The following is a 144,179-nucleotide window of genomic DNA, read 5'->3' on the forward strand; positions in this document are numbered from 1 at the left end:
TTGTCACCTTGGGGGTCTGGTTCCGTTGGAACCAGACCAGCACGACTCTGGAGGGATCGAGATGAAATGGGACACCATCAGTGACCTGGGAGAAGTGGCAAACCCCCCAGGAAGCTGGCATAGAGCCCTTGACTGGCAGCACTGGAAAACAGCATCAAGGATGTCCTCCAAGCAACAGCAGCCATAAGCGGTCTGTTTGACATGTTTGAAGATCGGAACAGGTCATTTGGGAAGGAAACTACAAGACCATGCCAGAGGGTGAGAAGAAGGTACTAAATAGAAGCTGGTGAGTGTTTTTTCATCAATAGAATCTAAATGGATTGTTTAAAAAGAAACTAAAGAGGAACAAAAGAACTGGAAATTTTAAAAAGCGGCTATCTAGCCTACAGAGGATCATAGAGAAATTGGGGGGGGAGAAGTATAAAACTGAACTGACGCCTAAGTTCTGAGAATTTGGAACTTTGCTAATGTTGAAATGGTCATTTAATAGTTTGGCAAAGAAGGCTTTTGTTCTTTTCAATAACAATATTTTTCTTGATAAAACTGAGTGAAAATACATATCAATATTACCACACAGGTACCATCTACAGATTGGAGGAATAACTGCAATAGTGGCAAACTTTCATGGATGTTTTTACAGCTATTGACCTTCAGCAGGGAAACTTTTCTGATATTGACTATGCATGGAGCAATTTGTTATATCCTACTGAAAGTCAACTTTGATCCATTTGAACTAGACTGAACTTTTAAGATACTTCATTGTGGAAAAGATTAAGAGATTGGGACTATAAAGGATTAAACTGAGATACTAAAAATGCTGTGAAAGCAGGCATCTGTTAACAGCTGGACTTTATAACACTAAGTAATGTTGATATTTATGACATGGAGATAAATTTTTATGAAGAATTGGCGGTGCTTTTAAAAGATCTTCATGGGGTAATTAAAAGACATAAAAGATGCCTTATAGGATTTAAAAAGAGACCCCTTTGAACTGAGAATTGGAAAGAGAAAAAGAACTAAAGGATAACAATGACTTTAAGGAGCTTAATTATCATCTCCAATGATGAAAACAAAGAACAATAAGATAAGAAAGAAAAGATATACTCAGAAAAGAATGAATGCTTTATTGATAAAAGGGAAAAAGAATTAAAGGACAAAAATGACTTTAAGTAGCTTAATTATCATCTCCAATGATGAAAACAGAGAACAAGAAGATAAGGAAGAAAAGATGAACTCACAAAAGAATGAATGTTTAATCAGTGAAGGGCCACTGGCTTTACCTCCTACCAGTGCACTCTCCAAGGCCATCAACATAGATTGTGGGAAACTTCACACTAGATTTCTAGCATCTTGCTGTGTGTGCCTCTCCATTCTTCCTCCATACACTGGCTCCTTGGTAAGGTTTCCGCAGTCTGTGTTGATTTGGGAAGCCATGTCATCTGCTAGTGTTAGTCCACTGTGCTTCGTTAAGTCCAGGGTCTATGCAGCCGTCTACTGGGAGATTTTGGAGCACTTCATGCTTCCTTCTGCAGACGAGATTTATGGGGATGCTGATTTCAATTTTCTAGCAAGACTTGGCACCTGCCCACATTGCCAAAAGCACCAAAATCTGGTTTAATGACTGTGGGATTACTGTGCTTGATTTGCCAGCAAATTCACCTGACCTGAACCCCATAGAGAATCTATGGGGCATTGCCAAGAGAAAGATGAGAGACATGAGGCAGAACAATGCAGAAGAGCTGAAGGCCATTGTTGAAACATCCTGGTCTTCCATAACACCTCAGATGTGCCATAGTTGATAATTTCCATACCATGCTGCATTGAAGCAGTAATTGCTGCAAAATGGTCTCAAACCAAATTCTGAGTATATGTGCATGATTATATTTTTCAGAGGTCTGATATTGTTCTATGTATAAGACTGTTTTATTGATTGCATGTAATATTTTAATTTTCTGAGATGTTAGATTTCATGAGCTCTACCCCATAATCGTCAAAATTATGACAAATCACAGCTTGAACTATCTTACCTCGCATGTAATGAGTCTTTCTCATATATTATGTTTCACCTGTTAAGTTGTATTACTGAAATAAATGAACTTTTGCATGATATTCTAAATTTTTGAGTTTCCCCTGTAGTGTCTACTTTCAGCAGAGAGCAAGTAGAAAGCTCTGAGGGTTTTTTTAGAAGTATGTTTCTCTTTTAGGGAAAATACAATATTCTGTCTTTTTAATATTTCCTAAAATTGCATTCTTCTAAGAAGGGTAGGTGCTAGCTTTCTTCATTTCTGTCTACTTTGTTTTATGGCAGTAGAAGTTGAATATATCAGGAAAAAAATTACAATTGAATGCTGTGAGAATGGTGTACTTAAGGAGTGTGTGTGTTAAAATATATAGTTATGAATGCTGAATGAATGTAAATTATATATAACAGTGAGTCACCAATATCAACTTTTTAATCAGCAAAATAACTATTACAAGTTGTTTTATATCAAGCAGCAAATTTGATCTTCTAGATCAGCTGGACTGAAGCATTTTTGCCTTTTTTAACCAGTTCCTTACATTATATAGATTTAATAAATAAGATGGATAGATATATGATATGCTGTAAAGAGGTTGTCTATTTTTCATATATTGTTTATATAATATTAACATTGCACTATTCTGAAGGGCATTTTTCCTTCTTACATTTGGTTTCTAAAAATGCTTCCAAAAGCCAAATTTTGGATAAAATTAGATTGCAAATTCATTAATGAAAACAGGAATAGATGATTTGAATTACCTTTGTATTTTGGAAAAAAACCTGCTGATAACTGTCTCAGAAGCATGCCAAGGCAAGAATCTTTTACAATCTTTTATTGATAACATCAAATGATCCAGTGCCATTTCTCAAGGGCTATATAAATCAATGCATCTGTCACACTACATCTGTTAACTACCGTAGCTAATTATCACAGGAAGTACTGGTCACATCTTACTGCTGATTGCTTTATGGTTACCATCTGATGTAATTACTGTATTTTTCCCTTCTCACCATTTCTCATTCATCCCCACCATAACAGCCAGGGTAAAAACTGGGGTGGTGGCGTGGTTAGAGTGTAGCACTGCAGGTTACTTCAGCTAACTTCTAGCTATAGTTCTGCAGTTCAAATCCCACCACCAGCTCAAGGTTAATGCAGCTTTTCATCCTTCCAAGAAGGGTAAAATGAGGACCCAGATTGTTGGGGCAATATGCTGATTCTGTAAACCACTTAGAGAGGGCTGTTAAAGCACTATACAACTACTGTATATAAGTCTAAATGCAACGCTATAACAATGATTGTCACTTTGCTTTAATTAAAAATATTTATTTAAAGCCTAGCCACAATTACAAGATCTTATGAGAAAAGGGATACAGAGATACTACAGAGATATTCAAATGTACAGAATTCCTGAACACATTGCTTTACATTTCTTGTTTTCCATTTAGATTGATTTCCTCCATTTTACTTGATAAGGGCTGGAAGTGTACTAGAAAAAGTTACTGTTTCTGGTTTGAAAAAGTAAATATTTATTTTTAATGCATTATTTCATTTGATTTAAATCAGCCCTAATCAATACTTTGTTACAGATTCCCTGACTATGACATGATCCATGCAAACAAGTTAACTTCACTACTAATGTGGGCAGCCTCCTGCCCATACCCCCTTATCTTCCTTGGTGACCTCAACCTAACCCATATTAACTGGACCCTAAATGAATGCACTACAGAACCCATCCATACTACCCTATACAACGCTGTTACCAACAGCATTGGTAGTTGTCAAAATAGGGAGCGCCATATCTAATCCTGTTCCAGTTAAGAGTGGTATACCCCAAGGCAGCGTACTTGGACCAACACTCTTCATACTCTATATAAATGACCTTTGCAATCACATTACAAGCAACTGTGTTCTCTTCGCCGACGATGTCAAACTTTTCAACACCACTGATAACACAGCTACTCTTCAAAAAGACCTTGACTCCAAATCTCAACCAAAAAATGTTCTGTCCTACACATTGGCAAAAAGAATCTGAACATCAAATACAAGCTGAATAAACAAGACCTTGCAGACAACCCTCACTACGTAAAAGACCTTGGAATTCTCATATCAAATGACCTAAGTACCAAAGCCCACCGCGACAACATCGCCAAAAAGACTTCAAGAGTTGTTAACCTAATCCTACGTAGTTTCTGCTCCGGTAATCTCACACTACTAACCAGGACATACAAAACTTTCACCAGACCAATCCTTAAATACAGCTCGTCTGGAACCCACACCGCATTTCTGACATAAACACTCTTACAAAATGTCCAGAGATAATTTACTTAGTAAAGTTTACTAGAAGAGCCCTCCATCATCTACTTGCAACAGAATACCCTATGCAACTAGACTTACAATCCTAGGTTTAGAAAGCTTAGAACTATGTTACCTTAAACACAACCTAAGCATAGCCCATAAAATCATCTGCTACAATGTCCTTCCTGTCAACTTCAGCTTCAGCTTCAGCCACAACAACACTCGAGCACACAACAGATACAAACTTAAAGTAAACCGCTCTAAACTCAACTGCAGGAAATACGACTTTAGTAACCAAGTATTTGATGATGGAACTCACTGCCAGACTCTGTAGTATCAACATCTAACCTCCAAAACCTTACCCTTAGACTATCCACTATTGACCTCTCATCAGTAAGGGGCATGCATAAGTGCACCAGAGTCCCATGTCCTAATGTTTCTCTTTTACTAGTATCATGTATATAAATATTATTATATCTTTGTCTACCACCAATATATACTTGACAAAATAAATATATTTGTACAATGCACAACCCTTCTTTGAACTATTTGTTTTAAAAAAACAAATAGCATATATTTTCAGCAACTTTTGCTAGCATTTCTAAGATACTCTTGGGATTCTTTGGCTTACTAAACTAGGGTATCAAAATCAGGACAACCCGTAGATGGCATTACCCTTACGGCCGTTTTCAAGTTGAATTCTGCAACTGATGCTTGCTTTTGATTTACCCAAATGAGCGCACAAGACTGCGTCCCATCAGATGTACGATGGAAAAACTATTGGGCGATAGTTCATAGAATTCTTTATTGGCCAAGTGTGGTTGGACACACAAGAAATTTATCTTAGTGCATATACTCTCAGTGTACATAAAAGAAAATATAAATTTGTCAAGAATCATGTGGTACAATACTTAATGACTGTCATAGGGGTCAATACATTACAGTCATACAGTCCTAAGTGGGAGGAAAAGGATGATAGGAATGATGAGAAAAAACTAGTAGAAATAGAAGTGCAGACTTAGTAAAAAGTTTGACAGTGTTGAGGGAATTATTTGTTTTGTAGAGTGATTGCGCTTGGGGAAGAACTGTTCTTGTGTCTAGTTGTCTTGGTGTGCAGTACTCTGTAGCGACGTTTTGAGGGTAGGAGTTGAAACAGTTTATGTCCAGGATGTGAGGTGTCAGTAAATACACTGCTCAAAAAAAATAAAGGGGACACTTAAACAACACAATATAACTCCAAGTAAATCAAACTTCTGTGAAATCAAACTGTCCACTTAGGAAGCAACAATCGATTTCACATGCTGTTGTGCACATTCAACTTTGTACAGAACAAAGTATTCAATGAGAATATTTCATTCATTCAGATCTAAGATGTGTTTGAGTTGCCCTTTATTTTTTTGAGCAGTATATTATCACCGCCCTCTTTTTGACTCCTGCAGTATACAGGTCCTCAATGGAAGGCAGATTGGTAGCAATTGTTTTTTCTGCAGTTCATTATCAAGCGATAAGTTATTTAACGAATGAAGGCGCCGCCTTGGGTGAGTGACTGACAGGAGAGAAAGCAGCACAGCTACAAAGGGGATAGATAGGAAAGACTCCACAGCCGTTGCATCCTACAGGAGGGTAACTGGAAGAAAGTCAAAATCCTCCCCAGCTGCCAAAGCAGCAACTGACAGAAGGAAAGCGAAGGGAAAACATACGGTTCCCCCTTTCCAGGCCCCGCCCCGGAAGTACATCGGATTGGGGAAAGAGGAAGCTTTAGGTTGGCTGCGGCTTTTGTAGTGGAGTTAAAATGGCGTCGGTGCAGGACCAGAGCGGGATTCTCCTTAGTGCGGTGAGAAAGGGAATATAATTGAGGGGGGGGGGGGGGGGTTGGCCAGGTGAAAGAAGGGGAAGCAAAGGAGGGAGGGTAGGATTTCTTTTTGACCCCGCCTGCCTTCATAAGCAAAATACTAGCAAAGGCAGTTATGAGTTGCAGCCTTTTATTTTTTTTTCCCCCTTTCTCGAATTGGGGGTGGGGTGGCGGGAAGGTTTCCTCTCAGTCTCGAATCTCGCTTTCATTTCTGGTTTGATATCGTTTCGCGTTACGGATACGGCTAACGGTGCAAAGTGAAAGGGGCGGCCGGATTAATATTGGGTTTCCCGCTGACGGGTTTTTGGCAGTGAAGTGTATGTTAATCCCGGAGAGCCGCACCGTTGAGAATGTTTTGAGTCTTAAAAAAACCCAAACCTGTGGAGATTTTCAAATCATCAAGGGCAAGGCTGTCCCCAGAGGTGCTTTTTTTCCAAAAAAAAAAAAAAAAAGGCTAGTGGAATGTCTTTAATTAAAAAAAAAACATTTCGTTTTTTCATCTGAATTAAAGAAGCTTCTTGGATGAGAAACGAAATATTGTCACACGCAGAGAGAGACAGACAAAGAACCCCAAGAAAATCCGGTTGCCTTTTATGATTCCCTTTTGGTAGTTTTCATTCTTAAAATTGTTATTGCCGGTAATTTAAAGAATTTACATCGCTTTAAGAATTGTCTTTAAAGAGCAGATGAAGATCGTCTTGAATTTATTTTTTGTAGATCGAAAAGAGCATCAAGGGCATGAAACTGAAATAAACATTTTCTTGTTCAGAGCTTTAAACCTACAGGAGGTTTATTGGGAGACGGAGGTCGTATGGTTAGATTAGGATTTTACCTGCAATTCCAATTAGGACTCACTCTTTCTCGTGGGAAATGTGATGGTATGAAGGCGGAAAACGAGAATGCAGAGGAAACAAATCTATTTGGATATCGGAGATATCTTTCCGGTTCTCTAGAAAGTGAGGCGGAGTCTACAGTCACATCATCGCGTTGTTTTGTTTGATAAATAATACCAGGATTGCGATCGTTGGTATAAACACGTGCAGCTGCTTTATGTTTGGAATCTGATGGTGGCTAGTTGCGGTTTCTAGGCAATAATGTCTCTCCTTGCCAAGTTGTCTAAAGATCTTCTTTTTCATTTTCATTTTTCTAAGATTTTTGCCTCAGAAATGTTTATTTAATGCCATGTGACTAAGAAGGACTCTGAATCAAAATCATACAGAAACAGTCAGTTTCTTTTTTGATAAAGCAGTAAAAGTGATAAAACGATAACCAAATAGTTAACAGTGTAAGAATGTAAAACCCACAATAATGACATTAAAAACAATGGCACTATTAATTGCTTGGGAAAATAAGCATGGAATATATATAGTGCCATTGTTTTTTTTGTGTGTGTGTGTGTGTGTGTGCGTGTATATATATATATATATATATGAGACGGTCTTGGTATATTCGGGTTTCTTCCCATGTAGGATTTGGAAATTTCTGGCGACGTTTCGACGAGGTCTCACTCGTCATCTTCAGGCTGGTGTTTCTGTCCTTGTTCTCAGGCGAACACTGCGAGACCTGAGCTGCATTCCTTCTATAAATACTGGTGGCTGGGTGTGGTTTGATGGCTCAGCATTTGCCTGCTGTGTAGAAACTTCCTGGTGAGTCAGTGGGGTAACAATTGGGGTCATTGATGTAGCTGAGGTATGCTGATTAGTTAATGGTTGTAGATTAGCCAGAAATTTCCAAATCCTACACGGGAAGAAACCCGAATACAGTGATCCCCCGGGTATTGCGATCCCGATCATTGCGAAACGGCTATATGGCGATTTTTCAACCCGGAAGTCAAAACACCACCTGCGCATGCGCGCCCTTTTTTTCTATGGCCACACATGCGTAGATGGCGCCGGGCAGATCAGCTGCTGGGCAGCTTCCCTGGGTCTTCCCCCTCTTGCTGGCGGGAGGGCGAGCGGCGGGCATCAGCGAGGAGTTTCCCCACCGCCCACGCAAACTCCTCGCTGCTGCTGCGCCCGCCGCTTGTCTTGTCCGCCGCCTGCCTGCCCGGGCGCCTGCCGCGCGCCCCGCCCACGCCGTTCGCTCGCGCCGCTTCCCAGCTGAGTCCTGAAGCGAATTGGCTTCAGGACTCAGCTGGGAAGCGGCGCGAGCGAACGGCGTGGGCGGGCGAAGGGCGGGCGAGCGGCAGCGAGGAGTTTGTGTGGGCGGTGGGGAAACCCCAATCTTCGGCTCCTCGCTGCTGCGGCGGAAGTAAAAACACCATCTGCGCATGCGCAGATGGTGTTTTTACTTCCGCTGCGCTACTTCGCGAAAAACCGATCATTGCGAGGGGTCCTGGAACGGAACCCTCGCAATGATCGGGGGACCACCGTATACCAAGACCGTCATACCTGTACCCGTGAAAATCTACGAAAACAAATATATATATATATATATATATATATATATATATATATATATATATATATATATGTCACATGTTCTTTTTGCTGAATTTGAAAATTAAGGGAGACTAGGATAGATCTATCTATCTATCTATCTATATACAGTGTTCCTTCGCGAATAGCCTGTACCACGGTTTTTCAAAAAATATTAATTAAAAAATACTTCGTGGTTTTTTTCCTATACCACGGTTTTTCCCACGCAATGACGTCGTATGTCATCGCCAAACTAATAATTTTTGCAAATAAATAACAAAAATAATAATTATTGTTAATAAATAATTATGTTTAGAAATATCAGGATCACTAAGTGTCTTATTCAATGGTGAGTACCAGTAATAATGGTGAGTAAATGGTTGTTAAGGGAATGGGAAATGGTAATTTAGGGGTTTAAAGTGTTAAGGGAAGGCTTGTGATACTGTCCATAGCATCTCTAGTTCGCGGAAATTCGACTTTCGCGGGCAGTCTCGGAACACATCCCCGCAGAAATCGAGGGAACACTGTGTGTGTGTGTGTGTGTGTATATATATATATACATACATATACATACACATACATACACACACACGTCACATGTTTTTGCTGAATTTGAAAATTAAGGGAGACTAGGATAGATCTATTTTGGCCTTATACTGGCCTCATCAGCTAGCCATACCCTTACTGGGTCTTGAACTTGCAACCTTTGCCTTGTAAGGCGGAGAATTAACCTCTAGGCTACAGTATCCAATCCCTTCAGCTCTGTTCCAGGGAAGGGTTACATGGTTTTTGTGTCGAATATATAAATACAGTGAACCCTCGATCATCGCGAGGGTTCCGTTCCAGGACCCCACGCGATGATCGATTTTTAGCGAAGTAGCGGTGCGGAAGTAAAAACACCATCTGCGCTTGCGCAGATGGTGTTTTTGCCTCCACTGCCGCCCGCCCTTCGCCCGCCCACCCCGTTGCTCGCGCCTGGGGTGCGCGCGCGTTTGGGGACTCCCTAGATCCGCTCCCCAGCTGGGGAGCGGATCTAGGGAGTCCCCAAACGCGCGCGCTTTCCCCAGCAACGCGCGCGCGGTGGGGACTCCCTAGATCCGCTCCCCAGCTGGGGAGCGGATCTAGGGAGTCCCCACCGCGCGCGCGTTGCTGGGGAAAGCGCGCGCGTTTGGGGACTCCCTAGATCCGCTCCCCAGCTGGAGAGCGGATTTAGGGAGTCCCCACCGCGCGCGTTGCTGGGGAAAGCGCGCGCGTTTGGGGACTCCCTAGATCCGCTCCCCAGCTGGGGAGCGGATTTAGGGAGTCCCCACCGCGCGCGCGTTGCTGGGGAAAGCGCGCGCGTTGCTGGGGAAAGCGCGCGCGTTTGGGGACTCCCTAGATCCGCTCCCCAGCTGGGGAGCGGATTTAGGGAGTCCCCACCGCGCGCGCGTTGCTGGGGAAAGCGCGCGCGTTGCTGGGGAAAGCGCGCGCGTTTGGGGACTCCCTAGATCCGCTCCCCAGCTGGGGAGCGGATTTAGGGAGTCCCCACCGCGCGCGCGTTGCTGGGGAAAGCGCGCGCGTTTGGGGACTCCCTAGATCCGCTCCCCAGCTGGGGAGCGGATTTAGGGAGTCCCCACCGCGCGCGCGTTGCTGGGGAAAGCGCGCGCGTTGCTGGGGAAAGCGCGCGCGTTTGGGGACTCCCTAGATCCGCTCCCCAGCTGGGGAGCGGATTTAGGGAGTCCCCACCGCGCGCGCGTTGCTGGGGAAAGCGCGCGCGTTGCTGGGGAAAGCGCGCGCGTTTGGGGACTCCCTAGATCCGCTCCCCAGCTGGGGAGCGGATTTAGGGAGTCCCCACCGCGCGCGCGTTGCTGGGGAAAGCGCGCGCGTTTGGGGACTCCCTATATCCGCTCCCCAGCTGGGGAGCGGATCTAGGGAGTCCCCAAACGCGCGCGCTTTCCCCAGCTGGGGAGCGGAGCTGGGATGTCCCCAAGCGCGTGCCGCCCGCCCGCCCACGCCGTTGCTCGCGCCGCCGCTGGGGTCTTACGGGGGCAAGAGGGGGAAGACCCAGGGAAGCCTCTGCCCGGCGGGGAAACTCCACCATCTATGCATGCATGGAAGGGCACGCATGCGCAGATGGTGGAGTTTACTTCCTGGTTGAAAACTCGCGAAATAGCCCTTTCGCGATACTTGAACACGCGAAACTCGAGGGTTCACTGTATATAAAATATTGCTTGAATACTGAGCTGGCCATAGTATTTTGTGGTGGTAGTTGCAAGGCACAGGAAGTCCTCAAAACAGTTTATTTAGTGACTGGAGTTACAGGGACATTGGAAAAAGTGATTTATGACAGTTTTTCACACTTACAACCATTCCAATATCCATGGTCATGTGATCAAAATTCAGATACATTGCAACTGATTCATACTTATGAGGATTGCAGTGTCCCATGGCCATATGATCATCTTCAGACAAGCAAAGACAATGGGAAAGCCAGATTCACTTAACAACCATGTAATTAACTTAACAACTGTAGTGACTCACTTAACAACTGTGGTAAAATGGTTGTAAAACGGAGCCAAACCTATACAACAAATGTCTCAGCAACAGAAATTTTGAACTCTGTTTTGGTTGTAAGTTGAGGACTACTTGTATTTGATACCTGGATATCTTATTTACATCTTCTCTGACTTACTAACAAGCATTATTATTAGTCGCTCAGAGTCCGTTTTGGAGTGAGCGGGATATAAATTTAAATAAATAAATAAATAAATGGAATCCTTGGTGTAATATCTACACACCCATTTGGTAATCACCACAGGGTACTGAAGATTGCCAGTGTGATATACCATAAGAGCAGTAAATGGTAAAGAACATGAATTTAGATGAAACAAAGAAAAATAAATTGGCTTTCTGTCAGTGAAAACTAAGGAGGGGAAGCCTGTAGTAAATGTAAATGAGCATCTGTTTGATCTTGTTGAGAGAAATTGATGCAGGAAAGAATTGATGCATATTTAATATGAATTAAATGATTAAATTGTATGATACAAAATACAGTGGAACCTCGACATACGAGCAGCTCTACTTACGAGCTACTCGAGATAAGAGCTGGGAGAGGAGAGACATTTCTGTTAGTCTCCCGAGCTCAAATTCGCGATACGAGCCGAGAAGAGCCGGGCTGGCTTACTTTCCTTCCTTCGCACGCTGATGCAGAGCCACTCGAACAAAGCGTCGCGCCCCTCTGACGCTTTCGGCGGCTTCCGAAGCGACGCTGGGCTCTTTTGCCGCCAAAAGCGTCAGGGGGGCGTGACGCTTTGTTCGAGTGGCTCACTCCGGAAAGGAAGGAAAGTAAACCAGCCCGGCTCTTCTCGGCTCGTATCCCGGCAGTTGGTGAGTGGAGAGGCGGTCGCCTCCCCTGCTGCCCCACTCTGGGGGTCCTTGGCTTCTGCTGGGGGTGGGGGGGTCCGCGCACATCGAAGAGGCACCTCTCGCCTTCTGCCGCTGGCCGCCCGCCGTGCCGCTTTCCTTCTTCCCGTCGCGCCTTCCAAAGCAGCGCTGGGCGAAAGAGAGCGGGCGGCCAGCGGCAGAAGGCGAGAGATGCCTCTTCGTGCGCTCGATCTCGGGGGTTGGGGGCGAGCTTGCCACCAGGCTCGGCTGGGGGGGGGCTTGGCTTCTACGTGGGGGGGGGCGGCGGCCGGGTCCGGCTCCCGCGCGCCAGACCTCTTGTCTGCCCAGCCCGAGGCACGAAACCGCTGTTTATGCGTGGCGGCTCGCCTGGAACGCCAGCAATGCCGCCGGGCCGATTGCCGAGCGGGGGGCGTGGCGCGGGAGGAGGCAGCGCCTCCCCCCGGACCCCTCAGGCCGCTCCGCCCGGGATGGGGCTCGACCCGGGTGGAGCGGCCTGAAGGGTCCTGTGCGGCGCTGCCTCCTCCCGCCCCCGCCAGCCACGGTTCCGAGTTGGGGGGTGGGGGGTGGGTGCTGGCAAGCCCCCCAGGTCGGCTGCAGTCTTTTAAAACAGCCCCGCCGCTTCTCCGCTGACTCCTGAAGCCAAAAGCCAAAGGCGAACTTCCGCGCTTCAGGAGTCAGCTGAGAAGCGGCGGGGCTGTTTTAAAAGACTGCAGCCGACCTGGGGGACTTGCCAGCACCCACCCCCCACCCCCCAACTCGGAACCGCGGCTGGCGGCGGCGGAGGAAGGCGAATGCGGCTTGGAAGCTGGGAGGGGGGCGGAAGAGCTAAGTGGCCAAAGACGTTCCGCCCCCCTCCCAGCTTCCAAGCCACATTCGCCTTCCTCCGCCGCGGCAGAAGGCGAGAGATGCCTCTTCGTGCGCTCGATCTCGGGGGTTGGGGGCGAGCTTGCCACCAGGCTCGGCTGGGGGGGGCGGCGGCCGGGTCCGGCTCCTGCCGCTGACGCGCCCCTCTGACGCGCCAGACCTCTTGTCTGCCCGGCCCGAGGCACGAAATCGCTGCTTATGCCAGGCGGCATTGCTTGTGTTCCAGGCGAGCCGCCCGGCATAAACAGCGGTTTCGTGAATCGGGCCGGGCAGACATGAGGTCTGGCGCTCCCACGGGGAAAAGACGGCGGCTTAAGCCGTTCCCTGTGCTTTGGAAGCCGCCAAACGCCGTCAGAGGGGCGCGTCAGCGGCGGGAGCTGGACCCGGCCGCCCCCCCCACGTAGAAGCCAAGCCCCCCCCCAGCTGAGCCTGGTGGCAAGCTCGCCCCCAACGCCCGAGATCGAGCGCACGAAGAGGCATCTCTCGCCTTCTGCCGCGGCGGAGGAAGGCGAATGCGGCTTGGAAGCTGGGAGGGGGCGGAACGTCTTTGGCCACTTAGCTCTTCCGCCCCCCTCCCAGCTTCCAAGCCGCATTCGCCTTCCTCCGCCGCGGCAGAAGGCAAGAGATGCCTCTTCGTGCGCTCGATCTCGGGGGTTGGGGGCGAGCTTGCCACCAGGCTCGGCTGGGGGGGGCTTGGCTTCTACGTGGGGGGGGGGGGCGGCCGGGTCTGGCTCCCGCCGCTGACGCGCCCCTCTGACGCGCCAGACCTCTTGTCTGCCCGGCCCGAGGCACGAAATCGCTGCTTATGCCAGGCGGCATTGCTTGTGTTCCAGGCGAGCCGTCTGGCATAAGCAGCGATTTCGTGCCTCGGGCCGGGCAGACAAGAGGTCTGGCGCTCCCACGGGGAAAAGACGGCAGCTTAAGCCGTTCCCTGTGCTCCGGAACCCGCTGACGCGCCCCTCTGACGGCATTGAAAAGGCGCGATGCCGGAGAAGCGAGCGATCCGGGAGTCCAGGACAGTTTTGCGCGAAAACGGCAGCAGGGAAAAATCAGCCGGGGTAACGGCCACGGCTCAAAAAAGGTTGGGAAACACTGAGATAGAGAGAAAGTGAGAAAGAGAGAGTGAGAGAAAGAGGGGGAGAGAAAGAGAAAGAGAGGGATAGAAAGAGAGAGAGAGTGAGAGATGCTCAGTGAGCCTTTCTTTGAAGTTGCCTTTCTTTCTTTCTTGCTCTTTTTCTTTCTCTCTTTTACCTTCCCTTCCTCTTATTTCTTCTTTTCTTTCTCATTCCCACCTTCTTCCCTCCCTCCCTCCCTTCACTCATTCCTCTCATACTCTCCCCTTTCATAAGTTTCCTTGCTTCCTTCCTCTGTTCCTGTCCCTTCCCCCTTTCTTTCTTTCTTTCTTTCTTTCTTTCTTGCTTGCTTGCTTGCTTGCTTGCTTGCTTGCTTGCTCTTTTTCTTTCTCTCTTTTACCTTCCCTTCCTCTATTTCTTCTTTTCTTTCTCATTCCCACCTTCTTCCCTCCTTCCCTTCACTCATTCCTCTTTTACTCTCCCCTTTCATAAGTTTCCTTGCTTCCTTCCTCTGCTCCTGTCCCTTCCCCCTTTCTTTCTTTCTTTCTTTCTTGCTCTTTTTCTTTCTCTCTTTTACCTTTCCTTCCTCTTATTTCTTCTTTTCTTTCTCATTCCCACCTTCTTCCCTCCCTCCCTCCCTTCACTCATTCCTCTCTTACTCTCCCCTTTCATAAGTTTCCTTGCTTCCTTTCTCTGTTCCTGTCCCTTCCCCCTTTCTTTCTTTCTTTCTTTCTTTCTTTCTTTCTTTCTTTCTTGCTTGCTTGCTTGCTTGCTTGCTTGCTTGCTTGCTTGCTTGCTTGCTTGCTTGCTTGCTTGCTTGCTTGCTTGCTCTTTTTCTTTCTCTCTTTTACCTTCCCTTCCTCTATTTCTTCTTTTCTTTCTCATTCCCACCTTCTTCCCTCCCTCCCTTCACTCATTCCTCTTTTACTCTCCCCTTTCATAAGTTTCCTTGCTTCCTTCCTCTGTTCCTGTCCCTTCCCCTTCTTTCTTGCTTGCTTTCTTGCTCTTTTTCTTTCTCTCTTTTACCTTTCCTTCCTCTTATTTCTTCTTTTCTTTCTCATTCCCACCTTCTTCCCTCCCTCCCTTCACTCATTCCTCTTTTACTCTCCCCTTTCATAAGTTTCCTTGCTTCCTTCCTCTGTTCCTGTCCCTTCCCCCTTTCTTTCTTTCTTGCTTGCTTGCTTGCTTGCTTGCTTTCTTGCTCTTTTTCTTTCTCTCTTTTACCTTCCCTTCCTCTATTTATTCTTTTCTTTCTCATTCCCACCTTCTTCCCTCCCTCCCTTCACTCATTCCTCTTTTACTCTCCCCTTTCATAAGTTTCCTTGCTTCCTTCCTCTGTTCCTGTCCCTTCCCCCTTTCTTTCTTTCTTTCTTTCTTTCTTTCTTTCTTTCTTGCTCTTTTTCTTTCTCTCTTTTACCTTCCCTTCCTCTTATTTCTTCTTTTCTTTCTCATTCCCACCTTCTTCCCTCCCTCCCTCCCTTCACTCATTCCTCTCTTACTCTCCCCTTTCATAAGTTTCCTTGCTTCCTTCCTCTGTTCCTGTCCCTTCCCCCTTTCTTTCTTTCTTTCTCTCTTTTACCTTCCCTTCCTCTATTTCTTCTTTTCTTTCTCCTTCCCACCTTCTTCCCTCCCTCCCTCCCTTCACTCATTCCTCTCTTACTCTCCCCTTTCATAAGTTTCCTTGCTTCCTTCCTCTGTTCCTGTCCCTTCCCTCTTTCCTTCCTTCCTTCCCACCCTCCATCCATTCATTCACCCATTCCTCTCTTGATCGCTTAAAGCTGGTCCCTGGTGCAAAAAGGGTTGGGGACCTCTGTCCTACAGGATTGGGTGGCAGAGAAGTTGAACATATGTAAATTTAAAAGTTTAAGAAAGTTTACAAGTTAAGTGAAAGAAACTTCATTATTCATTTATATGTACATGTACATTTCTTCATTAAAAACATGTCTTTCTGCATAATTTAGACTAACTTTGTGAGTTTTTTGAGGGCTGTAACCAATTAAAATTATTTACATTAATTCCTATGGGGAAAAGTCGTTCGAGATAAGAGCTGCTCGACTTAAGAGCCCAGGTCCGGAACGAATTAAACTCGTATCTCGAGGTACCACTGTATGAATATGTGCTCTTGGCTACTTTCCTTCCTGACCAGAGGCAAGCTCATCTGACCAATAACCACAGTGAAAACCCCCTCCCTGTTGCAGATAGGGAGAGAAGCTATCAAAGCTTGGTTCTCTCCAAAGTTTATTATCTTAAATCAACATCTTTATACATTCCTTGCACCATCCATCCCTCCTCTTTCCCAATGGCTGAATTTCTATGATATCACATTTTCTGCATCCATCCACTACATATTTCCTGCTATTTTCTCCAGACATATTAAATCATATATCACATATGCATTTAAATGAGCAGACAATATATGCAAGTTGCGTCAACTACTATTTAATGGTTTATTGAGCATACTCTGTTAGCTTATTTTTGAGTTCTGGGATGTTTTATGGCTGCTTAGAACAACAGATTTTTTTTCCTGTTCAGTTTTAGTTCTGTCTTCCCTGTTATCCAATTCTTTTAGTTTTGCCTTTCTTGTCCTTTCCTCTTTGAATATTAAGTTTTGAAGGCCATTCACATAATCTTATCATGAATTAATGTAATTTGATTATATTATTTGTATAAAAATATTTTTACAATTGCTGATGTTCATTTCAACAAAGGTGATACTGAATTTGCAGAATTTTTATTTTTTAGATTTGTATGCTGCCCCTCTCCGTAGACTCACAATAGTTGAAATAATTTTATCTAGGTGTTCTGTCCCAGTGTCAAGCTCCCAAAAATCAGATGCACACTACTGGATTAATTAATAAAGGATTTTACTATGTACAAAAGTCTTATTTAAGAGTCTTTTCACAAAGGAGTTAAATCTTAGCAAAAACTTCACCGCACTGAATTATCAAAGTCTTAGCTGGCCAGAATCCTGGGATATATACAGCAACTAATTAGTGGCTTGCAGCAGGTTTTCTTATCTTCAACTTACAGAATTTGGCTGGAAGCCTGGAAGCTCATTAAGGATGCCAAGAATGTAGTCCTTTTAAAAACACAACGGAAAATAGATCTCTAGATGAATGGTATTGTTCTCTGCACCAGAGTGATGTGACTCCATCTTAAATACTCTAAGAGTGTGGCTCAGTAGTCAGCAGTGCTACTCACGAGTAAATGTCTTGAGTAACCAGTCATGCCTCCTAGAGGCCCTGCAAATCCAAGCATCCAGAAGAGGCTCCTCCTCTTCTCCTGAGTTACTTACCTCAGAAGGTGCAGAAGGCCCTGGTTGTTCTTCAGCCTCTGACATTATGTCTTCTTCGCTGTTAGTCTCAGGTGCCAGGAGCACAGGACACCTCTACCGTGCCTCCATTGTCTCTGCATCCTCTGCGCAGAATGCGAGCGGCCCACACCACTAGGTGAACAAATTATCCCATTAGGTGAAAAGAATAAATGAATGAATACAAAATAAGTCAAAAGGCTATTGGGACATTTGACACCCAATAGTGACTGCAAGTGATGACAGTTTTGAGAAATATTTCCTAGGAAAATATTCTGTTCAGACTTAAGTCTATTTGTGAATAATAAATAAAAACAGAATAAATATAAATAATAATAAATAAAAACAATAAATCTAAAAACAAGATTTTGTTTATGATAATGATTAAATTAGCAATGTAGGTCATTGTCAATTATTGTCAATGATATGGAACGCCTATCCATATAATTGACAATATGCTCTATTCTATTTAAGTGTAAAGATTACTCACTCTGCTCTTTGTTCTATTTAGAATACAAGTTCTAAATAGAACAAATACAGGTTACTTACTCAGTTCTTCTATTGATCTATTTAAGAGCAAAGATTAAACTAACAATCCACACCATATTTTTGACATGATCTGTCTGTATGATTCAAAGGTTTCTTTAGATATTAAACTGTTACTAGTTAATAATTGGTAATGATCAGTGAAGGGCTACCAAAATTTTTACTACCACACTGTGGGCGTGGCTTATGCAGGACACCCTGCATTTTCTTTCAACATCTTTCAGTGCAAATTGGGTGCTCTGGGGTGGAACTCCATTTTTGCTACCCCACTGCGTTCCCCCTTGCATGGGCAGTAGCCCACCCCTGATAATGATTGATAAGTCAATCATTGTAATTGATTGCACAAGAAGTTTTCTATAAGAATAAACATGGCTGTCTGGGTAAGGAGGCTTCTCAGCTCGGAAACGCTTTGCTCAAAAATCATGTCTGTGTCAATGATTACTACAGATAGTTAGAAGCTCTGAATATGTCATAGACTAGTGTGTGAGAATAAACCATATGATTTCTAAATGGGTCAACACTGAACTAGGAGTAAACAGACATGTGTGGTGGTGTCCCCTTGATTGTTTAAATAATTTATAGATTCATGCCTTAGAGAATGCTTATAATAGTAAAAGTGAAAGCACATAAATTGTGTTACTGAAAAGTGCATAGAAAAAACTAGTAGTGCAAAGCCGGAAGATATGGAGAGAATTTATTTGCAAAGATTGTTATATTGATTGCCATTGTGCATCTATGTTTAGTTCTTTCCCTTTTTCTTGTGTGGTAGCCTTGATTTTTAAGCATATTATTTCTTATTCCTTTTATTTACTTTCAATTGCTGTTTCAAAAGAGATTGGCCTGATTAATGACCTTGTATGCATGGAAAGTAAAATTATTTAGAGATAACATTCTATAGATGGCATTCTGAAATGACATCTGAAAGTATGAAATCTAAAGAAGGAATGTCAGCTTTAATTTTCAAATTGACCTTAATCATTGCCCTGGAAGGGAATATTTGTCACCAACCTATATTATACAGTAGGTAATATAGCCTCCTTTGTATTCAGGATTATACTTTGTAGAAATTTCACAAGTATAGTATTCTGTTAAAGGTTGGGCTGTTTCTCCTGCCTCTTATGTTTTACTGACACTCTGAAGTTTGGATCAAGAAAGAATCTTGCCTCAAAGGAATAGTGTTACGTTGTTTTTCACAATATTGGCACACCTGGAATGTGCATTAAAGCTATGTACTTCGTGGAGCTAGGTTATTAATTTTAATCTCAGGGAAATATCTGAATTGTATCTAAAGCTATTAAAGACTAGTTCATAGTCACAATTGAATCTGTATTATTATCATCTTATTTACTTCTACAGAAAAGTAGATTACATAATCTCCATCTATCCATCCTCCTTGAAACGGGTCAGTATATTGTGCCACTCAATTTTTTTTATTCTGGTGTTGTGAGTGCTCCTTGTCCACCTCAGGTCATGTCAGATTCTGAGCAGGATGTGCCAGGTCCCTGAGCCAGGGGGGTTGCCAGCTGAAGCCGAGAGTGAGAGTGAGGGAGAAAATGACCTGAGTGAGCCTGAGGAACCACTAGAGGGGGCTGATGTGACAATGGGGGAGTGGTCCCAGTCGGAGGATGAGGAAAACATTTGAGTAGAACCTCAGTGGATAGACCCTCACTTTAGAAGATTGCCCAGAAGGTGACAGGAGTTGCATAGTAAAAGGTATTAGAGTATTTGACTGAGCCTCTTTGTAGTGTGATGTCACTTCCAGGAATATAAAGGCAAAGGATCTTGGAAAATTGGGCATGGGGATTCAACATCATTCAAGGGAAGAGATGTGAGACTGGGGGTGTTGAACAAGGCTTTAAAACCATGATTTCTGCCACAATGAAACTCATTTCTCTGCTGGATGCTTGTTGCCAAGACTATGGTGAGCAGAATTATATGCTCACATGATAAATGGACTGGCGCCTTTCCCAGACATTGTTGACATTTACTTCTAAAGAGAATACTCCCTTCTTCTTGGCCTTTTAAAAACCTGCTTTCATTATGTGTGCTTATATCAATAAAGAGTTGGATTTATTGATAAAATAAAGGATTTTTGAGTCGGGGGTTTTGATCCGAGGACAGTGCATAGAAAACCTTGTACCTTTTTTTGGGTTGGAATTGGATATTGAGCAATAATCTTTGAAACTTTAAACTTACTCATTATGCCATATGTTATGCTTATTGCACATAGATAGTACAGTGTCTATAACAACTTCCATCCAGGTTGTTAGTCGTTTATTACATAAAATTATATAATAAATATTAAATGCACATACTAAGTTCTCAGAACATTACTAACTTTCACAGAATATTGGAACTTTCATAAGACACCTCAAGGTGATAACGCTAAGATCATCTGAGATTTCAGCCATTTTTATATTTATACCATTGGACACCCTTCATTTCAAAACAATGCTCAACATTTAATTTTTGAATTGCAGTATTTCCTTTTGATGTTGCCATCACATTTCATGAGCATCTACTCAGTTATTCGTTTATTTGTTTATCAAACACGTGCAAGATAATAAGTATAGGTATGAACATAAACATGAATAAAGGAAATAAATACAGATAAATGGGGATGGTAAGACAGGGACGGTAGGCAAGCTGGTGCATTTATGCATTCCCCCTTTACAGACCTCTTAAGAATTGGGTGAGATGCACAGTAGACTGAGATTGAAGCTTCGTGAGGGTTTGTGGCTGTAACAACGGAGTCAGGTAGAGCATTCCAGGCGTTGACCACTTTGTTGCTGAAGTTGTATTTCTGCAATTGAGTTTGAAGCGGTTTACCTTGAGTTTGTATCAGTTGTTTGCCCGTGTATTATTGTGGTTGAAGCTGAAGAAGTTGTTGACAGGTAAGATGTTGTAGCAGATAATTTTATGTACTCTGCTTAGATGGACTTGTGGTCTGCAAGCAGCCTGTGCAGCCAGAGCCTTTGGAACCTCTCTTGACAGTGCTGAGAAAGGAGGGACTACTCCTTTCCTGAATGCAAGAGCACAACAGGGCTGCCAAGAGGCAGGTTTCCTCTGGAATAAGACTGGAGGCTAATTGGCCATGCCCCTAGTCTATTTAAATACAATAGAGGCAGCTAGAAAGCTGCAGTAATCAATTAGTTCATAGGGTCATTCTTTGTCAAGTGGACCAGTTGAAATTGAAGTCTTATTTGAAAAGAAACCATCACAATCACGGCATATATGATAGAAAAAAACATGCTCTTTCTAATGAAATAAAAATGAAGACGATTAAAGGTGAGAAAACAGAAAGCCATAGGAAAAAAAGGTTCTTTTTCTAATGAAGGTGATTGAAGGTGATGAAACAGAGTTCTCTGTTTTCTCACCTTCAATCATCTTCATTTTTATTTCATTAGAAAGAGCACATTTTTTCTATCATATATGTTGTTTTTGTGATGGTTTCTTTTCAAATAAGGCTGCAAAATCAGTCAAGTGGACACCTGGTCCACTTGACAAAGAATGACACCATAGTATCTCTCATGCTTTGTGAATTTCTGTTTCTTTGTTTTGGATTTTTGTTCAACCAAGACTTCTGGGCAGTTTTCCAAATCTTCGGACATTACATAAGCTAACCAGGATTCATTGCTTTGTTTTGAGTTAAGACTGTTTGGACATTACATGAGATAACCAGGACTCATTGCTTTGTTTTGAGTTAAGACTGAACGTATGCTGGTTGCTAATGCAGATGAATTAGCAACTGCCTTTCTGAATGAAAGGATTGTTTCTTTTTATTTGTGTATTTTGCTGCTGCTAAGCCAGTTATTAGCAGTGGTTCCTTAATTAAACTAACTTAGTTCAAACGGGTGGGTTTTGATACGTTTGTAACTGGGGACAGAACAGGACTGCAGTTCCAGGTTGTCCACGCTCAAAATTTCAAGCCTGGTGGCATAGGGAATTCTATTGTGAGGACTGGAGTACCTTTCTTTTGAAATACCTCTGCACCCGCTCAATCGTGTTAATGCCCAATATACAGTATGAGTTTTAAGCTATATTCAAGAATTGGTCTGGCAAAGGTTTTGTATGCCAATGTTACGGAAGAAAAAGCTGTGCAAAATTAGATTAACCACTGTTAACGATATTTGGCCATGCTGTTACAATGAGCTCTGGGGCTTAGATCATTTGAGATGAATACTCCTAGGTCCTTGATAGAAGGTGGGTTGTCTATGATTGTTTCTGTCCAATTTGTATTTGGTGTTCTGATTTTTATTGCCAATGTATAGGACAGAGCATTTATTGAAATTTGGAGTTGCCAATTACGTGACCATTCTGACACATACTCTGAGTTGCTTTGTAGGGCAGCAGCATTGTCAGTGGTGTTAAATAATTTTATGCCATTGACAAAGAGGACGCAGCTGCTTTTAATATGATCACATAGGTTGTTGATGTAAATCAGAAAGAATGTGGGTCCTAAAATGCTGCTTTAGGGCAGTGATTTTCAACCTTTTTTGAGCCGCGGCACATTTTTTACATTTACAAAATCCTGGGGCACACCACCAACCAAAATGACACAAATCAAATAAATAAATAAATAAATACATACACACACAGACATACATACATACATACATACATACCCCCCTCGTATATACAATCCCATGTAACATCCCCTTATAAATACAGTCAATCATCAATCATCCCTACTCAAATTTATATCTCATTTCTGGGTACTTCTCCTGTCTTTCCCCCTTTTCTCTCTCATGTTTGTCATTTCTCTCTCTTCCTCCCTTTTTCCCTCATTCCTTTTCCCTCTCACTTCTCCTCTTTTTCCATCCCTGTCTCTCTCCCCCCCCTTATGTGTGTGTGTGTATACACACTAGAACCATTTCCAAAACCAGTTGAGGGCTGGGTTTTTTTCTCTTTTATTCTTTTCAAAAACAGGTGTGGGCTGGGGGGCGTTTCTTATTATTTGGGTGCTTTTTACCATATGCTTCAAGAATCACCCCTCTCTCTCTCTTTTGTTTCTCTCTCCTCTCATTCTCTGCCTCAATCATTTCTCCTTTTTTCTCCCCTTTTTGTTCTCATTTCTCTCTCTCCTTTCCTCTCCCTATCTGTCTCTCTTGCTTTCTCTCTCTCTTGCTATCTCTTTTTCTCTCTTATTTTCTTTCTCTCTCTCTTGTTCTTTCTCTCTCTCTCTTTCTCTCCCTCCCTCTTTCTCTCTCTTTTTCTCACTTTCTCTCTCTTGTTTTCTCTCTCTCTCTCTTGCTTTCTCTCTCTCTCTTGTTTTCTTTCTCACACTCTTTCTCTCTCTTGTTCTCTCTCTTGCTATCTCTTTCTCTCCCCCCTTTCTCTCTCTCTCTTTCTCACTTTCTCTCTATCTTGCTGTCTGTTGCTCTCACTCACTCTCGTTCTCTCTCCGTTCTTCTCAGCGGAGGCTGGCGAAAGTGATATTCAATGTCGGGGGCGCGTGGGCGGTTGCGCGCGCTCCCTACCCCCCTGCTAGCCGCTCGGAATATTCAAAATAAGAAAAGCCTTCACCGGCGAACGTTTTTCTTATTTTGAATATTCCGAGCGGCTAGCAGGTGGGTAGGGAGCGCGCGCAACCGCCCGCGCGCCCCCGACATTGAATATCACCTTCACTGGCCTCCGCTCAGAGAATGCCTGCTCCGCCTCTCCTGCAATCCCCTTGCTGAGAGCCCAGGACGAAAGTGCTCTCGGCAAAGGTGAGCCGGGCAGGGTGTGCGTTCCGGGTGCGGGAGGAGCCGCGCCGAAAGGCAGGAGACAGCGGAGGAGGAGAGGGGGCGGGCGGGGGGCAGCGCCGAAAGGCCGAGGGGGCTGGAGGCACCGTGGGGAGGCGGGGCGGCCGCGGCTCCCTTCCCTTCTGCTGCCGGCGCCTCCCCGCCCCCCCGCGGGCTGGCAGGGGGATGAGGAGCGCGCGGCCGTGAAAAAGGGTGCACGCGGGGGTATTTTGGGGTGCGCGCGTGCACACACGCGCAGCTTTCGGGGAAGCGACGAGAAGCCATGGGCGCGAGGGGGCCGACTTTCAAAGCAACCTTTGCCGGCCTCCCGCGGGAGGGTGCCAATAGCGGTGGCGGGGGGCAATAGCGGGGGGGGGCCGAGCCGCCTCGCGGCACACCTGACCATATGAAAACACTGCTTTAGGGGACAGTTTATACAGTTACATCCAAAAGCAATCATATATGGACTCTTAGCAACTTTTTTACTTCTTTAATTTTTTTAATCTCCATAAAATTCTTTACATTATTTTAATTATTGGCTGTGACCACATATTGTAAAACTCTATATTGTCCCAGGAAAAGCAGTTCCCTTGAAACCTATATCCAAGATCAAGAAAAATATTCTAGAAGGTAGTTGAAAAAAAAAGTAAAAATATTGTCTTTGTCCTTTCTTCACAAAATGTTTTTGGTCATCTCATACAAATGTAAGCCAGCTAGCAATTACAGCTGATTAATAAGCCATTATTTTAAAACCCTGAATATGCTTTTACTAATTAAAGTATTTCAACTTCCTGTATAAGTATAAACTATGGTGTTTCTCAATAAGATTGAAACTTATTTTCTTAGACTTGAAAATAAGCATTTGGGTTTATTTTTGAGGCAGTCTTACTTTTTTTGAGGTGCAGCAGGCCAGACTCTGTGATCTGGACATGCTGTGGACACACCATCACCTCCATTCCAAATTGTCAGCGTTCAGAATGGAGGCTTTATGGCGAACAGAAGGAAAATGGAGAGAGGGAATTTTCCTGCCTGCCATCATTCCCTCAGTCTGTGCTGAGCTTGAGGAATAGATGACAGACAAGGAACTGCCCCTTTCCCATTTTTCTCCCATTGGCCAGAAAGCCTCCCGTTTGCCTCCCAAAAAGAGGGGAACAGCAAAGCAGCTGACCGTGGAGCTACCAGCTTTGAGGAAGCGGACCAACAAGCAGAAGCGCTGTGCCCAGAAAGAGAAGGGAAAGGGTGGTATTTGCGCTGGGCCAACGGGCTGCAGCTGGATAGTTGCACACACACCTATGCCACCAGTCGTGCTGGCCAAGCCCATCTACCAGCTTATTTTTGGGGTAGGAGTAATATTAGCTCACACCCCAAAATTTAGGTTGGTCTTATTAAGGTTGGTCATGTTTTCGGAGAAACACAGTAGTTATTTGTAGGTAAACCTTTGCAGCCTTTGAGAGCAGGTAAAGTTTATATTGCAGAAAGAGTTTTAAATAAAATGTTTTGTGTTAATCATTAAATCTTTTTTCATTTCAGTTGTGTCCCAAGTTTTTGCATACAAACTCAACCAGTCATACTTGGCCTTTCAGTGCTGTAGCTGAACTTATAGGTATGTGAACAATATTCTGTCTACTCAATTGAAGCTTTTCTATTATTTACAATGTATTTCAGTATGTAGTTCAATAATATCTGTTTCCAGACATCTTTGGAAGTTATGAACGAGCTATTCTAACTTTAGATCTCAAGATTTAGCTATTCTTTATATTGTAGATTTTCTGTTAATTTCTACAGACTAAAGCTATACAGTAGAATTTTTAATGAACATAATTTCAACAGGTGATTTTATTTTTTAAAGTAGGATGATATTGTTCTTTCTGGGCCGGTCTGATCCAAGATAAAGACCCATACACACATACCTCTTTTCAAACAGTGATTATTGCAAAGAATATCATAGTTAGACACAAATCCAGGGAAGTAATGAGTTAACACAAAAGAATGTCCTGCTAGAAGGCTTCCAGTAATAAGCGCAGCTAACAGAGATCCAGGCAGCAGAGCACAGGGTCATTAATCATGGTTCTTGGAATGTTTGCTGACATCTTTGTTAGAGTAGGTTTTGCAGAAGATGTATAGCCCAACCAGCCAGCCACAGACCAAGATGAAAGTCCTGAATTAATACAATGTAGCAGGAGTTCTTGAGAAAATATTTTACTTCTTCATAGCAAAAACTGTTCTTTCTATTTACACTATAACTATCTTAATAGTACAATATAGACAACAAGCAACCCACAATTCACAACAATCCATCTATAACAAACCACCCACACCAAGCCACTAACCACTAGCCACAGTTATGCAAAGGTGCATTACATTTTGTACATTTATCCACCAATCAGGTTTTAGCACCTTTTGAAGATTCAATCATTACATTAATCCTTCCTGCATTGGGATATTACATCAGGTCAGTACTGATCCTGACAATCTTGGCAAAACTTATAGTTCAGTAGAGCTCTGACAGTTGGGAACAGACAAGGAGAAGAGATCTGTGAAAGTATAAAGCTCGCTTCCCTCTGAAATCACCAATGTCTATTGTTGAAACCTTGTTTACCACATCCCGTTTTCCATCAGCCTTTCCTTTATATACTGGAGTGGCCATGTGTCCCATAGATCTATTCAATGCCTAGAACCCCTTCCAGAGAAATAATCATGCCTAGATCTCATCCTCCTGACTATTGCATGTAACAGGGGATCCTGATCCACAAATTCCTCATCATCCTCTGACTCAGACACTACCCTAATAGAGGGTTCTGCAGTCTCCCAGGCTCCAACTCCCCTTCACTCTCAGACTCAGGTGACAAGAACATTGGCCTGCTATGCCAATACTCATCCATCTCCTGGGCCTCGAAATCCATGACCAGCTGAGCCGGATGTGAACCACTCACGAGATATATCACATTTATTTATTTTACGAATTTACATAACTACCCATCTAACCAAAAGAATTTTGAGTAACAAACTCAGATAAAATAATATAAAAGTTGAAAGGTAAAATGTCTTACAATCTAATTTGATTTGTAGTGACTTGATAGATACAGTCATGCCTGACACTTGTGGAAACAATATATAAGTGGTTTGTCGTTGCCTTCTCGCATTTTATCGTGATTTCTAGTTCCCTCTCCACCTAATTCAGGAGTGTGCACCCTTAAACACTCAAAGAACCATTTGGACCCATTTCCCACAAAAAAGAAAACACTGGGAGCCACAAAATCTAGCTGGGCATGGCCAACTTGACATCACTTACTCCCACCCTGCCCCATGACTCCCCCAGCCACACCCATCCAGGGAGTCATTAGGGCAGAGGACTGCTTATTAAATTATTTTCCCCCCCTTCCCTCTCTCCCTCTTTCTTTCCTTTTCACTATTTGAGCCCCTCTGGAGAAATTAAGATTTCAAGTACAAACTTTAGTGTTTAGCTCTCAAATAGTTCAAAGGCTTTTACCTGTTATATCAAAGGAAAGAAAAGTATGCTAGAGCAAATGGGGATGGGGAAGAAAAACCAGAACATTGAATGCTTAATGGATACAGAGATGAGATTGGTTCCTGAGATACCTTGCTGAATTAATAAAACAGCAGAGAAATACATTTATCTGGAATTTAAATTATAGAGCACATAATAAGAAATTGTGCGGGAGAATGCACACCTCTGTTATGACCTGTCACCAGAGGTGGGCTGCTAAGGTGGAACGGTGACATGTGCTAACCCCCATGGCTCTGAGTGTTAGTGGAGTCCAGCGCAATTCTGCTACTGCATCTGCGCAGGTGGTAGAATCGAGCATGGAGCTGCAGGTGCACCCATGTTTCGGCACGTTTTTTGCTTCCCCGTACATGCAGAAGCAAAAAGCTATGCCAAAACATGGGCGCACCTGTGTCTCCGCTCCCGATTCTACTACTTGCACAGGTGCAGTAGCAAGGACTCTGTTAGCACTCAGAGCCTGATGATGGAGCCGCAGCAGAGGGATGAAAGAGATGTATGCGGCTCTGGAGCCACAGGTTGCCAACACCCAACCTAGAAGAACTTAGAAAGCTAAGAATTAAATTTTTTTTTATTTGTAGTTGGGAGGAGGTTGTTTACACAAATTCTTATATTTATATTTCTACTGTTATAACAAATTGATGCATATATAACTGGAGAAGAAAAGCAGTTATGTAAATCATGATAATCCTGATAATACTTATGCATTTTTCTTTTAGACAATGCATATGACCCTGATGTAAACGCTAAACAGATGTGGGTTGACAAAACAATTATAAATGAGAATGTATGTTTAACATTCATGGATAATGGGAATGGTATGAATGCAGATAAATTGCATAAGATGTTGAGGTAAGCAAGGTTTACTTCCTATCCATTCTGAACACAACTTAAAATTTTAAAATATGATTGTATACAGTTAATCCTTGACTTAGAACCACAATTGAATCCAAAATTTCTGTTGCTAAGCAAAACAATTGTTAAGTGAGTTTTGCCCCATTGTACAAACATTTTTGCCACAGTTGTTAAGTGAATCACTACATTGGTTTAGTTATCTCAGTTATTAAGTGAATCTGGCTTCCCCATTGGCTTTGCTTATCAAAAGGTCTCAAAGGTGATCACATGTACCAGGGTACTGCAAAAGAGTTGTGTTGGCTTAGCAACTTAAAGATGCTGGATTTACTGGCTACAGAAATACTTACCTTTAAAATTTTAGCTTTATCCTGCTATATTTTGAATCTTTGGTATAAATACAATATAGACCTAATTTGTCATTTTCAGATTATATAATTTAGAATTTACTATAGCAATATTGTTATACATCAATTATACCAACAGATGCTTCTAAAAATGTAGTTATTAACCAAGATTAAAATGGCATTGTATTTCAGGCTAAAAGAAACATATTCACTTGCATATTCAGTTCTTATATGAGCAATTTAACATTGACGTTATTTTCATCTTTCAAAACCCATTTCAGTTTTGGCTTCAGTGACAAAGTTACGCTGAATGGCCATGTTCCTGTTGGATTGTATGGAAATGGATTTAAATCAGGATCTATGCGGCTGGGAAAAGATGCAATTGTTTTCACCAAGAATGGAGATTTCATGAGTGTGGGTCTATTATCACAGACATTCTTAGATATTACAAAGGCAGAACACGTAATTGTTCCCATAATATCTTTCAACAAAAACAATATCCTTTTTTTCCCCTAAAGGAAATCGATGATTAAAATTTATAAATAGCCAAGCAAATATATAGTGGTACCTCTACCTACGAATCCCTCTACTTACAAACTTTTCTAGATAAGAAGGTTTCAAAGTTTTTTTGCCTCTTCTCAAGAACCATTTTCCACTTACAAACCCGAGCCTCTGAAACTGTAACAGGAAAAGACAAGGAGAAGCCTCTGTGGGGCCTCTCTAGGAATCTTCTGGGAGGAAACAGGGCCGGAAAAAGCACGGAGAAGCCTCTATGGAGCTTCTTTAGGAATCTCCTGGGAGGAAACAGGGCCTTCACCTACCCTGTGGTTTCTCCAATCACACACATTATTTGCTTTTACATTGATTCCTATGGGAAAAATTGCTTCTTCTTACAAACTTTTCTACTTAAGAATCTGGTCATGGAATGAATTAAGTTCTTAAGTAGAGGTACCATTGTACTTTTTTTTACAAGTTCTTTAACTAAAATACTGCATTGTTTTATTTAAAATGTATATAGATAATCATTCAAAAATTGGGTTTGCTCAAGAAATTTCACATCTGTTTTTCATTGAAGTTTGCAAATGATTGCATTAATACATGCAATTTGGGCATTAATACATCCAAATCAAAAGACAAAAGATTTTGTCTTTCAGTTTGGATGTATTAATGCCCAAATCACTATAAAGTCAATGCAAAATTTCAATGTAAGTATTACTCCTAAACTGGCTTTTTAATATACTGAATACTAACCATGATAGCATCAATAAAAGATTGGTGACATAATGTAGGTAGGTAAGAAAGTATAGATGAAATGTTCAGTTTATTCTATAACAAATCATAAATTTATCTGATTTTGATGTGGAGAGACACCTTCACCTGGAGGTTACTTATGTGAATAGAAAAAAGAGGACAGATGTTTGTATATTTATCTCTACATCTGATTATTTTCCACAATTCTTGGAGGAAAAGAAAAATGTATGGTCATGACTGTATCTGTACCTATTGTGAGAACAAATTCTAATTAAAATACTGAGTATTAGGTCTAGGAAGGAGTAAACAGTTAAGTTTCATATTTAACATATCTTTATGTTGTCATGGATTGGTGCCCCACAGAATTGTTGGGAAAATAGATGATGTCCTTATTTTACTTCAAAGGATAGAAAAACTGGACAGTTATAATTTAAATGATAATTTTATGTGTATCCTAATGCTATATTTCATAAAAATGTCATTTTTAAATACTATATATCCTCAAACTATAGCTATCTCTCAAACATAGCTCCAAGTGATTCTTAACATCCTTTGGAGACTTAAAAATAACAAATGTTAAGTATGTTTCGTCATGCATATTTAGTCATACAAATATAACAACTAAATTGTCCATAATATTTTGGCATGAAGATATCTGTGCATCATGAAAAACAAAATAAGCCAAAATTTTTGAGAGGCAACAAAAATTTTCTTTTGCCGATTCTTCTTTTGTCTTTTCTTTATTACTTTTTTGGGGGAGGTAGTGGGACACCTTACCCTGTCTGAAGTCTTGTGACAATGGAAAACTCCTTTTCCCATATTAATGAGCAATCTGTTAGCCAAAGATGCTTGTTCCCTTTCCAAAATACAGATTAAACTAAGGAAGGGGAAAGGAAAATTCCAAATCGGGAAGTTGTAGTCTGTCTATTTGTCTAACATAGGTAATAAAAACAAGAGTTGCAAGACCCAGAGGCAGTACTTCATATTTTGATTTTTGTCATGTAGCTTCTGGTGCAGTTAATTTCTCTAACAATAGTATTTACAGTATTTTTCAGAGTGGAAAACAAGGAAAAAAGTATTCTGAATAAAATGGTGTAATAATATATTAGTTAATAAAATACCAGTATAGCAGAATACTTTTTACAATCATGTACACTTTTTACAAACTTCAAACTTGATAGCTTTAAGACTTGTGAACTTGAAACCCCAAAATTCCTCCTCCAGTCAGGCTAGCTCAGGACTCAGAGTTTATTTATTATTTATTTATTTACAAAATTGATATGTACTACTTCCTTAACATATTTTACGGAAAGGGATGAATCCAGATGAATCAAAGGCCAGTTTGAGGGCTATTCTGGACCATTCCTTGTTTTCTACTGAAGAGGAACTGCTTGCAGAACTTGATGCAATTATAGGGAAAAAAGGGACGCGAATTATTATTTGGAATCTTCGGAAGTAAGTATAAATTTTAATGTTGATAATGCAATGTTATATACAGTAATTTGTTAATGTTATATAAAATAAGTGTGAGTTTATATTTACATGATAAATTAATGTGGGAATGAATTGTACTCAGACTTATCTCAAAGGTTCTTTAAGTAAAGAACTCAGTGATTTGAGTTTTAAATATTCAGAATTTAAAACTTCTATAATGATTCAAAGTTAGATTTTAAAAAGCCATGAGTTGAGTTTTTATTCCAGCCTCAAAACAAACACAAGATTTGGTCTGAGCTTCAAATAAAATGGCCTGCTTTAGGAAATATTTTTTTTCACGTTTTGAGAAGTCTCAAGTCCCATGATTGACTTATTCTTTTGCAAATGGTAATTCACTTAGTTTTTGTTTTTGCCTCCAACATAAAGCAGGGACTGATTATGCTTGACATCAGTTATAGTTAAAATTATGGAGACTCTACTCAAAAAGAGGATAAATCAGCACCTAAAAAACAATAACTTATTGGACCCAAATCAGCATGGCTTTACTGAAGGCAAATCATGTCAGACTATTCTCCGTACTGAAGGAGCGGGTCCAGCAGTCACATGGGGTTGCTCATGTCCAATCCGGTGGAACTGAGCCTAGTATTAAAAAAGCTTGCCGGATCCGCCCCTTCCCCAGAATTCGCTCAGTTCGCATATCCTGCGGTTGTATTGTGATAGCTCGTTCAACATTCTAACACCTTCCCTTCGATCCTTTTCTTCAAAAGTAGTAAGATTTGTTTTATCATTATTATTTACTTGCACTAATAGCGCCAGCCGTTTGCGGCTCGGTTTTTTTCCTTTGGAGAAGTTGCGGTTTCGTTTTCCCCCGGCGGTTTTGCCGGTTACGATTCCTGCGGCCGCTTGTGGATTCTTCTAATCCTTTGGCCTGGAGGTCCTGGTGCAAGTATTAATCTATTGAATTATTGATTATTTATTGTATACAATATATTTAAGGGCTTAAGAAATACCTCCTGCGGAGTGAGACGCCTTCTAGTCTCCTGGACTTAGTCGATCGCTTCCCCTTTAAGAATTTTACGGAGCGATTTTTTCGGCGCGAAGGCCTTCGCGCCCTTTTTAAATCTAGGCCTCTCGTGTTGGCCTCCTGCCAGCCGCGTAGGCCTCAGTCCACCGCGTGGATCCCGGAGCGGGCCTTGGGGGTCCCAGGCTAAATTCTCCACCGGCTAAGCCTCCAACCAGAGTGCCTTGGTTTACTTAATTATAAAGTTTAGGGAGGCTGGCCCCGCTGGATTTGGGGGCACGAACTCTGGGTTTGCCCAGATTGTCCTCAAGTTTCAGCAGCTTCGAGGCCTCGAAGCAGGATCCATTCCTCTTGGGAAGTCCTTGAAATTCTTCTCCTTATTATTCAGTTATTGGCTCAGCCTTGTCTTCTGTTAATTGTCAGACTATGGCTACCTTTCCCAAGAGAGGCACAACTAAAGGTCCCAGAGAGGCCAGGCCTACAGGCGATGAGATTACTAGTATCCCCCAGGCCTCTTCCTCCTCTTCTCCAGGGGCCCGCCCCTCGACCAAGGTCACCAGGGCCGAGAAGAGAAGGGACCTAGCCCTACAAAAAATCCATGACAAATCAGCAAAACGTTTGAAAGTGCAGGCCCAAGTAATCAGTAGTCAAGACCCCCCAGAGGCTTCTAGTCTTCCTCCTTCTGGGGTCCCTGTGTTATCTCTGGATGAGCCAAACCTAGACAGACCCCAACCTAACCTATGGGGCATAGGTCCAGAGGAACCAGATATTATTGAAGATTCCCCCCAGCCAGGATCCTCCCAGGCCTTTAGGGATTCTTCTGCCATTTCTGCTGATATTTCCAGCTTACCTCCTGAGTTCCAATCTATTTTTGCTGTGTTGTCCAAAGCCATTGATGCCAAACTCTCCACCATCAATGAGCTTCCCTTACCTCTTCCTCCTTCTCGTTCCTCCCGCCCCTTGGGTTCTCCCCCAGCGGTCAGAGCTCCTATTCAGGATGATTCAGATTCCTCCCAGGATGAATATGAGGATATAGAGGATGATGAGGATCCTTTTCAAGGCTTATCAGATGATGAGGAATCCCAAATAAAGGTTCCCCCTCCAATTACTATTTTTCCTTCTCAATTATTCAAATCTCTCCTCCTCAAAGCTAGAATTTCTACGGGATTAGCGGCCCAGGAGAAACAAGCCTCCACTTCCACTGATCCCCCGGAGGAGAATTTACCTTACTTCACAGAGGAACAGGAGGATAACGAGGTAATTCCTATGCCTAAGTTGTTTAAAGATGCTTTACTCAAACAGTGGGAATTTCCAGCCTCTGGCCTTAATCCCTCCACCAAGGACAGAAAGTTGTACAAACTTTCCTCTTCCTATGAAGAGCTTCTATCCTTTCCCAAACCGGATGAACCTGTCAAGATTCTTCACTCGGCAGCGGCTGTGCCAGGCGAGGCGGAGGAAGTCCTCCGCCCAGAGGACAAGCGCATTGAGCAAATGCTCAAAAGAGGATTCACCGCTGATTCCTGGGCCACTAAAAGCTCTGCAGCGGCTTCCTTTTTCTCCAGAGCCATGCTGCTGTGGCTTCGCCAACTTCAACAGCATATTCCTCCCGATGACTTGAGAGGTCAACAAGACTTCAACAAGGTCTTTGCAGCTGCCCAGTACGTGGCTGATGCCACCTTGCAATCTACTAGATTTTCTGCTAAGTCTATTGCAGCTTCTACAACGGCAAGAAGACTCCTATGGATTCGCCCTTGGCAAGCGGGAGTTCGCCAAAAGTGGCAGTTATCCCAGGGTCCCTTAAAGCGCGACCTTCTCTTCGGTGATCTTCTGGATCCACTCCTCACGGAAACCACGGACAAGAAGAAAGTTTTGGGTCCAACCACAAAAAAGGCTACCAAAACGCAGTCCTTTCGTCGCCCAGGGCGCCAGCAAGATCAAGCGGCTTCCTACCAGAGATCTCCAGGTCAGTATTCCCCCCGCTTTCGTTCCCAAGGTAGGAACTCCAGGGGTAGAGGGTTTCGCTTCCAAAGGGGAGCTTCCTCTAGCAGGGCTTCAAAAAAACCTAGATGGTAATCTTACCTCTATTCCCATAGGGGGTCGCCTAGCTCATTTCGCCTCTAATTGGCGTCTCACCTCCAAGGACCCTTGGGTCATTGACACTGTTCAAACAGGCCTTCTTTTAGAATTTATTTCTCCCCCCCCTAAACGTTTTATTTCCTGCCCTTCTCCCAGGTCATCCTCAGATTGTAACCGTATGGAGGAGGCCATTTCTCATCTATTGTCCATCAGAGCCATTCAACCGGTCCCTTCCGGTCAGAAGGGCCTAGGTTTTTACTCCATCCTATTTATGGTTCCAAAGTCCTCCGGAGGTTGGAGAGCTATTTTGGATTTAAAGAAACTAAATCTATTCATCAAATATAGGAAATTTAAGATGCACTCCTTGTCTTCTATTTTGGCCGCCATTCACTCGGGAGATTTCATGGTCTCCTTAGACCTCACTGAGGCCTACCTTCACATTCCTATAGCCAAATGCCACAAAAAATTTTTACGTTTTTCCTTTCAAGGCAGGCATTTCCAGTATAGGGCGATGCCATTTGGCCTTTCCTCGGCCCCTCGGGTCTTTACAAAGCTCTTGGGGTCTCTGGCGGCCTATATCCGGGCGTCTCCCATACACATTTTATGTTATCTTGATGATATTTTGATTCATGGGAACTCCCTAGAGAAAGTGAAAACAGACCTTTCGGTCACCATGTCAGTCCTTCAGGACCATGGATTTTCCATCAACTTTGATAAAAGCCACCTCCAACCTTCCACATCCATTTCTCACCTGGGATCCATTATTGATTCAGAATCCTCCCAGGTTTTTCTCTCTCCCGAGAGAAAACTCAGTATAGTGGAGTTAATTTCTAACATTTTATCTAATTCTTCAGTTTCCATAGTCACTCTATCTTCCCTTTTGGGGAAGATGGTGTCATGCATAGGCATCATTCCCTGGGCTCGCCTTCATGCTAGGGAACTCCAGTGGCTCCTGTTACCTTTTCAGAGATCAGGGCACAGCAACTCAAATCGACGCATTGTCATCCCACTGAGTGTTCGCAGATCCTTCAAGTGGTGGAAGTCTCCGGCCATGGACAGAGGATCCCCGTTCAGGTGCCCGGATCAATTTGTCATCACCACAGATGCCAGTCTATCAGGATGGGGCGCCCACGCCCAGGGGATGATAGCCCAGGGCACGTGGTCCCCGGAGGAAGCTTCCAGGCCAATCAATTGGCTAGAGTTAAGAGCCGTTTCCCTGGCTCTGAAGCATTTCTCTCCTCGCATTCCCAACCGGCACGTTCTCATTCTCACCGACAACATTGCCACGAAAAGCCATATTTGCAGACAGGGGGGCACGAGATCCAAAGCTCTCATGAGGGAGGCCCTCAAGTTGGGCCTTTGGGCGGAAAAACATCTCCAGTCGCTCCTAGCCGATCACATCTCGGGGAGTCTCAACGTCCAGGCGGATTGGCTATCCCGAGCAACGATAGACCCAGGAGAGTGGAATCTCCATCAAGACCTGTTCCATCAAATCACCCTCAGATTCGGCCTACCAATCCTGGATCTCTTCGCGACCAATGCGAACGCCCAACTCCCTCGCTTCTATTCCAGATTTCCATCCCCGGGAGCGGAAGCAATCAATGCCCTCCGGAGTCCATGGCCTCCAGGCCTACTCTACGCATTTCCTCCAATTCCAATCCTCCCGGACGTGATTCACAAGGTCCTCACCGAGAGGGCCCGAGTAATCTTAATCGCCCCTCACTGGCCCCGCCGGCCCTGGTTCGCGGATCTCCAACAGCTGTCCGTCCAGGACCCTTGGCGACTCCCCGTTTCGGGGGATATGCTGCGGCAGGGGGCCTCTTTCCATCCAGACCCGGAGTGGTTCCACCTCACCGCCTGGCTGTTATCAGGAGAGATTTAGAACTGCGTGGTCATGACCCCGATTCAGTGGAGGTCATTTTAAAGGCCAGAAGGGGTTCGACCAATCGAATCTACGACCACACGTGGTCCAAGTTTCACCAGTGGTGTCTACAGGAAGGTCTCTCCCCTCTGTGCATTCCCATACACAGAATAATTTCCTTCCTTATGCAAGGCTTCCATAAAGGACTTTCCACCAGCACCCTCCGGCGTCATCTGGCAGCCATTTCATCTGTCCTAGGGGGTCCCCGCAGACAGCCTCTCCGATCCTTCCCTGAAGTTCAGGAATTCCTCAAGGGCATAGCCAACCTCAGACCTTCCAAGGTCCACAGGTACCCATCCTGGGATTTGCCACGGGTTCTCCATTCCCTCACGCAGGCACCATACGAACCCCTAAAATCGGCGTCCCTCAGGTACCTATCCTTTAAGGTAGCATTCCTGGTGGCTATTACCTCTGCCCGACGCATTTCGGAGCTGGCTGCCCTCTCAATCAGGCAGGACCTTTGTCACTTCCATCAGGACAAGGTAGTCTTGCGACTGGACCCCACCTTCTTACCCAAGGTCAGTTCCATGTTCCACAGATCTCAGGATATTGTCCTACCTTCCTTCTGCCTCCAACGAGACCATCCCTTGGCAATTAGATGGCACACCCTGGATCTCACCAGAGCGCTGAGAATCTATATCCAACGCACAGGACCCTTTCGGAGGTCAGAAGCACTTTTTGTAGCCTATCATCCCAGAGTCATGGGGGCCAAAGTGTCTTCAACAGTAATAGGCCGTTGGATCAGAGGGACTATATCTAAGGCCTATGAGTCGGCCTCCCTCTCAGTTCCAAGGAACATCACAGCGCATTCCACCAGGAGCGCAGCCACCTCGGCCGCTTGGGCGACTCAAGCCCCGTTGGAGGAGGTCTGCAAAGCAGCCACTTGGGCCTCGCCAAATTCCTTCATCAGGCACTACAAGATTGATTCTTACGCTTCAGCGGACGCTGCCTTCGGCAGAAGGGTACTCCAATCCGTTATCTCACACGATAGCAAGCTAATCCCACCCTAGGGACCATCTATTGGGTATGTCCCATGTGACTGCTGGACCCGCTCCTTCAGTACGGAGAATAGGCGTTGATTGCTTACCTGAACGCCTCTTCTCGTACGGTGAGCGGGTACAGCAGTCACTTCCCGCCCTTGTATGTGTCTTCTTTACCTTTCTATATCTTTCTTCCTCTAACAATGAGAGTTGAACACTACAGAGCTTCACAACTGAGCCTAGTCTATGGATTCGCGAATTCTGGGGAAGGGGCGGATCCGGCAAGCTTTTTTAATACTAGGCTCAGTTCCACCGGATTGGACATGAGCAACCCCATGTGACTGCTGTACCCGCTCACCGTACGAGAAGAGGCGTTCAGGTAAGCAATCAACGCCTAATCTCATTGATTTCTTTGACTATGTTACAAAGGTGTTGGATCAAGGTGGTGCCGTGGATATTGCCTATCTGGACTTCAGCAAAGCCTTTGATACGGTTCCACATAAAGAGCTGATAGATAAATTAGTGAAGATTGGACTTAATCCCTGGATAGTTCAGTGGATTTCAAGCTGGCTGAAGCATAGACATCAGAGAGTTATATTTAATGGCGAGTATTCTGAGCAGAGACAGGTTACAAGCGGTGTGCCACAAAGGTCTGTTCTGGATCCTATTTTTTTTAATATGTTTGTGAGTGACATAGGGGAAGGTTTGGTAGGGAAGGTTTGCCTATTTGCCAATGACTCTAAAGTGTGCAATAGTGTTGATATTCCTGGAGGGGTCTGTAGTATGGTAAATGATTTAGCTTTACTAGATAAATGGTCAAAGCAATGGAAACTGCAGTTTAATGTTTCCAAATGTAAAATAATGCACTTGGGGAAAAGGAATCCTCAATCTGAGTACTGCATTGTCAGTTCTGTGTTAGCAAAAATGTCAGAAGAGAAGGATTTAGGGGTAGTGATTTCTGACAGTCTCAAAATGGGTGAGCAGTGTGGTCGGGCAGTAGGAAAAGCAAGTAGGATGCTTGGCTGCATAGCTAGAGGTATAACAAGCAGGAAGAGGGAGATTGTATTCCCCTTATATAGACCGCTGGTGAGACCACATTTGGAATACTGTGTTCAGTTCTGGAGACCTCACCTACAAAAAGATATTGACAAAATTGAACGGGTTCAAAGACGGGCTACAAGAATGGTGGAAGGTCTTAAGCATAAAACGTATCAGGAAAGACTTAATGAACTCAATCTGTATAGTCTGGAGGACAGAAGGAAAAGGGGGGACATGATCGAAACATTTAAATATGTTAAAGGGTTAAATAAGGTACAGGAGGGAAGTGTTTTTAATAGGAAAGTGAACACAAGAACAAGGGGACACAATCTGAAGTTAGTTGAGGGAAAGATCAAAAGCAACGTGAGAAAATATTATTTCACTGAAAGAGTAGTAGATCCTTGAAACAAACTTCCAGCAGACGTGGTTGGTAAATCCACAGTAACTGAATTTAAACATGCCTGGGATAAACATATATCCATTGTAAGATAAAATACAGGAAATAGTATAAGGGCAGACTAGATGGACCATGAGGTCTTTTTCTGCTGTCAGTCTTCTATGTTTTTATGTTTCTATGATTTCAACTGTATCATCGGGAACTAGGTGAGAAAGAAGCAGTTATTCTCCATAGTGGCTTGAGATAGCACCCAGGAATGAATTAACTCGTGCCTTCAGAGTGAATCTGTCAGAGTTCTTTTGCTAGGGCTTCCAACTTTTGACTCAGTCGTCAGCATGGACGGACATGCTCCAATCCTGAATGCTATTTCTGCATTTAATTTCTTGATTGCTGTTTTTTCTGGTTTCCTCAAACAGTGAGTTTTTGCTAGCTGACTCACTTTTCTTTCCATCAGGTTGAGTTGTTGGCCCTAGTAGATGCATGCCTTGGCTCCAGTCTTCAGATCATCCTTCTGAGGGTTGCCCCCCCCCCATCTCAATCGTACTCCCCTAGATATTTCACCTGAACCTTGGAGCCATTTAATTTCCAACTTTATACTACCAGATTTTCCTGTTAACTTTGAAAAGCGATGGAGTGAGCAGTCATCAGACACCATCTTAAAAGCTACTTTACTTTGCGAAAGAAGAGTTTTCCCTTTGACTTTTGCCATTTGTTGAGTTTGTTTGCTCTATGCTTTACCATTAAATATTCATTATCACTGCGCATTAAGAACGAGAAGCTTCATTTCAGTAGTTAATGAACTGTGCTTTTTGCTAAATGTTCTTGGCTTATTTTTAAATTAATGGCCCTGTGATCTTTGTTGGGAGCCATTAAATCATGCTTAAACTGTTGGCTTCATTATTTATGTTTATATTCTTTACAAATAATCTCCCTCTTGACCACATTTTCTCTAACTTCTCTAAATGGCAGCACAGCATATAATACCCCCCTATTTTGTAGTTATAGGATGGAAAAGAAATGAAGCAAAGGCTTATTTCAACTAATCCCTGTGAATAGAAGATGAGTTACCTTCATTCTGAATTTTGTTTGATCAGAACACTACCAACTATTATGCAAAAATGATTTCCCATATTTTCTGCATATAGCTGATACATAATTACTTGGATTGGGATTTGGAACTTGGATTAAGTTAAGATTTGGTTGAGATTTTCAGGGGAAGATATTGCATTGTGTATAGTTAGTACCGTATTTTTCGGTGTATAAGATGCACTGGTGTATAAGACGCACATAGATTTTAGAGGAGGAAAACAAGGAAAAAAGTATTCTGAACCAAATGGTGTAGTATTATATTGTTTAATAAAATACCAGTGTAGCAGAATACTTTTTACAATGATGTATACTTTTTAAAACCATGTACACTTTTTACAAACTTCAAATTTTACAGCTTTAAGACTAGTGAATTTTAACTCCCAGAATTCCTCCTCCAGTCATGCTAGCTCAGAAATGGGAGTTGAAGTCCATAAGCCTTAAACTTGCCAGATTTGAAGACCCTTGCACTCCTAACCCCTAACTGAGGGGTCTTCAAACTTGACAGCTTTAAGCCTTGTGGACTTCAACTCCCAGAATTCCTCCACCAGTCATGCTACTAAAGAAATGGGAGTTGAAATCCACAAGCCTTAATCTTGGCAGGTTTGAAGACCCTTGTCCTTTCCTTCCTGTTGTCCCATCCACCAGAGATGGGTCCCACTCCACTTGCCTGCACCTCCACCGATCACTGGAGGTCCGGACTAGCCCCAAGGCTGACGTGGCTGTGCTTCAGGGGGAAGCAGCCGCGAGACCCCACCTGTGGAGCCACAGCAGGCTTCTCCCGGGCCAGGAGTGCCTTTGCGGGCGGCTGACAGGGGGTTGATTTTGGGGAGCGGCTGGGCAGACTCTCGAGCAGGAAGACCACTGGCCCATCTGCAGGGCTTCAATCCTCTGCTGCAACGGAGGAAGGCGGCCGCCTCTGCCTTCTCACCCACAGGCCTTGGCGATCAGGCAGCGCCCAGTGGGTGTAGCGGGAGCAGGCATGGCTTTGGCTCATAAGGGGTTACGGCAGACCGGCTCAGGCAGCTTCACTCAGAGCACCCTTCGCCAAACGCCGTGCCCTCCCAAAGGTGCCCCCAAAGGCGGGAGATTGGGGCGGGGCCTGGTGGAGCTGTCCCTGCAGGATGCACAGAGTTCCAAGGGGATGCCTGCCCACTTGTCCGCAGCTGCCAGACCCTGCCGGTGGGCAGATAAAACAGGGCACGCAGTGGCAGCTGCAGAGGAGCGGGCGGGCATCATCTCAGTGCTCTGTGCATCCAGCTGGCGGAGAAGGTACGCGGGGCAGCCCTGATCGTTCGGCTCAATCCTTTCTTATTGTCCACTGAACCCGTTGCATTGCCAATAAGCATGTAAACAAATGACCGTTAGGACACTAGTCCTCAGCACAGCACGGTGTAAATTTACAAAGTTCTGAAAGAAGAGGAGCTGGGTGTCCTCATCAGATTTTTCCTAGTTAAAAGTTAGCAAACCATCTCAGGATGATTAAAAAGGGAGCCAGATGCTTGCGATGATGGTAGGCATTCTTCGTGGGGTCCGGCAGCTGTGGAGAATCGGGCTGGCATTCCCTCAGGGCACTGTGCATCCAGCCAGCGGAGGAGGCACACGGGGTGGCCCTGATTGTCTGGTGCGAGGGGCTTGGCTCCATTAGCCTCTACCCCAATCTCCCACCTTCAGGGGCGCCTTGGGGTGGGGGGCGGTTGGCAAAAGGCGCTCCAAGAGAAGCTGCCTCAGCTGGGGAGAGCTGCCCCTGCCATTCACCCAAGCCACTTTTCGGCTTGGTGAAAAACTGCCACCACCGGAGTAAGGGAAGGTTGCCGCCACCGCTGCTGACCTCCGTCCAATTCCCCCCACCCCATGCAACATTCGATGTATAAGACGCACCCAGTTTTTGATGCTCCTTTTTGAAGTAAAAAGGTGCGTCTTATACACCAAAAAATACGGTAATTATTCTAAAGATTTTGTTTTTTTAAGGATAGAATATATAATCAAGTAATTCTTGCTTATGTTCAGTTTTTTTGTATTTGCTTTCACAGAGAGAAAAATGAACAAACAGAATTTGACTTTGATACAGATAAGTATGATATTAGAATTCCTGCAGATTTGGATGAAATAACAGGAAAAAGAGGGTATAAAAAACAAGAGAGACAAGACCAAATCGTTCCTGAAAGTGATTATTCATTACGAGTATGTATATTATTCATATTTTAAACTATATCATCTTGCAGTGCAATATTCTGCAGTTTGTTACTTCTTGGTAATTGGCTATATAAAATATTTGCTTTTTAGGTGGATTCTAATTGACATTATTTTAACAGAAGGGTTCTTTCAAGAATAAAATGAAAAATCAGATAAAAACTTTGCATAATGTGTCTAATAATTTTTTATCCAAAACAAAATAAATATAATTATTCTATTTCATAATTGTTGCTAATAAAATTTCTAAAGTTATTTAAAATGCAATCTGAACAGGTAAAACAAAAACTGATGTAAGTAATGTATTATACTTATAGCCACGGTGGTGCAGTGTTTAGAATGCAATGTTGCAGGCTAATTCTACTGACTGCCAGGGATTCTATTCTCATCAGCTCAAGATTGATTCAGCCTTCCAACTTTCTGAGGTCGGTAAAATGAGGATCCAGATTGTTGGGGATGGTACATTGGCACTATAAATAGCTTAGAGAGGGCTGTAAAGCACTATGAAACAATATACAGTGATACCATGTCTTACAAACTTAATTGGTTCCAGGAGGAGGTTCTTAAGATGAAAAGTTCATAAGACGAAACAATGTTTCCCATAGGAATCAATGTAAAAGCCTGTAAATCCTTCAGAAAAATCCCAAACTTCTCTCTCCAAGCCGCCCCTCCCTTTTCTTTCTTCAAAACACACCCTTTCAGTGCCTCTGCAAGCACTCCAGTTCTCCTTGCTTTCTTAATGCAAACTCTTTCACTCTCTCCAAGCCGCCCCTCCCTTTTCTTTCTTCAAAACACACCCTTTCAGTGCCTCTGCAAGCACTCCAGTTCTCCTTGCTTTCTTAATGCAAACTCTTTCACTCTCTCCAAGCCGCCCCTCCCTTTTCTTTCTTCAAAACACACCCTTTCATTGCCTCTGCAAGCACTCCAGTTCTCTTTGCTTTCTTAATGCAAACTCTTTCGCTCTCTCCAAGCCGCCCCTCCCTTTTCTTCAAAAAAGAAAAAAGAAGACACCCCTTCTTCCCAGCAGTGGTGACTTGTGTTCATAAGGTGAAAATAGTTCGGAAGAAGAGACAAAAAAAATCTTAAACAGTGGGTTCGTATCTTGAAAAGTTTGTTAGAAGAGGCGTTCATAAGATGAGGTACCACTGTATAAATCTTGTGTTATTGCTATGGCAAGCCACCATTCTTTCAAGATGCTTTTCTGCTGCTGGTGATTTGAAGAACTAGCAATTTGATTTCTGTGCCTTTCATATTATCAGAGTAACTATCTCATTTTTATTCAGCATTTTTTATGTATGTATATGACCATTTAGTTATTGTCTGTCTCTATTTTTACAATCTTAATTACATTTGTATAACTATATTTTAGATTATAGTAGATTTCTAGCCTTGCTCCACTTTGTGGCTGAATGGATTTTAAATTGTTTGACAATTGTATAGGTAAAATATTAATTCGTTCTTAGAACAGGGGTGTCAAACCCAATCACATTGTGAGATGTATTGTGATGTATCAGGAAGTTTTTTTGCCTTTGTGGAACAGGGTGGGGTGGCCTACATGAGCTGTATCTGGCCACAGGCCGCCAGTTTGACACGCCTGTTCTAGAGTATCCGTCATGAGGTACACATAACTTAATTTAATCATTGTATTTAATAATCATTTGTGTAACATAGATATCTAATTTATAAAAATGCAAAAATCTGGACCAGGTATTTCAAACTCTATTTCATTGAGTTTGACCTCGGAGTACTGAGGGGGGGGCATGGTTTGGATGGGCATGGCCATGGTGGGTGTAACAAAGGACACCTGTGGGGGCACCTGTGGTCAAGTGTTAAGGTAGGACTTCCCTGAAAGCCTCACTCATTATAATTTCCTCCCTCCCCTCTTCATTCTTTCTTCCTTCTCCTTTTTCCTTATTTTTATTTGTCTTTCCTCTTTTCCTTTCACCTTTCTTATCCTTTCTTGGATGCTCAAATACAAAAAGGCCCCCGAGCTTTATTTTTGCTGGCAGAGAGCTTCAAGAGGCCGTTGTAGCTGAAAAGGGACATGGGGGGATGCACATGGCCCCCCTGAGCTCTTTTTTCACCAAATATGGCCTTGAGTTTGACATCCCTGATCTAGACAGAATTTCAGTTAATGTTTTATGAGCTTTATAATTATTAATGGGTTATTGGAAATTACCCTATTTCAGTATTGAGGAAAATACAATTACACTTTTATTTGTTTTTCAGGCTTATTGCAGTATTTTATATTTAAAGCCAAGGATGCAGATCATTATAAGAGGACAAAAAGTACAAACACAGTTGGTTTCCAAAAGTCTTGCCCATATAGAACGTGATGTTTACAAGCCAAAATTTTTGGCTGTATCCTTTATTACTATGGAATTGCATGTTGACTATGAGAATATAATTAGAGCAAAATCTCAGTCTTTCTCTTTCTACCCATAGGCCATAGGATATTATTTCCAGAATGATCAGAAATGTCATCTTTTGTATGATTATATTGATATTGTTCAAACATATATTGAAATACCTATAGTATTCAGAATTGTTTATGTGGAATTTTAATTTCTACAATATATAGTGTTAATGCATGATCATGTTGTTCTTCAAGAATTGGTATTCCGTCTTCGGAGAAGGGTGGCATATAGATCCAATCAATCAATCAATCAATCAATTGTAATCCAATAATTCAAATACCAGCAATCTTTGAACATACACAAATATTTTGAAAAGAAAATAATTTTGGTAGTTTACGATATAAGAAAGGAATCTCTAAATGAGGAATTGGATAAATGAGTTTGTTAATTAAAATAATAGTATAATTATAAGAGAAAGGCAATTTGCTAAATAGCAATTTGTTATTCTTTTCTGAGCAACTAATTAAGATGAACTGAATAGTGTGATAATGAACTGGCTACATATCTGGATCAAAAATTGTATTCAAATTAGACATTGGCATAGTCATATACCACAAGATTCAAAACTAGACCCACTTCAATAATTTGACTTGGATCAGGTGGTAGTCATAATTGGGTGTGATAACTAGGGAGATAAATAAAATTAAAAATTGTCTTAATTCAAAGAAACTAGAAATAATCAATTAAAATATAAAAGAGGCAAGTGCAAAGTTCTTAAATTAATAAACAAAAATAAAATACATGGTAGGTAATAGACATTGTGAATAATGCTTTTGAATAATAGTAGGTTGAAATCTGAATAACATTCTGAAGAGAAATACGATTAAGGTACCAGACTAGAAATCAGGAAAAAGAGAATTCTAATCCGTCTTTAAACAAATGGCTCACTCTTAACTCAATTCATTCCCGGGCTATTATGTTAACTTCTACCATGAACCAGGATAAACCAAATTAATCAGTTTTAAATTCTACTCTAAAAGCAGATCTTATGTTTATGTGTATATGATTAAAATAATGACTTCAATTTCCTATAATTAATTTGACTCAATTTTAAGCACCCTCTTATCCTGGATGAATATAGGTGACTGTTGGTCACCTATATGTTTAGTAAATATAGCAAATCAGAGGTATAAAAACAAATATTAGAATGTGCTATTGTATAAAATTATTTTAGATATAATTATAATTTCAAGGTTGTTAAATCTATCTAATAAAATAAGCTTTTTTCATTTTTCTCTTTTTATTAAGAGAAATTTTAAAGATTTTATTTAATTAATTTATTTTGTCAAAAGTATAAGATTGTAGTTTGTATAAATATAACATAAGTAGAAAGTAAAGATAAAAGAAGAAAGTAGAACAGTAGGACATGGGGCGGCTCACGTGTTGTGAGCCGCCCCGAGTCTTCGGAGAGGGGCGGCATACAAATCTAAGTAATAAATAAATGGTAGGCACTATGGTGCGCTTATGCACACCTATTAGAAAAGGGGAGAGGTCAACTGTAGACAATCTGAGGTTAAAGATTTTGGGGTTTGGGGAAAAAACCTCAGTCATGTAATGCATTCCAGGCATTGATCACTCTATTTCTGAAGTCATATTTTTTGCAATCTAGTTTGGAGTGGTTTACGTTAAGTTTGAATCTGTTACGTGCTCGTGTGTTGTTGCGGTTGAAGGTGAAGTAGTCACTAACAGGAAGGACATTTTAGTATATGATTTTATGAACTATTATATCAGATTGGAGGCGATTTAGTTGTAAATTGTCTAATCACAGTATTTCAAGTCTGTTGGAGTAAGGTGTACTGTTGCGAGAAGAGGAGTGAAGCACTCTTCTTGTGAAATATTTCTGGACACTCTCAATTGTATTTATGTCTGATATGCAATGCAGGTTCCATACAGGTATTCTAGAATTAGTCTGACAAAAGTTTTGTAAGCTCTGGTTAGAAGTTCAATGTTTTTGGAGAAGAAGCTCTGTAAGATTAGATTAGCAACTCTTAATGCTTAATGCATTTTTGGCAATGTTGTAACAGTGGGCTCTGACAATTAGGTCATTGGATATGAGTACTCCAGTTGACAGAGTGAGGGTCGTCTACATGTTCGCTTCCACCAAGTTTGTATTTTGTGTTCTGGTTCTTTTTTGCCAATGTGTAAGACAGAGAATTTGTTGGTTGAGATTTGAATTTGCCTGTTATTAGACCATTCAGCTATATGGTCAAGGTCCTTTTGAAGAGTAGCAGCGTTGTCAGTGGTATTAAATAGTTTAACATCATCGGCCAAGAGAACACGATTGCTGATAATATTGTCATAGAGATCGTTTATATAGCGTATGAAGAGTGTTGGTCCTAAAACATTGCCTTGAGGGACACCACTGATGACAGGAGCAGTATTAGATATGGCACTTCCTATTTTGACTACTTGTTATCTATTAGACAGGAATACTGTTATCCAATCATGTCCAGAGATGCCATAGGATTTTAGTTTCAGAAGAGGTTTGTCATAAACTACTGGAATCAAAGGTTTTACAAAGTCTAGGTAGATTGCATCTATTGACTTACTCTGATCAAGTTGAGTAGTCCATATGTTTTTGCAGTGTAAGAGTTGCAGATTGCAGGATAACATTTCTCTGAAACCAAATTGCTTGTAGGAAAATAGGTTATTAGTTTCAAGGTGGAGTGTAATGGGTTGGTTTATGATATATTCCATGACTTTGCAAGTGACACAACTCAAAGAGGTTGGTGTGTAATTTTCAATGTTATTTGTATCTCCTTTTTTGAAGATAGGGATGATTTGGCTAGAGACCAAAGTTTAGATAGGGAGCTAGTTCTGAAAGATACTAAAAATTTCTAAAAGATGGGGGGGGGGGGGGGGGTTTAAAAAAAAAAAAGACTGCAAACATTTAGTTCTAATTTTATAAAACATTTTACACTGACTAATCATTTTCAGCTAAGAAAAGTTAGATTGACATGTTTTTCTTAACATGCACAAATAAGCCCAAAACTGTACGAATTACTTTTGGATTCAACTGCCGAAATAAAGATCATTATGGGATGATGATGTACCATAGAAACAGGTTAATCAAAGCTTATGAAAGAGTTGGTTATCAGCTAAAGGTGAGACACGTGCATATAAAATGATTTTATATGTATATTTTCAAATTGTCAATATAACAAGGTTTTTTCTAGAATAGAATTGACGTGAAACACAGAGAGTCCTCGACTTACCACAATTTGCTTAGTGACCATTTGAAGTTACAACATCACTGAAAAAGTGATTTTTGACCATTTTTCACACTTATGACCATTGGGATGCTGCAATTGTCATAAATGTGAAAAATGGTCAAAAATCAAATGTGATTTACATTTGGATGCTTGAACTACTGGTTCATATTTATGACGTTTGCATTGTCCTGGAGTCATACCTGGCAAGCCAAGTCAATGGGGAAGCCAGACCTACTTAACCGTGTTATAACTGTGTTATAATTTTACAACTGTGGTGATTCATTTAACAAATGTGGCAAGAAAAGACATGAAATGGGGCAAAACTCACAGGTTTCTTACTTAGCAACATAAATTTTGGGGTCAATTCTGGTCGTAAGTCAAGGGCTACCTGTAGTAGTTTTAAAATCAATCTTATTTTAAACCTATTAAAATTTCCTTCAATAACTAGATAGTCCCTGCTCAACGAACAAGTGGTAGCTGGGACCTGGAAGGCCTTTGTACAATTTTGTCTTGGTTTTGCCAGTTCCTGGATTGGGAGTGCCTGCTCGGTGCCAGTCATATCCTCATCCAGTGTTGGCAAATCTACCAGCTGCTCTTCTGGGTTCTGATGAGTGGATGCGCACCAGCCAGCTGATCTTTGCGTGCATGGGAGTGCTGGAAACAAGAAGAGCAGCTGCCTGGTGCGCATCTGCACACTGCCCAGCTGTTATTCTTAGTTTCTGTGCTCCCATGTGCATGAAGACCAGCAAGTGTGCCGGAACCCAGAAGAGCAGCTAGTGATGGCACACGTCCCCAGAGATATGGCGCGTGCCAAAGTTTGCCATCACGGTCCTAATCACTTCTGAACTATCGCAGAGCTTGTTCTATCTCTTTATAATGCAGTAAGACAGGTATTTAGATGTATACAGTAATCCCTCGCTACTTCACAGTTCATCTTTCACGGATTCACTATTTCACAGGTTTTCAAAGGGGGCTTAAATCCATTAAAAAATTTAAATCCATTAAAAATTCATAAAATTCTTCTACAGTACTCTATTAAAGAAACTGGTAGGATATCACATGTAGTTCCAGCTGAGAAACATTATAGAATGACTGTTTAATGCAAAGGGTGGGTTTTAAAAGTCCAAATGCTCATTAAATACATTAAAAAATATCTTTTCTCTGCTTCACGGAAATTCATTTTTCACGGGTGGTCTTGGAATGCATCCCCCGCAAAAATGAGGGATCACTGTACTTCAGTGTGTAATCCAATATTTCTACATCAAAAGCTGTGTTGTTGTCCTCTTTGTTTCTCCTTCAGTTCAGGAATTTTATTACTTTTAATGACCTATATAGTATGGGAACAGACTATTTACAAGCTCATCTCTCCTGAAGACATCTGCCCATCCCAGTCTTAATGGGCTGAGCTCAACTCTGGATATTTTCTTGAAATAGTGCCTTCTAATAGTGCCCCAAAGGTCACCCTTTTCTGTGCAGCAGAAGCCCTTTGGAATGTTACCTTCTCCATCCCAGTGTTTTGAATAATCTTATCGTTATAACATATCACATAGGATGGCAAATTCTGCATCCTGGAACTTGAATACCAAGACTTATGATGTTTATCTGAATTCATTTAATTCTGTTTTATATGACAATAATGACTTAAAATACATTGATAATTTAAACTGGCTGTTTTAAAGAGACCGGGTGTTCTTTGCTAGTTTAGAGTACAGTGGAACCTCAAGATACGAACCTAATTGGTTCCAGGGGGAGGTTCGTAACACGAAAGGTTCATAAGACGAAACATTGTTTCCCATAGGAAACAATGCAAAGTCAATTAATCCGTGCAACCAAAAAAACCCCCGCAAAAAAACCGCTGCCGCCCGGCTGTGACCTTTTAAAACAGCCGCGCGGCTTCCCAGCAGCCTCTGAACGCCAAACGCGGAAGTTTGGGTTTGGCGTTCGGCTTCGGGAGACGGCTGGGAAGCCGCGCAGCTGTCTTAAAATGTCACAGCCGGGCTGGGGGGCTTCCCAGCAACCCCCCCAGCCCGGCTGTGACCTTTTAAAACGGCCGTGCGGCTTCCCAGCCGTCTCCCGAAGCCAAACACCAAACCCAAACTTCCGTGTTTGTCGTTTGGAGGCTGCTGGAAAGCCCCCCAGCGCGGCTGTGACATTTTAAAACAGCCCTGCGGCTTTCCAGCAGCCTCCAAACGCCAAACGCGGAAGTTTGGGTTTGGCGTTTGGCTTCGGGAGATGGCTGGGAAGCCGCGCGGCTGTTTTAAAATGTCACAGCCGCACTGGGGGGCTTCCCAGCACCCCCCCGAACCCCGAACTTTTGCCAAACTTCCGGGTTCGGGGTTGGGGGGGTGCTGGGAAGCCCCCCAGCACAGCTGTGACCTTTTAAAACAGCCGTGCAGCTTTCCAGCTGTCTCCCGAAGCCGAACGCCAAAGCCGAACTTCCGCGTTCGGCATTCGGAGAGAGCTGGGAAGCCGCGCGGCTGTTTTAAAAGGTCACAGCCGGGCTGGGGGGCTTCCCAGCAACCTCCCGAACCGAACCCGGGGTTCAGAAAAATTTTGTCTCTTCTTACAAACTTTTTTTGAGTTACGAACCGGCGTTCGGGAGGCTGCTGGGAAACCCCGCCGCCCGGCTGTCACCTTTTAAAACAGCCGCGCGGCTTCCCAGCTGTCTCCGAACGCCGGTTCGTAACTCGAAAAAAGTTCGTAAGAAGAAGCAAAAATTTTCTGAACCCTGGGTTCGTATCACGAGTTGTTCGTAAGACGAGGGGTTCGTATCTTGAGGTACCACTGTATTTCTAGAAATTTATTCTCTTAGAAGTTAATTATAGATTTAGTAAATGGTTAGAAAATGAAAAATCAAAACATTTATAGTATCTGATATGTATTTAAATACATAAATTAAATATTCTATGGTCTGTCAAGAATTAAACATCATTCTTCCTTTGCTTCTTTTCATTCCAGCCACATTCTGAAAATCTTGGTGCTATATGTATGAAGTTTATTGAAAATAATCTTGAGACAGGTTCTCTAGAATAAAGAGAACATTATAGGAAATTTTTTTTGAGGTGAAATACTCGCCTTGTTTTATTTAAATTTAATTTTATTACAGGCAAAACAAGTAATTCCCTTACATTATATAAAGAGGTCTAGATAACATAGAATACACTACCAAATCATTAATATTCTAAGAATTCTTGAAGAATAATATAGTAAGAATGAATATATGTATGTATTTTTGTACTGTATGTATTTTCTGCTCAACTCCACAGACTCAATACAACACAAAGGGAAAAATGAAAATACAATTTGTCTAGAAAGAGGACTGAAATTAGAGATTAATAATATAACCTTTGTAAAATAGGATTCCTCTCATGCAATAATTTATATTTCCCTGGTTTTTAATAGTAGCATCCTGAAATACTTACACATTCTCTTTTAAAATACATTTCCAGGTATTCAGTTTTATTATCCATTGTTTAAAATGTCTATTGTGTTGAAAAATAGACTACCCTTATCAAAAATATTTATTTAACTTTACACCATCCAAACAAATTGTGCTTGGTCGTCCAAGGATATTTGATTCTGTTAATTCTTGCCATTCTTTCCTAAAACAGTTCTCTGGTTCCCATAGTTTATGGTTTTACAACATACATTTATGGTTTTATGATACCTAGGTGCTGACCTTCCATTTATAGTTTTATGGTTCCAAGGATTTATTCCTTCTTTTGAAAGGATTGGTTAAAGTTTATGCACAGATAATACTTTTTCTCTTTATAAACTTCTCAATTGGATGTATTGGCCGTACTATAAATATTTGGCTGTACTATAAATATTTGGTATACCATTCACGAGTCTGCGGAGAGGGGCGGCATACAAATCCAATTAATAATAATAATAATAATAATAATAATAATAATAATAATAATAATATTTTAAGTGATTAAATTCTTTAATACGTTCTGCTGTTTTTCAAATCTTACAAAGTAAGATCAAATTGACAAAAATGTTTCACTATAAATGCATCCTTTAATTATAAAATTAAACAATAGCTGGGCAAGCCTACATTATGCAGTATAATCATAAGGAGTATATGATGTTTTAATTTGCAAGCTGTAGGGGCTGCAATATACTGAAATAGCCAGTAAGTTGTAATATAAGTAGCAAGCAGTAATTGCCCAAAAGGGAAGGAGCCTTGTTTTCAGAGGCACTCAGGATGGGGTTTTTTGTTTGTAGCCATCTGTGCCTATATGGCAGGACTGTTCTCTGTAGAAGCATATCCAAAGGACAGTTCTGCTACATTACTGACTTCAAAGGGATCCTGTGGTTTTAGACTTAAAATACTTTTATTAAAACAAGTACATAGATAGATTCCTAATGACATATTTCCCTCTGTGGAGTTACCATTCTTGATTTAGACAGCTGTAATAAACATCTTTTAATGGACTAAGAAATTAGACTTTAACAGTTAATGGAAGAGTTAAACATTCCAATTGATGTAATATTTTTATTTTTATTTATTTATTAATCAAATTTGTATGCCGCCCCTCTCCGTAGAGGGATGTTAGCTGCTTTGCAAAAGTATTGTACTTGAGCTATGAACTTTCAAAACTTGATGGATATGGATGGGTGGACAGACAGATAGAACAGACATTTTGTGGCTCACAGCCATATCCACCCCTTTGGCTGTCCCACTGTGAGGTCAATTGGAAATTAGAAATTAAATGTAAATGTATGCCATGCATGCAATACAACTGCATTGTTTTATTTTGAAGGCGACTGCTATTTTTTCTCCAATTTATGTATATGTGTGCGTGCGTGCCTATTTATTTATTTAATTTGATTTCTATGCCTCTCAATTCCGAAGGACTCAGGGCGGCTTACAACAATATAAAATTACCATATAGAATTACAAATAACAATAATAAAGAAGTCAAGAAGTCTAAAAACTTAATTAAAACTCATAGCAGAGTGGATCAACAACTCACATTCATGTCATTCATGCAGAATCATATTCATACAGGTGGTCACTTGGTGTTAATTTAGGGTCCCCAAGCCTGCCGGCACAGCTAGGTCTTCATAGCCTTACAAAAAACCAGCAGGATGGGAGCCCCTAGACACTTCATCTGTCCTGTCGGCTTGACCCTCACTGTCACCTGTCTGTTGGTTTGACTCTCTACTACAATCTCTTATGTGATCCCTTGGGAAAGTTAATTGCACACTTTGGTTTAAAACATTAGTCTAGGAATTTCATCAGCGCATTTTTCCCCTCTTCTCAATACAATGGTTTGCCGAGGCTTGTTTTTTCTCATTCCGGCTAAACCATTGTGTCTGCTCCCTGTCACAATGTAAAATATTCACATCATATAAATACTCTGCTTTTGTAAACCTTAAAAGCTTGAGAATAGGAACAGTTTCTCCCAGTTTATCTACTGTTTAAATCATACCTTGCTGCACTATATACTGTTTAACTTTTGGAGTTAAAGACTAGAAATTATATACAAATAATATTTGTGTAACACAGATTTGATTTAAGAGCATGAATGTTCAGCTATAATGGTTTTGAAATATTAGCACATATAAACATATTCACATTTTTCTCTTTTTTTCTTCCACAGGCAAACAACATGGGTGTAGGTGTAATTGGTATTATTGAATGCAACTTTCTGAAACCAACCCATAATAAACAGGACTTTGATTATACCAATGAATATAGGTAAGTGTTTATTTTATCAGTATAAAAGAGTTTTAATGCACGTCAAATACCCTTACAGTGGTACCTCTACTTAAGAACTTAATTCGTTCCGTGACCAGGTTCTTAAGTAGAAAACTTTGTAAGTAGAAGCAATTTTTCCCATAGGAATCAATGTAAAAGCAAATAATTCGTGCAAACCCATTAGGAAAGAAATAAAAGCTCAGAATTTGGGTGGGAGGAGGAGGAGGAAGAAGAGGAGGACAGTCGCTGCTGAAGGAAAAAGGTGAGGTGAGGGGAATCAAAAAAATTCAAAACTTTAAGGCTTAAAAAATAAAGAGGGACTCTGAGGCGGCGAGGAGGAGCATGCGGCTACTAAACACCCAGCGCAAGGCTGGCTCCCTACACCCAGAGAGAGAAACCCAGGCGGCCAAAAGGGGAACCTCCCGCTCCTTTGACCAAAAGGTGGCTGCTGCTGCTGCTACCTGCTTCCTCTTCCTTCCCATGCTGAAAGGCTCCCCTCTTCTCTTTCTTGCTCGCTTTGTAGCCGGTGCCTTTCCTTCACTATGGTGACTCCTTGGTTTGGCTGAAGCTGAGTTGATTCGGCTTGGGTGAAGCGCCCCCTTTTGCCTTTCCGTGCCCAGACGCTCCGGGAGGCAACCTCCCGCCGGGTGTGTGGGAAGCAGTGCGAGGGAGTCACCACAACAAAGTGATTTATTCCCTCTCCAAGCACCCAGAGACAGGAAAATGCTCTGTTCACTTTGGGCTGCCCAGGCCGAAGGGAGCATTTCTTTTCTCTGGGCGCTGGCAGAGGTTTATTCCCTCTCCAAGCGCCCAGAGAAAGTAAAATGCTTTGTTCCGCCTCCTTAAGCACCACCAAAAGGCTCCTCTGGCAGCCCAGAAAAGCCCAAGATGACTGAGATTAAAGGGGGAATGGCAGGAAACTGGCCGGGCCTTCGTGCCGCTCTCAAATTTCCTTGGAAATTTTTCCGGGCTCGAGTTCTTAAGTAGAAAATGGTTCTTAAGAAGAGGCAAAAAAAAATCTTGAACACCAGGTTCTTATCTAGAAAAGTTCTTAAGTAGAGGTACCACTGTATTTATAACACTAGGTATTATACCAAGCTGGATAAATTGAACTTCGTGCCAGATGGGCCCTGCTTCTGTGTGTTGAGTAAAAGAACAAGGGTGTGTCTATTTAACTTTCCATAGAAATAAAAGAAGTCATGCAAATGGAAGCCTTGCTTTATCAAGATTTTTGATACTTAACCACATAAAAGCCCCCTTCCACTCTGAAACGATTTAGTGCCTTGCTAATGTGTGTGGAATGCTAAAAGGGAGTCTAGCATACTGCATGTTCATCTTATTCAGATGTACAGTGTTCCCTCGATTTTCGCGGGTTCGAACTTCGCGAATAGCCTATACCATGGTTTTTCAAAAAATATTAATTAAAAAATACTTCACGGTTTTTTTCCTATACCATGGTTTTTCCCACCCAATGACGTCATACGTCATCGCCAAACTAATAATTTTTACAAATAACCAAATAATAATAATTATTGTTAATAAATAATTATGTTTATAAATATCAGGATCATTAAGTGTCTTATTCAATGGTGAGTACCAGTAATAATGGTGAGTAAATGTTTGTTAAGGGAATGGGTAATGGTAATTTAGGGGTTTAAAGTGTTAAGGGATGGCTTGTGATACTGTCCATAGCCAAAAATGATGTACAGTGATCCCTCTATTATCGCGAGGGTTCCGTTCCAAGACCCCTCGCGATAATCGATTTTTCGCGATGTAGGGTTGCGGAAGTAAAAACACCATCTGCGCATGCGCGCCCTTTTTTCTATGGCCGCGCATGCGTAGATGGAGTTTGCGTTCCCCGCCGCCCACGCAAAGGGGAAACCCCGATTCGGCTCCTCGCTGCTGCTGCTGCGCTACCGAGCAGATCAGCTGCTGGGCGGCCGAAGGAACCTTCCCTGGGTCTTCCCCCTCTTGCTGGCGGGCGGGCGAGCGGCGGGCATCAGCGAGGAGCCGGGCTTTCCCCTTTGCGTGGGCGGCCGGGAAGACTCAGGTTGGGGGTTCGGGGGGGTGCTGGGAAGCCCCCAGGCCGGCTGCGACCTTTTAAAACAGCCGCGCCGCTTCCCAGCTGAGTCCTGAAGCCAAACGCCGAAGTTCGCCTTTGGCGTTTGGCTTCAGGACTCAGCTGGGAAGCGGCGCGGCTGTTTTAAAAGGTCACAGCCGGCCTGGGGGGCTTCCCAGCACCCCCCCCGAACCCGGGTTGGGGGTTCGGGGGGTGCTGGGAAGCCCCCCAGGCCGGCTGCGACCTTTTAAAACAGCCGCGCCGCTTCCCAGCTGACTCCCGAAGCCAAACCCGGAAGTGGTTTTTTTTTAATTAATATTTTTTTAAAAATCGCGATATAGCGTTTCGCGAAGATCGAGATCGCGAAACTCGAGGGATCACTGTATTTACTTCCGCATCTCTACTTCGCGGAAATTCGACTTTCGCGGGCGGTCTTGGAATGCATCCCCCGTGGAAATCGAGGGAACACTGTACTTGCATACTTGTATAAATGGGTGCACATATTGTAGTTGTAGTCTATCTATTTATCTTATCTATCTATCTATCTATCTATCTATCTATCTATCTCTATCTATCTATCTATCTATCTATCTATCTATTTTAGAAAGGCTATTAGGGGAGAGGGGAAGCATTAGACTTTTAACTAGAACAGTTCTCAATAGTCAATTTGGCATAGTGGTTAAAGCCACTGATAAGAGACCAGGATATTGAGTTCTAGCTTTGCTTTAGACCTAAAACCAACAGGCCAGTCATTCTCTCAGCCCCAGAAATAAAATAAGAACAAATCACTTCCAGAAATGTTGCCCAGAAACCTACTTAGATGTGTTCAAGCAAATACCAGAAGTCGAAATTGACTAAAAGGCACAAGGAAAAAAAAACTAGCACAAGTAACACTGATGGCCAAGGAATAAGAAAAAATGCCCCTTTTCTCTGGAAGGGAATATGCCAACAAATATATTCACTCATTGCACATTTGAGTCCAAATCATTGCTTTCTTATTCTCTGTTTAATTTCTGTTATCATTATATTTTCTGTTAAGATACATTATGAATTTTAAAATAGTTTTCTTATTTATTAGGCGTACAATACATGCTCTTGGTGAAAAACTTAATGATTATTGGAATGAGATGCAAGCAAAGAAAACAGAATATCCTCTGCAAGTATTAGTTGAAGATATACAGTAAGTTTTGTAAACAAAAATATTTCCATAATACTTCTTGGCTTGAATAATTATAAACTATAGTATTTTTCTAGGTTTTATATAGCTGATAATTTGTTACAGGAAACGGCCTGATCAGACCTGGGTTCAGTGTGATATTTGCCTAAAATGGAGGAAGCTTCCAGATGGAATTGATCGTTTGCCAGAGAAATGGTATTGTTCATATAACCCTGACCCTCAGTTCAGGTAAATATAGGTAGAAATTAATAACATTTTAGGTCCAATGTTAGCTGCATCAAAATTAACAATATCTTACTAATTTTTAAAATTAGAAATTGCAATGTGCCTGAAGAACCTGAAGATGATGATTTAATACCATATGAGAAAACGCATAAAAAAAAGTGAGTACTCAACAACAAGAAATTTGAAATGTACTTTCATGTATCTTAAAAGCACTCCTTAGAATGTGAAAAGACACAGTCAGCATACATTACATTTACGCATCACAATTTAAAATTGGTTTACTTCATTTGCCCCCTCTATATTAGTTGTAGTATTCAGGCAGATTATGTAGGATTTAACTATACTTCAGTGAAAGTGGTCAATATGTTTATGTATACTTTTTTTGAAGATTTTAATTATAGTGATTAAAAACTAATGCAAACTAAACTCAGAAAGAGAAACTAAAATAAAAAGAAAGTAAAAGGTACAAAGAAACAAGGAAAAATGGGGAAAATTCATTTAAGACCGCAATTGGACTTAAGTTGACACAATTGTTGTCAATATGTGCTAGTATCCAATTTTGATCATATAATCAACAGTAGTAAATGTAAAAACAGGTGGTAAATCACCTTTTTTCAGAGCCATCCAAAACAGTCATTAAATGAATGGTCACAAGTTACTTCTTGTAATAATATATTTCTTGTAATAAAGAAATAACGTCCAATCTTTTATCATACCACCTAAACAAGTTTAGTGGCTTTTCATCTCCTATAATGTTACAAATACACATAGTCCTTGACTTACAACAGTTCTCTTAGTGACTGTTCTAAGTATAAGATCACTGAAAAAAGTGACTTATGACGATTTTTCACACATAAGACTGTTGCAACACCCCATGGTCATGTGTTTTACATTTGGATGCTTGACAGCAGATTCACATTTATGACGGTTGAAATGTCCCAAAGTCATTTGATCACCTTTTGCAAACTTCTGACAAACTAAGTCCAGAGGAAACCATAATAACTGCGTTACTAATTTAACAACTGCAGTGATTCACTGAACAAAGTGGCAAGAAAAGTTGTAAAATTAGGCAAAACTTACTTAACACATTTTCTCACTTAACCACATAAATGTTGGGCTCAATTGTGGTTGTAAGTTGAGGTCTACCTGTAGACATCTCTTCTTCCCATAAGACATGAACATTTTGGTAGCGTTAGCACGAAGTCCATGTACGATTGCAAGAATTTTATAAATCATAGACTATTTTAAGATTCACCAAATGAACCAACTTTATATTCCTTCTTTTTACTTCTGGAAATCTTAATCTTTAATTCATTTTAAATTGTCATAGAATTTAATCTTTTTTCAATTCATTTTTGTCCCATCCTATAGGCTTCTACAAGGCTTTAACAACCCTCATTTAGAAATCGGATATAAAGATATCCAGATTGTTTTCTTAATTTATCATTTATATTTCCTCTGTACTTTTTAAAACTTCATCCACTTTACTTTTGTATAGTTAGTAAACTGTCCTTATTTGGGTCATTCTTTTGGCCCAACACTTATTTTCATTTCAAATGCCTTCTCTGTCAAGTAAACCACTGTTTTTAAATTCCAGTATTTATAATTTCAATATTTCTGCAGCAAGCATGATTTGTTTCACATCTATTGAAGTAAAGGTTAAAAAAAAACCCTTTCCCTAAAAATTTAATGTCTGTAAGGAAATCTAATTTTAGCTTTGCAGACATTTTGCAATCAGTTGCTAGAATATAAGCGATAATGAAAAAAACCTTATCAGTAAAACCCTCAGGAATGTTTCTGTGATCAAAGCACAAATGTAGTTATGGGATAAAGTAACCACATAGAAAAAGGGAACTTGGGAAGTAGCAAATGCTAGGAATTGTTTAAAATGATGATTATGCTATAATTATATATGTACAATTTGCAATTAGGGAATGAAGATAGGTTGATCTTTGGTAGTCTTAGGGGACTTATGGGGCTTGTGAGCAAGTAAATGTATAAAAATTTATTATTTAAGGTGTATCTTCATACAGTGGCAGTGATCCCCCTGTGTCCATTTGCGCAGAACAAAGTCTTATCTCCACCTTGGTGTGCATTTTCATTGGGTGCTATACACTGGACAGAACCAGTTTTCTGGGATAACACTATCATTCTTTTATTAAGGAATCTATTATTTATTATTCCTTTAGACGTAATCCATCCATAGAAGCAGACAGTGTTAAGAAACAATGATAGTATGGGCAAAAATTGAATAGATAGACAGACAGACAGACAGACAGACAGACAGACAGACAGACAGACAGACAGACAGACAGACAGACAGACAGACAGACAGACAGACTGACAAGACAGACAGACAGACTGACAAGACAGACAGACACAGACAGAGCCATGAAGTATTTTAAAGTTGATAACTAGTATCTTTAATTACTAGTACATTAGTACCAATACATTTACAGCTCCTGCATCATAATATTAAAGAGTATATCTGAGTGTATATAATAATGTTTTTTGTATCAAACAGAGACAGAGAGAAATTTAAGCAAAGACTGGAGTATAGCCAAAAGGTATGTTACTAAACACATTAAAATGTATGTATGTTTATTTTTATTTTAAGTTTTAAATAGTACCATCAATGAATATGTGCATTCAAAAAGGCAAGTTCTTCCTGCAGAAAGCTACTGATCAAAAAATCAGGTTGGAATAAGGGAAGGCATGAGAAGTTTGGTGCGGGAGGGTGCGAGAGGAGTGGGATGGGGAGGTTGCATGGGTGCACAACTAGGCAGTGCTGTACGAGCACAGAGGGACTGAAGGAGGCCACATGGATGGGGAGTCTTCAGCAAGTTGTGGTCTTTCCTACAAGCTTCTCCACTTATTTTCTGGGGAAGCCACAAGGAAAGTTGCAAATGGCAACAATGTGATTGCATGGCACAGCAACCAGTCATGTGAACTGGTTGCCAAGTGCTCAGATCATGATCATGTGACCAAAAAATAGTGGGACAGCCTGAACTCCGAGGACTGATTACAACCACCATATCTTCAGTGTTGTCATAACTTCAAATGGTCAAATGTCATAGACTATCTATATTTATATATATATATATATATATATATATATATATATATATATATATATATATATATATATATATATATATATATATATATATTAATTGAATGTTTTATGTTCTATTTGATACCTAATTGAAACAGTTGTGAAGTTAAAAAATAAAGTAAGTAATTAACCTGGTATCATAGTGTTCTAGATACATATCACCACTTTAAATTGGGCAATGTCAATCGAGACAACTGGGGCAAGTCTTAGTTCCATTGTATGGGATGAGATTGGGACTAAGGCTGGGGCAAGTTCTTAGTCCTGTTGTATGGGATGAGTTTGAGCCTTTGACCTGATGAAGTGGACAAGGCTGTGGGAGTGATGAGCGCCTCCATTTCCAGCCAGCTGGGAGGTGACACGAGGCTGGATCCAGGTGTTATAGTCAATGCTTCTTTGAGTGAGGGATCTTTACTGCAACTGCTAAAGGAAGTGGTTGTGAGGCCGCTCCTCAAGAAGTCTTACCTGGACCCAGCTGTATTGAACAACTGTTGTCCTGTCTCCAACCTGACCTACGTGGGTAAGGTTGTCAAGAAAGTAGTGGCGTTTGACCTCCTACTGTCCTTGGAAGAAGCAGATTATCTAGACCCATTTCAATCTGGCTTCAGACCTGGCTATAACACAGAAATCGCTTTGGTCACACTGAGGAATGATATCTGGCATGCCCAGGATAGGGAGCACTCCTCTATCCTGGTGCTTCTTGACTTCTCAGCAGCGTTCGATACCATTGACTAGGGTATCCTTCTGCGAGAATTTGAGGGAGTGGGAGGCACCGTTCTACAGTGGCTCTACTCTTATCTCTCCAGTCGGTGCTAGTGGGAGGACAGAGGTTGACCTCTCGGCCCCTCCTTTTTGGGGTGCTGCAGAGGTCAGTCCTCTCTCCTCTCCTATTTAATATCTACATGACACCACTGGGTGAGATCATCTGATGACACAGGGTAAAATACCAGCAGTATGCTCAGCTGTACATTTCCACCCCATGTCAATTCAGTGAAGTGATCAATGTGATGTGCCAGTGCCTTGAAGCTGTGATGGTCTGGATTGGAGTCAACAGGCTCAAGCTCAACCCAGACAAGAATGAGTGGCTGTGGGTTTTGTCTCCTAAGGACTCTACATCTGTCTGTCTTTGGTGCTGAGGGGAGAAGAAATAACCCCCTCAGATAGGGTTCACAACATGTGCGTCCTAGATCCACAGCTGAGGCTAGATCAGCATCTCTCAGCTGGGGCTGGGGCTGGGGGGGGGGGGGGGGCTTTGCACAAGTTTGACCAGACCAGGAGGCTCTTCGTACAGTCACTCATGCCCTCATCACCTCATGTCTTTTGCAAAACGCTCTACGTGGGGCTACCAGGTGGTGCAATGAGTCGTAGTGGGTGTACTGAGATACACCCATATTACTCCAACTCTCCATTGACAGCATTGGTTGCCAATTGGCCTCTGAGCACAATTCAAGGTGTTGGTTATAATCTTTAAAGTCTTACATGGCTTGGGACCAGACTATTTACGGAATCACCTTCTACTTCCCTACGACAAATAAGGGTCCACAGAATTGGCCTTCTCCGGGTCCTGTCCACAAAACAATGTCAGTTGGTGGGACCTTGGGGAAGGGCCTTCTCTGGCAGCTCTGACACTTTGGAACCAATTTTGCTGATATTTATTGTCATTATTGTAAGCCGCCCAGGGTACAATTGGAGTTGAGCAGCAGATATATCCCATAAATAAAATCAATAAAGGGAAATATCTTGAGGAAAAGTGGTTTCTCTCTAATTTTTATAATATGATGCATTTTTTACAGCTATATAATGAAATGTATTTGCAAACATCATCTGCCTTGTCAAACACACCCCCAGCAATGGATGAAAGTATTCCAAGATTGCATGTAGACACTTCAAATAAACCCCTAAACAGGCCACTAAATGTATCAGATTCATCAGTATCTTCTCCACATGTAGATTCTGAAAAAAGGTCAGTACATTTATTTTTTATGCAACTTTTATATCATTTTAATCATTTACCGGTTCTACACAACATATATCTATGTATTAATACACCTCACAAATATTTTAATGCCATTTACAATCACAGTAGTGCTACAAACCTATTGGAACCCATTATATTTGTAAGTCAAAAAAATTCATCAAATGAATCAGACTCAATTCTAGGCTTCATCAGCCCTTTGCAAAAAGCTTTTGTTGGCACTAGGACAGCTGTGGAGGCACTTCCTTCCGAAGCCCTGTTCCTTCAGGCCAAGGCTTTTTGCAGAGGACTGCTAAAGCCTCCAGGAACGCAATCCTTAATGCTTTGTTTACGAGAAAGCAGCCCGAGAGGCTGCGCACAGCCTTTTGGGTTGCTTTCTTGGTGCCAGAGACCTTGTCAAGCCCTTTGCTGACAAGAAAGATGGGGGCAGGCAAAGAAACAGGTTGGAGAGGAGACATCTTCATCAGGTAAGTCACCTAGCACAGCAGGGTGAAGGGGGAAGTCATTGTGGGGACCCTAGGGGAGAGAGAATGAGGTATCTGTGGGTCAGGGGAGGCCTTGGGTGATCTGAGGTAGGTGGCCTGTTCCCTCACTTTGCCTCTCATGGCCTTTCCCAACCTGAGATACCTTATGTTCACTTAACGAGCCACACATTTGCCTATGCATTAAATTAGCAAATGTGTGGGCATTCAATGTATGAGATACACTCCCACAAATGCTTGAGTTACAGATGGAATGGTCAGACTCCATTTCATTCATAACTTGAGGACTACCTGCACAAGTAGTACACAAGCAGTTACATTTTCCATTAACTGACAGTTCCTTGTATTGTCAAGGCCATGTCATATAAAGTAAATTACAGCAATCAATACTAATTTGACAAGTATCAGTGACTCTGCTCAGGCAATATTATCCAAGCTGCCACAACTTTCATCTGCTCATCCACAGATCTGTTCATTTGGGGAAACACAGTTCTATAAAGAGGCAACGTTGATACAGTTCGAGAGCTAGCAGGCTTCTGAATGTGTAGCCGATCTATTTTTTTTGACCTGAGTCTAGAGACCATGTCTCTTCAGTTCAAAAATCAGCATATCTTTCCAGGCAACTGCACCTCTCCCACCCATTGAGGACCTGTATACTGCACGAGTCAAAAAGAGGGCGGGTAAAATATTTACTGACCCCTCACATCCTGGACACAAATTGTTTCAACTCCTACCCTCAAAACGTCGCTACAGAGCACTTCACACCAAGACAACTAGACACAAGAACAGTTTTTTCCCGAACGCCATCACTCTACTAAACAAATAATTCCCTCAACACTGTCAGACTTTCTACTAAATTTGCACTTCTACTCTACTAGTTTTTCTCATCATTCCTATCACCCATTTCCTCCCATGTTGACTGTATGACTGTAACTTGTTGCTTATATCCTAAGATTTTTATTAATATTGCTTCTTCATTGCTTATTTGACCCCTATGACAATCATTAAGTGTTGTGCCACATGATTCTTGACAAATGTATATTTTATTTTATGTACGTTGAGAGCATATGCACCAAGACAAATTCCTTGTGTGTCCAATCACACTTGGCCAATAAAAATTTTATTCTATTCTATTCTATAAAGAGACATTAACTATCAATATCCAGCTGATTGTCGTTTCAATTTATTATCTTTCTATTTAGAAAGCAATAGAAAATAATACAATATTTTTTTAAAAATCTCTTGCTTTTCCTGTAGGATTAAACGAAAACATTCTAATTCTGAGGTACCACTGCAAATTAAGATCACACGGGTGACTAGCCAAGCATTTGAGAAAAACAAAAATGTTGTTGAGGATGACAGTGATGTCATCATTTTGGAGGAGAACAGTACTCCAAAGCCTGCAGAAGAATGTGGCATCAAAATAGTAAAAGTTGAAGGTGGAGCCAATTTGGATTATATTGGTGGTGACGGAGAAAATTCCAAAAGCAAAGAAGCTTGTTCAGAACAAGAGTGTACAAAAGGAACGGCATCCACACAAACAGAAGTAGAGTGGCTTGTAGTAAAGAAAGAAGAAGATGTCAGTTCTGAAAAGAATCAGCTATCCAGATTGGAGACTGAATTGACCATATCAGAACCTGCTGGCGTTTCCAAGTCTACTTTGGGAGATGTGGACAGCAATATAAATGAATTAAATATTAAGTTGAAATTAGCCCAAAATGAAAAAGAAAAATATGAAGAACAGTATAAAGTGTTATTGAAAGAAGTAAAGACATTAGAGAAAAAAATTGTGGAAATGAATGATAAACACATGAAAAAGGAAATGTGTCATCAGTCAACAGAAACAAATAGCATTCTATCAGATGATGAACTGGAAAAAATTAAAGGAAAAAGTCCAGAGGAGATTTTGATTCTCTATGAGCAGGCACTGAATGAAATTAAATCGTTGAAAAAACAATGTACTGTACTACAGAATTTAAAATCTGAATCCACTAAGCGTAGAAACAGTGACAGTAAAACTGAAGTCAATGAGATGGCTGTCCAGCTGGATGATGTGTTTAGACAGCTGGACAAGTGCACTATCGAAAGAGATCAGTATAAAAATGAGGTAAGTTTTACAAATGCATATATAATAAAGCAAAATTTATTGCAGTTAATTTTTTCTCAGTTTTTGCAGTTACTTTAAGACTGCATTTTTAATTTTGTTCCATCCAATATTTCTGTGGTAGAATTGATGCTTTGTAGCTTAACTTACTCTCAGGCTGCATTTGTTTAGATTTGTCTTGCGTCTTGTGTATAACACATTTATCTTTCTGAAAATCCCATTATTAGTAATACATACATAATTATTTAATAGGGCTTCAGTCTAAATAAAAGTGTGTTATTACTACTTCAGTGGGTTTTATCAAATTACCATATCTGATAGAGACAAAAAAGTACCATGGTTCCCCCCAAATCCGGGCTATCTTGAAAATAAATCCTAGCCTAATTTACAGTCCTGTGCCTAAAACAAGCCCTAGACCAAAAATAAGGCCCAGTTAAACATTGACCATCATTTGGTTATATGAGGCGGGGTAAGGTGCACCTGTAAAAATCAGGCTAAGGCGGGGGTCGGAGGGTGGAGGAGGAAAGTAGGCAGGGAATCAGAGCTGCCCCATGCACCCCGCACCGACTTATTTGAGGGTCCCATAGCCTGGCCAAAAGTATCTGAACACACTTTCAGCACTACTTGGTTTCCCACCCCCGCCGGTCTGGTCTGGTCTGGTGTGGGGGATTGTCTTCCACCTTTTCCGCTGTGCCATGAACCACTGCACTACAGAAACCTTGTTACTGTGCCATGAACGGGGATTAACCATCCCTCAAATCCCGCTGGTGTCAAAGTAAATTCCAGGTGCTGAATTGCAATTGACAGACAAAAAGTGCAGCTTCTGAAGGAGGAGGAAGAGTAGGGAGAAGAAAGGAAACATGGCTGAGTGAGAAGCGCCTGCCAGCCAGGCACTGGAGCACCACCACTGCTATCACAGAGAGAGAGAGATCTGATCCAATCTCTCTCTCTCTCTCTCTCTCTCTCTCTCTCTCTCTCTGTATGTGTGTGAGAGAGAGAAAGAGAGAGAAATAGCAATCCAACCCAACCTCGGACCTTATACCAGGGCTTCTCTCTCTCCTCTCTCTCTCACACACACACAGAGGTTTGATCAGATTGTTCTCTTGCTCTCTCACCCCACCTCATGCAGTGGTACCAGCCATTGTCTGCACAAAGCATGCAGGCATATGTCTTTTGGGCACCTCCCTCCCTCTATTTCCTGCTGCGGTCGGCCTCCACACAGTCACTGCCTCCTGTGTGCAGTTGTTATTTTGTAAGTAGAATTGAGTAGTCAACCATACATAAGAATGAAGTATTTCAGTTTTGATTCCTAATGACTTTATAGACAATGTGTGTTCTTTCAGCTTCCTTGTTTAGCCTGAAAACCCTAGTATTGCATTAAGCAGGTCCAGTTCTGCTTAGGTTTTTTGACATTAGATAAGATTGACTAGCTGCTGACACCTAGATTACTTTACATGCTCACAGCCCAAAAGCTAGCCTTCATATTGAGGATCCAGCGATTTGTCCAAAATCTGTACAGTTGTGTTTTCCAAAGTCAAAGAGCAAAAGAAGTATTGTGTTGAATTCATATATAAAATTGATTTTTTCCAATTCATATAGTCTAAAGTTAAGAATTGCTTTCCCAAGATAGCAATTTGCATTTACAATAATACAACATTCCAAGAGGCACAATAGTGAACATATGAATTATATCTTCAATTGGATTTATTCCAAGTATGCATAGATTTGTATCTATTTAAAACATTGGAATTTGTTTAAAACAGTTTTGTAATATTAATGGATTAAATCTTACAGTTGCTTACATTTTCAATATTAAATTAAAACATTAGTGCTATATACTGCGATGGCAAGATTAATATTTCGGCCAAAATTCAAACAGCTTCTTGTAGCTTCCCTCTTTTTTTAAAAAAAAAAAGTAAATTTGATTACATGTTTCAGTTTACATTCAGTTTACAATTTCTGAATGTTAGAAGGCTACCTATCTACCTATTGTTGACCTTTGAAAGATAAACTGAATTGTATTTAAACAAAAACAAAAGTTTAGTATACAGTACTGTATTGAATGATGCTATATCAGTATGTAGTAGAATAGTACAGTACTTTTGACATATTTATGACCACAATTCCCTTCAGCTTTAGTCAGGCTGTGAAAGACAGAATTGTTGAGAATACTTATTTTTTTAAAAACTGGAGAGCATCTAGTTACTTGCTTCCATTGTTTGTTCCATTGGACCTTTATATACAATAGAACTTATTTGGTCTTATTTAATGTAAATAATCAGACGGCTATACCATAAAAATGTATTGAGCATTAGTTTTTCATAGGGCTTTTGTTTTGTTTTTACGTGACATCTTACTAATAACATATCCCATTCTGTTCCTGGGTGTTTTGTGCATGGTGTTCAAAAATGTAACAACAATAATATATTAAACTTTCTCTCTCAACTTATGTGTATTTAATTGTGCAAAGCCTTTAAAATGGTACTTCACTAAGGCATGTAAGTACATACTCTTTCTGAATTGTTCAAATAGCTGCATTGTTTGCAAATCTTGCATGCAAACTTTCAGAAGCTGCTACCATGAAAACATTTAGTCTTTTGAAGATTTTTGTACAATCACAAATGTGTATAGTTTAAATATACAGTTCTAACTATTTTGAATGGAAAGTTTTGACTTATTCCTTGCAGATTGAACTCCTTGAAATGGAAAAAAACCAATTGCATTTTCAGTGTGAAGAGCTAAAAACAGAAATTGGACAGTTAAAAGCTTCTGTTCCACAAGTGGTTGCACAAACAAATGATTCTGTAGCAAGTAATCTTGAAGAAGTAAATGGTTCTCATGGGGAAAGGTATATATTTATTTATATCCATATAAAAGCATATTAAAATCTTAATTAATACCTGAAACTTCTATCTACTCCAGTGGTCCCAAATTCTATTTATATTTGTGGCCTGCAGACACCTGGGGGGCCACAATGTCATCATGCAGTCCAGGAAGGCTTGAATAAATGTTATGATTTAAATCTTAACATTTAAAGAAAAGGTTGAGAACCACTGACTCCACTATGATTTTCACCTAAAATTTTACCCCCTTAATCTTTGCTGTATCTGCTAGGAATGGGCAATATATTGTGAGTTAAAGCTTTTCAAATTCAGAATAACCAGCAATGGTTCTTATTTAAAACATCTTTTTGACCAGTTTTAAGTATTTTGAATTGAAAATAGTATAAACTAAAAATGTTTTGCACGGTACTATGGTCAGTCAAAGAAAACACTTAACAATTTGCAGTCTGAATTATGCTGTAAGCATAGAAGTGGTTTAAGCAGTGCGCCTCTCACAATTTTTGCCCTGTGTGTTTGAAAGTGTTAAAACAAAACTCCTGGTACATTTTGTTAAGATTTCTGGAATAGCTGAAACTTTGTTTTCAAGAGCAGAGCAATACTTGCTCACTTTAGTTCAGAACTAAATTTATTCAAAGCTCTTCTCTGTTCAGTAACCACATTGCCAAAATGTGGCGTACTTTAATATATATTTTAGAATATCTTAAAAGAATAAAGGAAAAAATGAAATGCTCAGGAATTATATTAAATGTTGAAGTTGTATGTACAATTGTATGTAAAACATTTTAACTAATGTACTCAATGTTGTCTTTCTCTAGCCTGAAGTTGCGATCGCTGCGAGTTAATGTTGGACTGTTACTGGCAACAATAATGCCCGATCTTGACCTAAGACAAGTGAATTACGACGTTGATGTAGTTGATGAAATTCTAGGACAAGTTGTAGAACATATGAACGAAATCAGCAGTGCTTAATGGTTTCTCCACTGCCACATCATGCTTTGCTCAAATTTGTACACTATTGTGAAGCTTCAAATCTGAATGGGAAAAAAAAATCGAAATGATTTAAAGGTTAAATATATTCTTGAAATATTGCAGCTGGATTTTCAAAGTGTTAATAGCGCCACAAAAAGAATGAATGTCTCCAATGAAGACATTGTGCAGGGATGGAAGGAACATTTTCTTTATTCTTGTGGTTACGACAATATCTGTGGCAGATAGCAGTTCCTGAAAGCAAGATCTGTGAAGGAACTATAGACGCTTTGCTTTCTGGGGTTTGTGGTGATATAGAAGGAGGACACTTGTCATTGCCAAACTGGAAAGAAAAAGTGGTTTAGTATTTTATTTAGCATAGCTAGTGAAAATCAAAATGTGCATGTGTGATACTATTAACAGAAAGACAGTCTTAACACCCTGCCTAATTTTATCCTAATTTCAAGTGCTTCAAATGCTACAGGTGCATTGTATTACCCCTTTTAAATTTTAAGCATTTCTTATAGATATATTTAATTTTTATAACCCATTCAGAACTCACAGATACTATAAATGGTGTTATATACCTTTTTAAACTTTCTTTAAAAAAACACTGGTAATTTTGTCAAGTAGCATCTCCCCCAAATTATTAGTATTTTATAGTGGCCTATGAGTATTTCTGAGTTTTGATACCTGATGATGTATTATAAACACTGATTAAGAGTATTGCATAATGATTATTATATTACCAGATTATGTTTTATTGAATAAATATGAGTGTTTTCTCAAAATATGTTTGAAGGATTTATTTTTTTCCACATTCTTTTTCTTAACTTTAGGGTTATATGTTGTTCATTATTCACATTCTTGTTTGATAATTGAATGTACTGTAAAGTCTGAGTAAAATTAATCTTGTCTCTATGGAAAACATTATTTAAATTTATACTATACATTTACATTTTGAAGAAAAGTAAATAAATGGAAATGACTTTTTAAAGTAAATGAGAAATGTATATATTTTGTACTAAATTGTGAAAAACATTCTCATGTTCTGCCTGACAGGAACAAATACATTTTTTTCTAATAATAAATCACACACACACATATTGACTTCTATGGTTTTTTTATTCTGTCCAATCCAATAATAATTTTTTTTTGGGGGGGGGGGGCACAATTGTAAAAGCACTTAGAATTCTATCAACAGGACAAGTTCCCCAAAAGAGAACAAGTTCAAATGTTGTGTTGAGGAAGCAGTTTACAAATGCGTTCATAAATGAATTGGAGAGCAGTGAAGGGGGCAGGGGGATTTCTCCAGGCATTCCAGAACTCTGCCAACTACTCCATTCTCAAGCTTCTGTTCCTGCTTTACCAAATTGCTCAGAAAAGTGCACAACTACAGTGGTACCTCGACATACGAGTTTAATTCGTTCCAGACCTGAGCTCTTAAGTCGATCAACTCGCATCTCGAACGAATGCCTTTAGACTTGGTTTTTCACGCCGAGATAACCAGAAGCAAGGATTCTTGTGCCACCTAGCGGAAGCTCGGCTCATATCCCGAATTTGAGCTCGGGTGTCGAACAGAAATTTCGCTCGCGTAGTGGCTCGTAACTTGGAATACTCGCATGTACTCACATATCTAGAGGTACTACTGTAGTCCTTATTTAGTGACTGCCATTAGTTCTAATGAAATGTTCATTATCGCAAACCACATAATAGATTCTGGGAAAATCATCTGGATGCTGCCATCTCATTCAGATAAAAGCCCACTCATAGGATAGTGTGACTGCCTAAACAAGTTGTCAGCTGATATTTTCCAAACATTTTTTCCCTAAAATAGAATAGAATAGAATTTTATTTATTTAGTGTGACTGGACACACAAGGAAACCGTTGAGCCTTGACATCCTGCTCCAGCTGATAGGATGATTGTGATTGAGATGAATTTGTTTGAAATGGTTTTAAATGTCTGTGGTTTTAAGATTTAGGTTTTAGGTTTCATAAAATTTGTATTTGCATTGATATTATTTTGTAAGCTGCCCTGAGTCCGCTGGAGAAGGGCAGCCTAGAAATCCAAATAAATAAATTTGTCTTGGTGCATATACTCCCAATTTACATAAAAGATAAGTTCATTAAGAATCATAAGATACAACACTTAGCTGCAGAAAGAAAGTTACCGTAATTTTCAGAGTATAAGACGCACCAGAGTATAAAATGAACCTAGATTTTAGAGGTGGAAAACAAGGAAAGAAGTATTCTGAACCAAATAGTATAGTAATATATCATTTATATTACCTCCTCCAGGTTCCGTCAACTAAGCAATGTAGGTTGGTGGGGCTGCGGGGGAGGGCCTTCTCTGTGGCTACCCCAGCTCTATGGAACCAACTCCCCCCTAATGTCGGTACTGCTCCCACTCTACTGGCCTGAAACGCTATGAAGACCTTGCTTTGCCAAAAGGCCATGAAACTGACATCTGCCACACTGAATGGTATACATGTGTGTTGCCTGGATTGATTGCGTTATGGGTTTTTTAGCGGGGGTTTATAGTTTTAGATTTTCCTTATTTCAGTTCTTTTTTATTGTACAGTATTTGTATCTTTATATTGTAAGCCGCCCTGAGGCCTTCAAGATTGGGCGGCATAGAATGAATGAATAAATGAATAAAAAAATGAAATAAAATACCGGTGTAGCAGAATACATTTTACAAACATGTATACTTTTTACAAACATGTATACTTTTTACAACCATGTACACTTTTTACAAACATGTACGGTATACTTTTTTTACAAACATGTATACTTTTCACAAGCATGCACACTTTTTACAAACGTCAAATTTAACAGCTTTTAAGACTTGTGGACTTCAACTCCCAGAATTCCTCCTCCAGTCATGCTAAATGGGGTAATGAGAGGGCAAAAATATCTCTGTTTTGAGCATCCAGGTGCTCTGTGGGCTTCCAGACCCTCTGTCCATCCCATTTTTGTGAAAAACAGACCCAATTTTCACAAAAATGGGGTGCGAGGGCAGGGCTTTGGAACAGCAAAAATGGCTGTATTCAGTAGACGTACTGACATTTCTACTCTCTTTGCATGTTAATACTCCAAAACATATGGTGCTGCCAACCTGCCTTCCATTGAGGGTCTGTATACTGCACAAGTTAAAAAGAGGGCCATTAAAATATTTACTGACCCCTCTCATCCTGGACTTAAATTGTTTCAACAATTGTCCAGTCAACGAAGCTGTGGAAGTGATGTGCCGGTGTCTGGAGGCTGTTGGGGCCTGGATGGGTGTCAACAGACTCAAACTCAACCCGGATAAGATGGAGTGGCTGTGGGTTTTGCCTCCCAAGGACAATTCCATCTGTCCTTCCATTACCCTGGGGGGGGATTATTGACTCCCTCGGAGAGGGTCCGCAACTTGGGCGTCCTCCTCGATCCACAGCTCATATTAGAGAACCATCTTTCAGCTGTGGCGAGGGGGGGGTTTGCCCAGGTTCGCCTGGTGCACCAGTTGCCACCCTATCTGGACCGGGACTCACTGCTCACAGTCACTCATGCCCTCATCACCTCGAGGTTCGACTACTGTAATGCTCTCTACATGGGGCTACCTTTGAAAAGTGTTCGGAAACTTCAGATCGTGCAGAATGCAGCTGCGAGAGCAGTCATGGGCCTACCTAGGTATGCCCATGTTTCACCAACACTCTGCAGTCTGCATTGGTTGCCGATCAACTTCCGGTCACAATTCAAAGTGTTGGTTATGATTTTTAAAGCCCTTCATGGCACTGGAACAGAATATCTCCAAGACCGCCTGCTGCCGCACGAATCCCAGCGACCGACTGGGTCCCACAGAGTGGGCCTTCTCCGGGTCCCGTCAACTAAACAATGTCGGTTGGCGGGCCCCAGGGGAAGAGCCTTCTCTGTGGCGGCCCCGACCCTCTGGAACCAACTCCCCCCGGAGATTAGAACTGCCCCTACTCTCCTTGCCTTTCGCAAGCTCCTTAAGACCCACCTGTGTCGTCAGGCATGGGGGAACTGAGACATCTCCCCCGGGCATATACAATTTATGAATGGTATGTGTGTATGTAAGTGTGTTTAGAAAATGGGGTTTCTTTTAAATGTTTTTAGTAGAAATTTAGATTTGTTGTAAACTGTTTTTTCACTTTGTTGTGAGCCGCCCCGAGTCTGCGGAGAGGGGCGGCATACAAATCTAAATAAATAATAAATAATAACTCCTACTCTCAAAATGACTCTATAGAGCACTGCACACCAAGACAACTAGACACAAGGACAGTTTTTCCCGAATGCCACCACTGCTAAACCAATAATTCCCTCACCACTGTTATTCATTAAGGCTGCATTACTTATTATTTGTCTCATCATTCCTATCACCCATCTCCCATTTAAGACTATGACTAACTTGTGGCTTATATCCTTATGAATTATATTAATATTGATTGTTTCCTGGTTGCTTATTTGTATGACAATCATTAAGTGTTGTACCTTATTCTGACAGACTAAAGGGATATTTATCTCAGTTTAGGAGCTATTTCTTTAAAGATTGTGTTAGGGCAAGGGTAGGCAAAGTTGGCTCTTTTATGACAACTCCCAGAATTCCTGTGCTAGAATGATTGACTCTCAGAATAAATAAAATTTTAAGCCCTTAACCAGGAATAAAATAATGTGCTGAAGCTGACCAGACTAAGGCCGCTATCCAGATGAATACCTGGTAAGTAGATTCTTTTCCCTATTTTCCTCCCCCAAAACTAAGTGCGTCTTATATTCCCGTGCATCTTATACTCTGAAAAATACGGTATTTTGCTTCATCCTGTTCGCTGCCAAAATTTTTAGACACAGTAAACATACCAGTCTTTCCTTGTCACCATAGTCAAAGTGAAGCCAAGCGCTACATATGTTTCACTATATTTCCTCACCTTAGCTTTCGGGAGACTTACGTTTGTCTCATTATCTCTGTCTCTTTCCTTCTTTCTTTTCATCCCTGTTAAATATTTTTCCATGATGTCTCTTAGAGGTTTACTATCTGCACTTTTTATCTCCTGCTCTGTGCTGTGTGCTATTGTTTAGTGCAAAAAAGCTCTACCCTCTGTGGCAAAAAAAAAGCACGTTCCCTTGGGTCAACCCCCCCCCCCAATCACCACGCCCCCCCCTAGGGTGGGCCACCCCACTATTTGAGAAGCATTGCTTTAAGAGATTGCACTCAGGGTAATATAGTCCACGACATGTGACATCATCTGAGTGTTCTTATTGGACATCAAGCTATACCTAAGCTTCCGGATAATCCTGCCATGCTCTCCAACAGCCATTTTAACGTCTTACAAAGAGTCGTGCTGCAGCCTGCAGATAGGAGAAATGAATCTTATGGACATAAGGTTTCAGGAATTTCATCTCTCTTAGTAAATGATTTGATATGCCAGACAATAAATGCATTCTGTATGATTTACCCATTTGCGTGGAGTTTTAACTGGCTTGGAAAAGCACTGAGCTTGGTCCATAACATACCACATGATTCAAATGATTCAGAGTTCTACAAGGCCTGGGAGAAATGGTTCAGATGGCTATCCAACTTTAAGGACAATAAAACAAAAACCAATTAAAATATCTTAATATAAATCAAAATAAAGATATACGCAATAGAAATTTGGACCAAAATCAATACAACCCCTCTCTGGGTTCAATCCATTTGATACTTATCAGAAATTTACTAATATCATAACCTACAATCACTTCTCACTAACAAAAATAATAAATATAATCAAGCTAAGTCGTCACAATCCAAATGCCTGCTAGTTTGCAGGTACCACCCCTCCCCTTTTTCTTCTTTTTCCTCTCTTTCTTCTTCTTTTCTTTCCATTCTCTTTCCTTTTCTATCCCACCTCCAACCACCTCTTCTTTCTACGCTATTCTTGGACCATTAAATACTACAGCTATAAGATTATCCAAATAAAAATATTGAATACAAAATACCTACATTTAGACAAATATTTGGAATGTATATACAGTACAATAATATATATAAGTCGCTGTATAAAAATGCTGTTTACCCCAACCCCCTCCCACTTCTCTTTTTTGTATTTCCATCCCCCTTTTCCCTGTTTTCTTTTTTTTACAATCTAATAAAGTATATATTTTTTTAAAAACATACCACATGATTCTTGACAAATGTATCTCTTATTATATGTACACTGAGAGTCTTCGGAGAGGGGCAGCAAAGAAATCCGAGAGAGAGAGAGAGAGATAAAATGCACCAAATGCACACTTGGCCAATACATTTTTCTATCCTATCCTATCCTATCCTACTCTACTCTACTCTATTCTATTGTTGCTTGTATCCTTATATTGACCTTATATTATCCTTATATTGACTAGTTCCTAATATTCTATTCAATCGTCCAGTACAAATAAACAATCAAACCATGTTACGGACCAGTCAATATAAATTGTAAGGATTCTTTATTGAATTCTTTATTAGCCAACTGTGATTGGACACTCAAGGAATTTGTCTTTGGTGCATATGCTCTCAGTGTACATAAAAGAAAATATTCATCTGTCAAGAATCATGAGGTAGAACACTTAATGATTGTCATAGCGGTTAAATAAGCAATGAAGAAACACTCAATATTAATATAAACCGTAAAGATACAAGCAACAAGTTACAGTCATACAGTCCTAAGTGGGAGGAAATGGGTGGGAGGAATAATGAGAAGACTAGTAGTAAAATAACAACAACAACAACAACAACAACAACAACAATAATAATAATAATAATAATTACAAGCATAGACATGATGCTGTGGCACAGATGATCCACTGGAACTTGTACCGGAACTACCATTTACCAGTGGCAAAGAACTGGTGGGATCATAAGCCCAAAAAAGTGGTCAAAAATGAGCAAGCAAAACTACTGTGGGACTTCCGACTTCAGACTGACCGAATTCTGAAGCATAACACACCAGACATCCTGATTGTGGAGAAAAAGAAAGTATGGATCATCAACATCGCAATCCCAGGGGACAGCAGAATTGAGGAGAAGCAGCTAGAGAAATTAGTGAAATACAAAGATCTAAAAATCGAGCTGCAACGACTCTGGCATAAGCCAGTGAAAGTGATCCCAGTGGTACTTGGCACGCTGGGCGCAGTGCCAAAGGATCTCAGGGGACATTTGAAAACCATCGGAATTGACAAAATCTCCATCTGTCAATTGCAAAAGGCCGCTTTACTGGGATCCGCAAACATAATTCACTGCTGCATCACGCAGTCCTAGGTGCTTGGGAAGCGCTCGACTGGTGATGAAATACTAAATCCAGCATAGTGATCTCGTTTACTGTGTTGTATTGAAATAATAATAATAATAATAATAATAATAATAATAATAATAATAATAATAATAATAATAATAATAATAATAATAATTTGATTTGTATGCCGCCCCTCTCCAGAGACTCGGGCCGGCTCACAACAATAATAATAACAATGTGCAATGTAATAGTAGTGCAGACTTAATAAATAGTTTGACAGCGTTGAGGGAATTATTTGTTTAGCAGAGTGATGGCGTTACACTCATAGTCATTTGTGGGAAGAGATGGGTGATGGGAACGAGGAGAAGATTAATAGTAAAATGCAAATTGCAAAAGGCAGGAAAAAGTTATTTCTTGAGGCGGATATCCTGCAAGTCATACCCTAGCCACGCATTAGGTTTTCAGGGGGTTAGGAATCAATTTACAGTGAAGCGCACAATTCCTGTAAATTCTGCAATGGATTAACAACACTACTCTTTCAGTCAGAGGAAGCGGAATAAAACCTAGTTGAAAGAAAAGCCGAGGGACAGGAGAAGCGAGGTGCATTTGGGACGCTAGGTGGCGTTCTTTCGATCCCACCCAATCAAGGAAAGCATCCCAGCGACTTGCTCCTCCTTCGGTACGCCCAATGACTCCAACGCGCAGGCGCGAGCGCGGGAACCTAAATTAGTTTTGAGGGGCAGCTGGACTTCTGTGCTGATTCTTTTTGCAGGTATGACCGGGGGTGGGCGATGGGGTGGGATAAGAAACGGGCAGACCCGAAAGGCAAAATTCTGGGTCGGGAGCCCCAAAGAAACAGATCTCTCCCTTGTGCGGAGAAGGGGCGGGAAAGCGGCATGGACACAGTAGGAGGGAAAATTCTTCTACGGAAACTGTCACAAAGAAATTGCGTCCTTGGTTTGTGCCTCGTCGGTAGGTTCGGGGGAGAAAATTTATTTTTTTCTTCCTTGGAGAAAAGTGGGTGCGCCGTGCTTCTGGCCGAAGGTTTGCAGACGTGGGAAGACGAAGGTACATTTTAGATTAAGCAAGAGTCCCTTCCCAGTATATAGCATATCGCAAGTAAGTAGTTCTCCAGACTCAGATGGTCGCTGCTCTTTCGTGTGGCTTCTAAAAAACCAAGGGAATAAGTCGACACACAAGTAGCACTCGGCTCCAGGATTAATTAAATTAAATTAAAGGAAAGGTTTGAAGAGAGAAATGAATGAGTTGAGTGAGGGGCTTGCTAATTTTAACCAAGAGGATTGCATCATTTAATTAGGGTTTTATATATTGCTCAAAAAAATAAAGGGAACACTTAAACAACACAATATAACTCCAAGTAAATCAAACTTCTGTGAAATCAAACTGTCCACTTAGGAAGCAACACTGATTGACAGTCAATTTCACATGCTGTTGTGCACATTCAATTTTGTAGAGAACAAAGTATTCAATGAGAATATTTCATTCATTCAGATCTAGGATGTGTTATTTTTTAAAATTTATTTATCTATTTTGTCCAATACACAATACATATTGAAGAGAATAGACATGTAGTAAAGAAAAGGATAGAAGAAAAGCTATAAAAATAAAGGAGAAGATATATGAAAGGAAGAAAAGATAAAAGTCTGCGGAGAGGGGCGGCATACAAATCTAAATAATAAAATAAATAAATAAATATGATACATGAGATAAAGGAGAGACAATTGGACAGGGGACGAAAGGCACACTAGTGCACTTATGTACGCCCTGTTCTTTGAGTGTTCCCTTTATTTTTTTGAGTAGTGTAGTTTGGATTGTACATTTGACTTCTTTTTATTGTTTTTGTATTTTATATTGCTGCAAGCAGCCCTGAATACTTCGGGATTGGGCGGCATAGTAAGAAAGACAGATAGATACGTAGGTAGGTAGATAGATAGATAGATAGATAGATAGATAGATAGATAGACAGATAGACAGATAGACAGATAGACAGATAGACAGACAGACGACATAGATAGATGACAGATAGATAGACAGACAGACAGATAGTCCTCCACAAAACTTGAATCCAGAAGTTTGACTCTAAGAAGCCTTTATGTAAACAAGTGGGAGAGCATTTTATTTTGTAGGGCTTGTGGATCCTTTTCCTCTGCTCCCCATTCTAAAAAAATTCATAAATGAGGAAAATAATAACCAGCCTGAGTCATGAGCAGAGGTTGGAAGATGGGTGGGAGGGTGTCTATACAAGCTCCTGTGTCTCATCTTAGCAATAGCATTTATCAATAGCATTTAGACTTATATATCGCTTCATAGTGCTTTTACGGTCTTCTCCAAACGGTTTACAGAATCAGCATATTGCCCCCAAACAATCGGGGTCCTCATTTTACCCACCTCCGATGGATGGAAGGCCAAATCAACCTTGAGCCGGTGGTGAGGTTTGAACTGCTGAACTACAGCTAGCAGTTAGCTGAAGTAACCTGCAGTGCTGCACTCTAGCCACTGAGCCACCCCATCTTGCAGTGTGTGTATTGTAACCATAACACTTGAGTGCCTTAGGGATGCTCAGATAATGTACTGTAAGTTAAATGTTTTGAACACTTCGGAAAGAATAGCATTTAAAGTTTTTTTTTGTTTTTTTGCAAACCTAGATTTGCTCTAGAGTCTTCCTTGAAGGTTCAGCAGCTTTTCCTAGTAAAAGGTAAAAAAATTTATACAATTGGAAGAGAAACCAGAGTTCCGTTCTTATTGTTTTTAATACTATATTTATATGCTTTTATTATATACAATTTCACTTTAATCTTATGGCCTCATTGTCATTGTCCTCCTTTTTAAGACTCTTAATTCTTAACAAAAGAAACATAATAGAATGTTCTTATTCTATAGGAAAGACAAATTTGTGGGTTGTAATACTATAACTACATAACTAGCATAAAGCACAATTCCTTGATATCATTTCCTTTGTTTAGGCTAGTATTTTTGAGAGTGATATATCTGTTTTGTGTTTAGGTGTAAAATCATAATAAATATACAGGACTAGTACAATGGCAATACTAGTTTCATAAAATAAAACTTACCTTCAAAACTTTTCGGCTGCTTTTTACAGAATGAAAGTAATTACTTGTGAAATTGCATGGCACAACAAAGAGCCAGTGTACAGCTTAGATTTCCAGCATGGAACTGATGGTAAAATCAATAGACTGGCCTCAGCTGGAGTAGACACAACTGTTCGTGTGAGTTAAATCTTGATGATATTGCTATATTTTTACAAATTCTCTGGCAATTTGACAATTGTAATTTATGGAACTAGACAGTTTTATGGCCTTTCAATGGTCACAGAACAGCAAATATTTTATTTCTGTACTTACATTCAAATTGTATCATGAAAATGTAAAAATGTTTTATCATAACATTTTATATATAACATATCACTTTTCAACTATGTTATTATTGGGATTGGGGAGGGGATTTTCAATGTTTTAGTTATTCTTATATATTTTTTCCCTTGGATGTTATATTTTAAAGATATGGAAAGTAGAAAAAGGACCAGATGGGAAAGCAATTGTGGAATTCTTGTCCAATTTAGCTCGCCATACCAAAGCTGTGAATGTTGTACGTTTTGCTCCCAGTGGTGAAATTCTAGCGTCTGGTGGTGATGGTATGTGTAAAGTTGGCACTAAAATTTTAATTTAACATTTAACATTTAATTTAAAAAAAATAAGTGTTTATTTTACATACTGTATTTATACTTATTTATAAATGAACAGGGGTGCAATGGCTCAGTGGTTAAAGACTCTGAGCTAGTCAGATGGAAAGCTAACAACCTGGATTTGAGACCAGAGCACCGCACAACAGGATGAGCTCCCATTGCTTTGCCTAGCTCCTGCCCACCTAGCAGTTCGAAAGCAGGCAAATGATTCAGTAGGAAGGTAACGGTGTTCTGTGCATCTCGGTGAATAGTCATGCTGGCCACGTAACCATGGAAAATATCTTGGATAATGCTGGCTCCCTCAGCTAAGTAATGCACATAAGCACCACGCCCTGGAGTCGGAAATAACCTGGATCTTTATCTTTATAAAGGAACAACTCAGTAGCATTTCTTGTAAATGCTGGGTATCATCAATATGAAGATGATACCCAGCTGTACATCTCCACCCCTTGTCCAGTCAGTGGAAGTGATGTGCCGGTGTCCGGAGGTTGTTGGGGTCTGGATGGGTGTTAACAGACTCAAACTCAACCCGGATAAGACGGAGTGGCTGTGGGTTCTGCCTCCCAAGGACAATTCCATCTGTCCGTCCATAAACCTGGCGCGGGGGGGGGGGAGTTATTGACCCTCTCAGAGAGGGTCCGCAATTTGGGCGTCTTCCTCAATCCACAGCTTACATTAGAGAACCATCTTTCAGCTGTGGCGAGGGGGACGTTTGCCCAGGTTCGCCTGGTGCACCAGTTCCGGCCCTACCTGGACCGGGACTCATTGCTCACAGTCACTCATGCCCTGATCACCTCGAGGCTCGACTCCTGTAACGCTCTCTACATGGGGCTACCTTTGAAAAGTATTCGGACACTTCAGAACTTGCAGAATGCAGCTGCGAGAGCTATCATGGGCTTTCCTAAACATGCCCATGTTACTCCAACACTCCGCAGTCTGCATTGGTTGCCGATCGGTTTCCGGTCACAATTCAAAGTGTTGGTTATGACCTATAAAGCCCTTCATGGCATCGGACCAGAATATCTCCAGGACCGCCTTCTGCCGCACGAATCCCAGCGACCAGTTAGGTCCCACAAAGTTGGCCTTCTCCGGGTCCCGTCGACTAAACAATGTCGTCTGGCGGGACCTAGTGGAAGAGCTTTCTCTGTGGCGGCCCCGACTCTGGAACCAACTCCCCCCAGATATCAGAGTTGCCCCCACCCTCCTTGCCTTTTACAAGCTCCTTAAAACCCACCTCTGTCGTCAGGCATGGGGGAATTGAAATTTTTCCCTTCCCCCCTAGGCTTATAGAAATTATACATGGTATGCTTGTATGTATTATTGGTTCTTTAAATTGGGATTTTTTAGATTATTTTTAATATTAGATTTGTTTACATTGTCTTTTTTATTGTTGTTATCCGCCCTGAGTCTTCGGAGAGGGGCGGCATACAAATCTAATAAATAAATAAATAAAAATAAATAAATAAAGCATTTATGATTATTGTTCAATCTGAGGATCTTTTAAAATACGAATTATACTTTTAACATTAAAAATAATACTACAAAGTTACTAGGTTATCTACAGAAATAGAATTACCATAGTGGTAACAAATCTCATATCTTAAATAACTACTAATAATACTTAATCTTACTAATCGTATTCTCAATAGGCATGTATTTTTTTCCTATAATTTTCTAGTGGCTAGCCTTATTATAAAAAGCTAGAGTGGTGGTGCAATTAAGGCACCATGCTAGAAACCAGAAGACATGAGTTTTAATCCTGCCTTAGGCACAAAGGTGACCTTGGGCCAGCCATTCTCCCTGAGCCCTAGAAAAAAGGCAATAAAAAACTTCTAAAAAACTTTGCCAAGAAAACTTTGAGGATTTGTCCAGGCAGTTACCAAGAGTCAAAATCTAACCTGAAGGAACAAAAAAGGAACACAACAATGTAATATAATAATAAAATAATTATTGGGAAAATTGCAAAAGTTTTTTCAGTAAAATTAATCTTCACAGATGCTGCAATTTTGTTATGGAAGTTGAATGACAACAAGGAGTTAGAAGCAGTTGCATTTCAAGACGATGAGGGTGATAACCAGCTGAACAAGGAAAACTGGACAGTAATCAAAACTTTAAGGTAACTTTCTTAGCTTTAGTTGAAATTTTACTGAATGAAATAGTATCTTGAACCAAAGCTGCTAATATGACAAAATTGTAACAGTATAAGATTGGCTTGTGCACTTGAGCTCTAATTTAAAAGCTGGAATATTTAGCAACATCATGCCCTTAATAACATACTGTACTTCCTCTTTATCGTTTTCTTTTTACTATGCTTCATTTAAGAGGACATCTGGAAGATGTATATGACATTTGCTGGACTCCTGATGGAAATTATATGGCATCAGCTTCAGTTGACAACACAGCTATATTATGGGATGTCAGTAAAGGTAACTAATTGTTGAGGCTCAAATTACATGCCTATGAAATCTATAAAAACCATGAATTTACATAAATGTATGTATATTATATATATATTTATATGTATTATTACAACCTCTTTCATCTTAATTCTAAAGGCAAATTGGAAAACTGGAAGAATTCAGGAGTGCATATATACTGAGATATTTACAGGAATAATTAGGAAGTATATCAATAATAGCAAAAACGGCTCTGCAATTTGGAAAATACTGTGAATCATAAAACTATATGTCTATTTTTATATATGTTATACTTGTGAGAGCAAATCTTGACTTGCCTAGGCCATCGAATGCTTGACAAGGCACTCTGTAACCCATTGGATTTGCAACATGGAGCAGCCATAGTGTTTGATGGCATGGGACAGCTAGTGTCCAACCTTTCCAACTTTTTCTCCCTATACAGTAGTCCCTCGCTATACCGCGCTTCACCTACTGCGGCTTCACTTCATTGCGGGTTTCTGAGGAAGTCAATCGGCAGATTTAAACAGCCCGCCGAACTCGATCGGCAGGTTTTTCAAAAAAAATATATATCTAAAATTGTAAATACTGTATTTAAATACTGTATCTAAAATAAATACTGTGTGGGAAGGGTTTGTAAACACTTAAAACAATGAAAACTTACCAAACAATTACAATATAAATACTTAAATAAGTACTATCAGTCGATAAATTCCCCATCGCGGATTTCACCTATCGCGGCCAGGTCTGGAACGTAACACCAGCGATAGGTGAGGGACTACTGTATACATATTCTGAAACCACTTTCATCAGTTCTTCCAGTTAATATCTTCTGCTAACATAAACATTTGTCAAAAGATAACCTTGGAAAAGCACTGAAGCATCCATTCCAAGCCTTCAGGTAGCTATATTTTATATCTTCACTGTGAGAAAAACTAGAACAATGGTCAAAGCACGTAGATCTAATATCCATGACAAATAACATTAACTCAGACTTAAATATCTATGGAGAGTCTCAATCACCCAGGTCATGGTTGTCCCAAAGGTGCTTTTTTTTCAAGCCAGAGTTGAAGAAGCTTCTTGGATGAGAAGCGAAACGTCTTCAAAGGAAAATCAAGGTCCAGTTTCCTCTTAGAAAAAAAAAGAATCTTTGGGTCAGAACTTAAATAGATGTGTAAGTGGATTGAATGCCAATGATATGATGCACCATTACATCATTATAGAAAAAATATTTCTAGCTAAAAGATTTCAGAACACATTAAAAAGAAACATTTACTCATGTTTTCCTTTCTTTCCTTTAAAATTTTATTTTATAATGTTTGTTACATCTTCCTGAATATTACAGATAATAATATTAAATTTGCAACCAGAGGGTATTTCAACATAATTAGATTGCTGACTCTCCTCTTTAAAACAGTAATGTGCAATTTAATTCAATTAAATGCCACATATTTTATACATTCTTATGTCTTTACCAAAATACTATCTTCCTTTATCATAAAGGGTATGTTTACATTGATTTTAACTGCATAAAACTGTAGTTTGTTGTATATATTTTTCTTAATCATTGCGTTCTAGAATGGAAAGAAAAAATATAGACTTGTAAAAAAAATTCTCACTGTTTTGAAAATGAACTGTTGTTTCTAGGGCAAAAGGTTTCTATTTTTAATGAACACAAAAGTTATGTGCAAGGAGTTACATGGGACCCTGTAGGACAATATATTGCCACTCTTAGTTGCGATAGGTAAGTTTTTACTTATTGGAATATAAGATTGTTATTTTTACTGATTCTGTATTGTTTAAAAGTGTTTACAGCATTTAGCCAACATATCTAATGGTCCATAGTAAGGCGGACTAGGAGCCATATAATTTTTTGTTTAATGTGCTGCTAAATTATTTTATTGTATTAAAAAAAAGTTTATATAAAGGCATACTGTGATGAGCTGTGGGTCAAAAGAATATAAAACTTTTCTTACACCTCTCCCCCCATATCAGTGTTTTAGGTTTCCCAACTCCATCAATGTTCTTTGATTGCTTTATAGTGAGAAATAATTTCCCCCCTGAACAAAAATAGCCAGAGAGGCAAAAATACAAGGAACCTTCCTTTCATGTTCAATCATATCATAAACTATAAGACCTGAGCCTGCAATGGGGCAGATTACGCTTTTTTTAGGAAATAAATAAATGTTAATTCTCTAGGATTCAATCATGTACTTGTTCTTCTGTATATTGGAAATAACCATCAAATATAATAATGTAAGCTTGTGCACCTATTTTCTTTAGAATAGAATAGAATTTTATTTTATTGTCTTGGTGCATATGCTCTCAGCGTACATAAAAGAAAAAGATACATTTGTCAAGAATCATGTGGTATAGCATTTAATGGTTGTCATTAAATAGTATATATGATTATCTTGATCCCAAACAAAAATTGGTTTGAATAGTTTCATTCAGGCCATGCAGCTAGTTCAATGTTTGTAATTAATACTTTCCTTTTATGTAGGATACTGAGAGTGTATAACACGCAAACCAAGAGAGTTGCATTCAACGTTAATAAAATGTCATCGGGAAGCGGATCTGAAGGCGAGGTCAGAATTTTTTTAAAATTCTAGCTATAGTTCTGAAATATGAAAAATATTTAAATATTTTGCTAATATTTGCTAATATTTATATTATAAATATCAATGTATTTAAACTCTTTATCACTAAAAATATACACTGAGGAATAAGAGAGCAGAAATGAGGTGACAAAGAAGGAATGAGAACTTCCAAAGACTAGGTCTACTTTTCATCCTCTATGCTCTACTATACTTATTTCAGAAATTAAAATATCTTTCCAAAAAAAACTTCTTTACATTCTAAGCCAGGAATCACCCCCACCCCCACCGACCCCCACACACGTGGGCCGGTACTGGTCCGCAACATGCCAGCAACTGGGCCACACAGACAAGCAAAGCCCCATCCGTAGTATGTAGCCAGCATGTAAAACCACACCTCCTCCAGTCCAGAGAAAAACCTTTCCCCATGGAACCGGTCCCTGGTGCCCAAAATGTTGGGGGCTACTGTTCTAAAACATTCCAGCTAGGCAATGATTTGAGGAGAGAAACCCCAGGCTCTTTTGAATGAATTAACATTACTGGAACCTGGCAGATTACATCTCAGGGTGCTAAAGGAACTGGTGAAATGTTGTCTTAGTATCACTGAAGGTAATCTTGGAATGATTTGCAGAAAAGTGTACAATGAACAACAACAAAAAAGATTGTAATCTTTTTTAAGGGCAAAAAAATTGACCCAGAAAGCTGTTGATCAATCCATTTGACATCAATTCTGTAGTTGGGAATATAAGTGTGGTGTGTTTAGTTTTGTGAATAGCAAGGTTTCCCAGCAGTCCTTTTGTGAAAGTTCCCAAGCCCATTCTCCATGAGAATCCCAGAATTAGTAAACTGAATTTGCTTCATTTTGAAATATGTTAATACATGTAGTTACCACTGAACTAAATCAATTTAAAACATACAAAAAATAGAAAGTTTAAACATTGAGCGGGTTCTAAACCAGATTGGTTTTTTAGTTGTTGCTTATTATATTTGTACCTTTTCCCCCTATCTGATACAGTGATCCCCCGGGTATTGCGATCCCGATCATTGCGAAACGGCTATATGGCGATTTTTCAACCCGGAAGTCAAAACACCATCTGCGCATGTGTGCCCTTTTTTTCTATGGCCACGCATGCGTAGATGGCGCCGGGTATATCAGCTGCTGGGCGGCTTCCCTGGGTCTTCCCCCTCTTGCTGGCGGGAGGGCGAGCGGCGGGCATCAGCGAGGAGTTTCCCCACCGCCCACGCAAACTCCTCGCTGCTGCCGCGCCCGCCGCTTGTCTTGTCCGCCGCCTGCCTGCCCGCGCGCCCGCCCTTCGCCCGCCCACGCCGTTCGCTTGCGGCGCTTCCCAGCTGAGTCCTGAAGCAAATTGGCTTCAGGACTCAGCTGGGAAGCGCCGCGAGCGAACGGCTTGTCCGCCGCCTGCCTACCCGCGCGCCCGCCGCTCGCCCGCCCACGCCGTTCGCTCGCGCCGCTTCCCAGCTGAGTCCTGAAGCGAATTGGCTTCAGGACTCAGCTGGGAAGCGGCGCGAGCGAGCGGCGTGGGCGGGCGAAGGGCGGGCAAGCGGCAGCGAGGTTTGCGTGGGCGGTGGGGAAACCCCAGCGCCGCTTCCCAGCTGAGTCCCCTTCCCAGGAACCCCAATCTTCGGCTCCTCGCTAGCGCTGCGGAAGTAAAAACACCATCTGCGCATGCGCAGATGGTGTTTTTACTTCCGCAGCGCTACTTCACGAAAACCCGATCATTGCTAGGGGTCCTGGAACGGAACCCTCGCAATGATCGGGGGATCACTGTAATTCCTTTATCATTGTCTCCCCCACCCACCCACCCAAAAAAAAATGCAGGTGAAAAGCTACAGAATGTTTCATGATGACAGCATGAAGTCCTTTTTCCGGAGACTGACTTTCACTCCCGATGGTTCTCTACTTCTTGTTCCTGGTAAGCAGTTTTATTTTTTTTATTTTGTACAGATCAATAGAGGACATGGGCCTCTGAGCATTTTGAAAAAGAATAACTGTTCGCCTTACCATGTAATGTGAAGCATGTTGATATTTATTATTTTGATTACTCTAAATCAAGCATGACTTTTGTTTCAAGGCCTGCATGATGAAATATTTTGGAGAGACTGGATTTTATTCTTAAATTCCTCAACTCCCAGATACATATACAAGTATTTACATTCTTTTTGAATTTTTAATGTTGTACACCACCCAAAGTTACTGTGTGTGAATTGAATGGTAGGCAGGTAGGTAGATGGTAGGTAGGTAGGTAGGTAGGTAGACGGACGGACGGACGGACAGACAGACAGAAAGACAGATAGAAAGATAGGGGGAAAGGGATCCTCAATCTGAGTATTGCATTGGCAGTTCTGTGTTGCATTGGCAGTTCTGTGTTAGCAAAAACTTCAGAAGAGAAGGATTTAGGGGTAGTGATTTCTGACAGTCTCAAAATGGGTGAGCAGTGTGGTCGGGCGGTAGGAAAAGCAAGTAGGATGCTTGGCTGCATAGCTAGAGGTATAACATGCAGGAAGAGGGAGATTGTGATCCCCTTATATAAAGCGCTGGTGAGACCACATTTGGAGTACTGTGTTCAGTTCTGGAGACCTCACCTACAAAAAGATATTGACAAAATTGAACGGGTCCAAAGACGGGCTACAAGAATGGTGGAAGGTCTTAAGCATAAAACGTATCAGGAAAGACTTAATAAACTCAATCTGTATAGCACATAAGGAAAAGGGGGGACATGGTCGAAACATTTAAATATGTTAAAGGGTTAAATAAGGTTCAGGAGGGAAGTGTTTTTAATAGGAAAGTGAACACAAGAACAAGGGCACACAATCTGAAGTTAGTTGGGGGAAAGATCAAAAGCAACATGAGAAAATATTATTTTACTGAAAGAGTAGTAGATCCTTGGAACAAGCTACCAGGAGACATGGTTGGTAAATCCACAGTAACTGAATTTAAACATGCCTGGGATAAACATATATCCATTGTAAGATAAAATACAAGAAATAGTATAACGGCAGACTAGATGGACCATGAGGTCTTTTTCTGCCGTCAGTCTTCTATGTTTCTATAGATAGATAGATACTGTGTTTCCCTAAAAATAAGACCCTGTCTTATATTTTTTGAACCCTGAAATAAGTGCTTTGCCTTATTTTTAGGGAGGTCTTATTATTTTGGGGCATGTGGAGCAAGATGGGTCTTCTCTCCTCTTACCAGAGGAAATGGTATTTTGGGGGCAGGGCTTATTTTCAAGGTAGGGTTTATTTTTGGGGTGGGCTTACTTTTGGGGAAACATGTAATTAGGCTGAGAAACTTGACAATAAATGCTAGATTTGTTTTAATGAAAAAGAGAATACTTTAGACTTTGAAATAAGATTATCTTGTTAATACATTATCCAGATTTTGTCCCTCCTAATATTGAAAACGTTTGGAAAAGAACAACCACAAAAGATAATGTTGTTTTAGAATTACAAGATATTGCTGTTTTTTACTCATGAAGGTTTCCAATAGCATTGGATCACTACAATTTCCATACAAAAGAACTGACATGGAAATATAGAAAAATATTTTCACACCTTCAGAATCTGTTTTTGAAATCAGAAAACTACTAAATGAAATGAAATCTCAACCACAGAAGATGTAGGAAATCCATAACTCAAAAAATAATATTTAAATACATAGCTTATAAAGGCTGAACCTTATACAAATTATCTTGTTTCCTGTTTGCCTGAAATGTAAGATTGTGAACAGTTTAAGAGCAGAATAATTACTCAGTTTTATTACCTTATTGTTGGGTTCTTATTTCATTTGTTATTTGTTTGTTTGTTTAACATGTGCTACCTATCTTGTCAAAGGTGACCCAAGCGACTTAAAATAATACATCTTTAACTTCAATTTTTGCAAAAAATTAACAGATTCTAAATTAATTATGATAGATTTCTTTATCTTATAATTCTGCTTCAATGCAACACATGTAATTATAATTATATATGTGTACTTTAATAACTACAGTATTCCAAAAGTTGCTACAAAAATTATGTTACATATAGTTTCATGTTTCAACAAAAGTGATACACAAATATTTGCTGTACTTGGAATCAGGAATATGGCTGTCCCTTTGCATCTTTTAAAAAGAGCATTTTCTGTTGCTATCATCTCATGTATATGTTATTCTTTTGTAGCAATGAATTATGAATGAATTGCTTTCATGTTGAAAGTTTTCTTAATAATGTGCCTCTAATGAACTTCTTTTAATTGGTCCTAATAGTATTTCCAACTGCTGACATGTGTTATAAACCATTTAAGTATAATGTGAATATATAAAGTAGTTTATATTACAAATTAGATTCTATTCAATAATACAGTAATGCCAAGCTTCATTGTGGGCAATGTACATTTGTAGAAAATATAAACAAAGAAATCATTTAAATTGGCAATGTTGATTATAATTGGCATTATCCAACATTGTCCTAATTTTAAAACTGACATTTTGGCATTGTTTTCATATTCTCTCAGCAGGCTGTGTGGAATCAGGTGAAAATGTAATGAATACTACCTATGTCTTCTCCAGAAAAAATCTGAAAAGGTGAGGGTCTGAATTAATTCCATATTTATGTAAATATTAAATGCATTTTGTAATTTTTATTTTTTTAAATTATATTTTAGACCGATTGCTCATCTGCTATTATTATTTTTTAGACCCATTGCTCATCTGCCTTGTCCTGGGAAGGCAACATTAGCTGTTCGTTGCTGCCCTGTCTACTTTGAATTGAGATCTGCATGTAACAAAGGTATTTTGAATGTGTTAGATAATAGTCTATATTTCAGGTTTATTAAAAAATAAATTAAATATAATTAAATTAATAACTATTTAAGGGAAGTGTTTTTAATAGGAAAGTGAACACAAGAACAAGGGGACACAATCTGAAGTTAGTTGGGGGAAAGATCAAAAGCAACGTGAGAAAATATTATTTCACTGAAAGAGTAGTAGATCCTTGGAACAAACTTCCAGCAGACGTGGTTGGTAAATCCACAGTAACTGAATTTAAACATGCCTGGGATAAACATATATCCATTGTAAGATAAAATACAGGAAATAGTATAAGGGCAGACTACATGGACCATGAGGTCTTTTTCTGCCGTCAGTCTTCTATGTTCTATGTTTCTATGTAACTATTCTGTTCCACAACTCTTTTAGGATGCAAAATCATAAATCTTATTTGTCATCTCCAGCTCTGCTGTATACTGCTGCTGCGTTTTATGCTTCATTTTATTTAATTTAGTATATCCCTAACCCCTGAAATCTATTTATCTTAAAAGAATATTTAAAATTAAAATGTTACAAATAGTATACACATACGCACATATATATGGAGCAGCACGGTAGCTCAGCAGTTAAGATGCTGGACTTGTTGGCTGGAAAGTCGGCAGCCCAGGTTCCAGCCCTGAGCACCATGTGACAGAGTGAGCTGCTGTTCTTGTCTCAGCTGCTGCCAACCAAGCAGTTCAAAAGCATGCAGATGTGAGTAGCTAAATAATTACCAATTGGTGGAAAGGTAACAGTGTTCTGTGATGTCATACTGGCCACATGATCATAAAAATGTCTTTGGAGTGCACTGGCTCAGTAGCCTCGAAACAGATGTGCACTGCCTCTTATAGGCAGCAATGACTAGCGGAGTAAAATTGGCAGGGACTCCTTCATTGTTTTTAAATTATGTATGTATGTATGCAAAACGTTGTTAAAATTCAATATGCTTTCAATTTTTCAGTGCCAGTAAATTGTTTTCTATTTTTTCTAGTAATATTGAGAGACAGTCTTGAAATCCCACACTGAACAAGAGTCCCCTCTACTCAGTGAATAATAATCAAATTGATAATAAAATTTTAATAGTACAAATTTAAAATAATCAAATTCTGTCTTTAATCATTCTTAAATGATTAAGAGAATCCTGCAATAATTTATAATCTTTTCAGTAAGGTATGATTTTTATAACAAACAATTTTGGTTTATTATAGAAGAAAGTTCCCAAAAGATTGGTCTAACCAATCTTCCTTATCGGTTGGTTTTTGCTGTTGCTTCAGAGGATTCAGTGCTGTTCTATGATACACAGCAAACTTTTCCTTTCGGTTACGTAGCTAACATACATTACCATACTCTCAGTGACATTTCATGGTAAGTAATTTTGGTAAGTAATTTGATGTCTTTTAGAAATATTGACTTTCTTCAATCACTATTCCCTAGTAAAATCTGTCTCAGTTTGCATACTTGGTACTATTGAGTTCCTTATAACTTTTATTTTTATTATTTTATTATTATTTATTTATTTATTATTATTTTATTATTATCTAATTTCATAGTTTGACAAAGTATTGTTTAATATTGGCAAAGATGCATGCACGTATGAGAGAAAGACAAACTTAAACTTATGATGTTTGCAAATAGTTTGTTCTTAGGCAAAATAATTTTTAAAAAATGCTTGTATAGCTTCAGGATGGCTTCAGAACCCCAACCCCTTCTGCCCAGTGCTGTTGCTGCAGCCTGTTTGGAACTGAGCTGGTAGGCGAGTGTATGCAGCATGCACAAAGCGTGAGCATACATGTACAAAACCATGCCCCGCAACCCGCTGCCGCCAGTCCCACCAAGCCAGAAAGATTGTGGCTACTGTCTTAAATGATATATTTAACTGAAAAACCTTCATTTGTGATCCTCAGACTCCCTACCGTGTCAAATTTGTGTTGCCAACTCCAGATGAAGTTTGAATTTTCTTCCCATCTCAAAAAATGTCAGTGGAATACACACACACACACTCACACACACTTATATCTTCCTCCTTTGCCAGAAATGACATTTTGGAAAAGGATACACTAGATACAAAAATATTGAATTGATAACTGTTCAGGTTGGCTGCCTGTTAAATATATTCTATTTATAAACTGATCCTTATCTCCTTAGATATATTCTTAGATATATTCTCTTTTGCATACAAAAACGAAAACACACAAGAAGTAACAACAGAAGAAAATGAGGGAATAATTGGATTAAATAAAATAAAATTAGAAGTTGAGATAATGTTAATTGGATTGGGGTACTAGAGAACAGAATTCTGGCTTAGATATTATACAAACACCAAATAGACTCCTATTGGTTTCCTATAATCTTGACTGATTTGTTTTATTCTTTAAAAACTGGATTAAATTCGTTAAGCAAGCAGTCTCTTATTGCTAATCTTCAAAGCTTTTCAGCAGTGAACTCTGAAGTTACTTCACTTCTTACTCCTGTTTTTATCTTCAATAATTTCTGTTTTTTATTAATCAGTGTAAAAGGACCCTTGTCAGGTAACTGAAGTGGAGGTTGCTCATTGCCTATCAGATAAATATGATAATATGAGCAAATATTTTACCATTTTAATAGATCCAGTAAAATTGTGGAACTGTTCTTTTAAAAGGTATCATCTGTCTCTAGCAAGAGGATTTTTAAAAATAAACAGATCTATTGCATCAGACTATTTTGTCTATTTGGGTATTTTCTTTTGATTCTGCAAAGCAGTGTATTTTATGGCCTGTGGGTCAAATAATTAAACAATTAAAAGAAAACAGTACACATAAATAAAATTAAAATGAAAGATACAACTATTTTATATGAAATTTCAGGCTGTTATTACAGTTACAGAAACTGCTATGACAAACATCAAATAGATTCAGATTCATATCAGTTCTCCAATAATGTTTGATTATTTAGTTTATCTTTAAAAATGAATGAAATTCTATCAGAATTGCTGATTAGAATTTTAGCACATACTTGAATGTTAAAGTTAAATATAATCCCATTTATGCTTTCATTCTGAATGTATCACTTGGCTATAAATATCAATTAAATTCAATTAACTTTTCTGAGTTTTATGTGTATATTTTTGTCACTTGAAAGTAATCCGGACTTTTTATCCACTTATTTCCCATAAATAAATGCCAGGTCCAGTGATGGATCATTTCTTGCTATTTCTTCTACGGATGGATATTGTTCTTTTGTCACTTTTGAAGAAGGTGAACTTGGAATCCCATTGAAAGAGAAGCCAGCCATTAATGTTAAAATACCTAGCACAGCAGAAAAGAAAATTAAAAAGGGTCAGTCACCAAGTGTTGTCTCTCCAGTTTCAAAACCAGTGGATGGCAGTCTTAATAAGGCTGGAGAACCATCAACCAATAGTAAAGACTTGCACTCCACACCGGTTGTGGTTAAAAACATCCCCATACCATCGTCTGAAGATAAAAAAACTCTGCAGTCATCAATCCACACATCAAAAGTAAACCAATCCAGGAGGATTACATTGAATACTCTACAAGCATGGAGTAAGTCACCAAGGTAAGCTTAACATTACAAATTTGGAATCAAGAAATAAACAGGCTTCCAGGAATGATAGCTCTAAGGTGGTCTTCAGAGTATGAATTTTTTTTAGCAAATTGGGGTTAAGAGAGAATGGCATCACCATGGAAGTTTTATTGTGGTAATAATAACTACTAAGCTGCTACCTTAAGACCAGAAGGAAAGATCAGGATGTGTAGTCATAACATCAGGAAAAGGAAAATTGATACCTCTACTCTTGCCATTTACAGACTCCATCGTGCCACTGCACTAATGGAGGTTTTGTGTAGAATGGGTCACAGAACTAAGTCTTAAGAGAGGAATCAAGAAGAGTTCGGAGAAACAAGAAGAAAGGGGAAGGAAATTTAGAGGATAAATGCATTGCTAAAGAAAGCAGGCAGGAGGGAAACATACTTGCATACCTTCTAATGTTGATCTTTTGTTCTTGTTTTTAGGAGAGTTGCGTTGATTCCTCTAAAAGCAGCTACTACAGATCCTACCGAAAATACAACTCAGCATGGTAAAATACTTCATTGTTGATAATTTATTGAGAAGTTATTTTAAAATGATTACTAATTACATTGACTTTATTGGTCATATTTTGATGATGCTTGTTCTGGTTGAACAACCCATGCAGAGATACCATTATAAAGAATATATACATCATCAGTCCTGTTTTTTAAAATTCACACTAAAACTTTTATTGAACTCTTCAATGTTTCAGAGAGACCATCACCCCCTGAAGACCAGTTACACAATTCACCATCACCTAAGCGACTAAGGATGGATGAAACTCCATAATTGGATTTCCTGAAAATGAAAACAAAATATAAATCCATTGAAATGCTTTATTACAGTGGGAACCTTTTTCTACAACCTGAAAGAGATTTACTCAGAGTGACATTTGCATAAAACATGACTTTGTGGTGATGAAGAAAATGCATCAGCATTTTTTAGACACTTTAAGCAAAGTATTGGCTATATGATAGACCGGTAAGAGCTCGCAGATTATGTGAGAAAGGCATTATCGTTATGTTTTCTTGCCTTTGTATCTGGTAGAGAAATCATTGCTTTTCAATTGGCATTCACTTCAATTGGCATTCTTGACAATCTAATTGGCACAGTATAAGATTTGTAAACTAATAAATTCCTTATCTCTTTCAAATCTGTAAAATGGGCAGTTGGTTATTTAGTTAAATGAAACTGTCAATAAATCGGAACGTTATACTTACACACCAAGTAAATGTACTAGAGATTAGAAGTTGGATTTAAGTTTAAAAGCTTACACTACTTAATTTTCTACATTAATTGTATTGAAGCTCATTAAAAAGAAGTCTTCAAATGACTATGTGATAAAAAATTGTTTATGTGTGGGCAATGGGTACATTGTTTTAAAAAGTACTGGATTTGTAATTTTAAAGATTATGTTGTAAAAAAATTATTACAACAATTGCCATGGTTACACAGAGCAGAATATTTAACATTAACATTTACACTTTTATTTGTATCCTCTGGTGTTCATTTTAGTCATTTGCCTTTTAAAAAAAATTGTTATCTCAGGTTTAATACAAAACAAAGCAAGATGTTATGAGGAATCATGAAAAATAAAACAGTCAACTTTCATTAAAAAATTAATGGAGATATAAAATATAGTATTCAAATACATTGTGTTGCTGTCCAAACTCATATTTAAATGTTAAGGTTAATGTATAACAAAAGAATGTGAATTATTTTGCACTCAAATCCTGAAGTGCTGAATAAAAATAAAGCAAATCAGAATCGTTCTCCTAAAAAGGCAAAGCCTACGAATTCATGTCTACTTTCTAAAAATAAATCACATGACTATTCAGGCCTTTTGCTTCCATGTAACTGTCATTGAAGCTGAATGCAATTAATTCTATGTGATTGCAACATTAGGGCAAACTTTTCATACTCTCATTCATAACTGCTTTTCCCCGCTCATGCAAACTCCTAGGAAATGAAAGATAAATGCAGATCCATGCATACATCAGCTACTAGCAGTAGTGACTACATGGATTCAGTTTGAAGAAATATCATCTCTAACTTACAATATTGAAGGATCAGTTTTCACAAGCAAACTTACATTTATTTAATGCCTTAATGTCGTCTTAGAATATATTTTACATATACAGTACAGTATATTCAGCACAAAAAGAAGAGAATATTTTTTTTCAATTTATCTTCTTTCCAAGATCTCCATTCAATTATACTTCATTATCATTTAAATTGGTGGGTTTTGATAATTTAAGTCAATTCATATTATTTTATCAGTCTTATTCCCAATATGAATTTCACTAGAAATCATTTTAGCTATTTAAACTCCCATGTGGAAATTCAAATTGCCTTAGAATATGAAGTGCAACCTTTCTGCTTGTACGGTGTGTATGTGTAAATATTTGTTATCAAAAGTATAGGAAATACTTATCTTAGTTCAGATTCCCTTTTTTAAAAAATAAAATAAAATTCAGATACTGTATACCAGCAGCATAATGTCATACATGATTTGACCACTTGATGCCACTGTTTTATAGTGTTTTACAACAGTTTATTCTGGAGAAATCTAAATTTTGTAGATGTGTCCCTTTAGAACAGTGTTTCCCAACCTTTTTTGAGCCGCGGCACATTATTCATATTTTCAAAATCCTGGGGAACATTGGGGGGTGGGGGGTGGGGGGTGGGCTAAAGAAAAGTTTGGACAAAAAAACCCTCTCTCTTCCTCCCTTTCGCTCTATTTCTCCCTCTTTCTCTCTTTTCCTTCCTTCCCTTCTTTCTCTCTCTCCATCCCTCTTTCTTTCTTCCTCTCTTTTTTGCTCTTTCTCTCTCCCTCCTTCCCTTCCTCTGTCTTTCTCTCTCTCTTGCTATCTCTTTCTTGCTTTTTTCTCTCTTGCTCTCTCTCTCTCTTTCACTGTCTCTTGCTATATGTCTCTTTCTTTGCCTCTCTTGCTATCTCTCTGTCTCTCTTGCTATGTCTCTCTTTCTTTCTTTCTTTCTTTCTCTCTCTCTGCCTCTCTTGCTATGTTTCTTTCTCTCTTGCTATGTCTCTCTTTCTTTCTCTTTCTCTCTCTGCCTCTCTTGCTATGTCTCTCTCTCTTGCTATGTCTCTCTTTCTTTCTCTCTCTGCCTCTCTTGCTATGTCTCTTTCTTTCTCTCTCTGCCTCTCTTGCTATGTCTCTCTTTCTCTCTTGCTATGTCTCTCTTTCTTTCTCTCTCTCTGCCTCTCTTGCTATGTCTCTCTTTCTTTCTCTCTCTCTCTGCCTCTCTTGCTATGTCTCTCTTTCTCTGCCTCTCTTGCTGCCTCTCTTTCTCTCTGTCTCTTTCTCTGCCTCTCTTGCTGTCTCTCTCTCTGCCTCTCTTATATGTCTCTCTTTCTTTCTCTCTCTCTCTCTCAGCTGACTGCAAGCGGGAGCCCTGACGGCAGCTGGACGTGCTGTTGGACGCCGTATATGCCAAGCCCGCAGCGCCAGCAGTACGGCGTCCAGCAGCACGTCCAATCGCCACCGTCAGGGCTCCCACTTGCAGTCAGCTGAGAGAGAGAGAGCTCCCGCCGCCTGGAGCTCCCTCTCGCCGCCGCCATCTCCCCGCGACTGCCTGCGGCCGCTGCAGCCACCACCCCCCGCTCCCCCCGCCAGTGCCCTCCTGCCGGGCCCCAAAGGACACTTGCCGCCGACGCCAGGGCCCGGCGGGAGGGCACTGGCGGGGGGACCGGGGGGGTGCGGCTGCAGCTGGGAAAGGGAAAGGCGCAGGGAGGGAAGCTGCCTGCCCGCCTGCCTCGGGGAGCCGCGCTTGCAGCCGCAAACCAAAAGGGCAACCCCTGCGCGCTCCCCAGCCCCGGCCCGCCTCTGCGCCCCCGCCCGGCCCGCGCTCTCTCCTGTCCTCTCCTGCCCGATGCCGCGGTTTCCAGCGCTCTCCTGCTGGGCCCCAAAGAAGGAAGGCGGGAAAAAGGCACGAAGAACAAAGCTCTCCTTCTTCTTCCTGCCTTCCTTCTTTGGGGCTCAGCAGGAGAGCGCCGGAAACCGCGGCATCGGGCAGGAGCCGGGGGACAGCTGCGAGCGGGCGCTCCAGGTCGGCACCGGCAGCGCCCCGCCCAGCTGGAGCTTCCGTAGCTCTGCGGCACACCTGGCAGTGTCTCGCGGCACACTACTGTGCCGCGGCACACCGGTTGGGAAACGCTGCTTTAGAAGAAGAAAAGCAAATATAACCATCACTTTTTCATCATCATGCTAATAACCTATTTCAACAACATTTTAAATATGTGGTACTTAATATAGGATTTCTAGCATATGACCTGTAGGTACGAAACAGTTTTATTCCTGATTCATATTATATGTAGTAGACATGCCCAAAGGCAAAAAAATATTGGACAAAAATACACACAGTTGTAAAAAATGATAAAACAACATATGAATCTGAAACCTGAATTATTTTGTTGGGCATACAATTGGAAAATATGATACAGGGAAAATATATTTGATTTTACATATACAGTACTAAGCGCAGTTAGAATTGTATTTTCACAACAATGGAAAAGTGAAGAAATCCCGACATGAAAACATAATTTAAAAAAACTATTAGAATGCAGAAAAGGCTAGATTAACAATGACAATTAAGGAAAAAGGAAATTTTTTCACATGGCTGGCTAATAAAAACAATTTAGCCATGGAAGTGCAACAAAAGAATATTACAAGGGAGTTTTATTAAAATTGATAAATAAATGCGGAATTAATATTAGTGCAATGAATACTGTTGTAAAGATTTTGATCATTATTTTTTGAAATAACATGTTCCTAGGCAACACACTGTTCAACTGAAATTGAAACTATTATAGCTTATAAAATAAAATAAAAATTGCAAAAAAGTTTTATTCTTTAAATAATGAATTTTGTATGTAGTTATACAAAATCCATTATTTAAGGAATAAAACTTTTTTTTGTAATTTTTATTATTTTATAAGCTATAATAGTTTTCTGCTAATGTTTTAAAATGTCGATCCTATATTCAATTCCGCTTGTACTAACAATATAATAATAATAATAATTGTTTGTTATCATATATTAATATAAATACCTCCACCAATACAATTTTAGCATATGCAATGGATTGTAATGCAATGTACAATAGGATGCCCTGAATAATATTTAGAAGATACAGTTGTTTTCTGAATCTGTTTAGTGACTCCACTGCAGGGGTCCCCAAACTTTTTACACAGGGGGCCAGTTCACTGTCCCTCAGACTGTTGGAGGGCCGGACTATTAAAAAAACGTGTGAACAAATCCCTATGCACACTGCACATACATTATTTAAAGTAAAAAACAAAATGGGAACAAATACAATATTTAATATTTATTCTTCCTCTTTCTCTCTCTCTCCCTTTCTCTCTGTCCTTCTGTCTTTCTAGTTCTCTCTCTTTCTCTCTGTCCTCTCTCTTTCTTTCTCTCTCTTTCTCTCACTCACTCTCTTTATATCTCTCCCTCTTTCTCTCTCTCTCTGTCTCCTCCTTTCTCTCTCTCTCCCTTTCTATCTCTCCTCTTCCTTTCTCTCTCCCTCTCTATCTTTCCCTCTTTCTCTCCCCCCTCTCTCTTTCTTTCTCTCTCTCTTCTCTTTCTCTCACTCACTCTCTTTCTCCCTCTTTCTCTCTACCTTTCTTTCTCTTTCTCTCTCTCCCTTTCTCTGTCCCTCTTTCTTTCTCTCTGTCCCTCTCTTTCTTTTTCTCTGTCCCTCTCTTTCTTTTTCTCTGTCCCTCTCTTTCTTTCTCTCTGTCCCTCTTTCTTTCTCTCTGTCCCTCTCTATCTTTCTCTCTGTCCCTCTTTCTTTCTCTCTGTCCCTCTCTTTCTTTCTTTCTCTCTGTCCCTCTCTTTCTCTCTGTCCCTCTTTCTTTCTCTCTGTCGCTCTCTTTCTTACTCTCTGTCCCTCTCTTACTCTCTGTCCCTCTTTCTTTCTCTCTATCTCTTTCTTTCTCTCTGTCCCTCTCTTTCTTTCTCTCTGTCCCTCTTTCTTTCTCTCTGTCCCTCTCTTTCTTTCTCTCCCTTATCTCTGTGTGTGGGGGAGGCGGCTGCTTGAAAACCCCTGACCTCCATCGCCTCCCCCCCACGGCACAAGGCGAGCACACCTCGCCGTTGACACAGGCGGCGGGGACTGCCCTGTCCCCCTGTCCCCCCTGCGCAAAACTACGCAGCCCCAGATCGCTCGCTTCTCCAGCCAGCAAATCCGACTGCCCGGCTTTGCTGGCTGATGCAGGAAAGGAAAGCGTCACATTTAAAAAGCACGCCACTTTCTGGGACTGCGGCGCCGTGGTGGCCTTCAAGCGCGGCCCTTCGCGGCGCCCCACCACCTGTTCCTGCAGGAAGAGATCGGGCACTTTACCGGGAGGTGGAGGCGGCTGGGTGCAGGGGAGGGCGAAGGAGTGGACGCGCCTCTCAGCTGCAGAGCGGAACGGGGGTGGAAATCAGCGGCGGAGTCCGGCGTTGGGGGCCTGGGGCCATGCGGGACCGCTCATCCAGGCGCGTGTGGACCGGCAAGCCTGGATGAGCGGTCCCGCATGGCCCCAGGCCCCCAACGCCGGACTCCACCGCTGATTTCCACCCCCGTTCCGCTCTGCAGCTGAGAGGCGCGTCCACTCCTTCGCCCTCCCCGGCACCCAGCGTCCGGCCCCACGCCGCCTCCACCTCCCGGTAAAGTGCCCGATCTCTTCCTGCAGGAACGGGTGGTGGGGCGCCGCGAAGGGCCGCGCTTGAAGGCCACCACGGCGCCGCAGTCCCAGAAAGTGGCGTGCTTTTTAAATGTGACGCTTTCCTTTCCTGCATCAGCCAGCAAAGCCGGGCAGTCGGCTTTGCTGGCTGGAGAAGCGAGCGATCTGGGGCTGCGTAGTTTTGCGCAGGGGGGACAGGGGGACAGGGCAGTCCCCGCCGCCTGTGTCAGCGGCGAGGTGTGCTCGCCTTGTGCCGTGGGGGGGAGGCGATGGAGGTCAGGGGTTTTCAAGCAGCCGCCTCCCCTCCACACACAAACTTAGCCATGGTGCACTTAGCTGTGACTTTCAGTGGACAGTTTTTCAATTGCCAACCGCCTTTTCATGAATTTCGCGTCCACTCACCGCGGAGGAGGAGGGGAGGAGGAGGTGGAGAGGCAAGGGGGCGGGGAGGAAAGCGGGCCTGCAATTGGCCAATTTCTTTCTCGCCTTTAGGGAGAGGAACTGTTGCTGCTCTGCCATAGGGCAGCAACAGTTTCTCTCCCTAAAGGCGACAAAGGAAGGGGCCAATTGCAGGCCCGCTTTCCTCCCCGCCCCCTTGCCCCTCCACCTTCTCCTCGCTGAGCAGCCGACCGCGGTGAGTTGACAGGAGATTCGGGAGCTTATTTTATCGACCAGTAAAATCTCGTGAGCTTGCCACGGGCTGGTTAAAAGACCTCGTTGGGCCGCATCCGGCCCGCGGGCCGTAGTTTGGGGACCGCTGCTCCACTGCTTTATGAATTCCACTAGCTGTCAATTGGTTTCCACATATGATTCAAGGTTCTGATCTTCACATTTAACCCTCTTCCTCCTTGGCTGTGAACCTGGTTATCTAAACGATTACTTTTCTGCACATCCATGTGCTTCAACCAGTTCAAACAGGGTCAACTCACTTCAAGTCCCATTTCGTTATCTGACAGAAGCAGACTTATGATATTAATCCTTAGAATTTGGAACCCTCTCCTGCGAAGACCTCCTGGGCTTTAGGAACGCTATCATGGCATAATTGTTTTAGCTTGCCAAGGAAGAGGATTTGCAAAAGCACATGACTTCTGGGATTATTTTAGGGTTTTAAATTATGATATTTTATGCACATTTGAGGTCGTCATGGATTTGATTTGAACCTGGAGAGCATAAAAAACCAATCATACTCAGACTAAGTAGCATATTTGTTTGTTTGTTTGTTTATTTATTTTTTGTTTGTTTATTTGTTTATTTATTTATTTGATTTATATGCCGCCCCTCTCTGTAGACTCGGGGCAGCTAACAACAATAATAAAAACAGCATATAACAAATCTAATATTTAAAATAACCAAAAAACCCTTATTAAAAACTAAACAAGCAGACACACAAACATACTATGCATAAATTGTATAGGCCTAGGGGGAAAGGATATCTCAGTTCCCACATGCCTGACGACAGAGGTGGGTTTTAAGGAGCTTACGAAAGGCGAGGAAGGTGGGGGCAATTCTGATCTCTGGGGGGAGCTGGTTCCAGAGGGCCGGTGCCACCACAGAGAAGGCTATACCAATCAAATATGCTAATCAAATATAGTACTGCTAGAGATTATCATGTGTAGTGACTAAAGACAAAAGTGAAGGAAAATATATTTACCTTTGAAGAAAGAGATTCGGAGACATCACCATTTCTGATCAAAATCGTAATTGGTTCACTGTGGTAAACAATAGGAAGAGTCTGTTTTCCCATCAAGTCACCCTATCCTCTTCCTTTCCACCTCTTCCATCTTTCTCTTTTTCACCAGTCCTCGGGGAGGGGCAGCATACAAATCTAATAAATTAAATCTTGATTCATGCTCAAGTCATGAACATATCTGTCTACTGTTCTTGGCAATCATTCAGGTTTGTTATAACATTCTTCCAGGTTGTTTTTTTCAACTTCCAGACATAGTTTGTTTTGACGTTCTCCCATATACTAACCATTGCACATTATTAATTATATGTAGAAGCAGCAGATTTTCTCATTTACGAGGCAATGGAATCAAAAGGCTATTGAAATGTAATCATAAGACTTTTAGATTCAATCCTGGTGATCAGTGAGGTGACCAATGCCAGATTCTCCTTACAGCCACATGACTGATAGAAAATCAGTATAAAGAACAGAGCTATATATATATTTGGGGTTTTGTTTGTCTACATATCTTAGAATCAGACACACACAAACAGGCATTCACGTCAAAATATCCTGCAAGTATACAATGAAGTACAAACACAAGATTTTCCATTTACTTAATATGAGACTTCTTTGAATGATCACTGCTGGAATAAACACATATCTGGGTCTTGTTGCACACGGGGTTCAACATCATGGAACTCCTGTACTCGGCAGCCTGTCTCTGAAATTACAAACCATTTTTTGTAAATATTTGCAGTCTTTCTCCAGGAATCGACTACTTATTCTAAGTTCAAGGTTCAAAGCATCCTTTTTTGAAATTGCATCAATTATGTAAAAAGTAAAATACTGTAGTAATAAACAGTATATGGAAATTATAGTACGTTGATGACACCACAAACATCATGGATGTAATAACATATAATTTGTATACATATATACAAACATACTTAGAGTAACACTGACAGCAACATACACACAAAAAGTCCCACAGAATTTATACATAATCATTTAACCTGTAACCATTGTAAGAAGCAGATGTTTGCAAAGGGCTGTGATTTGACTTGTAAGCCCTTGGTGGTCTGGTGGATGGAACTAATCTTGTACTTCTTGGTTGTTCTTGGGAATGTATGTCATTCTCCACCTGCTGACACGAAGCACACACAAGATTATTCCACTAATTATACTCAGTGAAGCACACACAAAGCCAAGGTAAAGGGCATGGCCAATCTCCTATTTCATATCATTGGGCAAAATTGGGTTGCACAAATTAGTCACCACATCATTTGTTATCTAAGAAACAGGGATGAGACGCACAATTCCAGCCAGGATGAAAAGGATACCACCTAAGACAGCAAAGATAGTTTTGGTGGAGGACCCTTTGGCACATTGGGTACACTTCATGCCAATAACAGCAATTACACAGGCCAGAGTCAAAAGAAGGCAGTTCTGTGTTAGTAAAAACTTCAGAAGAAAAGGATTTAGGGGTAGTGATTTCTGACAGTCTCAAAATGGGTGAACAGTGCAGTCAGGTGGTAGGGAAAGCAAGTAGGATGCTTGGCTGCATAGCTAGAAGTATAACAAGCAGGAAGAGGGAGATTATGATCCCGCTATATAGAGCGCTGGTGAGACCACATTTGGAATACTGTGTTCAGTTCTGGAGACCTCACCTACAAAAAGATATTGAGAAAACTGAACTGGTCCAAAGACGGGCTACAAGAATGGTGGAAGGTCTTAAGCATAAAATGTATCAGGAAAGACTTGATGAACTCAATCTGTATAGTGTGGACATGATCAAAACATTTAAATATGTTAAAGGGTTAAATAAGGTCCAGGAGGGAAGTGTTTTTAATAGGGAAGTGAACACAAGAACAAGGGGACACAATCTGAAGTTAGTTGGAGGAAAGATCAAAGGCAACATGAGAAAATATTATTTTATTATTTTACTGAAAGAGTAGTAGATCCTTGGAACAAGCTACCAGGAGACATGGTTGGTAAATGTACACTGAGAGCATATGCACCAAGACAAATTCCTTGTGTGTCCAATCACACTTGGCCAATAAAATTCTATTCTATTTGTTGTGGTTCAGCCTGAGGCTGCTCAGGGACCAGCTGTGTCTCTGCTGGCTCCATGCCCGGAGGAGGATGACAGTGAAGAGGAGGGGGCTGAGCAGTCGGACGGGGGAGGGGACAGCCAGGAATGGGATGAGGATGAACAGCATGAGAGCCCCGGGGGGGGGGCTCTCTCCAGCCAGTAGCTTGGAATCATTAGGGGATGACATGCGACAGAGATGTTCAGAGCAAAGAAAGGAGCAGTTAAAGAAATATTATCACCATTGAATTAGAAACAGCTGGGTTTGGGTGTGGTCCTCATCAGCAGGGTTTAAAAGGCAGGCAAGCCCTTGAAGCCATGTGGAGTGTTATCAGTTGGAGTTACGGTGTCCTGCTTTGTTCTCGACGTCTCTGTTCCTGGCTTGTGGCCCAGCAGTTTGGAAGACCCGTGGGAGGGGTAGGTCTCTATCTACAGCCTCGGCTTGGCAGCAAGAATCCTGTATTGCTGCATGGACTTTTGTCTTCGTGGATATATCTGAAGATACAGCATTTTCCTGTTTGTAAGGACATTTTCTGTTACCTGTGTTTTTCTTGAATTTTATAAACTGCCTTTGCCTTTTACCGGTGTGTTTGGCTTCTCTTTTTGGGTTGGTATTGGCTTCCAGAGTGACCCAGACAGAACACTATTCTATTTTTAATTCTATCAACACCAAGAAGAAAACTATTGGAAACAAATTGTGGAACAATGTTTTCAATTTTTTAAAAATATTTTTTTAATAGCAACAACAAAATTAGAAAATTAACTCATAAAACAAGAATTAGAAATTATTTGCCTGAACATCATGATGCGAACTGGTGGCGAAGGGAAGTGGAACCCACCCCTGAAAATCACATTTCCTCTTGTTCACAGAAAACCTCTCTCTGCAGAACTGGTCCCTGGTGCCCCAAAGGTTGGGTGCCACTGGTGTAAGTGTATCTATATTAAGGAAATAACATTCACAGTATATTATTAAGTTCATGTATATTTATCTACTTAAAGTAAACCCTACTGATTAAAGACTTAGCGGCAACTGAGAATCTGGAAATTATTATTGATAAATTGATGACTGAAATTAATATTGTTGCTATTATTATTGAAAATCCGAGATCATTTGTGAATATTTGTTTGAATAAAATTACTCACTGCTTGTATTTAAGTCATTGTTCTTTAATTGTGTGCCTACATCCTTTGTACACTCTTTGTTTTAACTTTTTCCAGTTAAGGTAAAAATAAATGAAATATATACATGTTGTATGATATACAATTTCAAGGTCAGGCCTAAAACCTCATTGCTAATCCCAAAGAGAACAGAATATAAAAACTACATGTGGTTTATCCTGCTATTCACAGGAAATAGATTCCGGATTTAATGTAGGTCAACTATTTTTAGAAGTCATTAAGCTGTTACTTCACTGACTCTTGCTAATTTTGGAAACTGGTTTGTGATGGTCTCCCTTTCCACATTCTATCCGTTATACACTTTACCAGCTACTGCTTTTAACTACCCAAAGAATAATTGCTCACTTTTTATTTAATATTATCAAACTGCTGAAAATCAACACATGGTATGTAGAAGAAATTTGGTGCACTGAGAACCTCTGTTATTCAGTTATTTCCAATCACTTGTGTTTTCAAAATCTCTGCCAAAGTTAACACAAGTTAATAACATTCATGTTGCGCACCAATAACAAGTATACAAGTATAAGTACCGGTATGTGGAATTTATATAATGATTGATTTGATTCACAGTCATAAGGCAACAAAAACAATATTTATTTATTTATTTATTTGTTTGTTTATTATTAATTGGATTTGTATGCCACCCCTCTTCAAGGAATCAGGGCGGCTCACAACATATCAAAACAATATATAATATACATATCTAAAAAATCCAATTAATATAACTACAAAACTTTAAAAACTCTAACATTTAAAACATTAATTCACATTCACACAGCAAGACATACTACACTTGTTGGCCAGGGAGCTAGGGTCTAATGGCCCCAAGCTTGGTGGCACAGACAGGTCTTTAAACCTTTATGGAAGGCAAGGAGGGTGGGGGCAGTGCGAATATTGGGTGGGGGGCTAATTCCAGAGGGCCGCCTAGACATTGCTAGTTGATGGGACCTGGAGAAGGCCGACTCTGTGCTACTAACCAGTCGCTGGGATTCATGCAGCATAATATTTTCAAATTAGTACTCAGTCTACAGCTCAATTATATTTTAATGTTTAATATGTAGAAAAATGTTTTGAGTTTGACACCCATGATAAAAGGGGTGCAGATGGTTCAGCAGTTAAAGATGCTGAGCTTGTCAGTTGGGGAAGTTGACTGTTGTGGTTAGCTCTGGCCCAGCTCCTGCCCCAAGGACTGTGGAGGTGGATGTGGGGGAAACATCAAAATGTCACAGGCCTGTTTTGCTGCCAAAAGAGTTGGGCAGTGAATTATCCTCTGAAGAAGGAAGTGTTGGCGATATGGAAGAGGGGGGCTTGGCAAACAGCACAGGAAGAAGCCAATCCTCATTATGTTTGTTAGATTCTGATGAGGAAACAATGATAGACCTATGCATGCGTAGAGCTATGCATAAGAGAGAACAGCTTCAAAAGTATTACAGGCAATAAGAGAGTCCACCTGTGGTTGGGTGGGGTTCAAGTAATTAGGGCTGCTGTTAAATGGGCAGCGTACAGGCCTCGCAGTGTGGAAGATTATCTGATCGTACTTGTTGGACCTTGACTTGCGGTTTCAGGATTGTTCTCCGGACTCTGTTTGGATTTCAGGACTTTAGCCATAAATCATTGTGAGTTTTACAACGTCTGAAGAATAGTGGCTATGACGAATTTCAGTTACCAGTTAATTGACTGGAGTTTTCTTGTCTCTGTTATCTTTCTGCATTCAAGTGTGCTTTGTTTTTACAAGAAATCCCTTTGAATTTAAAAAGGGAGTTTTGCTTCTATTTTGTGTTGGATAAAGAAACTAATATTGCATTTTCCCGTGTGTGTGTGTGTGTCTGTTTTGGCTATTTTTACCTTTAATTGAAGGCTTGTGTCATAAGCTGGCTGAACAGTTGACAGTCTGGAGTTCGCGGCCCAAATTTATTTATTTATTTATTTATTTATTATCTGTCTGTCTATCTATCTATCTATCTATCTATCTATCTATCTATCTATCTATCTATCTATCTATCTATCTATTTATTGGATTTGTATGCCGCCCCTCTCCGGGGTGGCTAACAACAATAATAAAAACAGCAGGTAAATCCAATACTACAACAGCTAAAAATCCCTTATTTTAAAACCAATCATACCTACAATCAAACATACCATGCATAAATTGTAAAGGCCTAGGGGGAAAAGAGTATCTCAGTTCCCCCATGCCTGACAGCAGAGGTGGGTTTTAAGGAGCTTACGAAAGGCGAGGAGGGTGGGGGCAATTCTAATCTCCGGGGGGAATTGGTTCCAGAGGGCCGGTGCCGCCACAGAGAAGGCTCTTCCCATGGGCCCCGCCAAATGACATTGTTTAGTTGACAGGACCCGGAGAAGGCCCACTCTGTGGGACCTAACTGGTCGCTGGAATTCGTGCAGCAGAATCTGCTGCACGATGCTGTGGAATGGGGTGAGCTCTTGTTTCTTGCCCTGGCTCCTGCCTCCCTAGCAGTTCAAAAGCATGCAAATGTGAGTAGATAAATCTGTACCATATCAGTGGGAAGTGTTTTGCCCCAGCTAAGAACATAGCAAAACACACATTTTGTTCAAAATGAGTTTAATCAATTACTAATTACTAATAAATGTCTTAGTAGATGTCACACTAACCTAAAGGCAGTCTTTTTTGGCAAAAGCTCAACTAATTAATCATCATTCATCATTAACCATTGGCATACATTCAAACAGTCTTAAACAACAGAATAACAATTAATCTTTGATAGCTCATGAAGTTTGGCAAAATGCCTAGAAGTAGTTTTGATAACCAAACTGAAGCAGAGAAACAGAGCAGAACTTTTTCCTAGACTCGAAGCCACAAGGTGACCAACTGGATCTCCAAATGTTGTTTCCTGCAGCCTTTCAACTGCATCTGCTGTCCTTAAGTAGGCTATGGAAGTGGCCAATTAGACCCAAGTCTTACTCCCAAGGATACTTCCTCTGGAGTAACCACTGCTAACTTTTGGCAGCTCTGCGTACTCGTGCATTAAGAAGAGGAGAAACATCTCCTTCCTCATCACTGCTATGAGATTCTGGAGGTTCTGAAGGCCCTGGCTGAACCTCTGCCTCTGGTACCGAATCCTCACCAGCCTCCTCACTGTTCGACTCAGGTGTCACCAGGTGGGTCTCCTCTTGAATGGGATTAACGGATAGTCAGCTGTGCAGGCCACTGGCAGACCACAATGTGAAGGTAACAGTGTTCTGTGTGCCTCGGTATATAGTCACTCTGGCTACATGACCAAGGAAATGTGTTTGTACACTACTGACATTGTCAGCCAAGAACCAGGCAGGAGCACTGCACCCGAGAATTGGAAATGACAGGCAGGGGATACCTTTACCTTTACGATGTAATATATGATTGTGGAAAACTGACCTGATATTTGATTTATTACATTAGATTTATAAACCACTTCACAATGCTTTACAACCCTCTCTAAGCAGTTCACAGAATCAGCCTCTTGCTCAAAACAATTTGGGTCCTCATTTTACCCACCTCGGAAAGATAGAAAGCTGAGTCAATCTTGACTCAGATCTCTAACTGTTAGGACCTAGCTAATTTTTCTACAGATGGAGTTCATACAGCAGCAGGATATTTGTCAGTGCAAGGTACAGAAATCATATTGTGTGGGTGTTGAAGATTTGCAATGGTTGCCACGCACCTCCTTTATCACACTTCAGAAGAGGAGCCAAAAATTTCATTTCCTTCCAAAGCAAGAATCTGCCTTTTAATTTCTATTATTATACTTTATTTTTGTGTATTTGTTACTTTAGCCTTCAGTGTTTTGTGCCTGATAAGCCTGATATGACTATTCCTGGTTGTTATAATGGCTAACACTCTGTTCATCTTAATAACAATTATTTATGTTCAGGTGCCAAGTTTTATGGTTGTAAATTGTCAGTATTTTTGTAAACATCTTGAAATTTCAATCATGTGCAAAGCTACTGTTTACATATTACCTAATTTCTCTTTGAGGCTGATAGTCTATGGTGTTTAAAGTAAATTTCATTCCAACTTCTCCCTAAACCACATATTTTATTTAGAAGTAGCAGTTAGATATTATCTACTCTATGGTTCATTGCACAGTCAGCCAGATGTTTAGATGGGATTTAGTATTCACCTATCAAGTCCTTCCAAAGGATCTGGGATAGGCAGATGTTGTTTAATGGTATTAAAGGTATCATCACAGGATGTTAACTATTCCAGGTAAAGCTGCCTTTTGCAATTAACAGATAGTGAGTTTATCAATGACAATGATGTTCAGGTTTTGTTCCAATTGTTTTGTGATTGCACCGAAGCACTTATCACCATTGGTATTATCTTTTTCTACAGACATTCTACTTCTATTTATAATTTCCCCCAGTTCTTTTTCTTCTAATCTGATGTCTACAGCCACTATCCAGATTCTTTCTTATCAACAATTGTTAAGTCTGGGGTGTTGTGTGGCAGGTGTCCATCTGTTTGAATTTCTAAGTTGCAGAGCACTTCATTTTCCATTACTTTCTCTATTTTATGGTCCCATTATTATTACTGATATATAAACAGGGTGAATGTATTAATATCATAGCAGTTTTCCTCTTAAGATTTTAAAACTCATATCCCTCTATGGTCATAGAACAGAACTGAAAAGAAAAATACTAACTTTTCTGTCAGAGGTACCTCATGAAAACTCATCATTACAAAATTAAAGGACTATTGCTTAAATTCTTTATTTTGCTAGTGTTTTCCAAATATTGGAGACTATCAACATCATCCTTCGTCCTATATCAGCAGAGAAGAACTAACTTAAGAACGACTGGTCTAGTGATGGCAATGTGGATCAGTTTCATGGAGGTGGGTCAATCTTCAGTTCCATAAGCAGTTTCTTCTGCAGGCTATTCATTGAAAGAATTATTGTCGTCTTGGATTCATATACCAGAATGAAAAGATGGAGAGAGGACAAAACAGACAATGCTAATAGTGCCACAATTAAAGCCCCACCCCATTTACAGATTCACATAATATGTGAGTTTGGTCACAATGTCCTAATGTTTTGCTTGTCATTTTTACCCCTCTCTCTCATCTTGCAGATGCTATCAAACAAAAAGAGTATGGAGAAGCACAATAAATACATTAGACATGACAGAATCCTGAAGCCACACCAACCCTATTCTATCAGAATTTGTTGTAGAAATCAAAATCAGAAGCACACACAGATAACTGATTCAGCTGGATTCATTAACGTCTTTAAAACCATAATTATACATACATACATACATACATACATACATACATACATACATACATACATACCGGTATATATATATGGTTACAAGCAGTTTCATTTCCAACAGGAGAACAAGCTTTCGGTTCAGAGTTCAGAGAGAGAAAGTACAGAGTGGACTGAGCCACACCCAACCTTCCTAGTTTTAGTTTTGATTCTCTGCAGAGACTCAGATGTGTTTCACTCTCATTGGCTGATGTAGTTGCTATGCCTATTCATTCACTGATCCTGTTACCATTGGCTCTCCAAGTTCATGAATATCCAGTTCATGAATATCCAGTTGCAATAGCATGGCTCTCGCGGTTTTTTGGGATAAGATGCTAAAGACAGCAAAGGAATCATGCATTGCTTATCATAATCTGCATGTTGTGTAATCAGCACATCTCCTTTCATCAGTGAATCAAGAAAAGTAAAATATGGTTCCACGAATGGGATTTCAGCGCAGTAGTTTTCTATTGATTCAGGGATGAGTGGATAGGATTTTAACTTAACAGTAGAGAGGGGTTCAAAGTTTGCTTTAAATGAAGTTGTCTATGATATCAACTCCCTTAATTTGGGAGTATCAGATTTTCCTTAGCAGTGTCAAAATGTCCATGTCTATGTGAAAATTTTTCCACATTTGTCAAATGTATTTAATTGTAATGTAGACATATGCCTGTAAAAATACATTCAGTAAAATGTGTGTTTTTATTCTCACATACAATGAAAAAATTCAATATTAGTAATAAAAATATTTTCTTGAATATTCTGTTTGTTGCCAGTGTCAGCAGAAATTAAGAAGTGTTAATTTTTTTTAATCTACAGATATTATGATCTCTAAGCTACAAGCCTACTTATAGAATTCTTGGATGGGTTTCATTTCTTTTCCATCATCACACACATGTTTGAAGTAAATTGTTTGGAAAATCATCAGAATATAGAAAGTTTGTATACTTTAAAATTCTGCTGTTAGTGTTGAGTGTAAATAAGTGTTGGATAGCACTATAATTGAAGTTTATTTATTTTGGCTGATGGTGATTTTTTTTAAAAAAAGTACAGCAATAAAGACATACAAGTATTCATAATGGTTGCCAGAGCTACTATTTGCCTCAGGGACAGATGGACCTGCATTGTATAATTTAGAAGATAACTCAACTCCCAGGACAGATTGGACCAAGCACCAGGACCACTACCAGATACTGTTAGTATATCTTAAAGATAGTTGTTTTTCACACTGTTTTGTTTGAAAGTCTTTTACTTTCAAATGAAATTTTCAGATCATAGGCTTAAGAGTCCATGAATAAAATACAGATGACATGGCTCTCCAAATCAACACAGACTGTGTAAACTTCACACTGGACTTCAAGCATCTTGCTGTGAATGCCTCTCCATTCTTCCTCCTTAATCTGGTTACTTGGTTTCCAAATGAGATGCAAATGTTTGCACAGTTTGTGTTGATTTGGGGAACCATGTCATCTGCTGTTGTTGGTCCAGTGTGCTTCATTAAGTCCAGGGTCAATTCAGCTGTCTACCAGGAGATTTTGGAGCACTGCATGCTTCCATCCGCATACGAGCTTTATGGGAATGGTGACTTAAATTTTCCAGCAGGACTTGGCATCTGCCCACACAGCCCAAAGCACCAAAACCTGCTTCAATGACCGCGGGATTATTGCCCTTGATTGGCCAGCAAACTCACCTGACCTGAACCCCATAGAGAATCTGTTGTGGTTGGTTTCAGGCCAGCTCCTCTGGCTGCTGATTTTGATGCAGAGGAGTGGGAACTGATCACGGAAGACCAGTCTGGCTGGAGGACGAATCAGACAGTGAACCAGAAGAACCGACAGGGAGAGAAATAAAGCGGGAAGGGACTGGAGAGACAGAGAGGGGAATAGAGTCAGTCAGATCTCCAGCAGAGGTTCATCTGAATCAGAAGGGGAAGAGTTAATGAACAACCCTATTCTGAATGCTTGGGTCCGGAGAATGCTGGGAAGACAAGAGCAGCTGTGCAAATGCAGAAACAAATTATAGATCACAGGTTAATTAATTAATGACGCTGCTGCAACCTTGAAAAAGGGGGAGGTTGGAGAGATCTGTGTGGGAGTCTATCGTTTGTTTTGAAGAGAATTTGATGAATTGTGGTTTCATGTTTGCTATGGATTTTTGGACATTCTGACATTTAAGCTGTGAGTTATTTCTGACTGAAGTAAGCCAAAAAGGCTTCTACACTAACTGGAGTAATTAACTCTGACCTATTGACTTCTTAACTCCATGGTTTGCAGTTTTCTGAATATAAAGAACAACCCTTGTTTGATTTCTTACAAATCTGTGTGTGTTTGATTAATTACTTTGTTCCTGGGTGGCTCAAGGCCAAGCAGAACAGAATCTTTGGGGCATTGCCAAGAGAAAGTTGAGAGACATGAGACCAAACAATGCAGAAATGCTGAAGGCTGCTATTGAAGCATCCTGGTCTTCCATAACACCTCAGCAGTGCCACAGGCTGATAGTTTCCATGGGATGCCACATTGAGGCAGTAATTGGCCCAAACCAAGTATTGAGTACATATGCATGCTTATACTTTTCAGAGGTCTGATATTGTTCTATGCATAATCCTTGTTTTATTGATAGCATGAAATGTTCTAATTTTCTGAGATGGAGGATTTGCCGTTTTCATGAGCTCTACCCCATAATCATCACAATTATGACAAATCACAGCTTGAATTATCTTGCTTTGTATGTAATGAGTCTCTCTCATATATTACATTTCACCTGTTAAGTTACATTACTGAAATAAATGAACTTTTGCACGATATTCTAATTTTTCGAGTTTCATTTGTAAGACAGAACCACAATTTTCTGTCCTACACTTGATGAGTTAATTTGAAATAAAAGTATGCCAAAATAAATAAATTATTATAAATTGAGTGATTTTATATATTATTATTATTATTATTATTATTATTATTATTATTATTATTATTATTATTATAATTAATTAGATTTGTTTGTCGCCCCCCTCTGAAGACTCGGAGCAGTTCACAACAACAATATATATATAATCACACACACACATATGCTTGTATTAATTACCCGTAAAATCACTGTAAAATAATATAATTCTTCTAATTAATGAATTCTAATTCATTAATGGTAAATGAGTTCATTTTTATCACATTCTTTGAATTTCCATTTATCTTAGCTTGAAGAAACAGAATATATATTAATGTCAACCATCATAAATGAATTCAACTTTCCCATAACACTTTAACTGCTTTTTTATGGCTTATGACTCTCATAAAACAGTTATTTAGCTCTTCCTGTGATTATTCAATCTAGTTCAGTCCTTTTTTAAGTAAACCAGGAATGGAAGAAATGCCGATGAGTGATATAACTCTTTTATAAAGAGTGGGACTTTTACAATACAGACATACTGGGGCTCCTGGCATGTGCCTTATCTAAACAGAGCTTGTTTAATTTTGTCATGGTAAGTGAAACTGTAGCATAGTGATTTGAAAAAGTGATACATCTGGCTTAACATTATTCCTTTTTATGTAGAGCATCTTATGAAATAGTTCTGTATTTTAATTCAGAGAGGCAACTTTTTTCTTTCTTTTAACAGTAGTTAACTTTGGCAGAAAGAAAAACACAAGAGCATTCTTTTCATCATGAACTATTTTGTTTCTGCAAACTTTAAAAAAAAGAACATTCCAGATATATTATCATACCACATTTGCTGATTTGAAGTGAATTGTGTGGTTTTAAATTCTTCTTGTTGTTGTTTTGCTTTAGAGGGACTGATTCAGGTGGAGTAAATGTGTAGTTTTAAATTCTTCTTGTTGTTTTGCTTTTAGAGGGACTGATTCAGGTTTCAAGCTGTGTTGGGTTTATATGATATATAGAGATTCCCTTTATATCCGTTATGGTTTTTTGAAAACTTAATTCTAATATATTTAAAAAATAATAATTTTATTAAAGATTGTAATTACTACTAATGCAAACTAAAAGAAATAATGCAAACAGAAAAAAGAGAGTAGAAAGTGTAAAGGAAAAGAAAAAGGAAGGAAGGAAGGAAGAAAATAATATAGTGAAGAAAAAGAAAGATGCATATAAGTTATTTCCAACTTTCATCACAATGAGTATAATTTTTCATCTCTTAATGTACAACTAATCTCTTCATCCTACGTTCTATCCCTTATCTATAAATAATCTGTAAAATTATCATTTCAATCCTGATATCAATAAAATTGCTAGAAATAACATATCAATTTTAACTAAACCAACTTAATGTTCATTTCTTTTGCTTCTAACAATCTTAATCTTTACTTCATTAAAGCAATGTAGTGCAACTTTCTTTTTGTTTCATTTTTAATCCTTTTTTAAGATTTTTTAATCCATTTTTAAGATTTTTCCAAGCTTTAAAAAAATTCTTTTTTAAATCCAACATAAAAGAATTGTTTAAGTCACTCTACTGCTTTATTATGGGCAATTCTACTACTCTGTGGAGAGCAGTGCCATATAAATCCAAATAATAAATAAATAAATCCACTTTTGATTTTTTTAAAGCATTAATCTATTCTTTTATATGCCCAATTAAATTTCCCCCCCATTTTATTTGTGTAGCCTATTATTTATAATCTACTTTTAATTTGATCTCTGTCTTGTCAGATAAAATTGTATCTGCCATTTCATGCAAAACATATTTTGGACAATCTATCTATAGAAGCAAAGATCACTATAGATGTTCTTGGTATTAACTTCTGGTTGCATTTTTTCAAAATAGCCTTCAGTAAGTCCAGTAAAATATATCTAGGGTCCTGAGATATGTTTACTATCATTATTTAGTGATGCAAATAAAGAACAAAAAATTAAACATAAAACAGCTGATCAATTCATGATGGTTGCAGCAAGGCTGATTATTACACGATATAATAAAATCCCAGAGTTCTAAGGCTCTAGTGTTAAAACCTATTGAAAATTCTTGTTAAGGAAAAATAAGAAAAAGAGGAGATGGAATGTTTTTTATTCAATTTGAGAAAAAGTAATATTTCACAATGCATGTCTAATTCCATGTTTATTTACATTTATTAAATTTATTTATTTATATTTATTTGTTTATTTATATTTATTTATTTATTTTTATGTACATGCAAACATTGGTTTGAAATCTTCACGTTTTTAGATTTTGTTGGTTTTAAAATTAATAATGCATGCATATATACAGACAGACAGACAGATACACATACATATATATATATGGACTCAACCTTCTATCCTTCTGAGGTCAGTAAAATGAGGATCCAGATTGTTGGAGCAATATGTTGACATTGTAAGCCACCCAGAAAATGCTGTAAAGCACAATGGAGCAGTCTAAGTGCTTTTGCTATTTCTATCAGGGATATTCAGGTGGGAGTGACAGCAACACAACCAAGATGGTGGCCATGATAATGCAGTTGAAGCCCTGCCCAGTTTTTGCATTTGATACACACAAATTCAATTGTGCGGCCTCATTACTGGCCAGTTGGCGCAGAACTAAATCATTCCCCATAGACTACCAATGCAAGAAAGGGACGAGTGATTCAAAATTGCCAGTAGACATTCACATTTAAATATGAGTTGTACATTTTTCTATTTGCATTTTAATTGTCAGCTTAGTGACCCAAATTGGGGAAGGGATTAAAATGATTTTTTTTACTGTTTTGAATGTGAGTTGCCAACAATAGGACATGCTTTAATGATTTTTTTATTTTTATTTATTTGTTTATTTGTACTGATTTTAAACCTCTGTTCATCATCCAGAGTCTTGCAGCAATATAAATAATAAATAAACACAGAAACAAGTTGAAATACCAAGACTATAATAATCACTCATAGGATTACTATACAGGCTTAGCTTGTAATTAGAGCCAAATTTTGAATGCTGTTCTTAAGGTTCTTTTACCCTATCTGGAAATATGTTTTCAGTGAAAAGCATAATATGTACTGTTGGTACTGAATGTACTTTGACTATGACCAAACAGAATGGAAAGCCTTTCATCCCTTCTTTACTAACACAAGGAGAAATATTAGCTTTCCCAGTTAATTTGGGTTTACAATTCCAAAGTTACTTTTAGTACGGTACTTGCAAATGCTTTCTTTAAGGTACTAGGGTTTGCTTTGCGTGATTGGGAAAAAAATACATTCACCCAAGGAAGTTTTAAATGCCAGAAATAGTGCTTTTTTTACTGTTTCTTTTAAAAACTCCTTCTTTAAAGTTATTTAAACATTGAACTTTAAAGTTCAATGTTTTATCTGTTGTGTTATGGCCCTGATCCAGGAAAGCAATCAACACTGACCTCATAGACATGCAACTAACACGCAATTATATTAATTCTGCTGCTTGGCTAGGCCCTTGTCCAGATTCTTCCAACTCACGCATAATTTCCTTCAGATATATTTGAAGTAGAGAAGCAAGTGGACTTATTCTACTAGTGGTGCATATAGGATTTGAACAGGTGTCTAATTAAACTTAATCACAGTCAGCGCTTTATTCTCTTGCCTGTTACCCAGCCAAGAAAAACACAGAGCATAGTGTACTAGGTATGTTTGTAAAAGGGAAATAAAGTTGGCCTTCTGTTAAATGTTAACTTAAGTAGGTCATTCAGGGTCAAATGAGTACCTGAAGTTTGATGGACAGTATTTTTCACATGTCCTTGAGTGAGTTTCAATTCTGTGCTAATGTATAAATTGTTTTATGTCCTTTAACTGATGGTGGTAGGAAGTTTCCGCGAATACTGTTGATTTATGGAACTTACTGTAATTTTCATCATTATTTTCCAATAAAAGCCCTTCATGGCATCGGACCAGAATATCTCTGGGACTGCCTTCTGCTGCACGAATCCCACAGAATTGGCCTTCTCCACGTCCCATCGACAAAACAATGTTATCTGGCGGGACCCAGGGGAAGAGCCTTCTCTGTGGTGGCCCTGACCCTCTGGAATCAACTCCCCCCAGAGATCAGGATTGCATTTTTTTTATTGTACAATGCTCCTTTGGCTGCCTTCGCCCAGTATATTTAGAAGTTTTATTCTTTGAATAGCCAAGATTCGGATAGTGGGGCCACACACTTCGACAATGTTTTTAGTACGATTGTTGGATGAATGGTAATGGAAGTTTTTAAAGTAGATTTTAAAGGATTGTTTTTATGTGTTAATTGGATTGATTTTACTAATGTCTCTTTATATATGTTGTGAGCCGCCCCGAGTCCTCGGAGAAGGGCGATATACAAATCCAATTAAAAAAAATAGAGAAAATGTATACAGAATCAGTTTTATTCTTCAGAAAAGCTGTAGAATCAGTTTTCTCCTTGGCTTAAATTTCAGGGATTTCCTACACTCTATCTAGCCAAGATGTTATCACCATCCTCATTCTCACCCTCTACGTGCTCTACCTGCCCTGTAGCTTTAGCTGTAGAGCTGCTGGTTGATGGTTAGCGTGTTTCCCCGAAAATAAGACGTCTTATATTAATTTTTGCTCCCAAAGATGTGCTACGTCTTATTTTCAGGGGATGTCTTATTTTTTATTTCAATGCATTGTATCCTGTATCCTGCTGCAGCAAAAATGCATCCAAACACACAGCCACATGTTGGATGCATGTTGGATGTGTTTTAAATCTGATTGATGCAGCGTTTTGGGATGCAATTTATGGACAGCAGTGTTATACATGTTCTGTTCAGGAATACTGTGAAATGAAACATCTCCTACGTCTTACTTTCGGGGGATGCCTTATATTAGGCAATTCTACAAAACCTCTCCTAGGTCTTACTTTCGGGGGTGACTTATTTTCGAGGAAACAAGGTAATGGTTTTGCCATACACAACACTTCTTTTCCACCCTCCCAGTGGTCAGCTGCAACCATGACTATCAATCAACAGAGCAGAGAAGAAGACAGCAATCTTGATCTCTTTATGTTTCAATTTCAACCCAGTTCTATTAAGCTCAAGAAATAATAAAGAGAATTGGGATGCTGGGAGATTGGTACACTCTTCTCTCATCATTCATACAGTATCTTATTTGGATTATTATAATCTTGTCTATATGACAACCACTCAGAAACCACCACTGGTCCAGAATTCAATAGTGTGAGCACCTGTGAGCAAGTCTTGTTTTGCCCATGCAACATCTCTCTTTGCAAACTATATTAGTTACTGTTTGGCTTCTAAGTGCAATTCAAGGTGAATTGTTTGTTACTTATAAAATCCTTCATAGCGTCCAAGCTTGAACATCTATAGAACTGATTTGCTCTCTTTTTTTCCTGATTGTTCAGTAAAACCGAACAGATTTGCATGCTCCAGGTCTTATCAATGAAACAATGCTGTCTTACGGGACTCTGAAGGCATATCTTCTCTACAGCCATCTCTGCCCTCTGGAATGCGACTCCCTTTGAAGACCAATAGCCCCAACTTTTTTTTTTAGCATGCCTTAGTTCAGAAAGTTTTATGATTCCACTCATGGCATTTCTTTATAGATTCAATATTGATACGGTTGGTTCCTCTGAGTAGTTCCTTTTCCCTACTTATTGCTGAATCATTTTTGTTTGTTATTGTATTGTTTTTAAATTAAATATCATCGTAACTCATCCAGAATTGCTACAGAGTTTAGCTTGAGGCAGCCCATATATCAAATAAATAGAATTTTTTTTGGCCAATTTCAGTTCCATAGTGGGGATGTCCCTTGCATTCATAGTTAGCCTCAAGTTCAAATTATATTGCCTGAAACATTTTAGGTTGCCTTTGATATTGTGCTAAAGTGTCTCACTAGTCCTTAAAAGTAGATTATAGAAGATGTGCTGCAAAAGGAAGGAGGAATCACATACATCCTCCCTCCAGAAGAAGAGAGAACTTTAACTAAGAAGTATTTGGATCTAGAACATAGAAACATAGAAGACTGACGGCAGAAAAAGACCTCAAGGTCCATCTAGTCTGCCCTTATACTATTTCCTGTATTTTATCTTACAATGGATATATGTTTATCCCAGGCATGTTTAAATTCAGTTACTGTGGATTTACCAACCACGTCTGCTGGAAGTTTGTTCCAAGGATCTACTACTCTTTCAGTGAAATAATATTTTCTCACGTTGCTTTTGATCTTTCCCCCAACTAACTTCAGATTGTGTCCCCTTGTTCTTGTGTTCACTTTCCTATTAAAAACACTTCCCTCCTGGACCTTATTTAACCCTTTAACATATTTAAATGTTTCGATCATGTCCCCCCCTTATCCTTCTGTCCTCCAGACAATACAGATTGAGTTCTTGAAGTCTTTCCTGATATGTTTTATGCTTAAGACCTTCCACCATTCTTGTAGCCCGTCTTTGGACCCGTTCAATTTTGTCAATATCTTTTTGTAGGTGAGATCTCCAGAACTGAGCACAGTACTCCAAATGTGGTCTCACCAGCGCTCTATATAAGGGGATCACAATCTCCCTCTTCCTGCATGTTATACCTCTAGCTATGCAGCCAAGCATCCTACTTGCTTTTCCTACTGCCCGAACAATATTAAATAGAAGCTTAAGATCCTTTAAAAAAACCTTAGCATTTTCCAGCATACATGTACAGTTGGCAAAATCTTGATGAGTGCACCTGGTTGAACAGGTTAGCTATTCAGAAAAGCCTAATATGTTAACAGTCACATCCTAGTTACCCTAATTGATACGTGCAAAGCAGAGCAAGCTTCCCTTGACAAAGCAGCTTTTCATTACTCAGAAATTTTCCCATCCCTTCTGTCTCACTGCAATTGAGGAAAGCCATCAAGCGCTAAACCTGCATATCCTGAAACCATTTGTTAAACCTCAGGAACACGTGCACTTTCCACTCCAAGCAAAGTTGTTAACTCTATTAAATCACCTGCATTGGCTCAAACAGAGCGTGGTTGCCATGAAAAACCAGTAACATTTTAAAGGATTCTGTTTGGGATTATAAAAAGAATTGGCCCTTGTGGAAACACAGCATTTTCAAAGGACTTAGTGCAGTTCATGAGAAAAATTATTCATGCTGCTTCCAGCTTGGCTCTGAAAATATATACAGTGACAGGAGTATTTATTTATTTTGGAAAGTTTCAGATAACTTAAGCCCTTTTTTCTTTAATGTGCATCTCTTCAAACCATGTGCCAATGCATTTTTTAATGAATTGATGAATGTATCCAGTTTAGGTGCAGAAGGAAACAGGAGACACTTTTACTCTGTTCCACTAAATGGGGAAAATATGATTTCTTAAGTTTATTTTCATTAATTTAAGTAGAGCCCACTTGATTGCCATGGGTGCCTCTATAAATATCTGGAAAGGAGGAATCTTGGAGGCAAACAACCAATATACCATTCCCAGCCAATAGTAACACAGAGAGTATTCTGTATCCATTTCCCTTTTTAAATTAGTCACGTGGTGGGGATTGTTGAGGGTTAGTGGTTAAAAAAAATTCCAGATGTCTTAGATGTCTAGTTCACCCTTTTTTCATGGACTTTTTATTCCCACAGCATTTTACTCTAAGTGCTGTTTATATAGAAAATAGAAAATTGGAGCTTTTTCTTATAACACAGGAGAAGGTAAGAAGAGAATATTGATGAAAATTCATTTTCCTTTTTCTTTCTTCAGAGGTACCCTAAAAACAACTGGAGTCAGTGGCACAGCTTGGGGGGTTTTGTTTGTTTTTTTCCAAGGATCAACCCCTCTCTTTTCTCTGTCTCAGCCTCTGCAAAATGTTCAAACTTGTAGCTGCATTTGAATGATATAGAATCCTATGTCATTGTCTTTCTTTGATGGATGAATTTGGTGCCCATACACACTGGAGCACAAAAAAGTCAGTTGAAAGGAAGATTTATTTTGTTTTAGTTTGTCAGAGTGGCACAAATGGATATTTCTTTACCTTTACCAAATTTAAAGGTTTGGAGGGGTGCATTTCTTTTTATCATTATGTGCAAATGAAGACAAACATTATAAGAACCCTATAGGCAAGAATGATATTAAAATAACACAATACACAGTTCCAAAGAATCATCGGCTATAAGGGTTTGTAGGAATCATCTCCCGCAGCATTGATCTGCACGTCATGCCAATTCTGGAGGACATGAACATCAGCCCACCTCTAGTCGGTCATGGAGGCAGCTTCTACCTCTGGTTTTTTGCTCTACATCAAAAGCACCATTTTGCAATATCTACTGGATTAAGCAGTGCTGTGAGATCTGTCTGCTGGACTTCATTGCGTTTCATGCAATGCCTTTACTCTCACTAGCTAGTGTCTGTTATGTACCATAATTTTCAGAATATAAGACGCACCGGAGTATAAGACACACCAAGATTTTAGAGGAGGAAAACAAGGAAAAAAGTATTCTGAACCAAATGGTTTAGTAATATATTATTTAATAAAACACCAGTGTAGCAGAATACTTTTTACAACTATGTACACTTTTTACAAACTTCAAACTTGGCAGCTTTAAGACTTGTGAACTTCCATTCCCGGAATTCCTCCTCCAGTCATGCTAGCTTAGGAATGGGAGTTGAAGTCCACAAGTTTTAAACTTGCCAAGTTTTAAAGCCCTTGCACCCCTAACCCTAACCCATAACCTCTAATCCAGGGGACTTCAGATTTGACAGCATTAAGACTAGTGGACTTCAACTCCCAGAATTTGTCCTCCAGCCATTCTAGATGGGGTAATTAGAAGGCAAAAATACCCAGTTTTTGCAAAAATCAGACCATTTTGTGCCCTTTTTCTTTTTTTAAAAAAATGGAGTGGGCAAAGGACCTGGGAAGCCTGCAAGGAGCTCCTGTGTGTTGGCGGATGGTAAAAATGCCTCTGTTTTTGCAAAAAGCAGACCATTGTTATCCCATTTTTTTCACAAAAATGGGTTGAGCAAAGGATCTGGGAAGCCTGGAGAAAGTTCCTGGGTGCTGGGCGATGGCAAAAAGTACCTCCATGTTTGGCCTGTTTTTCACAAAAATAGAATGGACAAAGGGTCTTGGAAGCCTGTAGAGAGCCACTGGGTGCTGGAGGATGGGGGAAAATGGCTTGTTTTTTGCCTGGGTTTTTTCCCCACAAAAATGGTGGCATTTTTGCTTTCCCACAGTCCCCCAGGAGTTCTCTGCAGGCTTTCCAGACCCTCTACCCATCCCATTTTTGTGAAAAATGAGCCAATTTTTCGTAAAAATGGGCACAGGGGCGGGGCTATGGGAGGCCAAAAATGGTTGGTTTTGGTATATAAGACACAATGACATTTCCACCATCTTTGGGGTGGGGGGGAAAGGTGCATCTTATATGAAAAATATGGTACCGTGTTTCCCCGAAAATAAGACAGTGTCTTACTTTCTTTTTACCCCCAAAAGCCCCACTACGTCTTACTTTCGGGGTATGTCTTACATTGGAAAAAAATTGAAAGGGTCGCGTTCCCGAAGGCATCTCCCCAGAGTCCAGAAGGGCAGCCGCGGGACAGGAGCCTCGTGAGCCCTTTTCCAAGTTCAACCTCAGGGCTCCAAGCGGTGTGCACACGTGGAGCCACAGACGCGTGTCGGGGAAGCATGTGTCTGGAGGGGAGGAGCCGCTCTGCGCACTTGGGCAGCCCCACCTGCCTGATGGAAAGGAGGCAGGCGAAGGAGGGCGCAGCTCCGCCCGCCCGCCTCGGAGCTGGTCGGCCTCGCTGGCCGCTTGCAGCCGAGCCTCGGCAGGACTCGGTTGCTGGGACGAGTGCCTTCGCTGCAAGCCGCCGCCCGCTCGATTCGCTTCGGACCAGCGCCGTCCTTCGCTTTGCCAAGCCGGGGAAGAGGCGGTGGCGCCGCGGCGAGGTGAAGGCGAGGGGCGCGCGGGGAGCTTGGAAGCGATGTCATCGGGCTCCCCCCCCCCCCGGGCAATACCCCCGTGTTTCCCCGAAAGTAAGACATATGTCTTACTTTCGGGGTATGGCTTATATTAGCCAACCCCCCTGAAACCCCCGATACGTCTTACAATCGGGGGTGTCTTACTATCGGGGAAACAGGGTATGTACCATCCCTTCTCTTCCATCATTGGTTGCTGCCCTTCGCAGTCGTTTTTCCTTAGGATGTTGGCTCATGAAACTCTGTCTCTGTCTCTGTGTCTCTGTGTCTCTGTGTCTCTGTGTCTCTGTCTCTCTCTCTCTCTGTGGGTGTGTGGTTAGCCAGTCCCCAATTTTTAAAGTAGTCCATTGATAAAACAAAAACATCTGGCCATCTTTGTTGCCACATTTGGAAATAAGGATAGAAATTTCTAAATCAGCTGTTTCAGCCAGTAACAATACAGTCAGTAATAACACAGAATACAAGCAGGCTGAAGCTACTATGTGTAATCTCAGTCATCCCTCTACCATTACAAACTGGCACATTGCTTCTATTTTAAATATTTCCAGTGAAAGAAAGTCCTTCTGTTTTAAATATTTCTAGTGAAAGAAAGTCCTTCCCATTGTTGAGTGCTGTTAATGTTAGGAAATTCTTCCTGACTGAATTCTGCTCTCCTTTCATTTAATTATATTGGTACTAGTCTTCTCTTCAAATCTGAATATTTCTCTACTGTCTTCTACATTACAGCCCTTCGAATACTTGAAGAAAACCTTTGGGTTTCCTATGGTCTCCTCTGTTCCAGGATAAACATGCACAGTATCTTCAACTATCCCTCCTGAGATTTTCTTTTTGCTTCCAGACTGTTTCCAGACTGTTAGATCTTGGTTACTCTCCTCTGAGGATATTCAAGCCAATTTCCAGAATTTTCTGCCAATTGAGCTCATAATAACTGATTTGAGTTCAATATCTCAATTTCCTCTTTTTGTCTTTCTCTAGTACTATTCAATTAACTTATAATTCTATTATTGCTCCTTAGGTGTATAATTGGGCATAATTCTTTATTCAGCAGTGGTGTTCAGTCTGCATGAATGCAGGTTGTGTTGAAGCTCCATAGAATCCCAGTTGAAAAGAACAAAGAATTCCCAACAAGAGTGTTTTGAGAATTGTCAGATGATGCTATAGTTGGTGTTATTGTTCTTATACAGCAAATCGATCTTCCAGGAACGTATAACTGCTCAATAAATTAGCAGGAAAAGTCCCATGTCATACGTATCCCATTTCTATGAAACAGGACTGTGTTTTCCACAGCAATTAGCCTACTGAAGGTACCCTTGAAAAACTAACTGCAGATGTGAAAGCAGTAGACAGCCTGGCTCCAAAAAGTTATAACTGTATCAATTGTTCATATGCAGCCTGACTAGAAACACAATATATCACTGCACTAACAGGTTTCATGAAATAAAAAAGCTTCTCAACTAGTACTATGTGATTAAGGGAACAATGTTACAGAATGGGGATGGGAAACATGAAAAAGAACGGATAAATGCTTACTAGAAATCACTTCCTCCCGTTTTATATTTGCTTAAGAACTTTGAATCCGGAGAAAATAACAACAGCTGCTCAAGGAGTAGTACAGCTGCTCAAGGAGTAGTAAAAATAATATGTGTGTGATGTATATTTGATTTTTCTTAAGAATGCTTTTGTGTAGAAGAATTCCTATAATAGTTATCTATTATCTTAAAAATATTTCCCTTTCGGGAAGTTAGATGTGAAAAATTCAGTTAATGAAACTAGTTAGAAAATTATGAATGGATGCTACTTACTAAAAAAGTAAAGATGTTTCATTGTATATTAAATGGCATTTATACGTTTAATTCATTCAGTAGTTACTAAGAAACTGGCACTTTAAACTGAGTCATTTTATGGTTCCTCTCAAACGTCTTGCCTCTGATAAACTCAAAATGACATTCTGAATCCATGGTATATTATTTAGCCTGATTATCTTTAAAAAAAACATTTTGTTGTATGTCTCATTTTAGTTCATTCTGACATAGGGCAATGCCTCACATGCCGTCTGATATGGTTCTACGTACCATAGGTTCACCATCACAGCTATAGGTATTTATTTATTCAATTTCCATATCACAAACATGTTTCTGGGTGACTCACAGTCTTAACAAATAAACAACTAAAATGAAAACCATTCAATTTGATTAAAGCACTGTAAAAACATAAAACTAATTAGTGGGACAATCCATATGCTAATAGTGCAGTCAACTGACAGGCTCTATGCCACCACTGGATCCCTGGATATGATGGCAAAACCATATTTTTAAAGTCTTCCAAAAGAGTCCTGTCAAATGATATTCCTTAGCAGATGGGATCTGTAATATGTCTTCTCTGCCAGACTTGATAATGAGTAGATGTAACAAGGATGAGGTATTCCCTCCAATAACCTAAGCCCTACTACATAAGTCTTTAAAGTTTTCTACAAAGAGCTTGACTGGTTCTTTAACTCAGAAGCAAACTGACAACTAATGCAACTCATTGAGCAGGTATAATGTAACTGTCCTAAAAAGAGAAGGATTATAGTTTCTTCAGGAAGAAGAGTTACCGTCACCTTAAGAGACAAATGAACAAAACTCTCTCTCTCAAGGAAGAATTTACTACAGCCACAATCCAACCACAGGGATTTGAACCTAATAAACAGGTTGCTAAGCTTACAGTTAGTAGGATCCCGATGATATTATCAGCCCCAATAGCTTCAAACTCATCCCAGATAACAGGACACGATTGTATCCCAGGTATCTGCAGTGCACCAAAAATGGTATCCAACTGAAAGGCAATCTAAAGGATTTGATATAGCAGATACTCTTCCAAATAGCCCTAAAGGTGACCCTCAAAATCCCTTCTATGCAAAAGGGTACAAATCACCCTAAATAAAACTATTGGAAGGCTGTCTGTGAATGCAGAAGAAGTAGAGAAATATTCATCTTTTGCAGACTCTAACCTATTTTTGGTTACCTTCATGCCTCATTAATCTCTAGTGTCAATCTAGGCATCCTCTATTGACATTACCCAGGGATGGGCAGCAGCCGGAACGGTCAGGAACGCTGTTCCGGCAGCAGCAATGGAGCGTGTAGGCCTTTCTGCATACGCAGAAGCAAAGAAATTGCAATTTTTATCAAATCTCGCTGCCGCAAGGATGTCAACGTGAGATTTCGGCTGCTGCACATGTGCAGCAGCCAAATCTTGCTGCAGCGTCTAGAGCGGCAGCTGGGGCCAACAAGCAATAGCCGCCCACCTGAGCTCCAGCTGGGTAGCTTGCTCTCTGCTGTCCCACGCCACAGGCATCTCTTGGCACACATGGGAGAGCAGGGAACTCGGGGCCATCCTGACTGCTCCCCGCGCCATTGCCCATTGACCAGGAGATCGCAGGTAAGAGCCGCGGCACGGTGGAGTAGGCAGGCCACTTGTGGCGGCATCAGGGGGCAGGGGACAGTGGCATGGCAGTGGCTGGCAGCACGGCCAGTGGATGGGATCTGGCAGCTCCCATCGCTTGTGCCAGCGCAGGGGCGGGAGGGGGCGCGTGGCAGTGGCTGACAGCACAGTGGGCTGTTTTCTGTTGCCTGAACTCTGTCTAACTGAATGGATCATTGCTTCATGACGAGATGCTGCTTGACTGTGGATTGGCACTGTGGATCAGCAGTGGTGTCTTCTTCCTTTTTTCCTTGGAGACGTAGTAGATGTAGAATACTTGAAACAAAAGAAATACATAAGCAACAACCGGAGTTATCAATTCCTGTTTTCTGTTATCATGAATACCTAATTTGATCACCCATCCTTTGTATCTAAGCTCATATTGCTAACAGAGTTCTTGATGTCTGTATGTTTAGCAGGAAATGGCTTTGTTAATTTAATTTCTGCTAAATATCAGGGTATTCTTTGAGTCTATGTCATCTTCAGTGCTATACTCATTTCTACTCAAAGCAGCTGTATACTGTATATTTCTGCATTCTTAATGCAAAAATCATCAGAGCAATGAGAGCAGCTACAAAAACATCTTTATTAACGTGCCTTGTTTTTCCTTCTAGGGATTTGAAAAATGAGTCATAGTCTACTTAAGCTCAGTGCTTAAATTAACAGTTTGGTTTCAAAATGAACAACACAATGTATGTACAATGTCTTACTAAATAACTTCAGTTTTGTAATTCGAATTTATATCCTGAGGCAAAGGCACAGTAGGACCAGATGAAGGCTTTTACATAGGATATAAAATGTTTGAGTGTTTATTTGTATTTAAAGTAGTCTACTAAGTGAACAGAAATCCATGTTTATATGAAAAAGCGCAAGTAATGCCGGCCAGCATACAATGTACAGATTTGACAAACAGACTTCTTAAATGAGATTTTATTCAGTTTACGGTTATAACACCAAATAGATGAGAGAAAGAGAGAGGTTTGTCACGTTCTACCAATTTTCTGCTCCTTAGTTCTGTAAGAAAACTAGTGGATTTTCCAGTCTATTATTTTATATACTATTGTTTAAAATGCTCAGTCAGATTTCAGTACTTCAGTAATCTGAAATCAGAGAGAAAACAACTTATTATACTTTTCAATATGATTTAGTATTTAGTATATACCACATTTGTTTCAAGGTTTGAACAATTCTTCTAGTGATCACTAGATGCCACTCTCAACTTACCACAAGTATCTTTTACATTGTGGCTCTGTATTAAAACTTATTAGTTTCAGTTGTTTGTCACTATGCACTTCACTATTAAATGGTTATTAATTCTGCTGCATCTCTGAAATTATTTTGGAGACGTGAAGAGTTTTATCTCAGACCTCCAAACAAGCCAGAGACTACTGTCTTCCAGTCTCTTCCTCAGAAATATATTCATCACTCATGGGTAATCTCAAATATTGTCCTTATCCAGAAAGGAATGTGAAAAATAAATTATCTTGCCAACTCTTTTAGTAGAACCAATTTTAATTTGCCATTTCTTCCCCCCAAAAATCCCAAGAACCATGCAAGTCTTTGATGGCATTACTTCTAAACAACAATGTTAAGGAAGATGCAGTCATAGATAACAATTTCTTTTTTATTCTAATAAATGATTATCCAAAATGCAGAGAGGGGCGGCATATAAATCCAATAAATCTAATCTAATCTATATTTAAAACAGTGTGCACACAGAGGAGATTTTAATAAAGCTTCAAAGTAGCCTACATTCTACTTCAGTTGCCTCAGTTGTAATGAAGTACCAAAACAGGAAATACTATGCTAATTGGGCATTAAATAATCTAATGAGTTACTACTTCTAATTATAGGTTGGTGTTCTCCGCTCACTTCTTTTTTGTGGAAACACATGAAATCAGAAAATGGTTTAAATCAGGTGTCCCCTGGGCTGTGGCCACCACCAGGATTTGAGCCTTTCAGAACTGGGCCATGAAAATGGCAGGTGAGCTTGCATGTGCAAACATCCCCACTCATATGAGCAGCAGGTAAGTGTGTGCTGAAAGGTTGGGAGACTCTGGTTTACGTATCCTTCCTAATCACTAAATTACTGCAGCTTGTATATAAATGAATAGGCAGACAACCTAGGTCAGTGTTTCCCAACCTTGGCAACTTGAAGATATTTGGACTTCAACTCCCAGAATTCCCCAGCCTGAGAATGCTGGCTGGGGAATTCTGGGAGTTGAAGTCCAGATATCTTCAAGTTGCCAAGGTTGGGAAACATTGACCTAGGGTATGTTGAGGCAGTGATTAAATTAAAGCCCAATTAAATTAATTTCCCCCCCCACTTTTTGTGGTTAAACATAGATTATTTAAAAGATACAATGTCGTTTGGCGGGCCCCAGGGGAAGAGCCTTCTCTGTGGTGACCCCGACTCTCTGGAACCAGCTTCCCCCAGAGATTAGAACTGCCCCCACCCTCCCTGCCTTTCGTAAACTCCTTAAAACCCACCTTTGCTGTCAGGTATGGGGGAATTGAGTCATCTCCCCTGGGCCTATACAATTTAAGTATGGTATGTCTGTGTGTATGTATGCGGGGATTTTAATGTTTTCCTTTTTTTTAATCGTTAAAATTATTAGATTTGTTATGCTGTTTTCTATTGTTGTTGTGAGGTGCCCCAAGTCTACGGAGAGAGGCGGCATACAAATCTAATAAATAAATAAATAAATAAATAAATAAATAAATAAATAAATAAATAAATAAATAAATAAATAAATAAATAAATAAACAAACAAACAAACAAACAAACAAACAAACAAACAAACAAACAAACAAACAAACAAACAAACAAACAAAACAAATACCTCTGAGTGTGTAATCTATTACATTTAGAAAGGCAAAACAATGGTTTCTTTATTTTAGAGCATGTTATGGATGCATTTTTAATATGTTTGAAATGCATCTCACTTCTGTGTTTAATTGGGATGGGAAATAGCTAGGAACACATAAAATAAATATTTCTGGTTCAGTATTTTTAAAAACGTATTTCTGAATAGTTATTTTGTAGGATCTTTTCATTTTAGTTTTCCTTTCCATCATTTTGTGAAGTTGTGAATGCTCCAACACTGGAAGTTTTTAAGAAGATGTTGGATAACCATTTGTCTGAAGTAGTGTAGCATCTCTTGCTCAAGCAGGGGGTTGGACTAGAAGACCTCCACAGTCCCTTTTGAATTTGTTGTTGTTGTTGTTATTGAGTATAGCAGAAACTAAAGCTTCACAAAAATGTAGAAGAGACTAGAAAAATAGAATGGAATGGGAATGACTCGTATATCCTGAATATAAATTTAAACTTCTAGATATAAAATATATAATAAATGGATTTATATATAAATTGGATGCATAAAGCTTTTATACTTTGGATTAAATTATACTATGATGCATTGTGTAGCATTAGATGCCACCAACACAGGACATGATTACATTGATGCAGGGCCCGTCATTCTGCTGCAGGGATCCCCCTTTGCTTCCCTCACGAAATGCAGGGATTTCCAGCGGGGGGGGCAGCAAAGGGGAATCCCTGCAGTAGAATGACAGGTGCTTCAGATGGATGGCAAGCACAAAATTCAGGGATTCCCAGTGGGGGGAAGCAAAGGGGGATCTCTGCCGCAGAATGACAGGTGCTTCGGCCAGCAACGGAAGTCCTGAGGCGGAGCATCCCAGTGGCTCTGGCAAACAGGGGGAAGCAAACAGTGGGTTTTGGGATGGGTTTGCATGCATTATTTCCTTTTACATTGATTCCTATGGGAAAAATTTGTTCTTCTGACAAACTTTTCTATTTACGAACCTAGTCATGGAACAAATTAAGTTCATAAGTAGAGGTATCACTGTACTACTTTCACTCCTCCAAGTTCTCCATTTTAAACTGCGGTGTTTTTTAAATTTATTTATTTGTTTGTTTGTTTGTTTGTTTATTTATTTAATTAATTATTTGTCAAGCATGTACAAGATAACAGATCTAAGTATAAACAGGGATATGAACACAGGAAATGGGTACAAATAAATGGGGACAGTAGGACAGGGATGGTAGGCACCAGTGTTCCATGTAAGCTGTGCGTGTGCGCACGTGTGCGCCCCAAAATACCCCCCACGCACCCTTTTCCACGGGCGCGCGCTCCCCATCCCCCTGCCAGCCCACGGGGGGGCGCGGGGGCGGGGAGGCGCTGGCAGTAGGAGGAAAGGGAGCCGCGACCGCCCCTGCCTCCCCACGGTGCCTTACAGACCTCTTAGGAATGGGGTGAGGTCCATAGTTAAAGTTATGGGAATTTGAGGTAATAAAAATAATAAGCAATAAGAATGAATATGTTGAATTATACATCCAGAGTTGGTTACAAGTAAATGAAATCCATTAAAATCAGTGAAAAAAAGCAGCAAAATTAAGTCTGAAGGCATCTAACTTCCTTGCATTCCTTTTAATTTTTTCACCAAATTTCATCCTATAAATAGTGCCTCTTAATATTATTATTTCAAAATCAGCCTTGATTTCCTCTGATTTCCTCCTGAAATTCAAAGAGATCTACTAGCCAATCCATTTATTAGATGCATATAAGTTATTGAAACACTATGTTTTAATAAGACTAACAACCAGCCAGCTGATATTCACTAAATAAGAGCAGATGTTAATGTTACCAGTATTGATGATATTGCATAGTTTGGTAATGAAATGTCTGCCAGGAAACCACTAAGCTCAGACAGCACCAAGGGCAATACAAGATGTAAAAATCACTGCTTATACTGTACATCTAAACTGGCAAAAGGGAGACATCATAGTTTGCAAAAAAAAACCAACCTCAAAATGCCAGCAACAAAAATACTAAATGAAAATGCATTGTGACCTTAAAAACTACAGAGGGCAAACATGGAATCAGTAAGAGAACAAAGTATATAATGCTGCCCAAGTTGTTCTATGTGGGTTGGGTGGCCATATAAAAGTGTTTTGAAAATAAATAAATTGATGGATTGATAGATTGACTGATTGGAACAGAACACAGGAGCACTGCAAATCTCATCATTTAATGGAAATACGTGGGTTTCAAAATATATGAGAACTACTGCAAATATCAAACAAGTCAAAAGACAAACTGAGCCAGGTTGAATGAGAATTTTTTTAAAAACACATGGTTTCCTTCCTCTAAGAAGGTTAGTATTGCATGTCTCGGAAAGTTTTAAAATCCAAATCTCTCTGAAGATTGTTGTATAATTTTGGCTTATTTAGTGTGAATTGAAATTGAGCTGTAAGAATTTCCTGTTGGAAACCTTCAATTAGTACCCAATTATTCCCAAGGACAGCTGAATGTTTTCTGTCAATAAAAGAGGCTGCTAGAAGAGTTCAGCCGATTTCAAAGCATGGCAAATCAATATGGGAAGAGGCACTCTTTCAATGTTTAATGTCCCAACTCATTTAAGGTTTTGAATGTCTATGTACAAACACTTTGTGTATTGAGCCCAGAAATAAATAGGCAGCCAGTGAAACTCTAAGAACAGATGGTGTATGCATAAGCCTAGCTGTACTATTGCAGCAGATGTATTCTGAGCCAGGTGAATGTTTAAAATCACCTTCAAGGGGAGACAACAACTAATATGATGTATGAATCCAATTTGAAATTTATCAGAACATCTGGATTACCATAGACAAATTATCCCTATCCCCAAAACAGTGCAGCTGATAGAGTAGCCAAGTGGACCCCAGGGGACTCAGGTCTACTAAAAGCATCTGCATTTCTATAATATATACCAGATTTTGTATAATGGATAATGGATGTCTTAGTAAAGATAGATAGAATTTTTGGGTTATTCTGATTCCAGATTGAAAGTGAACATTTTTTTCAATGTTCCATTGTTGAAAGAAAAAAAAATTAGTGCCACGGAGATGCTCAAGATAGAACCATTTTCCATGATATTGTGTTATTTAAACACAATTTTAAAAAGGAAAAAAAATGATTGTCATAAAGTTTGATACTAGTACTGCAGTTTATTGTTGTGATTTCATTTTTCCAGAATTCCAAAGTAAGGCTTATTTGGCACTAACATTCTATGATTTAGTTTAGTTTAAGCACTGTTAATTGTTTTTAATTTTCTTCAATATCAGATAATATCTATTATCTGCAAGGGACAGATTATTAAATAAATAAGGAGTTCAGTTTTTGGTGCTGCAAGAGAGTGCAGAAGAAATAAAGGCAGGGGTGGGTTGCTGGGGGTTCGCAGGGGCTCGGGAGTATCTCAAGCTAAGATTCTGTGCAATTCAGAGAATCCCCAAATACCACTCCTGGCTGGCTCCATCCAGCCTGTTTCATCCGTCTCAGGAGTCTCCATTCAACCCATTTTGTATGCAGGTAAGTGCAGGGAGCACACAGAGGCTCAGGGAGGGTGAAAAACGGGCCTACCTGAAGTTTGGAAAAGCTGGAAAGAGACCTGTTTCTCGCCTCCAGATGGTGTCCAAAGGCTGGGGAGGCCATTTTCATCCTCCCGGAGACTTGAGGAAAGACCTCTGTCGTCAGGCATGGGGGAATTGACATGTTCCTTCCCCCTAGGCTTATAAAATTTTTGTATGGTATGCTAGTGTGTATGATTGGTTTTTAACTTGTGGTGTTCTTAAAATTAATTTAATATTGGATTTGTCTTGTATTGCTGTTGCTGTGAGCCGCCCCGAGTCTGCGGAGAGGGGCGGCATACAAATCTGATTAATAAATAAATAAATAAATTCTGGAGCCCAGGAAGGGCAAAATTCAGTTAAAAAAAAAAATTAGGTTAAGGACCTTGGAGTACTAATTACAAAAGACCTGAGTGCCAAAGCCCACTGCAACAACATTGCCAAGAAGGCTTCAAGAGTAGTTAATCTAATCCTACATAGCTTCTGCTCTGGCAGTCTCACACTACTTACCAGAGCATACAAAACGTTTGCCAGACCCATCCTAGAATACAGCTCATTTGTTTGGAACCCATATCGCATCTCAGACATTAACACCCTTGAAAATGTCCAGAAGAGCCCTGCATTCCTCCTCCCGTAACAGAATACCGTATGAAACTAGACTATATAAATAAATAAATAAATTTCCCACCACCACCACCGTGATGCAGGAGGCGCCTCGGCCATGCCCAGCATGGCCATGCCAACCCAGCAACTGAGCAGAGAACCCCTTGCTAAAATGTTTGAAGCCCACCGCTGAATAAAAGTGAAGATAAACAGACATGGATCAAAGATCCCATTCAGGAGCATTTCAATGCCTATTAAGGCCTAGTAGTCAAACTGTAAAAGCTTCCCCAAATTAATATTCATTCCTTGTTCATATTCTTGTTTACATCCATACCTGTTATCTAGTACATGTTTGATAAATTAAACGAATTAATGAATCGATAATTAGAGGAGAAAAATATTGACATTCAAAGTGCAATCTTATTATTTTCACATAATGACTTATTCCTGCTTAAAACCAGGCTTGATTTTTCCCTTGTTCAGAGCATTCATAAAAGGGCTGCTTTGGCTAGAAGAAAACCCTCTTACTGCCTTCTCACATGGAAGATAAATAATCTGTGAGTAAGATTATGAGAGGTTTTTAAATTTGGTGTTTGTGATATTTGCAAAATGGAGCATCTCAATGCCTATTAAGGCCTAGTAGTCAAACTGTAAAAGCTTCCCCAAATTAATATTTTTTCTTTTAATTTTTTTAATGGTGGTTTAATAAGAAAGATTCTATAAAGACTTTCATATCAAGAGAAGAGAAGAGAAGAGAGGACAGGAGATAACACACTTATTATCAAATAGCTTTTTTAAACAAAGGTTCTCAGGAATAGTTTATTCACTGAAGAGCTGCCTAATATTTCAACATTTCAGTAGATCCCAGTAGCATCTGGAACCAGTGGGACTATTAGTTTTTCCAAAATATGTTCATTTGAGCTGTGGTGGCACAATGGTTAGAATGCAGTACCATAGGCTACTCCAATTTGGCAATTCAAATCCCACAAGCTCAAGGTTGACTCAGCCTTCTTGAAGTAGACCCAGAGACAGGGTTTGAGCAATCGGTACTTTTATTCAGCTCAGAGAATAAGTGACAGCTCAGCAAGGTAAAGTGACGATTCAGCGAGTACCGACTGGCTCTGCAGGGAGAAGCCGCTTCTTTTATACTTTTGCGGTTCCCGCCAAAGCGAGAGCCGGCCGCGTCTGAGCCAATCAGGAGCGACTTCCTGCTTGGGCTCAGACAGCGCTGGAAAAGAGGAACAAACTATTTACAGCGTTACAAGGTAGCCATTTCAGGATACAACACCCCTCCCCTCATAGTTGGACCCATCCATCAAGAAAGCCACGTGACGAAGTCGTCCAATCGGTGAGGCCTTCGAGACTCTCGCGCTGACCTGCGCAGTCCATTTTCTCCTTCGCCACTGACTGTGGAGGATGGCTCGCCGCTGTTCTCCCGGTGCGGCGGACTAGGCCTGGCGGGCCCAACGAAGGCCTCGGAGGACGAGGATGGCTCGGCGTCGCTGGATGGTTCCCCCTGGCCCGATAAGTCTCTCTGCGTGTTTCTTAGTTCGGGCAATGTATAAAAGTCTGTTGAGGGGGGAGAGTCCGAGTCAGCGGGTTGTTGTAATTGGTTTTCAGTTCGTTTCCGAATGTGGTCTATGTGTCGTTTCCACAAACGACCATCCTCCAGTTTAACAATATAAGTCTTGGGTGCATTTTGCTTAACAATAATTCCCTTCATCCAGTTTACATTTCCATCAAAGCATTTTACATATACATTTTGACCCAAATACATTTCTCTTTCTGGTTTTATGCACATTTGGTTATTATTCAAACAGAACCTTGGGTTTAACCTGTCTAGTGGTGACCTCAACTTTCTCCCCATCAATAACTCTGCAGGGCTTACATGTGTGTGCGAGTTAGGGGTAATGTGCTGGGTTAATAAGAATTGGTCCAAGTTCTGTTGCACATCTCCAGGGCCTGACCTGTGCAATGCCTCTTTTGCCACCCTTACGTAACGTTCTGCCAACCCGTTAGCCCAGGGCGAGTAAGGCGAGATGAGGGCATGTCTGACCCCCAGGCCATCTAGGAATAATTCGAATTGCCTGGCTGTTAGTTGTGGTCCATTGTCAGACACCAATAGATCAGGGCAACCATGGGATGCAAACAGTCTGCTCAATACCTTGATAGTGGCACTTGTGGTTATGTTGTTCATTGCTATTATTTCCAACCATTTGGAGAAAGCATCAACCACTATTAGGAAATACTGAGACCCCACTGGGCCAGCAAAATCAATGTGGATCCTAGACCAAGGGCCAGCAGGCTGTTCCCACTCAGCCGGAGTTGTTTTGGGGGGATTGGGCCTAGACTCTTGGCACGGGTCACACTTTGAAACCCAACTTTCAATATCAGCATCAAGCCCTGGCCACCATAAATGCCCCCTTGCTAGGCTCTTCATCCTGACAATCCCAGGATGGCCCACGTGTAACATTCTGAGTACCTTTTCCCTTAGGCGTTTGGGGATGATCACTCTATCCCCCCACAGCAAACAACCTTTTACATATGACAATTCAAGCCTTTTGTTCTTAAAATCACACAATTCAGGTTTAACAATATCATTTTGCCATCCCTTTAGAACACAGTTCACTACTTGTTTCAGGATTTGGTCTTGCTGCGTGTGTGCAGCTACCTCTTTTGCTGTGGTTAGTGGGTTTTCCTCGAGTTCTATCATTAGCACGTCTGTGGTTGGAACAGGGTCTTCTACCAAGTCTGCTATGGGGCATCTGCTGAGGCCGTCTGCATGATTGATTTCCTTCCCCCCCTTGTGGGTGAGCTCATACTGATACCCAGAGAGGAAAAGAGCCCATCTGATTAGTCTTGGAGACATAAAAGGTGGAGTGGGCTTGTTGGGGGCTAGCAGGCCTAGTAGGGGTTTGTGGTCAGTGACTAGCTCAAACTTTCTTCCAAAAATGTAATTGTGAAACTTCTTTACCCCTGCCACTAATGCCAGAGCCTCCTTGTCTAACTGGCTATAATTTCTCTCCGTGCTGGTCATGGTTCTTGAAAAAAATGCTATTGGGGCCTCTGTCTGATTAGGTAGAACGTGAGCTAGGACTCCTCCTATGCCGTACGGCGAAGCGTCGCACGTGAGCCTAATGGGTAGTGAGGCACTATATTGGACTACTACACTTTTAGAAGTTAGTAAATTTTTTATTTGAGCAAAGGCTTCACGTTCAATTTTCCCCCATGTCCAGCGGGCTTCCTTCTGGAGTAAACGATGGAGAGGCTCTGCTACTGTTGCCTTCTGCTTTAAAAAAACGGAATAAAAATTAAGGAGGCCCAAAAATGCTTGCAACTCACTCTTATCTCGTGGCTCTGGGGCTTCTCTAATTGCTCTCAGCTTCTCAGTTGTGGGGTGGATACCTTCCTTATCTATTTTATATCCTAGGAATTCAATACTGTTAGTTCCCCAGACACATTTATCAGGCTTGATTCGTAACCCTTTGTCCTGTAGCCTCTTAAGTACTTCCCTTATTCTTTTGTTCACTTGTTCCTGGTTTTCCCCTGCAATTAAGATGTCATCAAAATATGGGATGGCCCCATTTACCCCTGACAATAGGCGTTCCATGATGCTCTGGAATATCCCTGGGGCTATGCTCACCCCAAACTGTAACCTCGTGCATTTGAAAGCCCCCCTGTGCGTTACAATTGTTTGAGCGTTTGCTGTTTGTTCATCGACCGGAAGTTGCTGGTAAGCCTGCGCCAGGTCGATCTTTGCGAACCTTTTCCCCTCCCCCAGGGAGTGTAAGAGTTGTTGCACAACCGGAATGGGGTAGGGGTGGTGTTGGAGTGCCTTATTCAGGGTTGATTTGTAATCAGCGCAAACTCTTAAGGAGCCATCTGGCTTCAGGGGTGTCACTATGGGAGTTTCCCATGGCCCCTGTTCCACAGGGACCAAGATACCTTGACTAATGAGTTTGTCCAGCTGTAAGTCTAGCTTGGGGAGAAGCGGGAGGGGAACCCTGCGAGGTTTCAGTCTAACTGGTGGGACCTTGGGGTCAATAGAGAAAGATATGGGGGTTCCCTTATACAATCCTAAGGTGGGGCTGAACACTTCAGGGAACTCTTTCACAAAGTTAGGCATAATATCACAGTTTACATTACACACACCCGAAATTTCAATCCCCAACGGTTCCATCCATGCTAGCCCTAGCAGGGAGTGTTTGGCCCCCGTCACAATAAGCATGGGAAGGGTACATTTGACATTCTTAAATACAATAGGTACATTTGCAGTTCCCAGGACCGAGATTACCCCCCCTTGGAAGTCTCTGATCACCAAAGAGGTTTGAATTAGGTCAGCCTCAGACACATTAGGCATATATAGCTTAAATTTTTCCCAGGGCATGATGGTATATCTCGAACCCGTATCTAGCTCCATTGAGCAAGGCTGGTTATTTAGCAACAACGAGATAACAATTTTAGCCCCCTTTTTGGTTGCCGTGTTATTCACGGAATATTGAGAGTTACCTCTATTGTAGTCTCGGTTAGCGGTGGGGTAATTCCTTTGACCCGAGTTGCGGAACGGTCTCCTTTCTCGCGATTGGGGGGGGTGGTTTTGGGGTCGCTGGTATTGTTGTGTGGCAAAAGTTTCTTCTGGTGCCGTTGCCCTGCATGCGATGGCGATGTGGCCTCTCCGGTTGCAACGGCGGCAAGTGGTGTCGCGGAATGGGCATCGATGGCGCTGGTGATTTCCCCGGCAGCCCGCGCAGGGGGCTGGATGAGTAGCTCTAGGGTGTCTCGGTTGGTCTTGCAGGAGGAGGCAGTCGTCCCCGTTGCTAGTTAGCTGGCCGCGGACGTCTGTTCCCATGGCGCTGGGAGACTCGGCGTCGATTTTGGCAATGGTTTCTCGCCTTCCGTGCTCTTTTAATTCTCTTGCCGCTGCGTCGGCTGCTTCCGCGGTTTGCGCTAATTTGATTACGGTTTGTAGAGTCGGCTCATCTTCGGTGAGGAGTTTACTTCTCACTGTGTGGTTCTTCATGCCGAAAATCAAGGCGTCGGTGAGGCGAGCTTCCGGATCTTGAAACTTGCATTGAGCGAGTACCGTTCGAAGCCGCGTTGTGAATTGGCTTATCGACTCGGTTTCTCTCTGAGCCATCATGTGAAATTGATGCCGGTAAACCACGGCTGGTCTGGTTGGTTTAAAATGGCTCGCTAGTTTCTGTTGAAGGACGTCCCACGCTGTGGCTCTTGCTTGTTCTGGTTCGGTGAGAGTTTGGGCAAGTCTACGGATCTCTGCGCCGCAGTAGTTTAGAAAAATAGCCCGTCTGCGATCGGCTCCGGCGTCCTGCATTCCCGCCGCCTCGAGGAATATCTCGAAGGTGGCCATGTACTCGTCCCAAGTCATTTTCTCGGCATCGAAAAGTTCTGGAGCCTGGCCGATCTGGATTTTGTCCATGTTGCACGCGAAGTTCTTCCGTTCGTTCGTCGCCAGTGAAGTAGACCCAGAGACAGGGTTTGAGCAATCGGTACTTTTATTCAGCTCAGAGAATAAGTGACAGCTCAGCAAGGTAAAGTGACGATTCAGCGAGTACCGACTGGCTCTGCAGGGAGAAGCCGCTTCTTTTATACTTTTGCGGTTCCCGCCAAAGCGAGAGCCGGCCGCGTCTGAGCCAATCAGGAGCGACTTCCTGCTTGGGCTCAGACAGCGCTGGAAAAGAGGAACAAACTATTTACAGCGTTACAAGGTAGCCATTTCAGGATACAACACTTCTATCCTTTCGAGGTGTGTAAAATGAGGACCCAGATTGTAGGGGACAAGAGGCTGATTCTGTGAACCGCTTATAGAGGGCTGTAAAAGCACTATGAACCAGTATATAAATCTAAGTGCTATCACTATTACTATCTACCTACCCCTTGCCTTTAAGCAGCACATTTTATTATTACATTTCTGTTTGGTGATTTATATCAATATGATACTACTTAGTCTATTGGTTATAGGACTTTTGTGGTTATTGGTAATATGGTTGTTCAGAAATGAATAAAAAGGAAGCACATAAATATTTAAACAAATAAAATATTTGCCATGCTCAATATTAGCTTAACTTTTTAAAGTCCACCCTCTTGTTTTATTAATATAACCCTAACCTCTGAAACAATTGAATTGTTTGATAGAGCTATGCATCTCCTTATATTGAAAGAATACCATTCATATTATGGTACACTGATTTAATGTTTTTATGTACAGAGCTAATAGACACATATGTAGTCTCAATGGAATCTCAAGTCAATTGCAAAAACATTGTTTCCAATCTCAATGTGCTTTGGAAGGATTGTAAAAGTAAATTGATATTCTGGCATTGAATCTGAAACAGCACCAGCACTATGATTTTCCTATAATGAAAGACAAATGGTAGTAAAATGTTTGCACCCACTGTTTCCATTCAGTGACTAACTATTGTTAACATTATTTTCCAAGCATATGGCATTCTATATTTCCAATTCCTCTAACCCACAAAGGCTTTCAAAGCATAGTAGGTGCACATCCCAAAATAAAAATACATAGAAACATAGAAACATAGAAGACTGACGGCAGAAAAAGACCTCATGGTCCATCTAGTCTGCCCTTATACTATTTTCTGTATTTTATCTTAGGATGGATCTATGTTTATCACAGGCATGTTTAAATTCAGTTACTGTGGATTTACCAACCACGTCTGCTGGAAGTTTGTTCCAAGGATCTACTATTCTTTCAGTAAAATAATATTTTCTCATGTTGCTTTTGATCTTTCTCCCAACTAACTTCAGATTGTGTCCCCTTGTTCTTGTATTCACTTTCCTATTAAAAACACTTCCCTCCTGAACCTTATTTAACCCCTTAACATGTTTAAATGTTTCAATCATGTCCCCCCTTTTCCTTCTGTCCTCCAGACTATACAGATTGAGTTCATTAAGTCTTTCCTGATACGTTTTATGCTTAAGACCTTCCACCATTCTTGTAGCCCGTCTTTGGACCCATTCAATTTTGTCAATATCTTTTTGTAGGTGAGGTCTCCAGAACTGAACACAGTACTCCAAGTGCTCTATATAGCGGGATCATAATCTCCCTCTTCCTGCTTGTTATACCTCTAGCTATGCAGCCAAGCATCCTACTTGCTTTTCCTACTGCCCGACCACACTGCTCACCCATTTTGAGACTGTCAGAAATCATTACCCCTAAATCCTTCTCTTCTAAAGTTTTTGCTAACACAGAACTGCCAATGCAATACTCAGATTGAGGATTCCTTTTCCCCAAGTGCATTATTTTACATTTGAAATACAAAAAGGGAATGAATTCTTTTTGAAAAACTGCAGTCTTTATGATATGATATAGTTTGAAGAAACACTATAGATAATCCATTGAAGCATATTTTGAATATGATCTCATCCTCTGCTTTGTCATGAAAATGTTGCATTCCATACCAGTTTGGAGAATAAAGTTTTTTCCACACACCCAGATACTTACATACTTGGAGTAGGAAAGTTTCATAGAGGTATCTCAGTACGGTGTTCACAAAACCACAGCATGAGCTTTGAATCCTTTGTTTCTCATACCTACATTACTGAAATTTTGTGGATAATTTATCTAGAGAACCCTACATTCGTGCTACTTTGTAGACAGTCTTACAACGAGAGAAATGCATATTTCTGGCTAAAAGATAACAGGTAATCCTCCCAGATCTGCAAACCTCATTAAATTCTGATGGAAAAGAATTACATCACTTCTTTATTTAAAAGCCAAAATGTATATATTACTTATATGTAACAACCTGATTGTATATGTCTAAAACTTGACATTTGATCTATTCATAAGACGATATATTCTTTGGTTTTTAATTGAAACCCAATTCTACCCCCAAAAATGTAGTTATTATCAATGTAGTTATTCCAAAGTAAATCCTGTTTTGGGTTCAAAATGTGTTTTTTAAAGTAGGGTTCTGAACAGAATCTTGTGTTGTGTGTCAGAATGGCTATTTATAGTAGCCAAAAATAAACTAAAATCTAATTAGTCAGCTATCTATATAATAATAGATGCTTTAGTTACAAATTTATTTGATGGCAAATTGCCTTGTTCTTTGTAGACTCCAAGAGAAGTATTTTCCTGGCAGGCAATGGTGAAATGGAGTGTAAATGTTTTAAATTATTTAAAATATCAAATAACTCTCCAAGAAAAAGCTCAGCAAACTTGGCTAAATAGATGCTAAGTGCTTTAAATTGAGCAAGGTATGTATGGTGTTGAAATATGAATGAGGAAATGAAAGTTTCTTCAAAAGGGCTTTCTTTCATCAGTGTTACAGTACATGAAATACTGTATACTACAGATTTTCCAGATTAAACACATTTCCTTACAGGAAATTGAGAGAGAAAACCTGATTAGGTTGTAACCAGTGATGGGTTGCTACCGGTACAGCCCAGTTCTATGAACCGGTAGCGGTGACAGGGGCAGGAGGCTCTGCCCACCCACCCCAGGTGCTTATATTTATTTATTTATGATTTGATTTGATTTGATTTGATTTGATTTGATTTGATTTGATTTGATTTGATTTGATTTGATTTGATTTGATTTGATTTGATTTGATTTGATTTGATTTGATTTGATTTGATTTGATTTGATTTGATTTGATTTGATTTGATTTGATTTGATTTGATTTGATTTGATTTGATTTGATTTGATTTGATTTGATTTGATTTGATTTGAATGCTGCCCCTGTCCAAAGAGTTGGAGCGGTCACAGGATACAATATAAAACAGTGAATATAAAACAAATCTAATCAGTTGAAAAACTACATAAGCTAAAACCCCAAATATTAAAATCAATTAATCAATTCAATCACAGCCATACATCACATTTATTGGCCATGGGGTCTAGATCTAATTGCCCCAAGCCTGGTGACATAAGTGAGTCTTGAGACTCTTGCAAAAGGTGAGGAGGGTGGGGGGCAATGCGAATCTCTGGGGGGAGCTGATTCCCGAGGGCCGGGGCCCCCACAGGGAAGGCTCTTCCCCTTAGCCCCACCAAACAACATTGTCTGGTTGACGGGACCTGGAAAAGGTCAACTCTGTGGGACCTGACCAGCCACTGGGATTCATACGGCAGAAGGCGGTCCCGTAAGTAATCTGGCCCAATGCCATGTAGAGCTTTGTAGGTCACTTTGAATTGTGAATTATGAAGATAAGTTAAAAGTTAGCTAGTCCTAAGTGGTCCAGGAATTAATTTATGTGAATACAATCTATCAATCAATCGATCACTGAGAAAATTCTCACTGTGGCTTACTTATAGGCAAACAAACATAGCATAGAGTTATAATACAACAGGCTTTCCCCTATTGTCGCCGTTCAATATAGAAGTCAGAAAATATACATCTTCATAATGTTTTTCCAAGCTATGTTTTTTCATTCTTCTGTCAGTTTTTATTTCTCATGGTTTACAGCTCCCTCAATTGCTTTTCTAGTCATTGATGTATATTGATTCCGAAATATTTTCTTCGAAATGATGTTCAGTTTAAGACAGAAACTTGCTCAGACTCGTTGTCCTCCTATGCTCTGTAAAATGAATGGCTCTCCAAGGCTAAAACATAAATCTCTCTTACCATCTAGTAAGCAATTGAACTTGGGACCTTCACTATATCAGAATGAACATAGAATTTTGCTATACCATTCTGGCTTTATGTTCTTAATTGAGTTGTTCATTGCTTTGGAATGATTAATGAATGGAAACATCGTGGGATACCCACAATGAAAAAAATAATAATATACAGTGGTACCTCGAGATACGAGTTTAATTCGTTCCGGACCTGGGCTCTTAAGTCGAGCAGCTCTTATCTCGAACGACTTTTCCCCATAGGAATTAATGTAAATAATTTTAATTGGTTCCAGCCCTCAAAAAACTCACAAAGTTAGTCTAAATTATGCAGAAAGACATGTTTTTAATGAAGAAATGTACATGTACATATAAATGAATAATGAAGTTTCTTTCACTTAACTTGTAAACTTTCTTAAACTTTTAAATTTACATATGTTCAACTTCTCTGCCACCCAATCCTGTAGGACAGAGGTCCCCAACCCTTTTTGCACCAGGGACCGGCTTTAAGCGATCAAGAGAGGAATGGGTGAATGAATGGACGGAGGGTGGGAAGGAAGGAAGGAAAGAGGGAAGGGACAGGAACAGAGGAAGGAAGCAAGGAAACTTATGAAAGGGGAGAGTAAGAGAGGAATGAGTGAAGGGAGGGAGGGAGGGAAGAAGGTGGGAAGGAGAAAGAAAAGAAGAAATAGAGGAAGGGAAGGTAAAAGAGAGAAAGAAAAAGAGCAAGAAAGAAAGAAAGAAAGAAAGAAAGAAAGAAAGAAAGAAAGAAAGAAAGAAAGAAAGGGGGAAGGGACAGGAACAGAGGAAGGAAGCAAGGAAACTTATGAAAGGGGAGAGTAAGAGAGGAATGAGTGAAGGGATGGAGGGAGGGAAGAAGGTGGGAAGGAGAAAGAAAAGAAGAAATAGAGGAAGGGAAGGTAAAAGAGAGAAAGAAAAAGAGCAATAAAGGAAGCTGCAAGCACCCCCCGAGCCCCTCAGGCCGGCTGCAACCTTTTAAAACACGCGCGCCGCTTCGCAGCTGTCTCCTGAAGCCGAACGTGGAAGTTAGCGTTTGGCTTCAGGAGACAGCTCCTTGGCGCTTGTATCTCGAATTTGGGCTTGTAAGTAGAACAAAAATATCTCTCCACTCCCAGCTCTTATCTCGAGTTGCTCTTAAGTAGAGCAGCTCTTATGTCGGGGTTCCACTGTAGTAGATTTTTATACTTCAGGGGATACTTGCCTTAACTAAAGAAAAGTATCTAAAGGGTCCATCCCTTTATAGCACTTGCATGTCATCGATGACAAGCAAATAAAAGCAAGGCAAGCAAAAAAGAAAAAAGAAAACCCTTTGAGAATACATCTGCCAACAATTCATGACATGCAACATGAAAGAGCACAGCCCAAGTCCCCAAATCTTTTAACCTAACCCTACCCCCTGCCACTTGTTCAGATGCAGTTGGCACCGACCCTTGCATCCATATAAACCAGTTTGGTTTATATGGTGTAGTCCCCACCTGCTTGCTTTTTCTAAGGCACGGAAAATCATTCATTTCTGGTGGGCTATTTCTGGTGGATGGATGGATGGATGGATGGATGGATGGATGGATGGATGGATGGATAAATGAATAAATAAATGAATAAACAAACAAACAAACAAATAAATAAATCCAAATTACAGAATCAGCATGGTAAAGTCTTGTGATTATATCATAGAAACATAGAAACATAGAAACATAGAAACATAGAAACATAGAAACATAGAAACATAGAAACATAGAAACATAGAAACATAGAAACATAGAAACATAGAAACATAGAAACATAGAAACATAGAAACATAGAAACAAAGAAACATAGAAACATAGAAACATAGAAACATAGAAACATAGAAACATAGAAACATAGAAACATAAAAGATTGACGGCAGAAAAAGACCTCATGGTCCATCTTATCTGGCCTTATACTATTTCCTGTATTTTATCTTAGGATGGATATATGTTTATCCCAGGCATGTTTAAATTCAGTTCTATTCCTAATCAATTAAGCCATTTTATTGTTTGATAGACATCTCACTGTAGAATGAGAGGATTCCGCAGACAGCCTTCTTATATAATATTTCTAAATATTTTTTTCCTCAGAACTCCCATTGGTTCTATATAATTATTCCTT

The 144,179-nt window shown here is 40.2% G+C and overlaps 3 protein-coding genes across 6 annotated transcripts; 2 read left to right on the plus strand and 1 right to left on the minus strand.

Moving 5' to 3' along the window:
* The first annotated feature begins 5,851 nt into the window (after window positions 1-5,851).
* MORC3 (MORC family CW-type zinc finger 3) lies at window positions 5,852-68,993 on the plus strand. Its single transcript, XM_070750395.1, has 17 exons — window positions 5,852-6,150; window positions 25,019-25,091; window positions 27,731-27,863; window positions 28,492-28,706; window positions 30,769-30,916; window positions 41,448-41,598; window positions 43,837-43,968; window positions 47,009-47,128; window positions 52,849-52,946; window positions 56,084-56,185; window positions 56,288-56,410; window positions 56,497-56,565; window positions 58,932-58,974; window positions 61,313-61,482; window positions 63,234-64,083; window positions 66,768-66,928; window positions 67,739-68,993. The coding sequence occupies exons 1-17, from the start codon at window positions 6,109-6,111 to the stop codon at window positions 67,890-67,892; spliced, it is 2,784 nt and encodes a 927-aa protein (XP_070606496.1). The 5' UTR covers window positions 5,852-6,108; the 3' UTR covers window positions 67,893-68,993.
* A 6,727-nt stretch (window positions 68,994-75,720) lies between these two features.
* CHAF1B (chromatin assembly factor 1 subunit B) lies at window positions 75,721-93,897 on the plus strand. Of its 4 annotated transcripts, none has more exons than XM_070750389.1 (15): window positions 75,721-75,909; window positions 77,804-77,853; window positions 78,259-78,385; window positions 78,678-78,810; window positions 80,857-80,977; window positions 81,184-81,287; window positions 82,923-83,019; window positions 83,779-83,863; window positions 85,713-85,806; window positions 88,389-88,458; window positions 88,572-88,663; window positions 89,889-90,045; window positions 91,843-92,232; window positions 92,688-92,752; window positions 92,957-93,897. In XM_070750389.1, exons 3-15 carry the CDS (start codon window positions 78,260-78,262, stop codon window positions 93,031-93,033), a joined length of 1,611 nt encoding a protein of 536 aa, XP_070606490.1. In that variant the 5' UTR covers window positions 75,721-75,909; window positions 77,804-77,853; window position 78,259; the 3' UTR covers window positions 93,034-93,897. The 4 variants fall into 4 exon arrangements, with proteins under 4 accessions (XP_070606490.1, XP_070606489.1, XP_070606491.1 ...); XM_070750391.1 differs by lacking the exon at window positions 75,721-75,909 and adding an exon at window positions 76,068-76,205; XM_070750388.1 differs by lacking the exon at window positions 77,804-77,853 and having other exon boundaries at window positions 75,825-75,909.
* A 7,704-nt stretch (window positions 93,898-101,601) lies between these two features.
* CLDN14 (claudin 14) lies at window positions 101,602-109,443 on the minus strand. Its single transcript, XM_070751554.1, is given in 3 exon segments — window positions 101,602-101,760; window positions 101,763-102,068; window positions 109,387-109,443. Coding segments are annotated over 3 exon segments (522 nt in total).
* Between the last annotated feature and the right edge of the window lie 34,736 nt (window positions 109,444-144,179).

This window comes from Erythrolamprus reginae, chromosome 4 (assembly GCF_031021105.1).
Source record: "Erythrolamprus reginae isolate rEryReg1 chromosome 4, rEryReg1.hap1, whole genome shotgun sequence".
In the NCBI taxonomy this organism is placed as follows: Eukaryota; Metazoa; Chordata; class Lepidosauria; order Squamata; family Dipsadidae; genus Erythrolamprus; species Erythrolamprus reginae.

Coding starts and splice junctions, on each gene's coding strand:
- MORC3 (XM_070750395.1), top strand. CDS start 6,109: ATGGCGTCGGTGCAGGACCAGAGCGGGATTCTCCTTAGTGCG. Junction 58,975..61,312: donor GACTGGAGTATAGCCAAAAG/GTATGTTACTAA, acceptor CATTTTTTACAG/CTATATAATGAAATGTATTT. Junction 64,084..66,767: donor GAGATCAGTATAAAAATGAG/GTAAGTTTTACA, acceptor TATTCCTTGCAG/ATTGAACTCCTTGAAATGGA.
- CHAF1B (XM_070750389.1), top strand. CDS start 78,260: ATGAAAGTAATTACTTGTGAAATTGCATGGCACAACAAAGAGCCAGTG. Junction 78,811..80,856: donor TCTAGCGTCTGGTGGTGATG/GTATGTGTAAAG, acceptor TAATCTTCACAG/ATGCTGCAATTTTGTTATGG. Junction 80,978..81,183: donor ACAGTAATCAAAACTTTAAG/GTAACTTTCTTA, acceptor GCTTCATTTAAG/AGGACATCTGGAAGATGTAT.